The sequence below is a fragment of the Dermacentor albipictus genome, chromosome 2, assembly GCF_038994185.2.
Source record: "Dermacentor albipictus isolate Rhodes 1998 colony chromosome 2, USDA_Dalb.pri_finalv2, whole genome shotgun sequence".
NCBI lineage: Eukaryota > Metazoa > Arthropoda > Arachnida > Ixodida > Ixodidae > Dermacentor > Dermacentor albipictus.
This window is the reverse complement of record NC_091822.1, coordinates 92,921,413-93,043,308: the sequence shown is the minus strand read 5'-3', so window position 1 is coordinate 93,043,308 and position 121,896 is coordinate 92,921,413. Positions and strand designations below refer to the sequence as shown.

At 47.2% G+C, this 121,896-nt stretch overlaps 1 protein-coding gene across 1 annotated transcript; it reads left to right on the top strand.

The window, feature by feature from the left end:
* The first annotated feature begins 1,641 nt into the window (after positions 1-1,641).
* Positions 1,642-96,192, top strand: LOC135902755 (neprilysin-1-like). Its single transcript, XM_065432976.1, has 12 exons — positions 1,642-1,768; positions 11,864-12,073; positions 15,244-15,618; positions 16,466-16,603; positions 48,433-48,612; positions 54,966-55,125; positions 55,692-55,790; positions 72,440-72,718; positions 74,892-75,089; positions 86,286-86,518; positions 94,349-94,495; positions 94,953-96,192. The coding sequence occupies exons 1-12, from the start codon at positions 1,715-1,717 to the stop codon at positions 95,292-95,294; spliced, it is 2,415 nt and encodes an 804-aa protein (XP_065289048.1). The 5' UTR covers positions 1,642-1,714; the 3' UTR covers positions 95,295-96,192.
* The last annotated feature ends 25,704 nt before the right edge of the window (positions 96,193-121,896 follow it).

Here is a 121,896-nt window from a genome sequence, read left to right as displayed (position 1 = left end):
AACACTAAGGTCCTCTTCCTGAGTTAAAGCCGAATACCTGTTCTGTAGCTTGATCCGGAATTCCTCTAGTTTCCCTCTTACCGCTAACTCATTGAATGGCTTCTTGTGTACCACTTTCTTCCGTTCCCTCCTCAAGCCTAGGCTAATTCGAGTTCTTACCATCCTATGGTCACTGCAGCGTACCTTGCCGAGCACGTCTACATCTTGTATGATGCCAGGGTTCGCGCAGAGTATGAAGTCGATTTCTTTTCTAGTCTCACCATTCGAGCTCCTCCACGTCCACTTTCGACTAACCCGCTCGCGGAAAAAGGTATTCATTATCCGCATATTATTCTGTTCTGCAAACTCTACTAATAATTCTCCTCTGCTATTCCTAGAGCTATGCCATATTCCCCCACTGACTTGTCTCCAGCCTGCTTCTTGCCTACCCTGGCATTGAAGTCGCCCATCAGTATAGCGTATTTTGTTTTGACTTTACCCATCGCCGATTCCACGTCTTCATAAAAGCTTTCGACTTCCTGGTCATCATGACTGCATGTAGGGGCATAGACTTGTACCACTTTCACTTTGTACCTCTTATTAAGTTTCACAACAAGACCTGCCACCCTCTCGTTAATGCTATAGAATTCCTGTATGTTACCAGCTATTTCCTTATTAATCAGGAATCTGACTCCTAGTTCTCGTCTCTCAGCTAAGCCCCGGTAGCACAGTACGTGCCCGCTTTTTAGCACTGTATATGCTTCTTTTGTCCTCCTAACCTCACTGAGCCCTATTATATCCCATTTACTAACCTCTAATTCCTCTAATAACACTGCTAGACTCGCCTCACTAGATAACGTTCTAACGTTAAAAGTTGCCAGGTTCAGATTCCAATGGCGGCCTGTCCGGAGCCAGGTATTCTTAGCACCCTCTGCAGCGTCACAGATCTGACCGCCGCCGTGGTCAGTTGCTTCGCGGCTGCTCGGGACTGAGGGCCGGGGTTTGATTGTTGTATTCATATGGGAGGTTGTGGCCAAGTACTGCACCAGGGTGGCCAATCCTGCTCTGGTGTCAAGCTTTCTTATGGATGTTATATTCTCCTTAAGGCATATGAATGTTTCGAATATCCTGTCCTACGCATTCTGTAGTTTTCCTTCATTCAGAGTCAGATATCTTATTTTTATTCATGGGGAAACACTTTTATAAGCTATCTTGAACCTGTATTACGTCTGCAAAAACGGGCATTAAGAATTCTCACTTCTTCTAGATGTACACAATCCAGTACGTACTTGTATAGCTCATTGTAAAGGTCAATTGATACAATGCATGCCAGTGCATGCATTGTATCAATTGAAAATTGCTGAGGTCATTCATAGTATTATTGAATGCAATATTCTACTTCCAAATACTTTATTTAAGATCCTGTTACGAAATACGAGAGCTGCATCTAATCAATGTTTTAATATGCCTCCTTGTCATAATCTGTACGGGAAAAGGCTCGTGCAATTACGTTAAAAACAGGATACGTGGATACGTTCAAAACAGCTCAAGTTGGCAAAAAAATGTGATGTGCGCACCAAAAAGCAATGTTTCGTTGCCTTTATGTGGTAACAACATTTTGTCAAAATCTCCGCGTGGGGGTCGGTCGTAGGTTTAGGAAGACAAGAAGAGGAAGAAGAAGGCTGTGTCCAGATAGCAAGCACCACGTTACTGAAGCAGAAAGAAAACTGCCGATATGCTGCCACCAGAGACAGGGACGACGTTTCCAGCGTTTGAAAGCGCAGACGAGGTAGAGTGCCCTTTCATATCCTTCCTTGATTTCGCGTATGACGGGTGCGTGGGCCATGTTAGGGCCTCCTAAACAAACGCTTAGCCTGATGAGGGAATCGCATTGCACTTCTGAGCGATTGCGCAAGAATTCGTTGGTAATTTCTCCTTTATTTGTCGATTCACCTGGGTTGCAATTTCCGTGCAGAACAACGTGATATTCCCTTCAGGCTCCTTAAGAAGCTGGGTATCCCCCTGGCAATAAAAAATACATGGAAAATCAAATTGAGAAGGCCGAGACAAGCATTGATTGGATGGTACACCACTCCGCGATGCGGTCGCGTGTTTCACTTCTGTGTTGAAGTAGTTTGTGTCGGCGCGGCCGCCATTAAAGCAAACGCCGGAACAAATGCAGAAAGGCCCGTTGGGACGGCAGCCGTAACAGCAGACACGGGCCCCAGCTGGGTACCGAAACGAAAAGCTGCTTTACTGCAGAGACAGCCCGTTTTATAGATGTGCCGATTAGTGTAACACCCTTTGAAGGCGAGTGAATCTGGTTCCGAAAACGAAACCCGTTAACCCACAACACCACATTGAATAATTTGACTTTTTCGCATCATACATTCTTGCTTTACTTGCACAATAAGACGAAAATCAACGACGGACCATTGCGTAAAGTTTATTAGGTAGTCGTAGAAGTACCTGTAAGAAGATGCAATGCGGTTACAACCGGCAACCTTGCTGGTGTTTCATCTTATTCAGTATAATGTCTCGTTGCGCACCCGTTGGGCGCACTCTTGCTGACAGCAGAGGATATGACACAGCGTAACTGAAAAGAATGATCCTGTTATTATCAATGTCACGAACCTATTTATGACTTATTTATGACATAGAGAGACCCTCCTTTGCATCACACCACCTTGCCGCAACTATAATTGACCGCATTTCGATATGTAATATTTTTTTATTATTCAATAGATGCCCGATTTATAGTACTTTAAGTCTATCATTGCGTGCGGAGTAGTTCTGTGGAAAATAGCCCAAATATACCAGGAACGAGAAAGGAGACAAAACAGCCGGCCTCCTGTGGGGCTTCTAATTGTGCCGGTATTTCCGGGTTCATTTCTGCACTGAAGTAAGCGCCTATGTACCCAACAATTCACATTGCTAAGCAAATACGCTGCTCGTACCAAATGCATGAAAGACGAGTAAGACGGTCACATGTATGTAGATTACTAAGTCAGCGCGGCGGTCCCATTCTGCGATTTCTGTATTAGAGGATCTGTAATGTGCTATACTTATTACATGACTTGTCCAACTTCACTACATCGTCCTCACATCACGCGGCTTTCGGCTTCCTCGCTAATTCTTCCCCTCAACTGTTTTTCTCGTACTGTCACGCCTCTCATTAGATATTCCATCGCACGATGAGCGGCGCGGAGCGTTTACGTAACCTTGCTTGCAGTCCTCCACTTTTCGACCCCAAAACTCAGTATTGGCAAACTGTATTTCTTGATTTACTTATGTATAAGAAGTACATACATAACAGTATTGTATATACATATTGATTCATTTACGAGGACAAACTTAAGTGAACTCTCACCTTTTGAGAATGCTTCCATATGTGAATACTAACGCCATAATTGTATCGTAAGGATTACTGTGTGTGCTTTACTGAATGTTTAGAAATTGTGCACAAACCATCGTCGACGATTGTCAATGTAAGCGATTAGCCGGATTCATATAGAAAGATACTGGTTTAATAAATAAATGATGTGTTGGTGGGGTATGTTTGTTGCACTAAAGACACTCACGTGGCGCTTGTTGTGGCATTACGTAATGCTGTAATGGACAGAGCCATTGTTCGGCATATCTACAGCGCCATGTTGTCTCCAGGGACGCAAGCACTGCGTAGAGCGGGATTGCCATCTTGCTCTCTCAGTGGCGCCCTCTTAAGCATCTGCAAATGGAGAGAGGGGAATGGGAAAAGAGAAAAGCTATTTATGCCAAGCGCTACACTGCAGCATCTAACCCTTCAGGATAAATAGCAGTTTTGCAAGAAATACAGAGAATCTATTGCGATATGAAATTAGTAGACAGCTATACGAATTTCGCATAATAGGTTTATGGGCAGTATAAACTTGTAAACATTCGCTTACCAACTACATTAACAAGCGTGGTGTCACGCACGCACAGTCATAGGTGAACGCGTCTCACTCGATGACCGCGCACAATTGCTATCATACCGCTGGGGTGAGAAAGCACGGGCGCAGCAGCGAGCGAAATGACCTTCCTGCTGTTTCTCCCATTAACGCGAAGTATCTGGCGAGGAGACGGTTCACACGAAGCTATCAGCCCTCTGCGGACATATCCATACTGCAGATTGCTTTCCAGATAGGACCGGGCGTGGCCACGCCACACGGAGCCGCCGCCGAAGTAGGGCGTCCGTTGCATGACCCGCAACGTGAGACAGAGCGCTTTCTCCCCGCTTTCCTGCCTTGCGCGAGGGAGACCGATCCACCGTCGTCTGCTTACCCTCGCACGCATTAACTCGCGCATATAGCATGCCGAACGAGGCGATAATGTTATCGTGCTTCGACTTGTTCCGGAACAGCACGGTGTCTGCCACGCCTACGGTTCAAATGTCCTTGGAGTGTGCATATAATATCTGTGGCAATCAAAAAATTGGAGGACGCTTAAGCTTCGCCTTCAAGAGTGGGACGCGACAGCGTTCCCGTCGACCCGCCAAGGGGTATAAGACAATGCGCTACGGCACAGCAATCACTTACGATGCGCCCCGCATCGGACTTAGCGCCCACCTATCACGCGGTGAACGTCGAGCAACGCAGCGTTCGGCGCGACAACGAAACGTGCGCCTGAGCGAACGAAACGAACCAAAGAACTCGGTGTCTCGGAGGGGAAACGATCTACGCCAGCCAAACGTCGTGATCGGCACGGGCAGAGAGATAGATAGTAATCTAAACCGGGAGCCCGGCGAAGCGTCGTCAGGGGAGAGGGAGTCCCGCGACGCGCCTGGCAGCGGTCCCAATTAAAGCCCCTGAAACTTCGTAAAGTAGTGCCACTCTCCTCCTCCGCCTTCACTCCTCCTCGTTTCTCCTCTCTTTCACGCTCCCTCCTCGACCATGGCACCGCCTACTTGCTCGAGCGCAGCAGACGACCTTTCGCAGAGTGAATGCACGCATAGCAAGGTAGTGCTCTTTAGGCGTTCACGTTGGCTTTCCAGCTCCGCGTAACTTCGTGTACAGCATAGAATCTTTAGTCGGATGCTTATACAAATTCGGTAACGGCAGCTTTTGTTTCATTTTTGATAACTATTTCTTAAAAAAAGTATCTGAAGGAGTGTTAACGCTGTGCGTTGACGACTGCGAATGTATCGCGTGCCCTACAGTTAGGTACGCAACATTTGTCAAGGGCGTGTCGCAAGATATTGTTGCGAATGGTTGTAAATAACACGTTTACCATCGAATGACAACCTCTTGGCTTCCAGCAAGCCCTCAGCCTAAAGAATCCGCACCGCCCTTACCATGTGAATTCGCGGCGCGTATCAGCTATGACGTACAAAGGCTGCCGGAGATCACTGCTCTGGAGGCTCGAAAGTGTATTACAAGTACAGTGCCGCCAACGTGCGTGCTTGCCAATCTAAGCGCGCGCAAAGCCTCAGAGGTGGGCGCTGGTGCTATTATGTTTCTCGTGTCTCAACGCCGACAGAAATACCGCGGCCGATCATCGAGTCGGGACTGTGCGTACACAAGAAAATAAAATGAGTTTTTTAGCATTCGTGCGTGAAGCGGGAGCGCGATAACAATGCTTGACCCATTCTCAAACAAGACTACTGTGGCCTTCAGTAATTTTTTGAGGTTAATGACTTATCACGAATAACACTTCATCGTGCGTTGGTTCGTCCGTTTACTAAGTGACGTACTTGTCGCGAACCGAGTTGCACTGAGGTGCATGCATTGAGGACGGTTGAACTCCCTTCGAAGTAACATTTGCGAGATATGACTTTATTAGTGAAGTCATGATCGCGCAAAGAATCCCCCCGCCATGACGCCGCCGAAATTGCGGCAAGTGAAATGGTTTTATCCATAGGTTAAAATGATATGAAACGGCATTCGAGTTGCAAGTTAACAGTTTATTTTCACATAGATGCATTACAGATTTGCCTTTGCAGTCACAAGTCCGTGTGCACCATTTATTGTCTCATTGCGTAAATAAACGCACCAGCCTAAGAGTCCTACAGCAAGCGCGTCTCAATAAGGCATAGTGACTGTAGAAACTAATAGTAGAATAGACGAGCAAGCGAACGACTATATGAGCGCGCGAACTAACGAGCGAGCAAACGACTAAACGAGCGTGCGAACGAACGAGCAAACAACTGAGCACGAACGACGACTAAATCAGCCAGGGAACGGGCGGGCGACCGCACGTTTTCTTTGCGAGTGCTGCACCGCCGCATCTTCAGCTTCGCACACTTTAAAGCTCACGCGAATTAGCACATACGTCTCAATTACCTATGATGCGGTCGCTCGACGACGAACGCACCGCGTAACACTGTTTCGGGAAAGCACGCACGCTTTTCATCGGTGCCTCTGTATCGCAAATCCACCGGGCGACCGCCAACGAGGAACACGAACAAATGTGGCAAACAAAGCTAGTCTGTCTAAAGAAGGCTAGTAAGTAACCACAAAAGGCAGAGAGTTGCTCTCCTGAGGCGCTTTCATGATCGAGACTGAAATTTTATCAAAAGGACTGCGCTGAATCTTACAAATTTCGTAATCACGTTATCGCACGCAACCTCGCGTGCCCGCGAACTCAAGCCGGTTGGCGTTCAAAACGATCAAGCGCGCCAAATATGACTAACACGACCACGTAGTGCGCACATAAGCAAAGCAGACGTTGCGTAAAAATCATGTTAAAGCGTGCGTACAAATGACAACATGCACAGTGAACTGTGCAATATCTACTACGTTATTGCCCGCAGCACAATACGCAAGCCTGGCACATACAATACTCTGAGAGAGTCACAACTTACATCACATAGTCGCGCGGAGGAAGTTGGTCGGAAGTTCTCCCTCCCGATTCGGTGAAGCCATGTCTTTCTTCTTAACCCGTTGCGCTTACCGGACGGTATCGCGAAAATATTCTTGCCTTTGCTAAAACTATATTGGCATCCAAACGCGCAGCAGGTCATGGTAACAAAAAATGACGTGAAGCGACGTCGCAGTTGCCACAAAACATCCTTCAAGGCGCTCACAAGATCAAAACAACACAGAATAGGAACGGAAAGAATGCCGCCGACAAGCGCCGCTTCTCGAGCAAAGATGGTACTGAAGCGCGACTGTAAACAAACAAAGCCGGCGCAAGGGGCCACGTGATGCCATTAGGCCAATAGCGACGCGGTGTCGGCTTCGGCCAGAGCGCTGGAGGAGGAGGCGGCATTCTTCAAAGCGTGGCACTACTTTACGAAGTTTAAGGGGCTTTAGTCCCAATGCGCGCGCGGCGCGCCTCCTGTCGGGGCAGCGCCGTACATTGAGAGGAGGGGGTCTTCTGTGTTTGCCGCAAGATGGCTCTGCGTGTGCGGAAAGCGCAAAAGAAATGCAGCGGAAACGCACTTCGCAACTCGTGTAATTGTGACTTCTGTACGTTACATGTTCATAATTACCGATATACACCGCAGTATAACTTTCCACGGCTGGTTTCGAAGGCAACACCGCATTCACTAGAGGCGCGTTTGCACCGCTTGGAAGCATCGAACTCGTGGCTGAGTGGTAGCGTCTCCGTCTCACACTCCGGAGACCTGGGTTCGATTCCCGCCGGGCCAATCTTGGAAGTTGCTTTTTATTTATGAAGCGCCTGCCGTGATTTATCGCTCACGGTCAACGCCGCCGACGCCGACACCCGACGCCGACGACACCGGCTTTTCTGCGACACGAGCTCCTTAACGCTATCGCGTTAATACTACAGTTGGCGTTTTGCGAGGAACGCGCCACGCAGCGCAGTAGCGAGACAGCACCCGCCTATTGCAACGGTGCCATTGTATCGACGGTGCAAGTGAAACTACCGACCACCAGCCGTAAGTGCCAGAGACGTAGGTGGCAACAAAAGCTCTTCGCTTTACAAAAGCCACGTCAGTGCTACCTTTACAAAGAACACGGAAACCACACGCTCATTAGAGAGTTATAGATTTCTGGACCAAAGTGGCCCGGGGAACCAAGATAAACGCTGGCGACAAGTGCGTATGCTCAGAACAAAGCCAGTCTTGAGTTATTGCGTTCCCGTTGACCCTCTAGCCAAAAATCAAAACTACACTGTAAACGGAAATAACTCCGACGTGGGAGTATAACGCTTGTCCTCTAGCGACCCCCCGGTTCGGAGTTTATTATGCTCCGTGTGATCGGAGTAGAATTTTTACTCCGTGCGAGCGGAATTTTCGCGTGGAATTATGGGAGGTATTTTTTCGATCATTCCTTTCTTTTTTGCTTTGCAATGGACGGAGTTTTTTTGAGGTGCAACGGGAGTATAAAAAGAGGCATCGCGTGAGTTTGCGCGAACATCTTTACATACAGAGGCTGCTGGTCAAATTTCGAAATATGCACACGAGACCGCGTCAAATTCGACGAAACAAGTCAATGAAAGCACATATATCATGACATACATAAACATTTCAGAAACGCCCAATGCAGAAACTTGAAAGACATCCCACGTACACGCGATACCCAAGAAGCAACGGTGCCAGTATATATAGCCACGATACTGTGTGCCTCTAAACCGCCTAGGGAGCAGCTGTGCTTCTTTCAGAATTACGACTCCCATGCTCGTTCATACGAGATGTGCCTCTCTGATATTAACAGAATACCTTAATCAACAGAAAACTGTTAATTCAGAATAGTGAGAGAAAAAGGTTAATGGCGTAAATTTTCACAATTAGCATGCTATTCTGAGCGCTGGAGAGACTTCGCACACTGCCGGCGTTCGCGGCCAAAAAGTAGTGCGTTAGTTGCAGTAAGCAAGAAAAATGTAAGTGCGTCTGCTTCATAGCAAAATTAAATTTTTGCGATATAGTGGTAGCGTAGCAACAAATTATTACGTGTGAGCATGACCCGCAGCAGCCGACGTAACACCGAAAAATGCGCAGTCATACATATTATACACCGCACTACTTGCTCCGCGTCCAAGCAATATCTCTCGGTTGTGAAAAGGAGCTACATAGCTGATCTGTCGAGTGAATGCTTAAACTCGGAGCGAGCAGGCATGCGTCTAAATCAGTGTCTCGGATAGAGGGTAATGTTAATGCAATATCGGAAGCAATGACGTGACCAAAACCTATATGCGCGATAACAATTCGATGCACATCGCTCAGTAAGAAGCTTTATTTACAGTACGCATACTTATGTCCTGCCATTTTTCTTCGGGTGAAAATATCCGTTCGCAGATACATAAAAACAGTTGCTTGCACTCCGATCTTTCTCACTGGCAACACAGCACCGCAACGAACTTGGGGTACGCCATACATGTGCGACTAGCACGGACGTCGTCGCTCGAACAGTGGCTGCTGTTGCCATTGCTACGCGGTCCTTTCAAAAATTGCACCAGGCGTTGTCAGCATGTACCCAAAAGGACATAAAAGTCGCATTTCACGTACTGAACAACACAAGCCAGGGTCACGCAGCACGAAAACACAGTCAGAACCTGAGCCGACATCACGAGCCAGTGAGCAGCTTCGAGGCATACCTAAGCCTTTTTCCGCACTTGAAAACGTTGCTCTTGCATTCATCGTTGTCAGCAAAGTGATCAGAGCAAACGTACTTGAAGCTGAGAAACAGCGAGCTTCAGGCATGCCTATAACACTTTCTGGGAGGAAATACGGGAAACAAATTGACGAAACGCTGTCACGGAACGACACTTCACAAATGTAAACAAACCGTCAGCCATGAGCACTGCCGACTCCGCCGAATGCGCCCGGTCGCTGGCGAGGCGCACAGCCTCATGGGAAGCGCCACGTGACCAAGCTCTTTCGGCGGAGGGGAGTTTTGAAAACTCCCTGTCGGAGTTTCACGGGAGAACAAGATTTTTAAGCGGAGTAAAATCGCGTCATGTCGCCCTAATACTCCCGCAGCCAGCCAGCGGAGTGAAACGAGGGAATGGCGCTGTTTTGCTCCCATACATCGGAGTAAATACTTGAGGAGGGGAGGTTTTAGGGTACATCACCTGTTAAAAACTCCCAGGTGGGTTTATTTTCGTTTACAGTGTAGCGTGGATCCCTAAGCCGTCTTTTGTCACCCTCGCGGCGTCGCTTTGCTTAAAACAGCATACCTAATTAGTAGCTGTAATACAATGATTGCATTTATTAAACTTTCAGTTTGCCCTTCTTGCTCAAAAATGCATTCTGTTGGTTTTCACTTGTAAGGAAGACTTTCCTTCTTTTTTTTGCTTTCAAGCGCCATATTTTCTACTGCGGCGTCCCAAGACCTTGACCCAAGGTTGTCTGTGTTTGACCCAGATCTTAGACGCTGCTCTTCTTGTAAACCCCAAAACAGCAGACCCACGTGGCTTGGGAACCCAGATTCTTCCGTCTTAATTTTAACGTTCCTTATTGACAAAATATTTAAGTGGGCCGCGACATAAATATGTGTAGAATTGTGTAGATGCCACACTTTTTTTCATAGTTTTCACGATTTTCGGTCCTTCTACGGGGCTGTACATTTGGTCTATTTTTAACGCGATAGCGTTAAGGAGCTCGTGTCGCAGAAAAGCCGGTGTCGTCGGCGTCGGGTGTCGGCGTCGGCGGCGTTGACCGTGAGCGATAAATCACGGCAGGCGCTTCATAAATAAAAAGCAACTTCCAAGATTGGCCCGGTGGGAATCGAACCCAGGTCTCCGGATTGTGAGACGGAGACGCTACCACTCAGCCACGAGTTCGATGCTTCCAAGCGGTGCAAACGCGCCTCTAGTGAATGCGGTGTTGCCTTCGAAACGAGCCGTGGAAAGTTATACTGCGGTGTATATCGGTAATTATGAACATGTAACGTACAGAAGTCACAATTACACGAGTTGCGAAGTGCGTTTCCCCTGCATTTCTTCTGCGCTTTCCGCACACGCAGAGCCATCTTGCGGCAAACACAGAAGACCCCCTCCTCTCAATGTACGGCGCTGCCCCGACAGGAGGAGCGCCGCGCGCGCATTGGGACCGCTGCCAGGCGCGTCGCGGGACTCCCTCTCCCCTGACGACGCTTCGCCGTGCTTCCGGTTTAGATTACTATCTATCTCTCTGCCCGTGCCGATCACGACGTTTGGCTGGCGTAGATCGTTTCCCCTCCGAGACACCGAGTTCTTTGGTTCGTTTCGTTCGCTCAGGCGCACGTTTCGTCGCCGCGCCGAACGCTGCGTTGCTTGACGCTCACCGCGTGATAGGTGGGCGCTAAGTCCGATGCGGGGCGCATCGTAAGTGATTGCTGTGCCGTAGCGCATTGTCTTATACCCCTTGGCGGGTCGACGGGAACGCTGTCGCGTCCCACTCTTGAAGGCGAAGCTTAAGCGTCCTCCAATTTTTCCCTGACTATGAGCGTGAAATCTGTCGTATTCATCTATGTCCATCCACCAAAAGCGAATGTTATCCTTTTCATAATAGCTTTGCTATCATTGTTATAATAGCTAACAAAGAAAAAATCCTGCCGACGCAGCTGCCAGTTTGTGCACACTACGGATCACCGAGTGTGCCATTGCATCAGAGGGCTGCACACAGCTCCCGCCATCTTGTACCGGCACACGACAGTACGCTGCTCGCGAAAATTCGACGATTTACACGCACCACCCAATGCGATTGATTCTCAGTTGGAATAGTTTTCTCCAAATTTTGCGCTTCCAAGTTGGGGGTGTGGCCCTTACGCGGGTGCGGCTCGAACACGAGTCTATGTGATACGTTGCTTAGTAATCACGCATTTGACGACCCTTCGGCGGGGGCTGTCGAAGAAGGCGACCCATTTCAAAAGAGACTGCAGCGAGTGTTTGTCCTCGTGGGCTTGTTTTACGACAAAACTGCGTAAGTTGTTCTCGAGGCCATAAATATTTGATCCTTCTTGAACTGCTGTTCCTATAGGGGAGCATCCACCTGCGGGAGCCAGACATCTACTTGTTAAGGTCTATTGAAGACACTCAGGAAGACAACGAAGAGTGGCAAAGCGGGAGCAGTCCGGATTCGATCCCGCTAATGGTCTGCGTGTTCGGCCTGCTACCCGGAATTATGATCGCTGCACTGCTGACCATCTATTTCGTCTCGAGTGATTCGGTATCCGAAGCCACCATGAAGGTGAGAGCGGCGTCACCATCCGACTTTATACGGTGAAGAAAAGAGAGAAAAATAAATAAATAGGGAGACATATATGTTACAAATATTAAAATCTTTGTGAAACGAAGTTGTAAACGCAACTCAACTGTTTATATCCTGGGAGTATCTTGTAAGTGTTCACCTAATGGACTCATCCATTTTGTCTGCAGCTGACATTCTGAATGGCTGGGCTGGGACACGCGTTAGAAGGAGACAGGAGCTTGTACTTAGTCAGTCCTTCAGGAGCAGACGAAATGGTCATGTCCACTAGGTTAACACTTAGACAATACAGCAACGGACGGATGCCGTCACCACGTGACCGTGGATTAAACTGCCCCTAGAACTGTCCCACTTTGCGAGTGCGCTACCTCCAGTGTCTGCACAAATTAACCAGACGGAAACCAACCAGTACGACGAGCCAAACACAGGGAAAACGAGACGTAGAAAGCTAAGTTTCAATATAGATAATGTACGCTTCAACTGACGCTATGAAGTTATTTATGCTGCAGTAACACTATGTTCCTGCAGGTCGGTGTTCCATTGCGAAATTGTGCAGATAACAACGCTGACCACGCGCATGTTTGCAGGGCTAAAGCAGAGACGTCTACATATACGCAGGTTCATTATACGAGTCGTGTCATGCATGCGGCCTGTTCAGCAAGAATACGAGGCCGGTCCCACCTGCGGCATATTTCGCAAGACTGCATCAGCAGCTGCAAGGCTTAGCAATGTGCGCGATGGTTGGCAAAGAAAGCAACGCTTTCAAAATGCTCTTACAAAAACCACCAAAAGGTGTGGACAAAATGAGCTATTGTTGAGAACATGAATGAAATGGACAAAGTAGGCAATGCATCCGAAGTACATTACTGATGCTGAAAACGTTGTAGGATGATTGTAGCGTAAATGATCGTCGACATGCTTTGGTAGAGGGCGCGACCGTGTGGCGGCCACCATGGCGGTGGCATTGTGGCCGCTGATAGGCCACATCTGTTGGCGAGATCTGGCCAAATCTGTAGGCCAGATCTTTAGATAGGACAGATCGATAGATCTGGCCTACATATCTGGCGCTGCTTGCGTTCGAGGTTCGCGTAATGCTTAAATGTCACTCGGCAAAAGACACGTCGGCTGGCCAGTTGGTTAGAATCCCTGATAGAGTGTATAAGCGCCACTGAACTAGAACGTAGGATGAAACAGATACAGAAGCGCTGTCTCTGTGTATCTGTTTCTTTCTACGTCCATGTTAAGTCGCACTGATACACTCTATCATAGACTAGGCAAAAATGCAAAAATCGGTTATATAAATCGCGCCCACGTTTCGACAAGGAAAGTAATGTGTGTCGGGGCACTGAGGAAGCAAATTACTTTTGTCGAAACGTTAGGTCCGGCAAAATTCCTTCGTTGACCACTGTTCGTTCCTTCAACTGCGCATCTGCGAGCGCACGTCGGTCGGGTTCGAAATACAACCCAGTATATATTTCGGCGATCGCAGCAAAATCTCCAATACCTGCTGATTAGGAATTCATTGTAGCGAGCTGAATATTGCGCGTCTCTGTCTACATAATATTTCGAAGGGCTGCGTACCAACAAATGCCAAATAAAATGCGAAAAAAAAGAACTAGTTTGCGTTCTTACTATAGAAGCAAATGTGCCATTGTAGGAAACGCACGATTGTAGCCTAATTGTTATATATTTTGTTGGAACATAATGACCAGAAACTCTTCGATATTCAAGTTGACATTAAAGCGGCAACATCCCAGCTGGGCAGGGATATGTAATGTGTAGGGTACATAACTGGTAGATCATTAGACCAGCATAATGGGTACCAAGGGAATGGAAGCACAGTATAGGATGGCAGGAAATCAGAAGGTATGATTAAACTGGGAAATTGGTTGGTGCAATTTCGAACCACCGGTTGCAAAAGGGGAATAATTAGCGATCGCTTGGAGACGCCTTCTTCCTGCAGTACGTATATATATATGCTGGAGATTCTGAGAATAATTAGAGCTACGGGCTGCTGCGCAGGGAGATTGACGTTCGATTCCCTTATTGGGCTAGTATTCGATAATTTTAATGCGTGAGAATTATTTGCGAGTACCCCAGCTCACTCACGCGAAAAGTGATGCGAACAGTGCAATGCTGCGCATGTGCACAAAATGGCATAATTCTCCAACGCAAGACATTTAGTCCTTACAATATTGCAAATGTACATGACTGGTAGCTTTATAAGCAATTAGCGGTATTTTGAACCACGAAGGAAAATAAATTTGATCAGACAGAATACCGAATTCGATACATAGGGCTCCATAGAAATGCATGGGCACTCTTATAGCAGTGGTGCGCTAACCCAAATGTGGGAGCATGGAGCATGTTTTTGCATACTTAGGCAACTGTAGTGGAGATTCTCTATTCCTTTGTTTTAATACGATCTATCCAGCAAAACAACAGCAGCCTAAAGCAGCCACCGTCAGCAAAGTCCAGGAGGGGGCGCAATGAAAACTTCGTTTAAAAAAAGCAGGGGGGACGGTCGCAAGGCTTACGGCTCGTAATCACGTGAGAGGGAGGCATTGAATCCATGTAATTGTTTTCTGCGCATCGTGTAGTTCCAAGCGTACATTCCGTAGCCTGAATCAAGCTGTTACAAATCTTGGCGGTGTAGGATGCACAAAACAGCATAATATCTTTCGCCTCATTCTTCTTTAAACTTAGTCTGAGTATGCGTTTTCTGAAATATACAGCCTATTTCAGTGCGTCGTAAAATGATCAAAGCAGCACGAGCTCACAGGCATAAATAGAGCGGTTTTAAAGTATGCGGCATATTACTCTACTCACCCATACAGCTTTTACAAGAAATTAACAAGTTGAAGTGAGTAGAGAAACTTCTTTAGGAAGCCTATGTTGCTTGTGCAAAAAGCAGTACGTGCAAAAGTTGCTTGTTGCGGTTGTAAAATTTACCGATCTTGACAAACTGCGCATCCATTTTCATTTTCTACATTATCACAACGCCGCCACGTCATCATAACTCTAAATAGGATCTACGCACTTCCTTGTTCCAGTTTCTAAAAACATGACAACAGGTATAAAGATAGACTACGCAATTGCAATTTGGTGCTCCAGGTAGGTAATCTGATCACTGTGTTTATTTCCGCAAACAGGGTACACAAGCGCCAGAATCTCCGGGCGGTAGCGTTGTTGTGCCGAGCGTCGAGTCAATAAGTCCCCGGCAGTCACACACAGTGGAAACTCCTTCACCTCTTTCCACAACCAAGACTGTACCGATTCCTAAGGTATCACCTGTTGTGGGGACTGAAACTGCACTCCCGACAACTGTTTCACCTGAAACGGCACTCCCGACAACTATTTCACCATCTGTTGGTGCGGGCGACAAGGTATGCCTAACCGACGAGTGTCACTTCGTGGCTCAGTGGCTGCGGCAGAAGCTGGTCCCGGAAGCAAACCCGTGCGAAGACTTCTACCGTTTTGTATGCGGCACATTCAAGGACGGACCGGACCTTACCGCCTTCACTAGGGTATACCACGATAGGCTACATGTACCGTTGCAGCAGAACATTTTGTTGGGCTAGTTAGTGCATGTTTGCTGAAGGACTATAGCGCCAACCAGACGACACAAGAAGAGACACGGACGAGCGCTTACTAACAATTGATCCTTTATTAACGGAAACACACAATATATATACGCAAATTTGGCGGCGCAACTCGCTGATTGTCAAACATCACAAGGTAACCAGCCAGAAGGTGATGGAACTATTGTGAAAGTGACGTTCGTGAAGATGACACGTGGTGTACAGGGCCAAATGACTATAAATGATAATGGTTACGCGATACACAAACACCGCCGTAAGGGAGTACCCCATATAAACTAAATGATTAGGAATTTTCACCGAGCGCAGGCGGCGCAGCAACATGCTCAGTTCTAACTGAGGGCTCCTAAAAAGGACATCTCACTTTTATACAGAATTTTCGATTGTTCGCTCACGCATTCAAGGACCTTCCTTTTAATGTGGAAGGCTTCCTTCAGCTCACGGGCAACGCTGTCTCGACTTCTGTCCAGAACGATGGTCTCTCTTAGGCGAGGCTCGCACCCGCTCTCTTTGCAATGGATGGCCATATTGGAACCAGTTCCTTTTTCCTGTGACCTTTCGTGTTCTTTTAACCTTTCATTTAAACACCGCCCCGTTTGTCCAATGTAAATCTTTTTGCATGAGAGCGGAATTTGATAAACTACCCCTTCCTTGCAACTGGCAAGTGGATCGGTACGGCATCTATATTGTCACCTCTACAGTGACTTGGTAACTTTGGATGTAAATTTTATGATGTGCAAAATTGCTCCGTTTTTTTTTTTGTAAACTTTCTCAGGGTAATGATACTATGAGAAGCATCACAATAGGAGCAGCGTATGCTGCCCGGGTTCCAGCCACTGGTCAGACTTCATGGCAAAAAGCTGCCGGCATGTTCCAGGCCTGCGCTTCCCTCATCGCGACAAACCGCACCGAGGTACGTGTGAACGGTATTGCACGATGAAGGCCGGAAGCTTTTTGATAGAGATCAGTTTGTGGAACCCTGCCATGGCAACAACATTTTTTAACGCACTTTATTATTGTGCAGTCTACTATAAAATAGCTAATTGTCGCGCTCCGTCTTTCATTATGTCACTTTTACAGCCAGCAATTTTTTGAATAGAAGCACATAACATTAGCTACAATATTGAACTAGCTACCGGTATAGCAATCCAAATGCTCATTTATGCACGATTCACTTATTACACGGTGCCCTCAGTAAAGATATTTAGAATATTCTGTACCTGCAAGCTTGCGTATGCTTTGTACATACGCACATAGTAAGTAAATAGTTGCACAAAAGCTCCCAGTTTTAACGGTTCCCTTTCTGTGCGGCAGATCGCAGGGAAACCAAAGTGCTTATTCCTTTTGCTTACCTACGAACGTATTATCTCTCATAAACCCTCTAACTCGGTATTCGCCGTACGTTTTTGCCAGCAAAACTGTATTCTGTCTACAACCAATTAAAGTATACGTACCAATGCAATTAACGATCAAATTACTATGACAATGGCCTGCACACTCACATCATACAAATCATAAACCCTTGCAATTAGGCTTCATGTGGTGTTCGTGTCATATTTCGTGTTGTCGGTTACCTTGCTGAAACATATTCTCAGGACGCCCTTCCCGCTAAAAGCACAGTGATTTAACCTTTGTGAGGCCAAATAGCATCTATCCGCTGGATATAAATTTTCTTTGCGCCTACAATACAAGAAAATATTTCTTAATATGTACTCTACTGCAAAACTAAACCATGAGAAAAACGCAAGATTGCTGTACAAGCGAAAATTACATTGACAATATGTACGCAGGTATGCAAGGCTGATGTGAAATTGCATTTAGAAAAAAAATCCCACTGTTTCACTAAAAAAAAAATATTTGAGGCATCTTCAATCTCTTCTCATGGTATCAAAAACAACTTCAACTGGATTGTTCATGAAAGTTGAGATCCGCAATCTACTTGTGGAAGGAAGAGCACATTTTCAGAAAAAGATGGTGTGACATATTGACGCTGCATTTCTGAACACACCACGCAAGAGCAATGCGAAGGACTTAGCTGGTGCTAAGATTGTATTAGTCACATTAGCTTTGCTCTAACGAATCTAACGTTTGCACTACTCAACTGAAAGTTCCACTGTCAAGTATGTGCTTGCCAGGCTTTCTCTTCTACCTAACAATCAACCTAAACAGTGTATGTACCATTATTCAGGTGCGTCACTTTCCAAAGGTGGAACATAACAGGTAATATTTCGGCACAGTCAGCTGTGCGGAATACCAGATGTGTTTTTTTTTTGTTCTGCAACCGCATGTTGATGTCCACAATTCGGCACAATGTAGTTGAGAAGGTCAACGCAGGGAAGGAATATAAAATGAGTGAGGGTTATTTTAGGAAGACAGCGGCGGTTTCTCGTTGTGATGCTAGACAATGCTTTATAATTGAAAAATTATAGCCTGCGTCCACAAACAATATAGCACGATGCGTGAAGTTAGATTCTGGATCAGCAGCTACTATTCCCGAAAAGACAGACAGGAATTTTAGGACGCTACGTCAGCTATAACGCAAGGCCAATTTACCAGAACTGCTAGATACGGGGCATTGGATGTTCTTTTACGCTTTTTCGTCACAGCCTCACCTCTTGGAGGATCGCAAAGGTTCACCTTGAGGCTATAGTTGGTGCAGCACTGTCGATGTTCCCCTGAGCATTAGACACGAAGAACGGAACGGAGATAGACACGGCTGAAATAATAACTGAACCATTTTATTTTCTCTGAGAGCTGCTGAAAATGCACTTTGCACTTAAGCGCTGAAGAGATGAAAAGCGAAGGCCCCCGAAAAAATCAATATGTAGGAAGCATCCCTCCAGTCATGTGAGATATTCCGCAATAGGAAATCACACTTATTTCTAGTGAACGAATACCATAAGACATATAACCCATTCTTAAAGATATATTGTGCTCCTATGAATTCTTTTCAGCTTGTATCTCTTCCTTTCGCAAATACATGCGCTTGCACAAGGAGAACCCGACAACCACAATCTTTACAAAGCACCCCAAGGCGCTCAGAAACAAATCATTGTATATTATGCCTATGCTCTCGAAGTTATTTTAAGCTCCAATTATTTGCTCCAAGCACTAGCTCCGGCACTTTGTGAAGGTGAACCTTTGTGAAAAAAACAATGCCGAAGAAGTTACCTTTTGATCCCCTCTCCCTCTACGGTTATTGAAATTACAACTATATTTTCTGAAATTCATCCTTGTCAAAGATACTTGTGGAGTGGGGCACACAAAAGACAAACGACGTTATCATGTTACACAACCGCGTTTCTGGCATATATTTCGGACCCAGCGGATTCAGCTCTGACATTTTAGTACCATATGTGTCAGCCTCGTCCTATGTCTAGCAATACAAAGTTGTGCCGTGAAGCCCAGCAAGGAACAAAAATTTTCAGTGTTGGTACCAAGTTCAAAATGTTTTTCTTTCTTTCCTAAAACCAAAAGTGCATTTTAAGAAATTTTGCTATAATAGTCGTTTTCCTTCTGTATGACGGCCATTATTATTCCTATTTTTACTGGGATCGCTAAAGCACTCTGTAGACGCGCAGTCATCGGTCAGAAAGCTGTTTTTTCTCATTTAAGCTTGTATTTACGAGGCTGCCGCGTAAGATTGAGGCACAAAGAAAGATTTGGCAGATAATATTGCCACGACAAACTTGGTGACATCCAAGTTGTGCGCCCTTTGCATTGGGCACAGTGCACGCCGTACAGTGATGATGATGTTAATCAACAACAGGCAGCGATCTTCGTGGCACGGGCAGCCAGTTGGACCCGGCTCGCATGCGCCACGCGCACGAGGTGTCACGCGAGAAGAGGAAGACGTTTTTTCGAGCCCAGTTTTGGGAACGCGACTGCCGCGGATTCCTGCCGGACCGCAGTGACTTTTACTTGTGGGCACAAGTTCGCCTTTAATAAATACCCTTGTTTTACTAACATCGTTACATTTCTGGTGGAGGTGCGGGGTATGAGTCGAAGCCCCACGAACGAAAGTCAGCGTAGCTCCGACAACCCACGAGTCCATCCCGTTGAACTGACACCTGTACACCAGCGGACCAGCCGCCGTCTTCGAGGTGACTCGCCCGAATTCGGCCCTCTCCTCTTCTTGCCAAGAGAAACTCCCACAACGGACGCCGCCACAATGACTACCCAGGTAACACCGGCACAGCTAGTCGTAAGCCAACCTCGCAAGCCGCCAACATTCCATGGTGACTCGTTCGAAGACGTGGAAGATTGGTTGGAACTGTTCGAGAGAGTGGCGAGCTTTAATGAATGGAATGAGAGACAGAAGCTCCGTAACGTCTATTTCGCGTTGGAAGACTTCGCAAAAACGTGGTTTGAAAACCACGAACCCTCTTTGACCTCTTGGGAGGAATTTCGACGACAACTGCTAGCAACGTACGCCAGCACGGATCGTAAAGAAAAGGCTGAAATCGCACTTCAAGCCAGGAATCAGCTCACAAACGAGAACGTGGCGATGTACATCGAGGACATGTCCCGCCTGTTCAAGCGTGCTGATCCCACCATGAGTGAAGATAAGAAGCTGCGCCATCTCATGCGTGGGGTAAAGCAGGAACTCTTCGCAGTTCTCGTCCGCAACCCACCGCGCACGGTTGCCGAGTTCAGATGTGAAGCAACGACCATCGAAAAGACGCTGGAACAGCGGGCTCGGCAATACAACCGTGAGGCAAGCTGCGCACCTGTCCATGTCTTCCCTGGAGGCCTGCCAAATGACATGGAAGCCCTGCGGGAGCTTGTCAGGTCAGTGATCAGGGAAGAGCTCAACAAGTTTCAGACACCTCAGGCTCCAGCTGCACTATCTATCGTCGACGTTGTCCGGGACGAACTCAGGAACGTCATACGGGATCCAGAGCGTGAGCCACAGCCGACGCGGCGCATCCCAACGTACGCCGACGTACTCAGGCAACCTGCGGTACACAGTAGTGGAGCAGTTGCGACGACCGTTCCCTACCCGTCGACAGTACAAAGTGCACCTCGTCTACTGGAACCACCGGCTGCCTATCAGCCTTTAGCACGTAGTGCACCTCGTTTTGTGGAACAAAGGCCCCGGAAAAGTGACGTCTGGCGTGACCACGAGCGTAGGCCTCTGTGCTTCCACTGCGGAGAAGCGGGTCACCTGTATAGGTTCTGCCCGTACCGTCAAGTTGGGTTAAGGGGTTTTCCCTTAAGCGCACCATGCCCCCGAAACGGTGAAAGGCCAGCGGAGATCGAAGAATACCTGTCGACGCGCCAAAGCCCCGTTACTCTTCGCCAACGTCAACCACGATCACCGTCACCCATGCGCTACCGATCGCCTAGCCCACGCGCGTCTCCAAGATTGCCTAGGCGTCGTTCACCAAGTCCACACCAGGAAAACTGAAGCAAGCGACCTGTGGAGGTGAGGCCGCTGATAACCAAAGTTACGAAGATCCTCCAACGCGATTCCAGTGCGGTGACGAGATAATTCCAGTCTACAGGTGCAGGAACGAAACGATTACGTCAGATTTGCGGTTGATAATAGACGGATGCGAGCTGAATGCCTTAGTCGACACCGGCGCTGATTATTCGGTAGTAAGCTTCAAGATGGCGAAGCGCCTTAAAAAAGTTGTGACGAAGTGGACTGGTCCGCAGATACGGACGGCAGGCGGCCATCTTATTACGCCCCTTGGCCGATGCACCGCAAGACTTACGATAAAAGGCTTCACTTACGTTTCTGACTTTATTGTACTGCCAGAATGTTCGCGGGAACTTATATTGGGAATGGATTTTCTACAAGCTAACGGTGCCATAATTAACCTACGTAGGTCCAGTGTATCTTTCTCGACAAAACAAGCTATACCTGTGGAAGAATCGGAGGAGCGACGTCTCGCTGCACTGCGCGTCGTTGACGATGACGTAACTGTGCCGCCACGCTGCAGTATAATGGTTCTTGTGGAGAATGAAAGATTTTCCGACCGCGAAGGCATAGCCGATGGAAACATCGAGCTCCTTTTCAACAAAGGTATTTGCGTGGCTCGGGGCCTTGTTCAGTTAAGCGATGGCCGTGCAAATGTCGCACTTACAAATTTCGGTAATGAATTCCAACACATCGCACAAGGAACAGCTATTGCCTATTTCCACGAGTTCTGTGAAGCGACCGAATTATGCAGCATAACTACGTCAACTGCCCTGACAGGAACCTGCAGTGTCGACAGATCCATTACCGTCAACCCGAGACTCCCTGAAGCCCAAAAGAAACAGATATATGCCCTGATAAAGGATTTTTCTGACTGCTTCTCCACGTCTTCGAAGGTACGGCGCACGTCTGTTGCGAAGCACAGAATCATAACAGAGGACGCCACAAGACCGGTATGCCAGCACCCGTATCGAGTGTCACCAAAAGAAAGGGAGATCATCAAGAAGCAAGTAGAGGAGATGCTTTCAGATGACGTTATTCAGCCTTCCAGCAGTCCATGGGCGTCTCCGGTAGTGCTGGTTAAGAAAAAAGATAACACACTTCGATTCTGCGTCGACTACCGTAAGCTGAACAGCGTAACCAAGCGGGATGTGTACCCCCTTCCGCGTATCGACGATACGTTAGATCGGCTCCGATGTGCAAAGTTTTTCTCCTCCCTGGACCTCAAGAGTGGGTATTGGCAAATAGAGGTGGATGAACGGGACCGTGAAAAGACAGCATTCGTGACCCCTGATGGCCTCTACGAATTTAAAGCACTTCCATTCGGCCTTTGTTCCGCACCCGCAACGTTCCAGCGAATGATGGACTCTGTGCTTGCAGGATTGAAATGGCAGTCATGCTTAGTGTATTTGGATGATGTGGTCGTATTTTCCACCACATTTGACCAACATCTAGAGCGCCTGCGACTAGTATTAGAAGCTATTCGAGCAGCAGACTTGACAATTAAGCCGGAAAAATGTCAATTCGGCTTCGATGAACTTCGGTTTCTCGGACACGTCATCAGTGCTGAAGGCGTTCGACCAGATCCCGAAAAGACAGCAGCTGTTGCGAGGTTCCCGACACCCACGGACAAAAAGTCAGTGCGACGTTTCTTGGGTTTATGCGCATACTACAGAAGATTTGTGGAAAACTTTTCAAACATCGCTGAGCCTCTTACAATACTGACAAGAGAAGATCAACCTTTCATGTGGAAAAGCGAACAACAAGACGCCTTTGACGAGTTACGGAAACGCCTGCAAGCTTCTCCAATCCTTGCCCATTTTGATGAGACAGCCGACACTGAGGTCCATACCGATGCGAGTAACGTCGGCCTCGGTGCCATACTAGTGCAGTGGAATAACGGCCAGGAGAAAGTAATTGCTTATGCCAGCCGTAAGCTCTCGAAAGCAGAGACAAACTACTCCGCAACCGAGAAAGAGTGCCTTGCAGTCATTTGGGCAATATGTAAATTTCGGCCCTACCTATATGGTAGACCATTCAGAGCAGTCAGCGATCACCATTCGCTTTGCTGGCTGGCGAATCTCAAGGATCCATCCGGACGACTAGCAAGATGGAGCCTTAGGCTTCAAGAGTATGACATTACTGTCGTATACCGATCGGGGAGGAAACACAGCGATGCCGACTGCTTGTCACGCGCACCCGTTGAGACAACTGTGTCAGAAGACGAGGATTTCCCGTTCCTTAGCATTGTTGACACGTCACAAATTGCTCAACAACGAGATGACCCGGAATTGCTTCCGCTTATACAGCGCCTGGAGGGACTGGACGTTCAACTGCCGCGTATTTTCTCTAGGGGGCTATCCTCGTTCTGTCTGCGAGGAAGTGTCCTCTACAAGAGAAACTTCGAGAACAGCGAGACAAAGTTTTTACTTGTCGTACCCAGATCTATGCGAGAAGAAGTTTTGCATGCATGTCACGATGAGCCGACGTCTGGACACATGGGCGTGAGCCGTACAGTCGCCAGGATTCGTCTGAAATATTACTGGCCCAAGTTATTAGCATCAGTGCAGCACTACGTGAAGACTTGTCGCGAGTGTCAAAGGCGCAAGACTCCATCCGTAAAACCGGCCGGCCTCCTCCAGCCAATAGATCCACCAAACGCCCCATTCCAACAAGTCGGTATAGACCTCCTTGGACCCTTCCCAACATCATCTTTAGGCAAAAAGTGGATAGTTGTGGCCACGGACTATCTGACCCGTTACGCAGAAACTGATTCCCTGTACAATGCAACGGCTGTCGAAGTTGCAAAATTCTTTGTCCACAATATCGTGCTCAGGCATGGCGCTCCCACAGTTGTCATTACCGATCGTGGAACGGCCTTTACTGCGGACCTAATGAAGTGCTTGTTGCAAATGACACATACTGATCACAGGAAAACTACTGCGTACCACCCTCAGACAAACGGTTTAACTGAACGCCTTAACAGAACACTGACCGACATGCTTTCGATGTATGTCGACGTTGAACATAGGCTGTGGGACGAAATTTTGCCATACATCACCTTCGCATATAATACGGCCGTTCAGGAAACAACACGAGTCACCCCGTTTGAACTTGTATTCGGCCGAGCAGTAACCACAACTTTGGATGCTATGTTGCCGTTAGAGGCAGAAACCCATAACTCATCTGACCTAGATGATTTCTTGCAACGAGCCGAGGAGGCACGACAGATGGCAAGGTACCGAATACGCCGCCAACAACGCATCGACTCCAGCCGGTACAACCAGCGCCGTAGTGAAGCTCACTACCAGCCCGGTGACAAGGTGTGGGTATGGACCCCAGTGCGCCGCCGTGGACTGTCTGAAAAGCTTCTGTGCCGATACTTCGGCCCTTACGAAATACTTCGTCGTATAAGCGACATCACTTACGAAGTGAAATCCGCTGGACACGAGAGCCCAAGACGGCGCAACTCCACGGAAGTTGTGCATGTTGTCCGCATGAAACCCTACGAGGAGAGGTCATGAACAACAACAACAACAAAAAAGTGAGAGCCCACAGGAACCCCTACTTCGTCTCACGCATCGGGCCGATGCGGCAAGGAGGGGGATATTGCCACGACAAACTTGGTGACATCCAAGTTGTGCGCCCTTTGCATTGGGCACAGTGCACGCCGTACAGTGATGATGATGTTAATCAACAACAGGCAGCGATCTTCGTGGCACGGGCAGCCAGTTGGACCCGGCTCGCATGCGCCACGCGCACGAGGTGTCACGCGAGAAGAGGAAGACGTTTTTTCGAGCCCAGTTTTGGGAACGCGACTGCCGCGGATTCCTGCCGGACCGCAGTGACTTTTACTTGTGGGCACAAGTTCGCCTTTAATAAATACCCTTGTTTTACTAACATCGTTACAATATAAATTGAGGACACTTCAATGAAAGTATTTTCGGGCATTTGTATCCACAAAATTTTTTTCGTGCAGACTCTGCAAAACACGATATTTTTGTCATCTTCAGGAGTAAGTTACAGAAAAAAAATCAAAATTGTGCTTAAACAATTTTTTCGTAAATACTATGTCTACCAGTTATAATATAGCAAGTACTGTAATAATTACAGATTACTCGATTTTTAAGCAAATTTATTTCTGCCACCCGGTTTGACGCTGTTGAAGAAAATTTAGTTTACCTTCGAATGGCGGGTGGGGCGGCTCTTTTTTATGTCTATATATATAACGCGTTAGAATGTTCATCGCATAAATTATTGCATATATTTTTTTTGATGAAACGATAGTTGGTCTTGTTCCCGGCTGGGACAGTTCGCATGAATGGCCACGCAGTAACGTTGGCCATCACTTAGCTCTGCTACTGCATACTAGATGGCAGCACACGGTGGCGTTCTGTCGTATTAAGTGGCATGGGTAGCACACTTCCCTTCGCACTTATCACTACGGCAACCGTCGAAATTTTCCATGATTGAGGGAAACGTTGTCTTCGCTCACGGGTTCCAGTACGTCCGCAGAACGCGCATCGCCTCAGCGATGGCTTCATGCAATGTGGACTCGCCTTGAAGGGATTCCTAACGGCAACATGTTTCGACCACGATGCGACGCGCCACGAAGATCCGCAACTCGGCAAGGAGACGGCCTGTACGTCCTAATGGCGGGCGCCCGTCGCGGCACCTCTGTGCCATGTCACGTACAGACAAAAGTCAGAGCAGTGCGGTTCTCGACATTTTTCGATCGTGAGAGTGCTTCTGACGGCACCTTGTGGAGGTTGCTACGCAACTATGTGGAACTGTATTGCATTTGGGATGCGCGCAGCAGGGGGCGAGGGCTCGTGCTTCTGTGCGCCAGTCTGTCCGTGCTACGTACAAGGTGCGAGCCGGCTTTGTATTGTATGAATATTAGGCAAATCAAGATTGCGCATTTTGAAGCGCTCCTCACTCCTTAACGTGAAGCCATGGCCCGCCACGGTGTCTCGACAGGAGCAACCGAGCGCAACGTTGGCGGCAAGCGCGCATCCTTTGTCGATGCTAACCGCCATTGCTCGCGAAGCGCGTCATGCGTAGCGTACTTGTGGTTTAGGCTTTCCTATCACGTGGTTTGAGGCAAGTTAATTGTTCCAGACTAGTTGTTATTATCAAGGTCCAATGGTAACGACACTGACAAGCAGTGTGACCATAGTTTTTTCTCATGTGGGTGGGCGTAGCCGGGTGTGAAAAGACAATAATCAGCTTCTTCCAGTAATCCATATTTATCAAATTTGCAAACGCATATGTCCGCTTACTTCAGCCTGTGTAGTTAGCTGCGTCAGTGATTATACGCAGTAACGATACGTACGCGTGCACTAAATCCAAACATGCTTCGTGCTCAATATCAGTTACTGGCCAATAGCAGCCATTATGAGAACTTGCTCAATGGCTAAATATGCGGTAGTCGCTGGCAGCTTAGTAACGTGTGAGAAGCAGGCCTCTCTTTGGAAAGAGGGCATCTGCGAAAAGGTGACTTCGTGCACACTTGTGAGCGCCACCCGTCACGCACGGCTGCAAAATTTTGCTGAGATGTGGACAGCAGCTTAAAGTATCCACTGAATGTGTCTCTTCTGAAAATTTGAGAGCTGGTTCAAGACCTCTTTAACAATGGTGCTATAGAACACCTTACGCACACGCCGCTCTTCTTCATTTAGTTGAAAACCTATATGCACAAAGGTTGGCTTGAGTTATGCTATTAGCAGCTATAGAATCCAACCATCAGACATACGATTCGCATTTTGAAAGGCGATAATCACATCTCCGCAGATAAGAACGATTCGCAATCCATATAAGCGAATTGGATTCATATAAGCGAAATATCTTTCGTCAATTGAACAATTGAAATGCCTCCGTGTTATCAGGCAGTGGGCTCATAAAACGTAAAAAACATGTGTACTTCACTACACCTCAGCGTCTCTTCACCTCATACAAAAAAGATAACTTTGCCCAGCATACCAACTTTCCGCTTTAGAAAAGTTGCAGTTAGTTGCCAGCTCGTTTCACATTTCGGCGAAAAATGTCCACCTATAAACAGCGCGAACCAGGACGAGCAAACAAAGAGCACAGGACAGCGCTCTGTCCTGTGCTCTTTACTCGCTCGTCTGGTGTCGCATTGTTGTTGTAGCTATTGCACACAAAATATCTTGTTGTCTAGTTATAGTACGTATATATATATATATATATATATATATATATATATATATATATATATATATATATATATATATATATATTCTTCCTCACTTTCATTTCCCTTCCTTTACATTGTGCTACATTTCAGTGTCAACCACAGCTAATACACCCGATGCTTACCTTGGCTTCATTTTCTCGATACCTTGTCTGATCATGATTCACAAAAATTGAGCCCCTTAGTCCCCCTTCTCTCGTTCAGTCACAGCGAGGGTTCCGAATCTGGCAACTTTGATATAACCAGGCAGCATACGGTGGTTTTTCGCCACGTGCCTTCTCTCCTAAGTTCACGTGTTAAGGGACGCCATGGGGCAGACAAACTGATTTCACACATCCGCCTGCCATGGCTCTCATTGGCTCTGGCTAACAGTTCCTGGGCTCAATCGAATTTGCATAAATACCCAAGTTAGTGGACCGATTGGTAGCAGTTGCGGTAACACAAGTGGTAGTCAAACACACACATGATGCGGAGGTTGTGAGTGTGGTTCTGACCGGCGGCAACTTATGTTTTCGTCAAATTTCATTTCCCTGTCCTTTGTTACTTTTTCCTTTTCAATTTCAACAACGGCTAACTTCGCCGGTGCTTTGCTTGGTTTTATTGTCTATTGCCTATATGTGTTAATGGTTAACAAAAATCCAGCTCCCCTGTTTTTCTTATTTACTCTTCTATATATTCTGGGAACGGCGCGGTCCCTCAGTCTACGTAGGCCAGCAGGCCCCAGTCCTGGCCGGCCGCACGCTAGAGCATCCAGTCAAGCCCCCAACCACCGCTCGTGCACAAGAGTCCATTTGCTCACCACTTCTTCGACTGCTGGCTCCGATGCCGGAGTTCCGATACTGTCACTCCCTCTGCGAAGGCTATGACGGCACTGGCCCTCTGCGCGTTGCAGCAACGGCACCACACCCCAGGTGGCAGGCAAACCTTGCACAGTGCTGTACCGACCGAGGATCGGTGCAGAAGGCAGCGTCCGAGTCCTCAAGCTCTCCCAGAAAACCGCATGTCCTAAACATGGCTGGCTTCCCAGACTAATGCTTTGCGAAAGTGCGGCAGACCAGGTGGCGGAGCCCTGACCCGCCGAGCACTGAACCACCGCTCGCGCTCACGATCCCTTTTTCTACTAGTTCTTCGACTGCTGGCTCCAATGACGAAGATTCAGTTATGATATATATATATATATATATATATATATATATATATATATATATATATATATATATATATATATATATATATATATATATATATACTGTTGCAGGAGGAAAGCAGGCCCACGAGTGAAATATAGATTTAGAACTGGCATATATGGCGTTCAGGCAACTGAGACTTCGTCTTCCTGTAGTCCAATTCGACTTCTTCGTTCCCTTCACCGTAACATCACCCTCCCGGTGGAGTAGCTGCGTCCCGGTGGAAGTTCTAGCGTCTCACTTAATGGGGCGAAATAGGGCTTGAGCCTGGCGACGTGAACATCACTGGTGACGTTGGGAGGCACTGAAGGCTGACAAACTGCGGCGATCTCGTATGTCACGTTGGACAGTTGTCGTAAGACCTAGCACGCACCAGAATAATAGGAAAGTAGGTTTTCAGACAAGCAGATGCGCCGTGAAGGCGTCCACAGAAGGACAAGGGAACCAGGTGAAATATGGTAGTCTCGGTGCCGAAGGTCGTAGCGTCGCTGTTAAGAAGTTTGCGAGAGTGTGAGGCGATGACGGGCGACATCTCGGACCTGGGCGGCTAAGTTAATAGCACCGCCAGCGTAACCAGTGCTGGGTGATTGTACTGCGGAAGGTAACAACGTGTCAAAGAGCAGGCTGGATTCGTGGCCATACAAAAGGTAAAATTATGAAAATCCGGCAGCGTCGTGACGGGACGAGTTGTATGCGAAAATGATGTATGATGAAGCGACGTCCCAGTCGCGGTGATCGTCGGAAACGTACATGGCCAGCATTTCAGTTAGCATGCGCTTGAGTCTCTCGGTGAGGCCGCTCGTTTAGGGTGGTACGTGGTAGTAGTCTTGTGTTCTGTAGAACAGGAGCGCAGCAGATCATCGACGACCTTCGATAGACAGTAGCGGCCGCGATCCGTCAGCAACTGGCGAGGCACGCCGAGGTGCAGGATTACGCCGTATAGTAAGAAGTCGGCGACATCTGTAGCGCAGCTGGTTGGTAGCAGTCGTGCGATGGCATATCTCCTGGCATAATCAGTTGCTACAGAAGTCCATTTGTTTCGTTTGATAGAAATTGGAAAGGGGCCAAGGTGGTCTCGGCCCACACGGAAGAAGGGCTCTGTAGGGATATCAATTGGCTGAAGCAAACCAGTGGGAGGCATAGCAGGCGTCTTCCGCCGCTGACACAGGTCGCAAGAAATAACGCCGCACAGAGCGATAAATGCCGGGTCAGAAGAAGCGATGCCGCAGCCGGTCGAATGTACGAGCGATGCCCAGATGTCCAGCAGTAGGAGTGTCGTGAAGTTGCTTGAGCACGGCGAGTCGAAAGTGCTTGGGAACGACTAGGAGGACATCCGGGCCGTCACGATGAACGCTACGACGGTATAAAGTCCTTAAGTATAAAGTCCTTAGGCGTTCCATAAGTGTTTGAAGAACAGGATCTCTGCGCTCCTCGTCGTCAATATGGAGGAAGCCAGACAGGGATAGAACACTGAGGTCAGAGTCTGCATCGGTATCGTCCGGTTGATCCACGGGATTGCGGGACAGGCAGTCAGCGCCTTTATACAGGCGCCCTGAGTTATACATAACAGAAAATGTATATTTTTGTAGACGCAATGCCCAACGCTCAAGTCATCCAGTTGGGTCCTTCAAAGAGGAGAGCCAGCAGAGGGCGTGATGATCGGTTAAGACGCAGAAGCTTCGACCGAAAAGGTACGACCAAAATTTCGCGACCGCCCATACGAGTGCCAGACATTCTCTCTCAGTAATGGAGTAATTTCGCTCGGGCGTGGAAAGAAGGCGGCTGGCGTAAGTGATGACACAGTCTTGGCCCTGTTGACGCTGAGCGAGGACAGCGCCCTTGCCTGGGCGACTCGCATCAGTTCGTACTTCAGTGGACGCAGAAGGCTCAAAGTGCTACAGAATTGGGGAAGTTGTGAGCCGCCTTTGTAAGACGTCTTTCTCAGTCACGGTAGAGGAGGCTTTCTCCTGCAGTAGTCCCTTAGAGAAAGAGACGTCTTTCTCAAGAAGGTCACTGATAGATTGAGAGATGTCAGCAAAATTTTTCACAAATCGCCGGAAATAAGAGCATGAGCCCAAAAAACTTCGTACGTTATTTGTTGAACAAGGTACAGGGAAATTTTTCATGGCGTGAACTTTCAGTGAATCAGGTCGGATTCCAGTGGGGTTTACGAGATGGTCGAGCACGTTAATTTCACTGCGACCGAGGTGGCACTTGGAGGAGTTTAGCTGAAGGCCATCCCTCCGAAATACGGAGAGTATGGTTGTGAGGCGCCGCAGGTCGCTCTCAATGTTTGACGAAAACACAATCACATCGTCGAGGTAACGAGCCATGTAGACCACTTCAAGCCGCGGAAGAGAGAGTCCATCATGCGCTCGAATGTAGCTGGCGCATTCCATAAACCAAAGGACATGACTTTAAATTGGTACATACCATCCGGTGTGTCGAAGGCGGTTTGCCCGCGGTCCATCTTATCGACGCTAATCTGCCAATGGCCGGAGCGGAGGTCAATTGATGAAAAGTATTGGAATCCGTGAAGGCAGTCAAGAGCGTCATCATTGCGAGGTAGGGGGTAAACATCCTTCTTTGTTATTCTGTTGAGGTGACGGTAGTAAAGGAAGAAATGCCACGCGTTGTCTTTTTTATTTACTAAAACAACCAGTGATCCCCACCGGCTACTGGAAGGTTCAATGATGTCCTTGTTCATCATGTTGTCTACCTCTTTCTGTATGATGGCCCTTTCTGCTGCGGAGACACGATATGGCCGCCTATGCATGGGACTGACATCATCGGGGTTGATGCGATGCGTTACATCATATGTCTGGCCAACTGGACGGTCGTCCAAATCAAAGATGCCCCGATAACATGACAGGAGTTAACGAAAAGCTGTTGTTTGCTCGTAAGGAAGGTCAGGGGCGATCATCTTAGAAACATCGTCCGCAGGCGTCGAGTACGGAGGAGTTGGTGACAAAGGTCCATTGGCACTGAGGAAGGATTCAGAAGTCAAAGAACAAATCTCAAATTCTTCTAAAGGAGTATATGCGCTATGGCGATACCGTGTGGCCGCACATGCGACGAAAATCCAAAATTGAGGATGGGCACGCGATTGCAGTTTTCGCAATCCAGGATAAGGTGCTCCGTAGGGCAATTATGCGCGACAAAACCCCCTCAGTAAGCGGCGACACGATGTAAGCGCCATAAGGTACGGGAGGACAGTGCGTCAGGAGGACATTTGTAGCCGCTTGTGGAGACAGCCTTGCAAACTCAGCGGAACATAAGCGGTGTGAAGCAAACGTTCTTGCGTCGGCAGGAAGCAGCCGAGAATTAGGTCGTGCAGACAGTGTTGAAGGACAATAAATATATATATTGAAAGGATGTTTGTTGAAGTTCCTTCGAGGGATGGCGAAGTAGCTCTTAATCACCAGTCCCAGCTTTTGGCATCAACAGCTCGAACTCGGGTCTCTCGCCGCAGCGGTAGCAGTGCGCACAGCGCTAAATGCTTATTCTACACTATAATTGCCGCAGCGGCGAAGAGGAGCCATCGAAACAACCTAAGGTGCTTCAGGCGGCTTATGTGAACCATCTGCCGCCCACGGCAGCACTTGTTCGAAGATGGCGTCACCGGTGCGACCACATAGTTCACAGGCGATGTACACTCGATGGTCTGGTACGGAGCCTGATATTTCGGAGCAAGCTTTGGGCTAAGGCCTCGAGATTGGAAGGGCAGTTGAAGCCAGTGGTGAGAGTTGACGGCAAGGACTGTGTGGACTGACCGTTGTCGTGGCGATCTTTGTGGATATGTTGGGTATCCGACGTGAATGAGCAAGCCAGTGGACGGAAATCTTCAGCATGGTGAGCAACTCCTGAAAGAGGGGCAACTAAGAGGCATCCAGATGATACGGCAGTGTGGTGTCAAGGGTAGTGGATGGTTGAGCTTTATAAAGACGAAAAAAATGGTGAGAAGCTTGTGGTAGCCTGAGGTGCGGTACTATAGGCGTACGTCACAAAAAGGAGGGCGTGGTCACAATTTGAATGATCAGACACCACATGCACTGGGAGCATGTCACCAAGAGTGCAGTTGACTCGTTCTGTTAGACCATTAGCTTCTGAGTGATACCCCGTACTGGTGTGGTGAATAGTTCAACACGCGGCGAGAAGCTCATAAAAATTTCGGACAAGAAGATACGGTCTCGGTCGCTTAGCAGTTCTCGCGCGGCACGGCGCGTAAGATGTAATGCCGTAAGATGAACGTGGCGAAGTCGCAAGCAGTGGCCTAAGCAACATCAGCAGTTTCGATGCATCATGTAACATGGTTGACGGTGACAACTATCCAAAAATTTCTGTTAGCAGTGTATGGAAGAGGCCCACAATGGTCAATGTGATCCAGGTTAAAAGAGCCTGCAGGACACGGTGAAGGTTGCAGAGGGCCTGTCGTATGAGGAGATGTCTTGCATCGCTGACAGGCTGCACATGACCGAATGTATTTGAGCACATAAGTATACATGCCGCGGCAGTAGTACCGCAGGCGGATCCGCTCGTAGGTTTTCAGGATGCTATCATGAGCTTTACGTAGGTCGGCATGGAAATACGCGTATATTTCGCAACGAAAATGGCGAGAAATCACTAGCAGCCGTCTGCAACTGTCTGGCTGATAGTTTCGGCGGTACGATGTGGCGTCCCGTAGCAGGAAATGGGGGGCTTGGTTAGGACGGGCTAGATGGCATGTAGACGTTGAAGAATTGGTGACATTGTCAATAAAAGGCGCAATCCACGAATCTTTCCTGTGTACAGACAGTCAGTAACAGCAAGCGTAGCAACGGGTCACTCCATAAATAAGGGTGGCTTTCCGTCGGATTGCATGTGTGGTTGGGAGAGCGCATCTACGTCAGAATGTTGACGCCCCGAGTGGTAGGTGACGTGAATGTCAAATTCTTGGAGACGAGTAGCCCAAGGTCCAAGACGCCCTGACGGATCTTACAGTGATGGAAGCCAACCCAGCGCCTGGTGGTCTATCACAACGTCGAACGGATGACTATACATGTAAGGGCGAAATTAGTTTAATGCCGAAACTATAGCCGAAAATTCTTTTTCAGTTACAGCATAATTGCTTTCTGTCTTCCTGATGGCACGACTCGCACATACAGCCACTTATTCCGGGAAGCCAGGCTTGCGTTGCGCAAGTACAGCTCCAAGACCAACGTCACTGGCGTCTGTATGAATTTCGGTCAGACCTCTCGGGTTGTATTGCCGTACTACGGGCGGTGAGGTAAGTAGACGACGGAAAGTGGGGAAGGCTTGATCACATGCCAGGGTCAGATCGCGAAGGTCACTAGGACGAGCCAGGAACTGGCTCGTCCAGAGGTGCAATGATGCAGATAATAGCGCACAAAGCGACGAAAAGAAGAGCAAAGCCAGACAAAACTTCGGAGGTATTTCACTGTAGTCGTCCACAGCACGAAGCTTCTGAAGGTCTGGAAGGACGCTGTCTTTGGAAACGACGTGGCCAAGTGTGTTCAGCTGGCGGGCTCGGACGCGGCACTTCTAGAAGTTCAGTCGAAGGCAGGTGGTGGCGAGGCAAGTAAGGACTTCGCGTATACGAGAGACGTGAGCGTTGAAATCCGGGGAGAAAACTACCACGACGCCCAAATAACACAAACATGTCTTCCATTTCAGGCGTCGCAGAATATTGTCTATCTTTTCAAATGTCGCGGGAGCGTTGCGTAGGCCGAATGTCATTACCGCAAACTCATACAATCTGTCAGGTGTAATAAAAGCTGTCTTCGAGCAGTGGGATTCATCCATCGGGATTTTTCAATAGTCCAATCACAAGTGCAAAGAACAAAGAAATTCGTCAGCGTGTAGACAAACCGGGCGTCATATATACGCGGTAGAGGGTAGAGATGTTTTGGCGTAACTTTGTTGAAGCGACGATAGTCCAGAGAGAAATGAATTAAGCCATTTTTTTTGTTTAACTAATACTACGGGACACAACCATTGACTGCATGATGGATTGATAACTCCATTATTAATTATACCTTCAACTTGCTCGGTGATGACACGAGGCTCAGTAGGTCACACGCGGTACGGACGCTGGAGTAATGGTGCGTGATCTCCCGTATCAATGTGGTCAGAAATGGTACTTGTGTGGCCTAATGCCGCTTGGTTCAGGTCAAAAGAGTCGTGAAAATCAGTTGTAAGAGTATGTAGCCTCTCACGTTGTGTGGGCTCGAGGTGATCGGTAATAGAGCGACAAAGAACATCCGGTGATCTTCGGTTAGATGACACATGGGGGCGTCAGTGGTGTTACATTAGCAGTATCCATGTCATCGGCAACAGGCAAATGCACAATAACGTCAGCGTCCACAGTCTGCATGGTACCCATAGTCTCGACACAGTGCAAAGCCAAAGTGTAGTTATTTTGGTGAGAAACCAGTACTTCTGCAGCAGCGTGGTGAACCGTGAGGAGGGCGAAAATCAACAATATATGCTGGCGCCACTGGAGAATGCAGCACATGTGAACTTGGCCATCGCGTTGGCAAGCGATGCGCATGAAAGAGGGACAAATACCGCAATGTGAGTAGGAAGATGAGTATCTGAAGCTACACAGATCCTACAAACGTCATGAACTTCTGAACTTGAAATTCGTGAGAATGCAAACCGCACAGAGCGAACTGAACCTCAGCACTTGCACTGTCAATGACGGCATGATGGAGCTTCAGAAAAGCCCCACCGAGAATCACATCGTGGAAGCAACAAGTTAGCACAAAGAAAACAATCGAATACAAGCTGTCTCGAATGAGCACCTTGGAAGTGCACGTAGCGACTGGCATAACTTGTGCACTGTCTGTTCTAAGCGATACTACCGAAGGCGTCATGGTCAGTTTCGCTATAGCACGACAATGTTTTTCACTAATCACGGATGCAGCAGCCCCTGTATCGACGAGCACAAGAGATTTGGTGCCATCACCAGATTAGGGCACCAGAGATTTGGGCACTTTAATACCGTTAGCGCGCAAAAATGAGGGCTTTGATGTTCCGACAACGACGCAGTTCGTGCCTAAGGAACTACAGAAATAAGTTTTCTACCTCAGTGTTACTGGCACTGGGCCTACGACACATGAGTGAGAGTGAGCGCAGAGGAGGGGAAGGCGAGCGACAAGTACCATAGAGCTGTGACTGCGAAGCTGGAATGTCATCAGCAGCTTAGGCTTCCGGTGGCAGCTGTTGAGCCATACGGTGGTTGGAAGCCGTAGCTTCCGTAGCTGGGGGGTCGTGAGGTGCCCGTGAAGCTCGGCAAGTGCCGGTGGCGGAAACGCACTACATGTCCCGGGGTACCGCGAGCGTAGCACATCGCATGGTTGTCAGCAGTGCGCTAAGGATTTGTACCCTGCTGCTGTGCCATGAAAATGGAAGCCGCGAGCGGGCGAGGCGAAGGCGGAGGAGAGAACAGCAGCGGCCGAGGCGCTGAAGGTGGAGGAGAGAACCCAGGAAGACGATGCGCCCGTACAACGGCTTCAGCATACGTCGCAGGCGCGGCCACCGGAGCCGCCAGACACGGAGGTGGAAGGGCTTCGGTCACTTGTCCTTAAACCATCTGTCTGATCGCTGGAGCGAAGTATTCATTAGGATTCTCCGTGGTCGGCAAAATAGCTGTCGCCCGACCTCCTCGCGCACAAATTCTTTTATCTGCGTCAACAAAGTTGTCTGGCTGTCGCCAATAACCGATGCTGCTGGCGTATCTTCCATTGCTAAGATGCGTTGTTTCCGCAGCTCGTCAAAACTTTGGCACAAACGGATAACTTCGGCCACGGTACGCGAATCCTTCGCTAACAACATTTGAAAGGTGTCCTCATGAATGCATTTCATGATGTATTTTATTTTGTCCTGTTCTGCCATTGAGGGATTCACGCACTTACACAGGTCAATCACATTTTCGATGTAAAAATCCACGTAAGCGTTGATCAGCGCGAAGCTTGCGCACAGTGGGACACCCTAACACTTTTGCGAAACAAATTTTGAATGCGCTCCATGTTGTGAAATCGTGTTCGTGGTTTCAGAACCAGAGGTTTGTCACGCCGGTCAAGTAAAGCAGCACGTTTTGCAACCTAGTGGCGTCCTCTCAGTTGTGCTCTCTCTCCCGGTCGTACGATGACAACCATTCCTGCACGCAATCACCATCGGTGCGGCAAAAGATGGCAGGATCACTCTGGCGCAACACAGCAAAAACGATGACCGTTGGACACTGTGGTGTGTCTTGCTGGGTGCTTTCGTCAGGCATGGTCGCACCAGTGGGTAGCATCCAGCTTCGGATTTCCAGTTTTCGATGTTACCCAGCACTTCCGCCAAATGAAAGATGGTTTATTGAAGCTTGTTCGAGGGATCGCAAGTAGCTTTTAATGAACAGTTCTAACTCTTGGCACCAGCAGCTCGAGTTCGGGCCTTGCTCCGCAGCGGTGGTAGTGCACACAGGGCTATATGCCTATTCCCCACTACAACTTATATATATATATATATATATATATATATATATATATATATATATATATATAGAGAGAGAGAGAGAGAGAGAGAGAGAGAGAGAGAGAGATCTTCATGAATTATTATTGTCGCATTTTTTCAAATCATGTGCACCCGTCTTTTCCGCTGAGCTCCTCTGTAAACGCTACATGTGTCGCTTCAGTTTCTCTACGAGCCTACTTTTGCAACCATCCGGTTTCGGAGTGGACTCTTTCCTCGTTTGACATAATGTGCTGATGATTGATGAAGGGTGCAGTCACCTTTCTGCAAAAGTCTGTCTACGGTCATGGTGCTTGCTTGTTTATTTAATTATTTTTTTCTAGCCATGGTCGCATCTTTTCCGTAAATCCTGTTTTGCTGTATATGGCGTTGTTCTTCAAACCTGTTACAACCATCCCATCGCATATTTTTTTTCTAGGTATGTACTGTGGATTTGTCACGAGCGCAGGCTCCGTACAGTAACAGCGTGTCTTCGCAGTGGATAAGCGCATCGAGCGGCTCTCTAGCCCATGTAGGTATTTAAGCACAATGCGATGCCGTTCCATGTGTTCCCTGACAAAGGCCGAAACCCGGCTGAAACGTAATAAATAAAGCTTATTTTTTTTCCAAGTAGTTCAAATTATGGGTGTCATGGTGTTTTTTAAGCCTTAGGTGGAACACTGAATGCTTAACGCTTCACGCCTGCATTTTATTATCTTGGATGCGCTTTAATATACTAATACATTAATGGTGTCAGGCTGACTACAAATAGTGAAATAAAATTGTGAAATAGCACCAAACGAAGAATAAATTATTTGCTGATGCGGCCAGCGTTTCTGTTAGTAGCTTTGCTTTTTACCCTGAGGATACAGTAGAAATATCCAAGAATTTGGAGAAAGATGCTGAAACAGGACGCAACGCATGTGGATTGAAGTTCAGTTGCACATATAATATTTTATTCAGCGTTACGACAACGCATGTGCCTGCAGACTTTCAGGTGGCATAATATTGTTACGTCCAAGCGCGTAAAAGGCACGCGGGGATTATGAAGAGAGAAGAAGAGAAGAACGAAGACTGTGCAGCGGCCATTCCTGTTGTTCGTAGCCTGCCGTTCCTGCTCTCGCACGCCTAAATAAACCCATTTTCCCCGTGCTTGTAACAAATTGGTGGAGGTGCGAGGTACACCTCGTAACCACGGAGCCTACGCTGCTGCAACTTCGCCGAAGCCGTCGACTTGCCGGACTTCCGCCACCCTCACCTGACATGCCTGAATACGCCTGCCAGATTCCCGAAGGATCTGACGCAGCTTCAAGGCCAGCACCTGGTGTTCCGTGGCAATACTATCGGCTGCCACTCATTTTCTGCGGGAAAGCCGGAGATGATGTCGACGAGTGGCTCACGAACTACCGAAGGGTGAGCCGGTCTAACGGTTGGAACTGGACCGCACAGTTGTCCAATGTTGTGTTTTCCCTTACCGACTCAGCGCTCGTCTGGTATGAGAATCACGAAAACACGCTCACTTCGTGGGAGCTTTTAGTCGGGGAGCTCAGAGCGTGTTTTGGAGACTCTAGCGCAAAAAAGAAACGCGCTGAACAGACGCTTTCGCAAAGAGCTCAGATTCCCGGCAAGACCTGTACGACATATATTGAACAAGTGCTGAAACTGTGTAAGATAGTCAACTCTCAAATGTCAGAAAATGACAAAGTTAGACATTTGTTGAAATTGATAGCCGAAGACGTCTACAATTTTTTTATGTGCAAGGAAAGCTTGGATTCTGGATTCCGTGTCTGACGTCATTCGCCACTGCAGGACTTTTGAGTCGCTGAATATGCGACGGATAATACCGAAGTTTGGTCGCCTCGCTAATGTCACAACGGTGGCAGGTGTAGACCCGAGCTCATGTGTTGACCTTCCATCAACAATACGGCAGATTGTTCGAGAAGAGTGGCTCCATCGGGAAGAGATGTACCGCTGCACACCCGGCATCACTGGCGCATACTTACCACACGAGATGAGAAACACGGCCATTTCGACCGCATGGCAGCCCACGGTTCACTTAGCGACCGTTGAGTATAGGTCTACCCCACAAACGAGAGGGACCATGAGCTATCAAGATCATGACTACGATCAACGCCCTCGCCGCATGCACGCCTCCCGGCGGCCGGTGCCTAGCCATGCTGAATGTGACCCACCTGCTGGCTATGCAGTCGACAGCAACATGCGTGGCTACGTGGAAGAACATCAAAATTTCCTGCATTTGCCGGTGTGTTTCCAATGCGGTGTCGCGGACCACATAGCGAGGTTCTGCAATCGTCACCCAGCAACGTGCAATGGTCGATCGGGGTCTTCAACAAGGACCACACCTCCTATGAGGACAACTCAACAACCGTACACCACCTTTTGGTCAGCTGGCGTCTCTCCCGGCCACGATTATTGGCAGAGAAGCTTTCGGAGCCGCTCGCCGGCATCTGACAGGAGTTTGACGCCACCGCGATCTTCTCGTGCACCGCGTTTACGTCAATCGCCATCGCTAGTGTGCCCCTCCTCCTCGCCTTCACAACCGGAAAACTAGCTAGCGCGGCCGATGGGGGTGAGGTCGCTCGACAAGTGCTATCGACAGAAATGCCCCCTGCAGTTGCTATGATTAAGAACAAAGTACATGCACTTGTTGATGGTGTTCCTACAATGGCTTTAGTGGCTACCGGGGCAACTGTATCCGTAATGAGTCTCGGTTTTAATAATAATAATAATATTTGGGGTTTTACGTGCCAAAACCACTTTCTGATTATGAGGCACGCCGTAGTGGAGGACTCCGGAAATTTTGACCACCTGGGGTTCTTTAACGTGCACCTAAATCTAAGCACACGGGTGTTTTCGCATTTCGCCCCCATCGAAATGCGGCCGCCGTGGCCGGGATTCGATCCCGCGACCTCGTGCTCATCAGCCCAACACCATAGCCACTGAGCAACCACGGCGGGTGAGTCTCGGTTTTAAATGACGGTTAGGGCGCAAAGTTGTATTTCCGTGGTTCCAGGCTGCAACGTTTTGTGGAGTGAGCGGCGAGTCGTTGCGCCCTGTTTGTGCGTGCACTGCTGAAGAATCCCTGGCTGGCGGAGTTTTCGCGACGGAGTCTGTAGTTATTCCCCGATCAATGCACGAAGTGATTTTGGGCATCGACTTTTTGTGGCAGTGGGGTGCGACCGTTTATTGTCGCACGGGGGAAGTTTGCGTCGATGGCCATGTTTCGTCAGGGCTCTTAGAGGATACTTGCAGTCAAGGTGAACTTTGTGTGTCTGCACATACTGTTGTGCCTGCGTCCACCTCTGTGTGCGTGCCGGTTGTATGTCGCGGTGAAGTTTCAGACAGTTTCGATGCCTCCGTAGAGCCAATGCATCTGAATTGTGTGAAGAAGAACGTTTTTGTCCCTCATTGTGTGGCATCCATCGGCAAGGCAACGGGCGTGCTGCCTTTTGGACAGCCAACTGCTCGGCAGAACCCGTCCTGCTTCCAGACAGCTTGAAATTCGCCTACTTTACAGAATACAAGTCTTCGTCCGTAACCGTACTAACAGACCCGCCGTGTGAACCTGCGGACCTTCGCCACGTCTCAGACAAAAAGCTTCTGTACATGATAAACAAGTCGCCCAGCACAAGGGAGCGCCATACCTTGGTGGATGCGCTTTCTAAGCATATGTCAGTATTTGACTTTGCGCAGCCGGACAAAGCATTCTCGATTACCGAGTCATGAACGCGCCATACTGTCGCTACGGTATCTGCGCGCCCGATCAGGCAAAAGCCTTATCGCGTGTCGCCTAAGGAGCGGAAGATAATCGGAGAACAAGTGAGCGACATGATGAAAAATAGGATAATACAAGAGTCTTCGAGTCCTTGGGCAGCTCCTGTCATACTCGTCAGAAATAAAGACGGTAACTGGAGATGTTGCGTCGATTATCGACATTGAACGCCGTGACTAAGAAGGGTGTCGACCCGCTGCCCAGGATTGATGATGCAATTGACTGCCTTCATTCGGCCTCTCATTTTTCTTCAGTGGACCTGCGCTCAGGATATTGGCAAAACCCGATACACCCGGCAGACAAGGAGAAAACAGCCTTCATAACCACGGATGGATTATTCGAATTAAATGTGATGTCATTTGGGTTGTGCAACGCTCCAGCAACCTTTGAAAGGTTCTGTGTGGGTTAATATGTGTAAGTTAATATGTGTATATAATTCTGTGTGGGACACCATTCTGTGTGGGTTAACATGGAACATCTGTATGTGCTATCTTGACTACGTAGTTATATTCGGGCGCACATTCAGTGAGCACAATACGCACCTGGATATTGTCCTGGACTGCATCAAAAGCGCTGGCCTGGTTCTGAACTCCAAGAAGTGTAAATTTGGTGACCGTGAAACCCTTGTGCTGGGTTATCTTGTTGACAAAAACTGTATCCGGCCTGATCCCCTCAAGACGGCAGCTGTTGAGGCATTCCGTGCACCGCAGTCAGCGAAGCAACATCGTAGTTTTCTGGGTCTTTGCTCTTACTTTCGCTGATTTATTCCTGGTTTTGCTGACGTCGCTTATCCTCTGACAAGTCTGCTACATATAGACGCACGGTTTGAGTGGACACCCGAGTGCGAGTCTGCATTTCGTCAGTTGAAGTTCCTGCTGACCTCCCGACCTATTCTTCGCCACTTCAATCCTACTGCGCCGACAGAGGTCCACGCAGATGCTCGTAGCGTCGGTCTGGGTGCCTTCTTGGTCCAACGTTATGACGACCGTCAGCACGTGATAGCTTATGCAAGTCGCGCATTGAGCAAACCTGAACGAAATTACACGGTGACAGAGCAAGAATGCCTCGCTGTAATCTTTGCAGTTCAGCGATTTCGCTCGTACTAGTACGGACGCCCATTCCTAGTCGTCACTGACCACCATTCCCTGTGCTGGCTCGTGAACCTTCGTGACCCTTGTGGTCGCCTTGCGCGCTGGGCTTTGAGGTTGCAGGAACACAACTTCACTGTTTCCTACAAGAGTGGCCGAAAGCATGCTGACGCAGACTGCCTTTCTCGTATGCCGCTTACCACGACGGACAGCGACGCAGACAATTTTGATCATCTCGTCGCTTGTGTGACATCCGCGTTGCCTGATATCGATGCGTTCAAAGCAGAACAAAGGACAGACACCAAACTGGAGCCATTCTTCACTTCCTCCCATTCAAGTGCAACAAGCAGCTACTGTCTACGGGACGGGCTCCTGTACAAAAGGAACTACTCAAGCACGGGTGCGCGCTTCCTTTTAGTGGTGCCGCAGCGTCTCCGGCAAGCAGTCCTTGAGGCTATGCACGATGACCCTGCCTCCGGTCACTTAGGCACTGTGCGCACCCTTTATTACATCCAAGAACGCTTTTACTGGCCCCGGATGCGACATTCGGTTGAGGTGTATGTCGTCAGCTGCATACAGTGCCAAAGTCGGAAACGCCCAACCGCTGCCCCATCTGGTCTCTTTCAACCTGTGCCGCCTCCAGGCTCACCCTTTCGGCATGTTGGAATTGATCTGTTCGGCTTTTTTCCAAAGTCATATAAAGGAAACCGCTGGATAAGTGTCTGCGCTGACTATTTCACACGCTATTGCGAGACGGCGGCTATACCATCAGGCACTGCCACCGAAGTGTCGCTCTTCTTAATTCACGCTATTGTTCTGCGACATGGACCGCCTGGTGTTATCATAAGCGACCGGGGACGTCAATTTACGGCGGATATCGTGGAAGAGCTTGTGCGTTTATGTAACTCGCACCTTAGGCACTCGACGCCGTATCATCCGCAAACGAACGGCCTCACTGAGCGCACTAATCGAACAATCACCAAGATGCTTTCCGTGTATGTTGCGTCCGATCACAAAAATTGGGATGAACTTCTACCGTTTATACTTACGCCTATAACACCGCCAAGCACGAGACAGCCGGCTACAGCCCCTTCTTTCTTCTATATGCTCGGCCACCCCGGTATACGCTCGACACTGTCCTCCCTTTTTACCACGACGACAATCCTACGGTCGCCGATACGCTATGCCTCGCTGAAGAGGCTCGGAGACTTGCGCGTCTGCGGACTTTAGCATCACAAGAAAACTCCAAAGCCCGCTTCAACGCACGACATCGGCCTGTTACATATCACCCTGGTGATCTCGTTGGGGATTCTCCCACAAGGAAGCGCGGTTTGTGCCGAAAACTTCTGGCAAACTACGATGGACCGAATACTGTCATCGACAAAGTCAGTGAAGTAAACTATACTCTCGCGCGCCTCACGAACACTGGTAGACGTTCTGCTAGGACACAAGTCGCGCATGTCACACGGTTGAAATCATGCACGCCACGACAAGCTAGTTGACTCGCCCAGTGGGCTTTGTCTGCGAGAAGAGGTATATGTTACGTCCAAGCGCGTAAAAGGGACGCGGGGATCATGAAGAGAAAAGAACAGAAGAACGAAGACTGTGCAGCGGCCAGGCTTGTTGTTCGTAGCCTGCCGTTCCTGCTCTCGGACGCCTAAATAAACCCCTTTTCCCCGTGCTTGTAACAGTATTATTTAAGAAGACGACATGATGTTTCTACTGCGCCAACCAGTCTCCTACGTGCGTGCTTTGGCAGCATGACCGTGGTAGCGACACTGTTTTTCTTTACAATTTCTTGTTCTTTAAGAGATGCTTATTTGTTCACAAATGACTTTGAGAAGACAGCTTTCATCACGCCGGATGGCTTGTACGAATTCACCGTAATGCCATTCGGGCTCTGCAACGCGCCCGCTACTTTCCAGCGTATGATGGACACCATCCTTCGTAACTGCAAGTGGAAAACATTTCTTTGCTACCTTGATGATATCGTGGTGTTTTCTCCAGATTTCCCGACTCACCTCGTTTGCTTGCGTGAGATACTGACCTGCCTCACTTCTGCTGGCCTCCAACTTAACATCAAAAAGTACCGTTTTGCTGCGTGCAAGTTAACAGTATTGGGACAAGTCGTATCGAAAGACGGTGTGCTTCCTGTCCCAGCCAAGCTTCGCGCTTTCGCAGAGTTTCCGATTCCCACTACTCTTAAGGCACTCCGCAGCTTTATAGGGCTCTGATCTTACTTTGCGCGTTTTGTGCGCAATTTCGCAACTATCATCGCACCACTGACCAATTTGCTGACCACTACCAACGGCATCTCCGCGTGGTCAACTTAACGTGACGAAGACTTCAAACAACTACGTTGCCTACTTACTTCACCACTGATTCTTCAACACTACGATCGCACAGCGCCCACAGAGGTACACACCATGTTACGGTTGGCGTCTGGCGCCACGTGCAGAAAGAAATCTTACCCGACCTTCCCTCAACATGCCTCGTCGAAATGAGGCGCGACTTCTCCTGCTACGGGTGGCGTCCCGCACCACGTGCAGAAAACAATTTCACGCGACCACCTCTCAACATGCCTTGTCGAAATGAGACGTGACTACCCCGCTACGGTTGGCGTCCCGCACCTCGTGAAAAATGACTTTCTCTCACCCGACCTTCACACACCATGCCTCCTCGAAATGAAGCATGACTACCTAATTCGCCATGACCATTTCGAGTGTGTGCCGGTCTGGCGCAAGCCCCACAGTATTTACAGGCCTCTTTTGTGTGTATGTGCGACTTTAGAGGGACCCTTTCCCTCGAACGGTCAAACTCAACAGGAGAACTTCCACGAACCAGCAATGCTCACAAGAGACGGACAAGAGTCTGCGATTCCAGGGGGCTCGGTGTAACCCTAGGGGCGTGGTACAACCGGAGGCGTGGCCCTCTTTCCGCGAATCAGACTGGACGGAAGCAAGATCCGTCCCACGATTGTAGAGAGCGTAACTAAGGGGCTCCGAAATGTACTTTTGATCACTTCATTCTCTTCTCATCATCTTCCATCAACCTTTGAATAAACCGTGCACGTTCACAGAGAAATTATCTCGTCCTTGCCCGGTCACCATGGTCAACCGGATACCTGCAGCCTGCAATCGGATACCTGCAGTGGGGTAGCCGACAACGCCACGCTACCCCATTGGTAACGTCGGTCGAGCTTCGCTAGGCAAGCGTAGCTGAAACTAGGCAGGAGTACGATACGCTACCCTGGAGTACGCAACAAACTGACTGGCAGTGGTTGGGATACAGAACCCTGGAGATATCTTCAATAATATATTACTTGGTTTAATTATATTGTAAAAAAAGTACAGTGCAGTGATTTTTCTTTAACCGTTGACGGAAATTTTGAGTACGTCAAGGTTGTTATAGAGTGAAGAGTTGAAGAGTGAAGAGCCAGAGAGTTGGGCCTCCAAATTGCCGAATCAATGAGAAAGCCGGATATCATAGAGGCGATCGAAGCGATCGGGGCAGACGACGATGAACTGAAGGAACTGAGCACTGCAGTGAACGAGGTCGAGCTTCGATAGGCAGGCGTCGCTACAACTCGGCAGCAGTGTGATACGCTACCCTGGTGTAGGCAACAACGGACGCCAGCAGTATCGGACTTGGTGCAGTCCTCGCACAGCGGAAACACGGCTTTGACGAGTACGTCGTCGCGTATGCGAGCCGCACTTTAAACAAGGCCGAAGCGAACTACTCAGTAACAGAAAAGGAGTGCTTGTTTATTATTTGGGCTCTCATGAAATTTCTTCCACATCTATATGGTCACCCTTTTTACATTATCACCAACCCCCATTCCCTTTGCTCGCTGTGCTCGGTGAAGAATCGTCAGGCCGTCTAGGCTAATGGGCACTTCGCTTAGAAGAATATGACATCCGGGCTGTCTACCGATCGGGCAAAAAGCACTCTGACGCCGATGCACTTTCCTGATCACCGCTACCTTCTGATGTGGCTTCAGTGTCTCCGCTCTTCGCATCCATGTCAGCCTTCAACGTCGGTGATATGCCGGACGAGCAGCGTGAAGATGCCCTGCTTTCAACTATGCTGAATTTCCTCCAAGACCAATCTGCCACACCCTCTTCTCGAACACTTCGTCGTCAAGCCGCTCACTTCGCTGTACGCTACAACGTCCTTTACCGCAGAAATTGTTTACCTGATTGTTGCAAATGTCTCCTTCTGATACCACGAGACATGCCTTCTGACATATGCGCTTATTTTCGCGCTACTCCTCATAATGGTCACGCCGGTGTTCTGAAAACGTATACTCGGCTAAGGCAGCGTTTCTACTGGCACGGCATGTATCACTTCGTGCGCCAGTACGTACGCGCTTGCATGGCGTGCCAACGGCGTAAAATTCCCATCGCCCACCTGGTGAGCTACAGCCGCTGCCTTGCCCAGCTCGGCCCTTCGATCGCGTCGACATTGACCTATATTGTCCACTTCAGTGCAGCTCCTCGTGTAACCGATGAATAAATGTAGACGTCGACCACATTACGCGCTACGCCGAGACTGCCGCACTCCCGGCTGCCTCTGCGCACGAAGTTGCGTTTTTCTTCTTGCGGAACTTCGTTCTTCAACATGGCGCACCACACGAACTGCTGAGCGACAGGGGACGTCTCTTCTTGTCCGAAGTAATCCAACCCCTTCTCGCTGCATGCAGCATCGTTCACCGCAAGTCTACAGCCTACGACCCGCAAACGAACGGCTTGACAGAGAGTTTCAACCGCACTCTCGGTGACATGTTAAACTACCTACGCCACATCAGACTGCAGTAACTGGGACACTGTTTTGCAGTTCGTCATCATCATCATCATCAGCCTGGTTACGCCCACTGCAGGGCAAAGGCATCTCCCATATTTCTCCAACAACCCCAGTCACGCACTAATTGTGGCCATGCCGTCCCTGGAAACTTCTTAATCTCATCCGCCCACCTAACTTTCTGCCGCCCTCTGCTACGCTTCCCTTCTCTTGGAATCCATTCTGTAACTCTTCATGACCATCGGTTATCTTCCCTCCTCATTACGTGTCCTGCCCATACCCATTTCTTTTTCTTGATTTCAACTAAGATATCATTAACTCGCGTTTGTTCCCTCACCCAATCTGCTCTTTTCTTATCCCTTAACGTTACACCTATAATTCTTCTTTCCATAGCTCGTTGCGTCATCCTTAATTTAAGTAGAACCCTTTTCGTAAGCCTCCAGGTTTCTGCCCCGTAGGTGCAGTTCGTCACGTATGCCTATAATATGGCTACACAAGCTACCACTGGCTTTTCACCCTTTTCTTCTGCTGTATGGACGAGAGCTCACGTGTACTATGAACACCATGCTCCCATACCGATCCGACGCTTCCGAATCCACTCTTGTGTCTGAAACCGCTAAATGCGCCGAGGACTGTAGGCAGCTCGCCCGAATCCTTAGAGACCATTGCCTAGGTTGTCAAAAACTGCGGCGTGACAGTGGCGCGCTTACACTAATTTTTCCGACTGGTTTCCTCGTTTGTTTGTGGGTCCCGCCTCACAGCCCTGGCCTTTCAACTAAACTTTTAGCCGCGTCATAGACCGTACCTCCGCTATCACCTACACTGTAGAACCTGTGACGCCTTCACCCGACCTTAGGCATCGTGGGCGTGACACGGTTCATGTAAACCGACTTAAACCGTTCTATGACCCCCTCATCCTACCTACGCCGTAAGTCGCGAGGATGGCGGTTCGTGTACGGCCGGTGCAACTAGACTGTGCCTAGTGCCTTACAATAAATCATCACCTTACACGGGTTTGAATGTTAGCTTCAGAGTATCTGCTTCACAGTGTGTGCCTGCATATGACAATATGCTTGAGAAATTGTTTCTTTTTACGCGAACGGATGCGTATCCATTGAGGAAGAGATATAGGCCCACCGCTGCTGGTACTTGTGTGCCTATTTCGCATGCGAAACTGGGCGAAGAGTTTCATTGCCTGTATTGAGAGGGAGGGGGGGGGGGGGCATGAGCTTCTCCGGGTCCTCCTTTGAATACGTGCCTAGCTTCCTCGACTAGAGTTCAGATAAAAGGATCATGACTACAAAAAACCATGCTGACAACCTCCAGAATTTGTCGTGGTTTCTCCCCCTATAACTCTACACTACATGTACTGATGATGAAAACGGCTATCCCTGTGAAAGGACTCGGAGTTGACCCGCTACGCTCATCCCCGCTGCAGAAAAGCTTTTAAGAAGCATTTGTATTTCGAAAATTGACCACGCAGGACTAAAACGCATCTTTTATAGACTTAGGCATGTGAAGTGTCCGTGCTTCTTGCTCGATGATGGTTTCGGTTAAACACCATAGGTATACCTATACCTCAACGGACTCCCTTTTGACAACGTAATGCAAATGGCATTATGTGATGACTGCATTTTTCAACTTATGCCAGCAGGGCACTAATAAATGCAGGACAAGGCTTAGTTAAGATTCCACCCACAATGTTTCCTTTGGCGATCAGCTGAGTTTTGTTCCCGCAGACGGCTGACCTTGTGGCGTGGATGACGTCGATTGATTTGGACCTGAAGAACGAGACTGCGCTACAGAGCGTCGACCCAAAGGACATGATGGTGCGCTGCTCACTCGATTTCGGAGTCCACGCAATCATTTCCATCAGACTTCTCGAACTCTTCTTCTTCAAGAAGAAGAGGGGACTTATGGTGAGTCTACTTTACTCCTATTCTTCAGACTCTCTGGAAATCTGAGCAATTTTACGGTGTATGTTTGCGTTATACTTCGTGATCATTGTGATAATTTCTCATCAATGATATACACAGTACACATCTGTCCTACGTGATAGTGACGGTAGCAATCAAATCGCGATGTCGGCAAGCATGCGGCTCGGATATAGCAGTTAAGAATGCTAAGCATGCTCTCATCCTGCGTTTTTTTTTTTTTCACTGTTCTGCGGGAAACTTTCAACAATTACTTGAATTGGCTGAGCAAAACTTCACAAGCTGTGTGTGGGCGCCCAATCGTTTTTGAACTGGTGGATGTGTATGAATAGAATGTGTGGTATTTTTAACCGTCATTATAATGAGACACAAGTTGAATGGAGTGACACTCTTATTTAGCACACAGCAATAAATTTACAGAAGTAGACATCTTAAGCACATCACTTTATAGTGTGTAAACTTCTAGTTATATAAAGCCAGCAGTATATTTTGCACTCTGCCCATTAAGAATCATGCTCAATTCTTCCTGATGCCCCATCAAAACCACACGCTGTTATTACTTGTAGACTGTGTATTTCCTATCTTAGATTTCTATATTTCCTGTGTGTATCGTGTAGATGGACGCGCTTCTATGTTTTCATTCCGGAAGAAGCTGCGCAGGAAAAATTATTCCGAACTTATCGATTGCTTGTCAACTTTCATGTTCTCTTCAGGCGTCCACTGCATCTAAGTTCTTTCGAAATAAATAATGACAGGAGTAGCTCTACCAGCTCTACGGTACGCTTCTGCGTTTGCTACTGACGGGTTATGCCGTGTTGAGCAGTATGCAGTGGTATGATGCCATATAAGTACAACAGCTGTTTCACATACTGCTACATGAACGACCAAATCTGGTGCACCCGCACGCATCGTAGTAAAGTTCAACGAAGTACGGTCGTAATTCATGACAGCTCTTCTATTTCAGTCTTCAGATAGTGAAACTCCCTTGCTGCTCCACAAGGGATCGGTGCTGTTTATCATCCAAAAAAAAGAAATGCCGTGTTTGTATGCTTTACAAATATATTTCGAACTCTTTAGAAACGCTTGCTTCGTCAGCCCAGTAGCTTTAGCGTTGCGCTATTGTCCTACAGGTGGCGGGTTCAAATTAGGCTGTGGCAGCAGCATTTTGAAAAAATGAAGTGTAAAAAGCCTCATGTACATACTTAGATTCAGGCGCAAGTTAAACAACCCCAGGTGCCCAAAATTCTTCCGGATCCCTATACAGCGTGCATTATTGTCATAGTGTAGTCTTGGCGCGCAAAACACCAGGATTTATTCAATGTTGGATTTCCGCAAGCGATATATAAGGATTTCCTCCAGAAACCAAACGTTCTCAGGCACCTTGAGCACGCAGATGCCGTTAATTACCTGTCATGACGTGGGCCTTGTGCAAGCATATAAAAGCAGAAGTTATTTAGGTATACCAATAAAGAGGTCAAAATAATATAGAGGCAAGGCTCTTCGCAGCTCGATCAATGTCACTTCAGCGGTTATGTCATTTGATTCGTGACACAAAAAAGTAGCTGTTGCATACTGACACGAGTACTTGTTTACCTGTTTCGGGTGGCCGCTTTTCAGCGCCTAACAAATCAGCGCGGAACGCGCCCGCATGTATCGAAATTTCCCTAATGTTATGGATGGTTCTTTTTGCAGTCTCTTGAAGTTTCCGTAACCTGACTGAATGTGTGACGCGAATTGTGTAGAACTTTCTCGGGTATATGGGGGCACGGGCGATTATTCTGGGAGCTTCGATGACATATGTACAAAAACCAACGCGCGAGACCAGCAGATAAGATTTCGACAATCGCCGTCCGCGTTCACCGCTATCGCTGTACTTTGAGCGTAACTTGCTTTCATGGGCGCGAGTTCGCCCAATAAAAAGTTAGTTTCGTCATTTACAGTTTTGCCGCCTTATTATTTACCGTCCCTACTACATGACAATACAATGCTTCTGCAACAGCTTGCAAAATAAACGGCAGCAAAACCGCGTGCCCCGTTGGTCGTCGGGGGTCTCGTTTCATGCAATGACCTCGCGCACGCACGGCCGCGTCCTTCTAGTTTGTTTGCGAGAACGCAATACCAGCAATCACAATTGCTTGTTCACCGTGCGTCCGACTTGGCAGAACCGATCTGCAGAGCTTTTGCAAAGACAGCGGCAATCGGAAGGCGGCAGACACTACACAGTCACAGAATAAAGATGGCATCATGCGAACTACTTTATTAGGTAATTCTGCTGTGATATGGGAGTGCAGCGTGGAACTTGAGCAGTTCTGCCGTGGAACTTGAGCACTGCTGCCGAACTGCTTCTTAAACATTCTAGACTTTACAAGCGTGAAATAGTGTCATAGTCCAGAAGCCTCATGTCAAAAAAAGCTGTGGACGAATTGCGCGCTGAGATAATTGATGAACTCAGAGAGATAAAAAAAAGTCTAGATGATCTAAAAGAACTGAAACAGGAAATTAAGGACTTAGGAGCATTGAAAGAAATAATCGATGCCATTGTAACAGAAAACAAGGTACTTAAAGGGCAAAATGCTAATCTGACGCGGAAACTAGAGGAGCTTGAAACGTACCAGCGTTCCAACAACCTGGAAATCAAGGGTGTTCCTGTTGATGCTGAGCCAATAGCTATTATAAAGAAGATTGGCGAACTTGTTGCAGAGGAAGTGCAAGATTCCGACATTGATGCATGCCATAAGGTACCGACAGCGAAGCACAATGAACAAAACATAATTGTTCGATTCGTGCGCCGTTTCAAAAGGAACAGTTTTCTTGCTAAATCGCGAAAGGGAAAAATTAATGCCAGAATGCTTGGCTTTGATGAGGATCGTCCTGTATTCATTAATGAGCATTTGACGAGACAAGGTAAACAATTACTAAGTGCTGCGAAACAAAGGAAGAATGAGGTTGGTTGGAAATATGTCTGGACCACTGGAGGGAAAGTAATGGCAAGGCGCAATGAAACATCTCCTGTTCTGCATATTTTCAGCACTGAAGATATCAGCAAGATGATAACCTAATATTCAGCTTTATTTCGTCAAATTAATTCTTATTGATTTAAGTCCAGATATGGCTTCAGTCGATAAATCTTTATATCATGATTACCTTTCATTTGCAAATATATCTGCGGGTTCGCAAAAACATATTTCAATCTTTCATTTAAACGTCCAAAGCATAAAAAATAAACAAGATAAAATTGAAGAATTGTTTCAACACACCAACACAAATCCCGATGTTCTTCTTTTTACTGAAACGTGGATATCTGATAAGGACTACCCGATACAGTTCGAAAACTACAGGCATCACATACTAAACCGTACCTACGCCAGAGGTGGTGGTCTAGCAGCATATGTACGAAATGATCTAAACTCGGAGAAAATTGCAGATTTTTCCCTAATTAATCGCAACGTTGAATGCCTCACTATTCGTCTTCAAGCAGGAACATTTTCAGTAGTCTACAGACCACCCTGTGGGAACAAAAAAGAATTCTTTTCCTTTGTGGATAACCTGCTAGCTTATCTCAGCGGCACCGGCCAAATGTTTGCCATACTAGGTGATACGAACATAGATATGATGGCTGAAAATACAATAACACGAGAATATAATCAGTTGCTTTACTCTTACGCATGCTCGAATATTATAACCTCGCCAACACGAGTTACAGCACACAGTCAAACCTTATTAGATGTCTGTATCACTAATGTACATGATTCCACTGTGACTGCTGGTGTCATGTCCTCTGATATAAGCGATCATCTTCCCATTTTTTGTTTTCTGCCTTGTTCGCAGAAATACAAGCATAATGCGCCTGTATATTCCTACCGTGTCATAGATACAACGACGCTAGCCTATTTTCGCTCTCTTATTCGGGAAAAAAACTGGGAATCTGAACTAACTGAAAGTGACCCAAATAAGGCATACAATTCATTTTTCGATAAACTAATCACTTGCTACGACATAGCCTTCCCGCAACATAGTGCTACAAAACGACCCAAAAAAATTAGAAAGCCGTGGATAGATGTAGTGCTTTTTACAAAAATCAAAAACAAAAATAAAATGTACCATACATTCCTTAGAACTAGAGACATGAATGAATTAGCCAAATTTAAGGAGTACCGTAACCAAGTAAATTCAGAATTAAAAAAGGCAAAAGAAAAATATTATGAGAAGGTGTTCTCGCGCATATATACGAATCCAAGAAAAGTTTGGATGGAAATTAAGAAAATATCTGGAGGAAAGGCTAGCCCTCAAGACCTACAAATAGCTTCGGTTAACGGCACTCTTTCGGGTGAAGAAGCCGTCTCTATCCTAAACACTCACTTTGTTCAATGCTGCAGCACCTTTTCTGCAGCAGATCCAGAAGAGATAGGGCATACTGTGAAACCGTCTCTGCAAAATTCTTTAATGCTATTTCCGGTGACACCAACCGAAGTAGAGAGCGTGATCAAAAACTTTAAGTCAAACAGTGCTGCAGGTTTCGACGGTATCATGGCATCTCCTATAAAGTATGTGTCTGACATCATCTCTAATGTATTAGCTCATAATATTAATAAAATGTTTGAGTCCGGAATTTTTCCTAGCAAACTTAAAATAGCCAGAGTCTGCCCGGTTCATAAAGGCGGTGCTGATCATAGTGTAAACAACTTCCGACCGATATCTATATTACCTCTTTTTTCAAAACTTTTTGAAACTGTTCTAAACACTCGACTAGAAGGTTTCTTAAGGAAATATTCTATTATTAGTACGGCGCAATACGGATTTCAAAAAAATAAATCATGTGAGGATGCGCTCTTAAATATAAAACATCAAATACTGCAAAATATAGAAAACCGTTTATACACGGTAGGCTTATTCCTGGACCTACGTAAGGCCTTTGACAGCGTAAATCATGGTATACTTCTGTGCAAACTTTATGACTACGGTATACGTGGTACAGCATTAGAGTTAATGAGAAGCTACTTAACGGATCGTTATCAGTTTGTTTCATATAATCAGGCCACTTCCTCACTTCTCAATATACAGAATGGCGTGCCACAGGGATCCATACTTGGTCCTATATTATTTAATCTATATATCAATGACCTTCCTAACATTTCTTCCTCACCTAATATCATCATGTACGCAGACGATACTAATCTTTTCTTTGCAAATTCTTCCTTGCAATGCATACAAAAAGAAATAAATGATTATTTAAATTTATTATCTGAATGGCTGTACATAAACAAACTACAATTGAATGTCAATAAAACCAAATATATAATATTTAGACCGATAAACAAGCCATTGCCTGTTAATATAACTGTTCTATTTCAAGCAAAGAGGCTAGAACAAGTAACAACGCAAAAGTTTTTGGGGGTATGGTTCCAAGAAAACCTCTCCTGGGACAATCATGTCAATAAGCTCTGCAATGATCTTAGCAAAGTAGTAGGCTGTATGTATAAAATAGGTGATTTAATTCCTTTATGGCTAAAGAGATCAATATACTTCGCCCTTTTTTTCTCGAAGCTATCTTATTGTGTCTTGATCTGGGGAACAACTACAACAAAAAACTATGATAAGTTATTAGGCTTGCAAAAACGAGTAGTCCGAATTTTTGAAAACTACCATGGTAGGCCGCGTGACTTACACACACACAATCTCTTCGACAAACATTTAATGATCCGAGCAAATCAAGTATTTTACTATAGATTACTCTTACATATAAAAAAACACAAGCTCCATGTTGTCAGCATACCCACTTCTTTTCGATACCCATTACGTTGTCAAATCAAGAGAATGCCATTCACGCGTACTAACTACGGACGTCAGGATATAAGATATCAAATACCTAGGCTACTAAACATTGTTGAGCAAAAAATTGATTTCTGTGCGCCTAATTTTAAGCAATATATAAAAAACCTACTCATACACTATCAAATTAATTACACATAAATTGCTATCATACTAATTTTTTTTTATATAATGCACTATATATGTATTGCTTAACCTGCGCGGTAAATGTGATTGCACAAACAAAAACTGTAGCATAAATGTCTTTTACACATAGTCATTGTATAATGTACACATTATCTTGTTTACTTGTCTTTTGTACATCGTACTTGCTTGTTTTCCTGTTATATTTGCTATTTTGTTTGTACATCGTATCATCATGTAACCCGAACGCACTTAGGAGCAAGAGCCCCTGTCAGGCCGTATGGCCTTTAGCTCTTGTTTCCTCTTTCTTTATGTAATGAAGAAAGGAAATAAACTTCAAACTTCAAAAACTGTTAACATCATCAAGAACCCCTGTTTACTCGCAGCTGACTTACAGCGAAAGAGACTCTGAGCGCCAGGCTTCAGTCAGGATTGTTTCGGAAAAGGCGAAGTTGCATGATTACGTCCAAGTTCTCAGCTTCTACGGCTTGGACCAAAATGAAACAGAGAGACTCGCTTTCCTCATCAGCAAACACGAGTCAAAACGTGAGACATCTTTCATTTGTAAAGAACTTCTGACATAAGAACAAAGCAATTTAGTCAAATCTGGTTGAGCTCCAAATGTTTTTCCAAATCGTGAACAACCATGGAGAGCATGTTTTCGCAATGAAATATTTACGCTAGAGTGCTTTGTAAGATATGCGCCGAAAAAACGTGTTTTCCATTTTAATATTCTGAGAAAGAAAATCCTGTATGTGAGTTCTGAGCCAGAAGCTATTTCCTTCTTCAGAAGAGTTACATATGCCTAATGCTTTCCTGTAAAATGCCGTCGGTATTTTGAGCAACATCTTTGAACACCTCGTTCAAAGACGTTAAAATAATATAGCGAGTGGCGACATTTTCCTTTCGGAAGCGATTCATTCATGCATTCGATTCGCCATGCATTCCTACAGTTATGATTTCAGTATTATTTCTTCGACAAAGGCAGAGATTTCGCACCTATTACCTGTTTATTCCGCACGATTCAAGAAAAAATAATTAACAGTTCGCCAATGCAAAGTTACAAAACTATGAATGCCTTTCTTCAAATGTTTCCTTCTTGCTCATTTCAGTTGACAACATCGTCTTGAATGAAAGGGCGTCGCAAGCCGAACCCTTGCTGGGAAAGATTCGTTCCATGGGAAAACTTACACGACCGTACGTCAAAGGAGGTGCGCATATATATGTATATATATATAGTTTGTTAACGAAGTTTTCGCTCAAGTCTAAATATTTTATGGCAGTTTGTCGTGTGCGTATCATGGCCACGCACGCTTACATCGCCTTCCGTTTCGCTACCGCGGGTGTGTTTTAAAACCGCGGCGCTACAATTTTGCTTATATATATATATATATATATATATATATATATATATATATATATATATATATATATATATATATATATATGTATATGTATATATATATATATATATATATATATATATATGTGTATATATATATATATATATATATATATATATATATATATATGTATATATATATATATATATATATATATATATATATATATATATATATATATGTATATATATATATATATTATAATACCGAGACCGATCAAGTTGTCCAGCGCTGTTTATTCCACAAAAGGGAACGCCCGCAGCTCACGCGCGAAGAAGTCGAAGAAGAGCGAAGATGATGATGGCTATATACAAATGAAAACGACGAAGTACGTTAATAGTGCTTACACTAACTTCCCCCCGTCATGGAAGCGGCCAGCCTGGCCGCAGATTAGAGATTATCTAAACGGGGAGTGAACGGCTTCATCCGCGACACATGAACGATTTCGGCATTCCGGCGGCGCCGGTCAGTGACGGAGTGTACTGGGCGGACGAGATAGTTCACTGCAGATGTTTGCTGCACAACGGTGTATGGACCAATGTAGCGTGGAAGGAACTTCTCACAGAGGCCTGGGGTGCGGACTGGAGTCCAAAGCAGGACTTGGTCTCCTGGGTGAAAACGTAGGTCACGGCGTTTGTTGTCGCAGTAACGCTTGCGCTCCGCTTGGGTCGCTTCTGTGCTTTGCCGGGCGATTTGACGGCAATGTGCAACGCGGGCAGCAAAATCTTCTGGAAGCGACGCGTTAGGCGAAGAAGGTGCGAAAAATAGTTCTCTGTGGAATATGGTGGAAGGAGATCGTCCATACACAAGGAAGAAAGGGCTGTAGCCGGTAGTCCGTTGAATAGCAGTATTATATGCGAATGTCACAAAAGGAAGAATTTTATCCCAGTCAGTGTGGTCAGGACGGATGTACATGGAAATCATGTCAGACAGCGTACGGTGGAAGCGCTCAGTAAGGCCATTGGTTTGCGGATGATAAGTAGAAGTAGATTTGTGGACGGTATTAGTGGCTCGAAGAACTTCCTCGAGAACTTGTGAAATGAACGCCTTGCCACGGTCACTGAGAAGAACGCGAGGAGCCCCATGGCGCAAGACGATGGCGCGCAAGAAAAAGTCGGCGACCTCAGAAGCGGTGCCGGAACGCAGAGGGGCAGTCTCGGCATATCTTGTTAAATGGTCGACCGAAGTGACAATCCAACGGTGACCGGAGGGTGTCAACGGCAAGGGACCATATAAATCAATGCCAACAAATTCAAAAGGTGCGTCCGGGCAAGGGAGAGGTTGTAGTAAACCGGCAGGAGGGGATGTCGAGCGTTTGCGGTGCTGACATGACGCACAAGAGGCAATGTATTTGGCCACTGTTGTGGATAAGCCAGGCCAGAAGCAGCGGGTCTTTATGCGGTCGTAAGTCTTGTGGAAGCCTAAGTGGCCAGCCGATACATCGTCGTGAAGTGCCTCTAATACCCGCAAGCGAAGGCAGCGAGGTAAAACTGGGACCCACCGGTGACCTGTTGGGTGGTAAACGTAGCGGTGTAGCACGCCATCTTGAAGGCGGAATTGTCGAAGTTGGCGTCGCAAGCGGCTGTTGGGTGGTTCGGTGAACCCACTAAGGCGATCCATGAGAGCTCGACAGTAGGAGTCGGCCCGCTGAAGCGAGACGAAATCAGAGCGTGATGAAAGCATAACTTGGTCCAGGGGCGTTATCGAGAGTTGGTGGGAGGCAAGCGTATCATCGGAACGACGCGGTTGGGAAGACGACGGCGCGTTACCGGGAGAGAGTGAGAGTGGGCAGCGAGACAATGCGTCTGCATCATGATGGCGTTTTCCAGACTTGTATGTTATAGTGAAGTCATATTCCTGCAAGCGCAGTATCCAGCGTCCTAAGCGTCCTGACATGTTTTTCATTGATGACAGCCAACACAGAGCATGATGGTCGGTGACGATGGTGAAGTGGCGGCCGTAAAGGTATGGGCGAAATTTCTGAATCGACCAAACGATAGCCAGGCACTCTTGCTCTGTAATGGTGTAGTTACGCTCAGCTGGAGAAAGTGTTCGGCTGGCATATGCTATGACTTGCTCTTTAGATTCTGTATTAAGTTGCAGAAGTACTGCGCCAATACCTTGTGCGCTTGCGTCAGTATGGAGTATGGTGGGGGCACGATTATCGAAGTGGCGAAGCACTGGTCCGGAAGTAAGATGCCGCTTAAGAGCTTGAAAAGCCGACTCGCAGTCGCTAGTCCACGTGAAAGAGGCACCGGTAACCAGGAGCTTGTGTAGAGGAGCTGCTATTGCTGCGAAGTTGCGTATAAATCTACGAAAATATGACGCCAAGCCGAGGAAACTACGTAGATCTTTCTGTTGCTGGGGGCGAGGAAACTGAAGAACGGCACTAATCTTTTCGGGGTCAGGCTGGATGCCAGCTTTTGAGACGACGTGACCCAATACTTTTATTGTTTTGCTTGCAAATTTGCATTTTTTTGTATTGATTTGGAGACCAGCATTCGCAAGGCACCTGAGAACATCGTCTAATCGATGAAGATGTTGGCTGAAGTCAGACGAAAAGATGACAATATCGTCCAGATAACAGAGGCATGTCTTCCATTTTAGACCACGAAGGACGTTGTCTATCATGCGCTCAAATGTGGCAGGAGCATTACAAAGGCCAAAAGGCATCACGTTGAATTCATAAAGGCCATCCGGTGTAGCGAATGCGGTCTTTTCTTTGTCAGTCTCGTTCATCGGAATTTGCCAATATCCTGATCGAAGATCAAGGCTGGAGAAATACTCCGCCCCTTGTAGTGTGTCCAAAGCGTCGTCAATTCGAGGTATTGGATATACGTCCTTGCGTGTGATCTTATTGAGCGCTCGATAATCCACGCAAAAGCGAACTGAGCCATCTTTTTTCTTTACCAGGACCACGGGAGACGCCCATGGGCTAGATGAAGGTCGTATTATCTTCCGCGCAAGCATGTCAGCAACCTGTTGTTCAATGACCTTTCGTTCGGACGGCGATACACGATAGGGGCGTCGTCGTATAACAGCGGAACCATCGGTTTCGATGCGGTGTGTAGCCGCAGGAGTTTGGCTCAACACAGGGGAACAGCTGTCGAAACAGGCTTTGTGTTTTGCCAAGACCACCATTAGGGCTTCGGACTGCGCGGCTGCTAGGTCAGAACCAAGAACGGCTGGAGGAGGGAAAGGATTATCCAAACCTGAGGCTGGGGCTGGCGATGAAGAAGGGCAAAGCGCGACTAGAGAGATAGGTTGAGTGTCGGCGAGGGTTGCCACAGTCATCCCTTTGGGCAGCATCACAGGATCTGGGGTCGTGTTGCAAGCAGACAGAAGGGCGCGGCAGCGTGAAAACCGGACGAGACAGGTGGCAATGAGAATTCCGCGAGAAGTACAGCGGGAAGAAGGGGCGACTAGGGCGTCTCCGTCGGCGATCTGACTGGATGTTACGGCTACAACGTCTTCGTGACCAGGACGCAGGACGTAGTCGGCAGCGATGGTCAAGTTCACGCATGAAAGTGAAGAGTCCGCAGCAGGTTCAAGCTCTGTATCCGTGATGTGGACAACTTCCTCTCTACAGGAAATGACGGCTGAAGCAGAATGCAGGAAGTCCCAACCCAGTATAAGTTCATGGATACACGTTGGAAGGATGATAAACTCGATGTGGTGGCGTATGCCGTCGATGAGAACACGAGCAGTACACTGTCCGTCAGGGTGAATGAACGCATTATTAGCACCACGCAAAATAGGTCCAAGATAAGGCGTTTTTACTTTACGGAGCCGGGAACACAGATCACTCCGAAGAACAGAAACGGCGGCACCGGTATCGATGAGAGCTGACGCGGGAACACCTTCGACAGTCACAGAAAGCATGTTGGCCGGGTGAACAGGAGGAATTTTCGAAGAACGATAAGAAGCAGTTTCCCCTCCAAAAACTGCAACAGTTAGTTTTCCGAGTGCTGGTCGCCAAAATGGGAAGTGGGGCGAAGCGGTGATGTAGAGCGCCGGTAAGGGGATGGAGAACGACGTCTGGCCGAACGGGAACTAGGAGGCAGACTGGGAGCAGCTGGTGGAGACGGAGAACGCTGTTGCGGGGACGAGTACGGTCCGGGATAGTAGTCGTCTGATCGGCGAGTGCGGTCTCTTTCGTGCTCAGCATAGCCTCGCCTTTCATCCTGCTGGCGCCGGCGGCAGAAGCGTGATATATGGCCGCGTATACCGCAGTAAAAACAAACTGGACGAGGTGGACGCCACTGAGGGTACGATGGCGTAGCAAGTGCTCTGGTTCCCATCGAAGCCACATGGTCATAGGAAACGCCAGTAGGCACGGGAGGCACGGTAGGGGTGGGTAGCGAAACAACATCCGCGTAGGTAGGTGTGGAGCGCGCTACCGGTGCAAGATGCGTCGTGGGTGTAGTCATCGCTGTCAACTCCTGCTTGACGACCTCGCGCAAGTCGAAGGCGGGGGTTGGGGCGCAGGCAGCAGGTGGACGCCTGAGGTCTTGTAGTTGAAGCTCTTCGCGGATGATGGTGCGGATAAGAGCAGGTAGATCTGGAGAATGGGGAACCGGAGGATCGCTGCTGTCATGTGGAAGACGAATAGACTGCAGCTCGTCGAGGCGTTGACACGTTGAAGTGATGTCTTGGACAGAAGCCGGATTTTGCACGATTAAGGCGTTGAACGCGACAGGCCCAATGCCTTTTAAGATGTGGCGAACGCGTTCGGCTTCCGTCATGCTAGGATTCGCACGGCGGCACAGAGCCAAGACATCCTCTATGTATGAGGTGTAAGACTCTTGGGGAAGTTGGCGCCGCGTTCCCAGCTTCTGTTTGGCGACTTCTGCACGGCCAGACGAGGAAGCGAAGATTTGCCGCAGCTTCGAGGTAAACGTGGACCAATCCGCGATGTCGGATTCGTGGTTGAAATACCACGTCTTTGCAACACCGGTCAAGTAGAAGGCGACGTGCCTCAATTTCTGGGTGTCGTTCCACTTGTTGCAAGAACTCACGCGGTCGTAGTGGTCGATCCAATCGTCTACGTCATCACCGCGGAGTCCCGCGAAGACAGGGGGATCGCGCTGAGGGCTCGTCACAGTCCAAGCGGGCGCCGCAGGTGGGGTCGTCTGTGTAGTAGGGTTAGAGGCGTCGGAAGGGCCGGGGTTGGAAGTGTCCATTGTTGTAGAGGTAGCTGGGTGCAGGCGGCGACCGGAACGGAGCTCCAGGGAGGACGGAAACGCGAGCGGACGTCGGGATCTGGACGTACCTCCACCACTTTATAATACCGAGACCGATCAAGTTGTCCAGCGCTGTTTATTCCACAAAAGGGAACGCCCGCAGCTCACGCGCGAAGAAGTCGAAGAAGAGCGAAGATGATGATGGCTATATACAAATGAAAACGACGAAGTACGTTAATAGTGCTTACAATATATATATATATATATATATATATATATATATATATATATATATATATATATATATATATATATATAATTATCAGTCATAGCACTCGCAGTACAGCTCTCTCGGCCGTTCTTTATTTCGGAAGTAGTCCTATTAGGGTTATTATAATTACACGAACGTATTTCGCCCTCGTGAGCAGCAGTCCATCAGATAGTTACTGTGGCTAGCTTCCCACACTATGCGTGCTGCACTCGCACCTGTTTAAGCTTTTCCTAGACGCTAGAGCTATACTACTATGTCCGCACAGCCTTGAGCGATCGGAACGCACGTTTTCTGCGCTGGGACGGCAGAGAAGGGAGGCTTTGTTCTGGCCACAAAGCCCTCCATGTCTCAGTAAGGTGCCTGGTGGCGGTCTCGTGCGGACGCTGTCCTGTCGGTAAGCGCATATTCCCCTCATCTTTAAAAAGTTCTGTACTTACAAGCATTTGTCTCGCAAACCATACTTAGTTCAAGGGAATTTTCGAGGTCTCAATAATTTCTCTCGTCGTATTCGAGTGCTGATTGCCGTGTTATCGTTTGTTAACGAGGTTTTCTCTCAAGTATAAATATTTTATGGCAGTTTGTCGTGTGCGTATCATGGCCACGCATGCTTATATCGCCTCCCGTTTCACTACCGCGGGTGCGCTTTAAAACCACGGCGCTGCAAATTTGCTTCAGAAACATTCATTTCCTTTCTTCTTCTCCCTTAAGCTGGCTCTCTTAACTACTACACGCAGAGACAGAGCAACAGCGCTCGCATTCGAACCCATATATGGGATGAATATATATATAGAAAATTATCAGTCGTAGCACTCGTAGTACAGCCCTCTGGGCCGTTCTTTTTTTTTTTTCGAACGTGAGCAGCAGTCCTTGAGATAGTTACTCTAGCTAATTTCCCACGCTATGCGTGCTGCGCTAGCTTAGCTCGTGATCAAGCTTTTCCTAGTCTCTAATGCCGCTCGAGTTCGCTTTTCTCCACGGGCGGCCATTTTTCAAGAGGGTATGCCTTCCAACCATCGCGGACAACAGCAGTCCCTTTCCACGTAAGTATGCAGCTCGGGGCAGGAGCTATGGCGCTTCAAAGTAACCTAGCGCCTGACGAACCAACCGACTGAGCTATCTTTCCAGGCAATATTGGCCTCGAGCTCCACCACTGGAAAAGCTGGCGCCACCGTCGGCGTGACGTGCTAGGAGGGATTACGTGGACATAGCGGCCGCGTCGGCTGCTTCGAGCGCGACGAAGCGAGCTGAAAACGAGAGTTTAACTTCACTCGTACGCTGCGGTCCTCATTTAGTGGCGATATTTTCCCGCTTCGAGTGCCTCCTTTACAACTCTTGAAAGCACTACAATAGGTAGTGGCTGCCTTTGAAGGCGCACAACATGGTAGGCTACTGCTCGGTGCCGCAATGCCGGACGCACGCAACGCAGCACGGTGTCAGCCTTATTCACACGTAGCCGCAGGACAAGAAGCTGTGTGAAGCTTGGCTCGCGAAACATAAAACCGGCAAACAGTCTTCAGCTACAACTCGGGTATGCAGCAAGCACAGACGCAAGGAAGATTTCTGCTACGGCGCCCGGTCTGCGATGTTCTGAAAACGCGCACTGAGACGCCCGCCCGAGTCCGCTGCCCGACTAATGTCATGACGGTTCGGTCTATTAACTTGTCGATGCTATAGATACTGGCAAGTTCAGTGGAGTGGAAAGGCAGCGGTAAGAAGCACATTTAAAAAAAGCATGGCATATGGTCATGTTTGTGTTATGAATTAATCCACTGGATTACAAAAAAGGAGCAGCGGGGAATTGCACGCTGAGAACACCGATAAACATACAGTGCGACGCAACTCGAGAAATAGTACAGAAAGGTCAAAGAATTTAGAAGAAAAAAAAGATTGAGTCGTCGCGATGGCACGTCGAAGTCTCTACAATGAAATTATTCTTGAACAGCTCTGATAGCGCCCACGCAACAATGGTTGCTTGTACACTGTCAAATGCTCATATTATGTGGCCTAAAGCTCATGGCACAGTGCGAAAACGCGCGCGCGGAGAAAGCGAAACAGTGCGCGGAAAAGCATGCAGACGTGCAGTCGGTCGCTGCGAATCTGCGCGATCGCTGCATTGAGGCTTCATTCTACTACGCTCCATTTAGTGATACAAACACTATAAGAACATATTTCAGATAGTTTGCTCTCAGCGTTTACCTACCTTTCACGCAAGAAGCCGGGTCTTGAGACTCCATCGCGGCGACCGCGCGCAGTAGCGTTCACTGTACGTATTCGGTGAAGAGATAGCGTCTGTAAACGATTCTGTGCTTTAAGTTTGCCCAAGATTATTATTAGGCAGTAGGAAACTTCTCTCGTTTCGAAAGTACTTACAGAAATGTCCGGGCGAGCTCGCGCGTGGTGTTTTCAGGGAGCGCTCACAGCAAAACCTATGAGGAGCGCGCCACGTGATCCCTCATACTACGCCAGCGAGGTGCTTCGGATAGATGGCGACTCCGTAACTCCTCGCCGCCAATACAAGGGGCACGAGTTGAAATCACCTGTTCTGTTTCTGTTTTTTTCCTTCCTATTTTGTTTTCTTCCCCCTTTTTAATGTATTTTCTTTTAGTTTATCACTGTACGGGAACCCTCCTATATATATATATATATATATATATATATATATATATATATATATATATATATATATATATATATATATATGTATGTATGTATGTATTTATGCATGTATTTATGTATGTATGTATGTATGTATGTATGTATGTGTGGCCACACATGTGCAGGTAATAAATACCAGGTTCTCTAGCTGAGTGCAATCCGTGCGGTATAACCGAGCTCCGATTGGTCAACCTTGACTGATTCAATAAGACACCACTGTAGGCTAAATGAGGGCTACAACTCCTGTATAAATACAACATTGAAACCCCGGCCCTCAGTCTCCAGCAGCCGCGAAGCGACTGACCACGGCGGCGGTGAGATGTGTGACGCAGGAAAGGGTGCAAAGAATACCTGGCTCCGGACAGGCCGCCATTGGAATCTGAACCTGGCAACGTTTAACGTTAGAACGTTATCTAGTGAGAGGAGTCTAGCAGTGTTATTGGAAAATTTAGAGGGTAGTTAATGGGACATAATAGGGCTCAGTGAGGTTAGGAGGACAAAAGAACAAATACAGTGCTAAAAAGCGGGCACAAACTTAGCGGAGGGGCGAGAACTAGCAGTCGGATTCCTGATCAATAAGGATATAGCTGTTAGCATACAGGAATTATCTAGCATTAACGAGAGGGTGGCAGGTCCTGTTATGAAATGTAATAAGAGGTACAAATGGAAGGTTGTACAAGTCTACGCCCCTACATCCTGTCATGATGACCACGAAGTCGAAAACGTTTATGAAGACGTGGAATCGGCGATGGGTAAAGTCAAAACAAAATACACTGTACTGATGGGCGACTTCAATGCCAGTGTAGGCAAGAAGCAGGCTGGAGGCAAGTCAGTGGGGGAATATGGCAGAGGCTCTAGGAATAAAAGGGGAAAGTTATTAGTAGAGTTTGCAGAACAGAATAATATGCGGATAATGAATACCTTTTTCTGCAAGCGGGTTAGCTGAAAGTGGACGTGGAGGAGCCCGAATGGTGAGACTAGAAATGAAATCGACTTCATACTCTGCGCGAACCCTGGCACCATACAAGATGCAGACGTGCTCGGCAAGGTGCGCTGCAGTGACCATAAGATGGTAAGAACTCGAATTAGCCTTCACTTGAGGAGGGAATGGAAGAAACTGGTACATAAGAAGCCAATCAATGAGTTAGCGGCAAGAGGGAAACTAGAGGAATTACCGGATCAAGCTACAGAACAGGTATTCGGCTTAAACTCAGGAAGAGAACCTTAGTATTGAAGCAATGTAGACAATCTGATGGGCATCATTAAGGAGTACGCATTAGAAGTCGGTGGTAACACCGTTAGACAGGAGACCAGTAAGCTATCGCAGGAGACGAAATATCTGATCAAAAAACGCTAATGTATGAAAGCCTCTAACCCTACATCTAGAATAGAACCGGCAGAACTTTCTAAGTTAATCAACAAGCGTAAGACAGCTGACATAATGAACTATAATATGGATAGAATTGAACAGGCTCTCAGGAACGGAGGAAGCCTAAATGCAGTGAAGAAGAAACTAGGAACAGTCAAGAATCAGATGTATGCGTTAAAAGAGAAATCCAGCAATGTCGTTACTAATATGGATGAGATAGTTCAAGTGGCTGATGAGTTTTATAGAGATTTATACAGTACCAGTTACACCAACGACGATAAGGTGAGAGAGAAAAGTCTAGAGGAACTTGAAATCCCACAAGTAACGCTGGAAGAAGTAAAGAAAGCCTTGGGAGATATGCAAAGGGGGAAGGCAGCTGCGGAGGATCAGGTAACATCAGATTTACTGAAGGATGGTGGCCAGATTGTTCTAGAGAAACTGGCCACCCTGTATACGCAATGCCTCATGACCTCGAACGTACCGGAATCTTGGAAGAACGCTAACATAATCCTAATCCATAGGAAAGGGGACGCCAAAGGCTTGAAAAATTATGGACCGATCAGCTTACTGTCCGTTGCCTACAAAGTATTTACTAAGGTAATCGCAAATAGAATCAGGAATGCCTTAAACTTCTGTCAAGCAAAGGGCCAGGCAGGATTCCGTAAAGCCTACTCAACAATTGACCATATTCACACTATCAATCAGGTGATAAAGAAATGTGCGGAATGTAACGAACCCTTCATTGATTACGAAAGAGCGTTTTATTCAGTTGACACCTCAGCAGTCATGAAGGCGTTACGGAATCAGGTTGTAGATGAGCCATATGTAAAAATACTGGAAGATATCTGTTGCGGCTCCACAGCCACCGTAGTCCTCCACAAAGAAAGCAAAAAAATCCCAATAAAGAAAGGCGTTAGAAAGGGAGATACGCTCTCCAATTCTATTCACCGCATGTTTGCAGGAGGTACTCAGAGACCTGGAATGGGAAGAATTGGGGATAAAAGTTGATGGAGAATACCTTAGCAACTTGCGATTCGCTGATGACATTGCCTTGCTTAGTAACTTAGGAGACCAATTGCAATGCAAGATCACTGACCTGGAGAGGCAAAGCAGAAGGGTGGCTCTGAAAATAATCTGCAATAATAAAGTAACGTACACCAGTCTCGGAAAAAAACAGCAGTTTACGATAGGTAGCGAGGCACTGGAAGTGGTAAGGGAATACATCTACTTAGAACAGGTAGTTAGCACAGATCCGGATCGTGAGACTGAAATAACCAGAAGAATAAGAATGCGCTGGGGTGCGTTTGGCAGGCATTCTCAAATCATCAACAGCAGGTTGCCACTATCCCTCAAGAGAAAAGTGTATAATACCTGTGTGTTACCAGTACTCACGTATGGGGCAGAAACCTGGAGGCTTACGAAAAGGGTTCTGCTGAAATCGAGGACGACGTAACGAGCTATGGAAAGAATGATGGGTGCAAGAGTAGATTGCGTGAGGGATCAAACGCGGGTAAATGACATCTTAGTTGAAATGAAGAAAAAGAAATGGGCATGGGCTGGACATGTAATGAGGAGGGAAGATAACCGATGGTCAGTAAGGGTTACAGACTGGATTCCAAGGGAAGGGAAGCGTAGCAGGGGGCGGCAGAAAGTTAGTTGGGCGGATGACATTGAGTCGTTTGCAGGGACAACATGGCCACAATTAGTACATGACCGGGGTAGTTGGACAAGTATAGGTGAGGCCTTTGACTGCAGTGGGCGTAGCCAGGCTGATGATGATGACATATATATATATATATATATATATATATATATATATATATATATATATATATATATATATATGTGTGTGTGTGTGTGTGTGTGTGTGTGTGTGTGTGTGTGTTTGTGTGTATTATTGGGTATCCCACGTAACATGAGGCAAACAATCAAAATATGCAAATGCGACGTAGCAGAAAAGAACCACGCTACTTCTGTTTGCTGTCGCTTCGAGACACTCAGATGAGTCTTTTCCAATACGCGTAATTGAAAATTTGTCCGAATTATACCGTTAACCCTTCCAATATTATATTAGATGAGAGGTATCAATGAGAAAATTGTAGAGTAACAATAAAGAGTCGTTAAACATTTTTTTTATCAATACGTACAACATAAAAGTGTTTTTCAGCATTGAAGTAGCCCGCGAATACACGCAATATTATCGCGCGACCGGCAGCCAGAGACACTTTGCGCGCATTCGTGGGCTTGTTGTATTTCGTGTATACGATACGCGGACATGAGTGCACTGTCTAACGAAAGACGACGACGTCGAATAGCGGCAAACACGAATACCCGCGGGTCGAGTAAAGAGAAAAAAATCTGCGGATGCCGCACAGTGTGCGAATGGACGTAAGCGAAGCTTTCTCTGCTGCTTGCATTGATTGAGATTAATTAGCCGTAACGTTGGCAGCGAATATCTAATTTCTTTAGTGTTTAGTGCAGTACGAGAGTGGTGAGTTGAAGTTAAAAATAACCTTCTGTGCACCCCTACTGTTTGTCAGCGTTGGGCACATAACACACAAGGAGGCGGGTGTGCTTGAGCCGTTGTTGTGTGTCATTGTTCATAATCACTGAGAGGGTTGAGCATTATGCTAGCCTCACATAGAGCATCGCGTCGAGGCAGAAGTGTTGAGCTTTGTCGAAATATGGGACTGTACGTAATTCAATCAGGTATTAAAATTGCATGTATACATCGTATACATACATTCGCGGTTCGCACTACATTTTGCTGCGCAGCAAAGATGCTCCTGTTCAGCGTTACTCATCTTCAGGGCTTGGGTCTTCTCGTTGTTGAGTGCACGCTTCGGAGCCAATTTTCTGGCGCGTCTTTACGTGCTCCTTATGTATACGGGGCCATACATACATGTAGATTTAGCACAGGGATTCGCGACCCCATGAAATAAAAACCACATTGGCGGAACACCACCACTGATAAGGATAATGGCTGTTTTGAACACACCAAGCATTCTTTCTCACGCGCTCGATCACCAGCCCTCGTTGCGTACCCGGAGGTTGGCCATGTGTTCCTCCCGCGTGGTAATGGGTGGGATTATGTGCATAATAATGTCCCCCCATCGACGCGCCGCCGCTGCTTTTGCTAAGTGGCGCCAACCTTTGAAGTGCGCCGCTCTTGCCTGATTCATTGCTGAAACACTTCCGCTTCCTAGGTTTGCCTTTTCGGTGATACCACTTCCGAGATTTCCCGCTCCTGAATTTAACTTGTCGCACGCTCGCATCTCTGATCAGGACTGATGTCGCTTCCGCTTAAAGCCAGAAGCTTCGACTGCGTAAGATCTGCTTGAGGCTTAAAGCTGATGGGAGGGAGGAGTGAGGGAGGCGCTTGGAAAAGGAGGATAGGTTGGCGGTACTTGGTCGGTGAAAAGGGGTATGGAGCAGCTTTAGTGTATATCTCAAATGAATTCTCTAGGTGCCCCAGAAACACGTTAAATGGATGTGCTCTTGCCAAATGCGGAGGTGGGCGATTTTGCTCCCCTGTTTGGGCACGTGGTAGAGTGACGTCCAAATGAAAATTATGTTGTAGCCACGACGTATGTGTGGTAGAGAATAGGTGCAGTTGCATTGCCATTCAACGACGTCGAACGCGGCCATAGACAGCTCCGGTTCGAGCAAGTTTCCACAACAAAACCATTGAACGGCCTCCTCACAATTTTAATGCTATACCTCAGTAAGAGCGGAAGGGGCAGTCGTCTTCTTTGACGTTGCCTACTCTTCTTATGGCTATTCAGAGACGAACTATCTCTCGGTGTATAGGTGGCAGTGTCACGTTCCGCCGCTTTTTTTTGCTTTTTTTTCTGCTGCGCCTGTTTGTTCTTTCGTCGTAACAGGACCGCCTGCTAGCCTTCTTTCAGCCATGCGTCGTCATTCAGGGAGGCGGCCAGAATGCCCTACCACTTATTCACTCACTTTCTCACTTCGTTATTCACTCACTCACTCACTCACTACCTCACTCACTCACTCACTCACTCACTCACTCACTCACTCACTCACTCACTCACTCACTCACTCACTCACTCACTCACTCACTCACTCACTCACTCAAAAGAATGTCACGGGCGGCGATCCTCTCCTTGGTGCCTGGATGATGACGGTGTGGCCATGTAGTGTGCACACGCTACCCCTACCTTTGCTGCAGCGTTGGACGCCTTTCTTTGTAAACGTATTCACTGTATGTAGATTCCCACAGTACCTTCGTCGGTAGAGGTGCGGGATCAGCTCGGTACAACACAGGGAACTAATCTTCACACAGGAGGGCATGTTGCTGCCACCGCAATGACAGACCAAGTGACCCAGTCAGAACAAAGCCCGTCGCTGGTCAGTCTCTTGGGTCCTTGTTGTCCCGGTGCTTTCAACGGCATAAGCGGCGTGAACGTCGATGAGTGGCTGGCTATGTTTGAGCGCTTCAGCAACAATAAACAGTGTCAAGCGACGATATTGCTTGCGAATCGAAGCTTCTTTTTGGTGGACACTGTGGTATTCTGGGTCTACATGCATCAGGAATATTTGACAGGTTGGAATGTTTGTGAGCAAGATTACGCAATCTATTTTGGAAACCAATCTGACGACAGCTAGCGGCTAAGAAGGAACTCGCGATTCATGCCTAGACTACTTCCACCGGACTGCACATCTATATTCAGGACGTGTTGTCTCTGTGCCACACGGTCGACAAGGACATGCCTGAAGCGGGCAAAGTCTGACACGGAGACAAAGGCACAGCTGATGGTGCTTTCAACCTGGTACTGCGCAACAATTGTTCTGCGGTGGAGTCGGTCTGCGAAGAATGTCGTCGTTTTAACCACGCAAATATCGGAGTATTACTCGCCACCTCGACCGACTTTCCAATACGGCTGCCACGACCTTCCACTTTTGGTCCTCATGCGAAGGTGTCTCCACGCGACGGCAAACGTCAGCTCCAGAAAATGTCACGAATATCGTCCGTCGAGAACGCAAACCCATGAGATCCGTTACTCAAGTAACGGTATGGTTCGCTGGCAGGTCGAGAATATGGTCATTTTAACTGTCTTTAATTACGGTAGCGCTGTTCGTAATCCCGTCTGCCGACTCGTAGCTGCTGCCTACACCGAGCGCAAACTTCGCGCCACGTTCTAGAAATCTACCCGAATAGCGCACCCGAGATAATTGGTTCTACTTCACATGCCCCGGGATTGGTCACATCGCCCACCATTGCCGCCGCCGCTGACCCACGTCATGCTGACACATCCTTTACAATCAGTGGCGCCTGGAACTTGCACTATATGCTCCCTCGTTCCGTCCAGAGGCCCCATGAGCTGAACGGCGTCCTTGTGAAAACCAGACCAGCCGCCTCACCATCACCCCAGCGCCGTCAGTTACACTCCCCCGAAACTCGCCGCTCTCTGTCTCCCTTCGGCTGCATCACGGAAAGCTAGCCAGTACAGACCGAAGAGGCCACGCTGTATTCATGTTATGCCAAAGATGGCTACCTGCCTTTTTACCCACCATTGCCATGTACCCCATGCTCAATCGTAAAGCATGCGCATCCAGTGCCGACGCTTATGAGGCGCTTGCTCATGTTCACATCTCCGCCAGTTTGCCCGTGATCTAATCAAAACGTATTTATGACTGCCGGCAAGGGGAGGTGAGTTGTCTCCAGGCTGTGGTTGCCTTCACGTCGCGTTAACCTGCGCGATGCAACAATGACGAGTCACATAGCCTGTCTTACTTCTTAAACCGTAGTACTCATTATGCGAACACTTATTGCACCGTGGTGGAGCTTCTGCAAGCGAAGGGATATTTCATGGGCTTGTGCTTGGACGATGTCGATGGCGATGGTGCTTATTTGTTGTGTACGCGCTAGCCTTACCGCTCCTGCAGCGTTGTGCGCTTTTCCTTGTAATTATATCCTTTGTATACAGAGTGTTTTCACAGTGTATACCAATTGTATAGAGAACTGTATCAATTTCGCTGCCCTTCACTTTTGGTGCATAACACCGGACTGCCAATTTTTCAATTAGACTTCCCCTCATTAAAGGCATGTGCTGTAGCGGGACACCTCCTTCGCCCTTTTCCCAGTTGATCCGATGATTGGGTTCGAATCCTGCAGCTTCGGCTCAGCGCGATGCGCCCACGCTGACTACCCATGGACGCAGGAAGGCGGAAATGAGGTTTATTTACAAACCTAGAAAGATGCCTAGGTAGATAGCCGCCGGAAAATCGCTAGAATGCCCAAAGAATGCTAATGCACGATTTCTACCAATAACCGAAAGTAAACTGATGCCTTGATTTTGGCTTTCGTGCAGCTCGAGGCCAGACCTTCGGCCAACCTGGGGTGCACATGCCACTGGTAGCGAGTGCTATTCCTTTGTTAGCCACCGCTACATACCGAGCCAACGGCGGCTGCTTTATGCACGCTGTGACTGCTCGGCTGATTGAGTTTAGGTTTAGCGGGGTTATATCTTTACGGGTTTCGTCATCCAGTGCTGCGATGCAGTGAACGTCTTGGATGCCAACCTTAGTGACTGGGTTTTACAATGACAATACTGTACTGATGTAAAAACGAGTAATAATGTGCACGCTTGGTACGCACCGACGTGCTAAAATAAGACGCTTCATCACTATAAAAAACTACAAATGGAGGCCGCATGTTGGAAGAAAGTACAAAAATTATTATTCAGGTTGAAATATATTCCAGCTACCAGGGCGTGCTTTTTTGATATAACTTAGTTGCATTTGTGTCCCACTCATTGTTTCCACAAGCTGTTGCCGGTTTGCTTTTTTCTCGGGCTGTGAACGTTTTGACATTGTGTGTGTCTGGATGTAGCAGAATCAAACATACCTTCAACTGCTTCTCGATGTTCACGCAACGCAGCCTAATTAAAGCTGCATCAGCTTAAGCACTGAAGCGTCACTACCTCGTCTTTTTTTATATTTGCATGGCCATCAGGTGAATGGTCCACGGCTTTTTCCAAATACACCAATAATACCTACAAAGGCGACGACCTCATAGTGTATAAGACGGACATACTCAACATTGTCGCTGCACTCTTCAAGTCTGTGAAACGGCAGTGGATTAGCTACCTCATCGCTTGGAGCGTCTACAGGCAGCTGCTGCCGTTGACAGATCGGAGGTTTTTAGCGAACCCGAAAGAACCAAGCAAAGCCTGCTATTCTTTCGTCAAACAGGTGATGAACCTGGCCATTGCGGCTCCGTACCTTCTCTCCGGTACGTCGCACCACTCTAATATTTCTACTATACCATTTGTCACTTTGTTGTTATCGCCTAAAGGTTAGATTAAAAAGCCAGCAGGAGACGCTACAGAACAAAAGCCCTCATTTCAGAAAGCATTCAAGAGGTATGTACTACCAAACTGAATTGGTAGACATGTTTCGCGCATATCCCAACGCGGTACCGTAAGGACAAGGACGAATAGAACTTACATTCGTTTGAAAACATCACCTTAGTATCAGCATTTTGATTACCACCCACGTTGCATTACATAGCCACAGTGAAGGTGTCAAAGTTAAAAATATAGTTAGCGAGGGATATCAATCATGCCGCGCAAATTTTCAGAAAAGAAATGTCTTTAAAAGATATTCACGTATCACCGTTTCGATAATTAAAAAGTACGCTTTGGCAGCTTATCTGAGGCGGCTACATTGACGATCCGATTGTCTTGGTACGCGGGCAACCCCTGTTTTATTAGCCTATTGCCTTTACATTCGTGTTATTTTCTGCGCGGATTTTTTTTTTAATTCCGGAAGCGGTAGGGTCGTTTTGTCTCAGATGTCAGAGGCATGTATCACTGACAAAAGGTTCGTACAATTTTGGCTGCAGAACCTCGTGATTTGCCAGTGTCTGAAGAATATCAGCCCTACAGAGCAGGTGAACGACTGTTACCTTAAACGTTGCAGTTACTGGTTTTGCACTTATGTAACGATGATTTTTCTCTGTAAAGACAACTGTAATATAGTTACTGAAACGAGGTAAGTAACTCACTGAAAGAAGTATGACTAAGTATTTTGTGACGTAACGCCAATCACTACAAAGGTATCTAAAATAATAATTTCCAACAGCTTTAATGCTTAACCATCTGATTCTCTAGTAATACTCAGCGCTTGTATATGACGCAAAGTTTCACCTGCTAGACAACGAATCAGACACACGTACACGAGACTGGGCATATATCATCCCAATATGTCATTACCATACGCCAGTACAGCAGCACGCGACACAGCGACGTTACAGCACTGCAGTGCAAGAGCCGCGTATCGCTTTCTTCTGCCGTAGTTTCAGGGACACAAACCTTAAACCGATTTGCACTTGTCAGTTTCAAGATACATGATGGGACGGCTTCATTGCTCAAACCAATTATTCAAGCGTTCCTTCTGCATAGCTGCAAATGAGTGCCAACTCAGTATCACACAAGAACTTCGACGTCATAGCAAATGATAACAATGAATAATATTGGGTCCGCTGCAGCATGAAAGTCTTTCCTTACAATCTTCAATTGAATCACTCCTATCTCGCATCAGCTGCCTGCACCATAGGCCTGTAAACTTTGCGATTTCAACCTACCAGTTTTTTTTTTTATTTCAGACTGTTTGGTTTTCCTTAGAGCCCGTTCATTTCTCTTAACCATGAGCATATTATTTTACGCCCCACTGCCCCCTTCAGTTGTCCTTAAGTAATTCTCAAGCTCGTTTTTACATTCCGTGTTCTAGTCTAATATTGTACTGCGGATGGAATGATTGTGCAGTGATCGTTTCAAGGATAGCGGTAAGCTCTAGATCATGCCCATGTAATGGGTGCTGCATGTTCTCCAATCTTTTGTCTTCTTCGGCTGAGTTCCATTTCATGACCCCCGTCCAGTTCAATCGGTTGACCCTGATAAGCACATGTTCTAGAAACCAAATTATCGTTCTGTTACAAGAATACGTCGGCAAACTCACTAATGAGTCAACTTAGTCAAATAGCCTGCCAACAAATATTTCCGGTAATAAGTTAACGAGATGACTTACATCAGCTCGCTATGTCATTATATGTTACTGTGAGTGATGTTTCTTGTTAAAATAGAACATATCTGTCCAACAGAAGACCAGTGTCAGTTGTTTGTGGTATTTTATATTTATGATAGTTACGATGAAAACCCCAAACTTCGTCTGGTTAAATTCCAACTTATACCCTGTTATACTCTTTAAAAATAACATTCCTATTATTCCCCGCCCCCTACCGAACTGAATACGAAAGTCTCTATGAATAATTCATCGTTATCTGCCCAAGCCTCTGCTCTTTCGGTTTTTGAAGTTTAACTCCTGATTGATCAGTGTTTTTAGATAATCTCCCTTGCACTGAGTTAAGTCAAAGTGGTTTTTTTTTGTCCGTCCATGGCAACTAGTGACCAACCAAAAGACGCTGAATGAGACAGCATCAATGGTTGAAAATATTCGACGAGCCTTCCGGACAGCCTTCGAGACATCAGGCTGGGTCACAGGTGATGTATTACAATTGGCGATACAGAAACTCACAAAGATGAAGTACTACGTGGGAAGTCCTGGACAGCGGCTAGACCCCGCCGCCATTGAGAAGTATTACGGTCAGTAGGTCCCTTAATATAATTATCCAACACAGCGCGTGACGGAACATTGCAAATATATAATGCCTTATTCTGTTAAGTTATTGATTGTTAAGCAGTGCCGAAGTAAGGTGACGCAGTGGCTTCTGGTTTGATAAGTTATGGTAACGTGGTAGCTTAAAGAGGTCCTGAGCCACCCTCGGGCTTGGTCTAAAACAGAGTTTGCGGATAGCATAAGCTGCTGTGAACATCTAAATAAAATTTTGCAGACGTGCATGACGCGTGGAGCTGGCATGCGAAGTGCGAAATGACGTTTCTCTCAAGCTGTCTCCTCTCTTAAAAGAAGATTTCTGACTCTTTCCCGGTGATATATTTCGCCAATTACCTATGCGGCTAGTACTGGCCAATAGCTGACATAAATCAAGAAGGGTGTTCGGAACAGTGCGCTTCTTCCTACTGTTACAGCGTGCATTTATTGGCGTAGTTTAATGAGCAGGCTGAAGTAAACGAAAATCCGCCTTCGAATTTCGATCAGAATTAAGTACTTTGACATTACGTACTTGTGATATCATTTCTACGCTAGAAGCCATATCTTCTTCCCAGGAAACCATGCTTAACGAAATGAAATCCGTTGCTGTCCGTAAATTCGTTGAAATACGTAAGCTGTACCAATACGAAAAGACCTTCGACTACACCATTTCAAGGTTTACAAAAATAGAGAGTGGCTGTTCCGCTCTGGTCTCGTTCAAAAACCAGGCTGAAGACCTTGAGACGCATGCTGAGCGAAACTCCAATACTATTAAAACTTTGGCCGACAGAATTGACAATTACGAGGACCGCGCCCGCCGGTCAAACCTTCTATTTTTTGGCTTCGGTGATGACGTAAAGGAAAGATGCGCACAATCCGAAGAACTAGTATTAAATGCTGTGACGAAGCACTCCAGGTATCCCTCGTGTCAAGAAGCGTAGAGCGGGCTCACAGAATAGGCCGGTTCCAACCAAACTAGAAGAGTCCAATTGTCATGGGTTTCGCACACTACAAAGACAAAGAAATCGTTCATTAAATGACAAGAAGCTGAAAGATTTCGATTATAGCATTGGGTAGGTCTGTTTACCAAACACGCGCCTTGTGTATAAAACGCCTAATCGATTTCGGCAAGTCCCAGCACAAAACTTGTAAGCTCCGTCATGACAAAATTTTCATTGAAAACCACCTACATCTTTGATCGCCGTGCGCAAAAAGGAGCCCCTCGACCTCCAGTAGCCACCATTTCACAAATCTTCTGAAGGAAGGTCAATCAGTAAACCTTCATCACTAATATACACTAACATTCGAAGCCTTCTACCTAAACGCGAAGATGTTCGTTTCCTCATTGCTACAACTGAACAGACCTAATAGTACTAACAGAAACATGGCTGTAGTCTTCAATTTCCGATCCAGAACTCTTTTCTTGCTTCCCACATCACGATATCTTCCGACTTGACCGCGTGACCAAACGAGGCGGCGGTGTTCTGAAAGCAGCTCACCAACGACTTCAGTGCAGTCCTCTCAACAGTCCTTGCACCCCCTAGAGCTACTATTTATAAAATTCAATCATTCTTATCCTTGCCTCGTTACTGGTGAATGTTACCGCCCCCAGAAGCTTATCCTTCATTCATAACAGAATTCCACAGCGCCCTAAATCTACTTCCCATATCTAATCCCAGCGCTCACATGCTAATAATCGGTGACTTCCATTTCCCAGCGATAACTTGGTCTGACCTCACCCTGACAACAAAATGTATCGTAGAAAGTTATTTCGTCGACATGTGTTTACTTTTTGGCATGTCACAACTTGTTGCTGCGCCAACTCGGGAATTCAATAATTCCTCGAACATACTGGACGTTATCCTAACTTCGCATGTCGATAGCACATCACCACTTACACATTTACCTGCCTAAGGCATCATGCAATAATCCGCGCCACAGTTCATCGCAAGTTATCACATCAGAAAAAAATAAGCAAGCTATCACGCTCTACGGTAGAGGAATCTGCGACGCCATCAATGAAGAACTAACAACATTCTGCGATTGGTTCCTCAAATACTTTTGGCGGTGCTCTGTTGAGTCCTTCTTATTCCTTCTTTAAAAACAAAATGGAAGAGTTAGTTGCGAAGCGCATTGCCACCATTGCCGTTATACAATATCATCTTCCCCCTGAATCAACGCTTCACTCAAACGCCTCAGTAACAGGAAGAAACTATTATTCCGGTCAGCAAAACAGTCAAACAACTCATTCGCACGGCCCAAATAGTGTGCTGCAGGTAAAACGTTCGCAGCGCTATCTCAAAAGCCTAAACGGGTTTTTATTTGAACAACATTGCTAGATACATTACGAAGTAATAAAAAGCAATTCTGGAAGACTCTTAACCTTAGTAACCCTAATTTATTGTCGTTAACTGGTGAACATAACCCCCGGTTGCAGAAAGCGATGTCGCTCAAATATTGAACAGTTCTTTCTGCTCCGTATTCACCAGTGAACCTAAAAATGAATTACCTGACACCCTATTCAACCACGATATCATACTATCATTAAGGTTTGAGACTAATGGAATTTTCAAAGTTATTGTGTCATTGTCACTAACTCCTTCATCTGGTAGTAAAAATGATACAAGCTTGATGTTCACATCATCCTAATTTGGCATATGAATAAAATGTAACTAATCAGGATATTTCTCATAACTGCACAAAATTTCAACGCGTAAGCACTCTATAGTTGGTTTTAATGCCTAGAGCAATCTTAGGCTTACTTTGTTGAGTCAGAACATGGACACTCTTAGAAATTCATTCGAACCGTGAAGCACATCACTGGCCGTTTTAAACAAGTTGGCGTTTGAATTCGTTCCGATAGTACATGCGAAGGCGTCCCTTGTGGGCTTAATCGGAAAGCTTTAGTACAACTGCAGTTAGGCCGGTTCACTCAGTACACGGCAAATACCGTACTTTAGGAAGGAAGCATCCTGCCATCAGGGCTGGCTGGTAACGGAAGTCTTACTAAGAGGATCACTTGGACATTCGCAGGAACAGCACAGCTAAACAAAGTGAAATTTTCGAAAAGTGAGGCGGAACATCCGCGTTCCTATGGCACCTGCGCGGCGGCAAGCAACAACCTTCAGATGAGAATAAGAGAAGAAGACAAAAAGGCGATATATATATTTAGACCTAAACGCCGCCGGGGGTAGTTCGCAGGACTTGGACGTGTTGTGTAGCCCTTAGAGCGTGATACAAGGCACGCGAAATTTTCAGTTGTGCATAATCACGTAGTTGTACATAAACGGGAAGAAGAAGAAGAAACGAGAGCGTGCGTCAATATCTGCTTCTCCTGCTTCTCTACATGATTAAGGTCGAGAACTTGCTTCAATCGTGAAGATGTCGGCACCAATCAACGGCTAAAGTTGCAAGGATTCCGCCGATACCAAGTTTTCAACGGTGGGTGGATATTTTCCCAATCGCTCGAGGACCTTTCTGTGCGACCTCTGCCCGGCAGAGGCTCGGTGGGCGAGCTCAGCGCGGTTCCGTGCACGCTCAAGCCACGATGTCTACAGCTATGCAAATCACCTTTGATGGTGAGGATATCTCTCCCGACGAATTCATTGAAAGCGCTGGGTGGACCACGGCATTACACAAGCGAAAACCCATCATCCAGGACCCGCTCGGGCTGGGCGGCCGAGTCACCGACATGCGACGTGGCGGGAATAAAAGCCAGGCTACGGCGAGTGTCAAGACACGGCTAACGACTGCTTCGAGATTGCCTAGCCTACCGAAAGAGCATGTTCGAATCATAATCCGTCCCCGTGGAGGACTGGACATCAAGAAGATGGGCCACTTCAGAGTTGCCCAAGCCCTCACTACCGCTGCTAGACTTACGGAGGCGGATACGGCGGAGGATATTATCTGTCCGAACGTGGTGCAAAACATATTGGTGGCAAGCACGCCATCAAAACGCAACGCCATGGCCTACGCCGATGTGAAAGCTATACTCATTGGACAAGCAAGCTACGAAGTTAGTACATATATCGCAGCCCCCGAAAACTCATGCAAGGGAGTTATTCGTGACATTGATCCCACCATCGATCGAGAGGAGCTCAAACGCCTTATCATTCAACCCAAGAACCCAAGCGCCCTCGAGGTGAGACGAATCAAGAACACAAGCACTGTAGTCATCCTGTTTGATGGACTCAAAGTCCCGGACTACGTAAAATGCGGTCCAAGTTTAATCAAATGCTCACTCTATCGCAGACAAACTGACGTTTGCTATGCATGTGGAAAGCTTGGCCATAGAGCTGACGTTTGCCCAGCCCCTGAAAATGCCATCTGCCGCGGCTGTGGTGCGAGCAACCCGGACGATAAGCACGAATGTACATCGAAGTGCACCCTTTGCGGAGGCCCTCATCTCACGGCTGACAGAACCTGCAAGCAAAGGTTCCAAATTCCGTTTGTAGTTAGACAACGGAGAAGAGAACGGCGCAACCGCGACCAATCCAAACAACCAACTGGGTCGCCAATGCCTCTCAAGCCGGCCCTCAGCAGCTCGCACAGATCCAGGAGCCGATCCCGAGACCCTGGCGGCGAGGATAGCGGCTACCAGGACCGTGTCCCTTCTAGGGGTCGCTCGACGGAACGCTCGTCTTCCAGAGGCCGCAAGGCCCCCGGGACCCGCTCCCGCTCCAGAGGCCACTCTCGTTCCAGGGGGCCTGCAGTTCAGATTCAGGAGCCTGCTCACCGTGGTACCACATGCGCTGACCGGGTCAAGGAATCACCGAAAAAGGTAACGGGGGGTCAATCGCCAGAGCACGACAGGATTGCACAATTAGAAAGAGAAAACGCTTCGTTAAAATACGCAATGGAGCAGCTCAAAGCAGAAATTGCAGAACTAAAGAAAGCCAGCAAGCGAGAGTCAGTTCAACCCAGTCAGGCCCCTGCAGTAGAAACGCCCATGGAGATCCCCGTAGCGGAACCGACTGCCAGCAAGCAAGCCAGCAAGCGAGAGTCAGTTCAACCCAGTCAGGCCTCTGCAGTAGAAACGCCCATGGAGATCCCCGTAGCGGAACCGACTGCCAATGGTTTACACAAAAAGAGGGCGCTGGCAGTTCATGCCTCAGACAAGAGCGCCAGCGTTCGAAAATTGGAAAAAACGATAGATAAAATTGATGAATCCCTCGAAAAAGTCCAAATTCTTATTGACAAACTTGCGGAGGCGGTCATAGCACTAGGAATCAGATGCGATAATCTGGCACGCCACGTTTCTACAATGGCTTCAGTTACACCGTTGGAAAAAGTGAATGACACCGACACTGAAAGGTCGGCAGCGGCTGCGCTCCGCAGCATTTTATAATACAAGCTATCTACTACGTCCCACCACGGCGGCACATCACAAAGTAATTAACATCTGGCAGTGGAACTGTAGGGGATTCCATCGTAAAAGGAACGTCCTCCAACAGTTCATTCGGACCCACTCGGAAAAGCCACATGTAATCTTATTACAAGAAACGCTCACGGATAAGGTCACCCTTCCAGGCTATAAATCGCATACCCAATATGCTGATGGGAAGAGGGGAATAAGCACATTAGTCTCGAACAAATGTGCGTTCATAGCCCACGATCTGAATCTGCAATCCAATAAGGTTGAACACTCGCTTGTTGAAATAATCCCCAGCGGACCATTCAAGACAAGTATCTATATACTTAACATATACAGTACACCCAAAGACCTCAGGCAAATTTTAGCGGCAATTATTAACAGGGCTACAAGCAAGGCCAAGACATATCCACTCCTGATGGCCGGAGACTTCAACGCTCCGCATCAAGCATTGGGGTACCAACAAGCTAACCGCAAGGGCGTTGACCTATGGCAAACTACAGTCAATAATCACCTCACGCTTATAACAGATCCGGCTTTTCCGACCAGGATCGGCAACTCCTGCTCTAGGGATACCACACCCGATCTCTTTTTCATACGGAATGTGGAATCGGCATCTTGGTCCAACCTCCAAGTTGACCTTGGCAGTGATCACAACATCCTGGCCACCCTCGTCAACGTGAAAAGTGGGGACCTCAAAGAGTTCATTATTACAGATTGGGATTACTTACGCAAGATTCGGCAAGAGCGAGCACAAACGCGTGACTCAGCACTTAGCATCGAGCAATGGGCTGAACAGTTAAAGGAGGACATCAGCGCGGCGACAAAGAAAATCCAGACTGAACTGGAGGTGGACAGGATGGACAGCCGCCTCGCTCATCTTCTAGAAGCTAAGACGTCACTTTTGAAACGATGGAAAGGGCAGAAACTCAACCGAAGGCTCCGAAAAAAGATCGCGGAGCTTAACAGAACTATAGAAGATCACTGCCAAACCTTGAGCAGACAACAATGGGATGAGGTCTGCAATTCTGTGGATGGCCAGATGAGAGTTGGAGCTAAATGGAACCTACTCAAGCATCTGCTGGATGATACCAATACCAAGTCAAACCAAAGACAAGTGATAGCGAAGGTTCTACACCAGGCATCACAATCCGAGACATTGCAGACCGTACTCGACAGATTAGCTCGCAAGTATCTGCAACTGGGCAACTCGAGTGACGAAGACTATCCCCCCTACAAAGGCTCATCTTGCCCCGAGCTAGATAACCCCTTCAAGGCATGCGAGGTAAGGGAAGCTCTCCAGCATCTAAATGGCAGGTCTGCCCCTGGTCCTGATGGCATCCCCAACCGCGCCCTCCGAAACCTGGACGACTGCTCTATAGAATGGTTGACAGAGGAGATTAATGGAATATGGGAACGAGGGGTTGTCCCGGAGTCCTGGAAAATGGCCTCGGTCATCCTCATTCCAAAGCCTGGAAAACCCCCGAGTCTCTGAAACCTCAGACCCATTTCCCTCACGTCCTGCGTGGGGAAAGTAGCGGAACATGTCATACACAATCGAATTTCTAAGCACATCGAGAAACAAGGATTGTTTCCGTACAACATGATCGGCTTTCGTCCGGCCCTGTCAACGCAAGACGTCATGAAACTCATCAAATGTCAAATCATTGACAACACCACAAGAGATATAAGAGGCATCCTAGGCTTAGACCTAGAGAAAGCCTTTGATAATGTATCCCATGCTCACATTCTGAACTCCATCTCAGAGCTCAATTTGGGAGACGCCTTCCACAGATAGATAAGCTCGTTCCTACGGGATCGCAAGGCCACGCTCAAAATCGGTGACCTCAAATCCGACAATTTCAGTTTGGGCCCCAGAGGCACGCCACAAGGAGCGGTAGTCTCACCACTGCTTTTTAACATCGCCATGACGAAATTATCGCAAAGACTCTCCAACATAGAAGGGATCAATCATACGCTCTACGCTGATGACATCACAATCTGGTGCACCGGAGGAACCGAGGGCGCTGTTGAATTAGGCTTACAGGAGGCTTTCATTCATTCATTCAGAATTTATTTAAGACAACGAAAAGGTTGTCCAGGGTGACGTGGCAAAAGGCATACTTTGCCTGACGAGGCCACGCCACCCGGATGACAGGCGGCACCACAGGCTACAAAAATCAAGAAAGAGCATTACATAATAGAACACACATTCAATATTTTTTACACAATGCATAAGACATCCTTACAAAAACACAGGCTTTCGGCGGAAAAACAAAACAGCATACTTCAAAGCACAATTCGACCATAGCAGTATTTACAAAACACACTAGTGATAGGTATACGTTCAGTTTTCACCTTTAAGGTTCATTTATGAGCATTGCTTTAATTAACATTTTGTATTTACATATAGAGGGAGTGCTGCGTACAGTATCCAGAATAATAGGGTATTGATTAATTAAGTCAGGAATTTGCCATCCTAACCTCTGAAAACCGTAATTAGTGCGTACACGAGGTGTTTCCATACATTGTTTCCTAAGTTCGTATGTGCTAAGTTTAGTGTGATAGGTGGTTTCGAAGGTTATTTTGTCTAGTTTGTACTGGCGTAATATTTCCAGACATAATTTGTATGTGTGCAGTTTACTTATTTCTAGTATTCCATAAGACCTAAACAAGGGCCAGCAGCTGCGCAATAACTGTATTTTCCCAATAGCTCGTAACGCCCGCTTTTGAATTGCAAAGAGGGAATCTCGATTTGTTTGTGTCGTCGTTAACCATACAAGGGAACAGTAGCTTAAACGGGAATGTATTAATGAATAGTATATTTGCCGCTTTATGGACGCCGGGAGATATCTCAATTTGTTTAAAATGCCAACCGCCCGACAAAGATCACTTCGAAGCTGATCAACATGCGAATTCCAAGAGAGATTTTCTTGAAATAGAACACCTAGAAAACGAATTTGCGAGCACTGTTTCAGCTGAGTGTTTTCAAAGTTTAAGTTTAGGTTGTCAGGAGCTTTTACACCTTTTGCTCTGAAGAGAATGTATTTGGTCTTACTAGCATTTAATTGCATCTTGTTTAGTTTTAACCATGTACTCAAGCCGGTCAACCAATAGTTAGCCTTTCTTTCGAGCGCGTAGGGGTCAATACCTGAGAAAAAGACATTAGTGTCATCAGCGTACAACACTAGGTTTTCGCTGCCTGGGATATTCACAATATCATTCAGGTATAAAATAAAGAGTACAGGTCCGAGAATAGATCCCTGAGGCACACCATATTTTATTGTTTTTACGTGTGAGGCTGCAGCATTTATGACAGTAAATTGCTCTCTTGACGTTAAATAGCTCTCAATTAAGGTCAACGACACGCCACGGAATCCGTAAAGTGGAAGCTTTCTTATTAGAACATCGTGCTGAACACAGTCGAATGCCTTTCTGAAGTCGAGGAAAATTCCCAGGGTGTGTGCCTTTTCTTCAATGTTGTTTAGAATTTTTTCCTTTATCCCGAGGAGTGCGGTTTCGGCTGATCTATCTTTCCTAAAGCCAAATTGCTCATCGGCTATAATATTTTGCGCGGTGAGAAAACGGACGAATCTTTTGTTTATAACCTGTTCGGCTACCTTTGCAAATACTGGTAGTACTGATATAGGCCTATAATTTGTTAGTTCGTTCGCTGGGCCGCCCTTGTGCACAACAGTCACTTTGGCCAGTTTCATTTTCTGCGGAAAAACGCCTGTAGATAAAATAATGTTGCAAATGTGAGAGAGCGGACAACTGATTATTTCACCTACAGCCTTTAGAGGTTTCGGTTTAATTTCATCTGCTCCTGGAGCACAGCCATTTTTTAGTGTCAGAATAATATCTAGCACTTCACGTTCGTCAGTGGGCTGTAGGCTGTAGATCAAACAGAGATGTACCTAGAAAATACGGGGCTTAGATGCTCCCCGAGCAAGTCTGAGCTCCTTCTCTACAGGCCAGTCAGGAGAGGTCCTAAACCTAGAGTATGGAAACCGTTGTCTGAAATAAACATAAAAGTCCACACTAAAAGCGGCTGTACCATCCCCAGAGTGGACACCATTCGGGTCCTTGGCATGTTCATCGAATCCAATGGCAGTAATAATACTACGCTCAACAAGCTCACAGCCAAGACTGAGAACATGATGAGACTCATCAACAGAGTCTCGAATAGGCGTGGAGGCTTAAAGGAAGACAACCTCCTTCGGTTGTTCCACGCCTTCCTCATGAGTCATATAGTTTATGTGGCAGCCATGCACAACTGGTATAACACCGAGAAGAAACGATTAAACACTCTCATCAGAAAAAGTATAAAAAAAGTACTAGGCATTCCGTTACGGGCGAGCACGGACCTCCTTATGCAACTAGGAGTGCACAACACATTGGACGAGATAATCGAGGCCCAGCAGTCAGCCCAACTGGCCCGTCTATCCTGTACCCCGGCTGGAAAGAAGATCCTGGCAGTTCTTGGGATCAACCCTATCCTCATGGAAGAGCGGAAATATGAAATATCAGAAAATCAAAGGAACAACATACGAGTTGCACCGTTTCCCCGTAATGTTCATCCTCCACACAACGTAGGCAGACGCAGGGCAAGAGCACTCGCCCTCCTCAAGCGTACCGAAGACGATCCTTACTCGGCATGTTTTGTCGACGCAGCCCAATATGGACAGTCGTTTAACTTCGCCATTGCCCTCGTTGATCAGAACGGACAGATAGTGAATGCGGCTTCCCTGAAGTGCTCAACACCAACCAGAGCGGAGCAGGTCGCAGTTGCTATAGCACTCCTAGGCAACAGCAGATCACAAATCTTCACTTATTCGAGAACGGCGGTCAGGGCTTTCGCTTCAGGATCCATCGCTGAGGAGGCTCACAAGATAATCTCTCCGCACACCATCACGTGGTTTCCGGCTCACCTCGACCCCCAGCTTGACTCGTTTCCCAATCTTAATCACATTGCCCACTCCCAAGCGCGCGCACTAACCTACCGCGCGGGAGCAAGATTGAGCTCAGACTCTGGGGTTCTCGAGTTTCGGGACACTCTCACTACTTTCAGCGAAATTACTACGCACTATCACCTGGGTAGGAGGACTTATCCTCCCCCTCACTGCAAACTGGCTAGACCTCTGGCGTCCACTTTACGCATGCTTCAGACGCAGTGCTATCCGAACCTGGCCCTTTTCCACATGATCACTCCAGAGGCTTTCAGCTCTACTTGCCCCGACTGTGGGGCTGTTAGCAATCTCGCACACATGCTCTGGCGATGCCCCTCGTCACAGGGACCCAATCGCATCACAGAACAAGAATGGAGCTCTGCCATCCAGAGCTCAGAATATGCACATCAAACTTGGGCTGCCCAGAGAGCCCACGATGCGGCGGTTAGGCTCGGCAGACCAGTCCCCACGTGGGAGCGGCCCGCAGCTCTGCCCTAGGGCAAAGCGTCTCAGGACCTTGCTATTAAACTTCTTTGTCTGTCTGTCTGTCTGTACATAAACGCGTGCTTGTTGTATTTCGATTCGCTGTTGGGAAGTTTGCGATTTACTCTGAGGTGATACCACGGGGCCAAATAATGACCTCGGGTGGTTTGTTCCGTTACTTCTTAAGCGCTTTGCCACTGAGCCAATTCTAGGTGTAGTGGAGCTTCTACTCGCCCGTCATGATAACATGTCACGTCACTGCTACGTTCAATACAGCGACAACCAAAGCTGACAAAGTTTTTAATGGGCGCCCACGATTTGCGTATAAGTTCGTTAACAGGGAGCATGTGACCAATTCAGCCTTCACCGTCTTCATCACATGTTAGATTCAGTGCCGGACGTGACTACGGACAAATTTTTCGAAGCATGGAGGAAGGCACTATCGGTTTCATGTCATCAGATTTGGGCTGACCAGAAGACCTGGATCTTCGACGAAACTGCAGTGAACGCCTACTATTTTGATTATTTCAATACTGTGGCTATTCCAACCGCAATTCTTCAGCTGCCCTTCTTTTATACCGGAGCTCCTGCTGCTATCAACTATGGCGGCATTGGCGCGGTAAGTACATGTAATTTTAGATACTATTTCATATATTAAAATGGTTTCTGAAACTTAAAATTGCATTAGTGCGCGTAATTCTTTATGTATGCTGTCCTGCTAGCACAGACGTTGTAAACAAAGTTCCGGGTGTCCAAAAAGTATTCACAGGCATTTGCTTCTGTCGCCGTTGATGAGTTCTTTTAAGAGGCTCCACAGGTGATACTGCAGCGTTACTAAGAAGGTCCGTGCATTTTGTTTCCAAATGTGTCATGGAATTTCGCTTACGTTGTAGGCACTGTACATGCTCTGTTTTTTGCTACTACGTTTGGTGAATATTGCTGTGCTCTTGCCACTATTCCTGTGCTTTTGCAATGCTACTGAAAACTTGCGGCATGGGAAAAACGTCTTTATGCGTTTTCTTTATTTAGATGGTTAATTTCACAAGCCCAGGAGCGACTGGTTGACACCAAAAAGAGCGAGCACTATGAAAGCAGTGGAGAGTGCATTCCCTTGTGCCACCTACATGGGAGCACACGGCCTACAGCTGCCGCGGCAATTGTAGATGCGGTTACATAAACAAATAGTGAACGTTGTCATTCTTCAGTGTCGTAGAAAATGTCCCGAGGGGAATTTAAGAAGTATTCCTCTGCATTGCAATAAAGACGCAAGCCTCCGCTGTAGGCTCTATGAATACTTTGTTTTGCCCTAAAGAAAGTATTCATGGATTCGCACCAACTAGCCCACCAACGCATTGTGCCGCTTCAGGCTATATTGCGAAAGTAGCAACCGAAATATTGCAGTAGTTGGAGCACCACGGTTTTGGTGGTTATGATTCGCTATATTTTCGTCCGAATAATGATTGGAATCGCGCTACGTTTACTATATCCTAAAATGATATTACTTTAGTATTCACTCTGATCAAACATTATTTTTCTTGGAAATAAGCGGCCAGTATATTTCTTTATGGGGGACTACTATTTGTCTATGAAAAAATAAGCAAGCACATTTGTTTACGGCGTGATACTTTTGTACACTTTTGGAAAAGAACAAATCTTTGAAGTGAAACTACTGCTGGCATTGGATGGTTTGCTCTGCCATAAATGCGGGCATATTTTAAATGGTTGATCATTAGGATGTTGGAATCCCTGATGACGTGTATTGGTACCAGCGGCCAGTTTGCACATTTATTTAATAATGTTTACGCTCCAGCTTGCAGGGGTGGCATGCACCGGGACAAAGACGTTGGCAACAGGGTCCAAAACGAGGCTTAGTAAGGATCCGTGATTAATAGCGTAAAGACGTGTGTTGTAAATAATACTTAGCAACCTCAAATACCAAACGCGCCGTTTAGAGGCTTAGAGAGTATGAGGAATTCATAATAGGTTGCTGGGCGTAAGTAAATATCACTTTTCGTGTTGTCTGCTTTCTGGTGCATTGACTTCTTCGACAGTATGTCCCCGATGCCACTTTATATCGAAGACAGTGGCTTGTCACTGCATTAATTTATTACAAATGTTGGTGCCCAGCCATAAGGTGCCCATTCCAGCGTTAAGCATCAGAGTGTCCCGGCGTCCCTCGTAACCGAACGAACGAGCGCCGCGAACAATCGCAGCACAGAGCTGCCCGGTGCTCTTGTGTGTTTTTGGCGCTGCTTAACATGAATAAAACAGCGAAGATGCAGGCCAGCGGGAGACGAAAGACGGCGATAGCGAAGACAGCGCGAGTACTTGAGCGGAGGAGAAAGGCGCAGCGAAACCACGAGGCCGAATAGGAGGAGCAGAGTATGGCGAAAGCGTGAGAAAAAGGGCGCAAGTGCCGTGCAAGGTGGCCATTGTGGCGACGATGGACACGAGATGGCGCCACAGTAGAGCGCGTCAGACATATGGAACCGCTGCATGAGCGAAGGTCTGTCTGCGGCGACGACTGTGAACCGCGCCCTTGCGTCACCCACGCGCTGCCTCTCGCGATTTCCCGATTAGCGAGGCAGACGCGCAGCACTTCGCTCCGTTTGCAACGTGCTACACGAGACATATTCTCCGCGCCAACCAATATACTGCGAAATGAAAACATGCATAAAGCTAGGCTCAAGTTCTGCATTAGGGGGTATTTTAGTGCTCGGTGATCTTTTTCACAACTTAGCGGACGTGAATGGAGCTTAGTAATCATCCTTACCTACTCAAAGAAATATATGTTTACCACTGCGTATTAGTAAAGTGTACAGCAACCTGTATTATGCAACAAGAAGCATATTGAAGAAAGAAAGTTTAAAGTTTTTGCCCAAGACGTAAAGTGCCCATGAATTGCAAGGTGCAAGGAAATTACCTGGTATTTCAGGTCATTGACCATAATTAGGACTACAACGTAAATTAGGATTTGGATAACCAACCATGTGGAATTTTAATGCGAACCATAATTTGCGAACTTCAGGCTGTTCATCTATCTATCTATCTATCTATCTATCTATCTATCTATCTATCTATCTATCTATCTATCTATCTATCTATCTATCTATCTATCTATCTATCTATCTATCTATCTATCTATCTATCTATCTATCCATCCATCCATCCATCCATCCATCCATCCATCCATCCATCCATCCATCCATCCATCCATCCATCCATCCATCTATCTATCTATCTATCTATCTATCTATCTATCTATCTATCTATCTATCTATCTATCTATCTATCTATCTATCTATCTATCTATCTATCTATCTATCTATCTATCTATCTATCTATATATCTAACCAACTACGCCTTGGTGCTCTGAGGATCGTTTCGTTTCCTTGGTATCTACCAAATTGGCATAGTATGACAAGAGTGTAAGACGGACATAAATGGTCGGTCATAACTGGAATATCATGACACGCGCGCCATGTAGGTCATAAAACAGCCGCCTACGTCTTGGCGCTCTCACGAAGGTGTCGTTAAGCTGGTGTGTACCACAACTGGCATAGTGTAATGAGAGTGCATAAGGAAAATAAATTATAGTTCATGACACGAGTGTCATGGGATGTGGGTTGTGTGAGTCAAAAAAGAGCCACCTATCTCTTGGTGCTGTTAAGGTCGTTTCGTTTACTTGTTAGGCGCCTTGCACAGTGCTTCAGCTAACATGGATTCCCACAGTGCATAGGATCTCTCTCCTTTTCTTCCATGACTGTTTACCTAATACCCTATAGGACTGTTGGGATATGTAATTATATAAACGTACTATAGAGTCGGAGCAAGGCGATAGTCAATGCTGCCAAATAAAGCGACCTTTAGATCGCAGCTCTTCGGCGCGGATTCCTGCGTTGAAAGCCGACGTACCTCGGCGTCACTCGGCGTCCCTCGTAACCGAGCGAATGAGCACAGGAAGGATGGATATTAACGCTGATCACAGTGGGTGATGAAAGACCCCGATAGGGAAGAGAGGGCGAGCAAAAAAGTTGAAGAGGAGGGAGGGTACGGTGAAAGCATGAGAAGAAAAGCGTAGTGGCGGGCAACACGGGCTCTGCGATGAGGATGACTACGAGATGGAGAAAGAGTAGCGCGCGTCCGACGTACTGGAGAGTCATATCTGAGCGGCTTCACGGGCGAGCAGGCCCAGCGGACGAGCGAAGACGCGACTGCGCATGTGAGGTAGGCTGGGCTGGTCAGCGTGTTTACGGAGCGGGTAGCTCATTCGCTGGTATCCTCACCCTAGCGCAAACAAATAAGCGACCACCCGCATGAACAGTGGCATGTCGTCAGCGTCGTATTACACGCGGCGTTGTCTTGCCTGCAGGCGATAAAGCCTCGGATGTGTTTTACCACTGCAGAGGACTTGTGTATCATGCTAGAGGTTTCAGCAACTAGGCCTTTGGCCACAATTTCATGGGCATGACCGCGATCGAGAACCTTGAGCTAACGTACTGGTATTTTCACAATAACTCCAACCTTGTTCGACAAGTTGTGCAGCTAAGCACTTTGCTCGGCCGATCGAAGGATCGCTGAGGTAAATCTCCAGCTTTCATGCGGCGCTCGACTGCTGTTTCCGCTCGCCCGCTGAGCCCGCTGGCCCATAAAACCTCTGCGCAATGACTCTTTATTGAAACAATGCGCTGCATGAGCGGAAGAGTGTCTGAGGCGTCGGCTGTGAATCATGCCCACGCGTAACCCGCGCGCTTTCTCTCGCGACCTCCCGATTCGTGAGGCAGTCACGCCTCACTTCGGTCTATTTGCAACGTGCCGCACGAGACGGATTGTCCGCGCCAGCCACTAAATCGGGACCAGAACACGTATACAGCTGCGCTCAAATTTCGCATCACGGAGTATCGTAATCATCCGTGCATTTTTCTACGGTTAACTTCTTTATGAATAGGGTTCCTTGCATGTGCCTTCTGCGTGTGAAAAACCCATGGGCCGATCCCGGAGACAATGCTATACCGGGTCGACACGCATCTGATTGGAAGTATGCTTGAAAGACTGCACCAACTTGCAAAAATATGTTTCTATTTTTGGTCCAAATGAAACGCATATCGCATATGAAGCTGATAATAACAAATACTGCACTTCGAGCAGTGTCGGCCATGTCTACGTTCGCAACGCCCTCTCTTTTTCGACATTCGAAGCGCTTGGCTAACGGCTTTCTCTTCCTCCGGCTATGCCGTGGTTGCGCGCTCTGCGAAACATGACGTGTGCCTAGTTTCCCCGGCTCCTCTCGCCGGCGGTCCCGGCATACACGCGAATGTAAATAAAAATCACGGTAAATGAACTCGTATCTCGGTTGGAAATCCTGCGTTCACGTCAGTGTCGTGTTCTAAACAGTTTCGCTGGTATTCCGCCTTAGCGGAGTGCAATGTCTCATGATTTTTACACTACCTTTCCCCAGATCGCTCTGTACGAGCACACTAACTTATCAAACCTGGAGTCTTACACGTGTGCAGATTGTGAAAATTCATCTTTAAGAACAAATTGCATGTCATCACAGCACGGCGAAGAGCAGCTCAGTGGCCATGATGTTACACCGCTGGGCTGTGCGAGTTGCGTTATCATGGGGGACAAATTCATTAACGCTCCTTGTGGCTAAAATTAATCCACAGCACCCCGAGCCAGACAGATAACAAGCGTGCCTCATAAGCTGATAGTGCTTTTGTCAAGTAAATCCAAATGGTTTTCTGAGCTGTAGGAGACGACTCTTTACGACAGCTGAAGAGGGACAAAACATTGTTCAAAATATTTTTTATTGGCTCAGCATTATTTGACGAGTACCCCAGTCACGTCATGCGAAAACTGTATTGCCCTGTATCTGCACAGAAATGCTTAATTTCCGAATATAAAGTATTTATTCGTTACAATAGTGCAAACCTAGATGATGCGTAGCCTTATAAAAGATAAGCAATGTTTTAAACAAACAAATAATGAATTAAAAGAGATTGCGCATACGAATACCGAGCGCTCCATAGAAAATGCATGGCAGAGCTTCTAGTAGGGCTGGGCGAATTGAAATTTGGGGGTTTGTCGATTTGAAATTCGAAGGTACGTCAACTTTAAATTTATAGCGGAGCCAACTGATATTTATAGGCGGCACGACTTAAGTTGGGGGTGGGCCAACTTGAAATTTGAAAGAGCACCAAATTAAATTTACAAGAGGCCCAACTTAATGCTTGAGGTGGGCTTGCTTGAAATTTGGGGGTGGACAAACTGAAATTTAGCTTTGGACCAACTTCAAATTGGAGGGTTGGATAACCTGAAATATGCACGTGGATCAACTTAAATTGTGGGCGCAACTTCAAATTTTGGGATGGGCGAAATTAAATTTGGGGCTGAGCCAACTTAAAATTGGGGTTGGGCCAGCTTGGGTTGGTGTCCTCGCCTGTCAAATACCTGCACTAATAATGCCTGTGACTTCTCAAATAAACGTCAGCATCGAACGTTGTAAATTTAAGTCGCAAATAAGATTTTTTTATGAATCAGTGAAGAACCTCATAACACAAGTGCATCCTTACTTTTGACAATGCTAGGTTTTGAATGCACATGGGAAGATGTTCGTGGCTGCTATAACTGTACTTACTTTTATCTTGCATTTTATATTAGTTTTGACTATTTCAAAATACCCAGGGACATCAATCTAATTTTCAGTTTGTGAAGGTATCAGATTGACTTCTGTCTGTACGGTCCCCAGATCCCCTCGACTTGTCTGTGACTTTTCTTGCCCTTACGAATCTCACCTTTCTGTTGGAAAAATACAGTGAAAGTGAAAGTAAAAAGATAAATTTGTTGGTGACCCAGAAGTTGTGGGTAGGCCAACTGGAACCTTTGGGGAGGTCCAACTAAAATTTGTGCGGAAGGTAAAGTGAAGGCTGCAACAGAAAAACCTAAAAGGGGAATAGACCAGCTTGAACTTTCAAGTGGGTAACCTAAAATTTCTAGGCACGCCATCATGAAATTTCGGGGTGGGCCAACATGAAATTTGGATGTGGGCCACCTTAAATTTAGGATTGGTCTAACATGAAATTCGGGGTGGTGCAAAATTTTGGGGTGGGCCAACTTGAAATGTGCGAGTGCGACAGCCTAAACATTGGGCTATGCCAACGAAAACTTGGGTGGTGGGTCAATTTAAATTTCGCGGTGGGCCAATTTTAAACTTGGTGGTGGGCCAACTTGAAATTTGAGGGTCGACCAAGTGATGCTGTTGGCATGCTTATACATTCTTAGATAACTCCAGTGGAGATTTTCATTTCTTTTTTTCTTGAGATGTACAACGGCACTTTGAAGATTTATATGATCAGACCAATTTTTAGTTTTCGTGGAAATGTAAATGGAAGATATTCTAAATGTCTACGGCGTGTTTAGATTTAGTTAAATTGCGATGAACTGTTGGACTGCTTTCCTATCGCTGCTGCCTTTGGCAAAGAGTATAGCTTTCAGAATTACTGGCTCCTTGACGATGGGTTGTTCAAGTGGGAGGAAACAGTTTATATGATTGCTCATTTGCAAAGCACTTCACAGTGAGGCCAGTCTAGTGCAGCAGTTATAAGAATTCTCTATCTATATTCAAACACCCCTGGTTGTTGCTGAATTCATTCCAGGAAGCAAAAAGTTACTTCTGGATTTCAAGAACTATGTAAATCACAATTACCGCAAACACGTGCAATGACTGTCGCGCATCTTTTATACAATAGTGAAAACCGTATTCACGAGAAATATTTTACACCATCACCGCTGTAATTAGCTTGATGTTCTGCCGAAGTGTTTGAGGAAGGACGCCATCACTAACCTGCATCTAAAGTTGTGCAACGGAATTGATAAATAAATAAGTACACTCGGATTTGTGAGTCCCCTTACTACGTTGGTACAGCACACAGAAATTGAAAAAAAAAAGACAAGCCAATAAAGCACCTGTTAGCTGCCGGATGAGGAGACATTAAGCAAAAATCTAAGCCGGTGATAAAGTTATCAGGGTGGATAACTTTCTTGAAAGATGAAATGTGTCAGTTCAGAATCCCTTCAGTCCAGTGTGGTTACTAAACTGTCAGAATCGAAATTTTTTTTTTACATGTGCCCGGTAATGAAATTCCGTGAAGTGCTACACAATCACTTAAATGCGATTGTTTCGCTTTTCCTAGGTTTATTGAGTGGTCTCTCGGATATCGCAATTAGGTTACTGGATCTTCTGTTGTGTTACAACGCACGTGCACTTAGCAATTTTCAAATCAGTTTCTACTTTTCAAATCGAACTGCGCGTTATTATTTACTGGATCTTCTGTTGTGTTTCAACGCACGTGCACTTAGCAATTTTCAAATCAATTTCTACTTTTCAAATCGAACTGCGCGTTATTATTATGCGCTGATTTGGTTTTGCCATTTTGCTCTATTTCAGATAATTGGTCACGAGATTATGCATGGTTACGACGTAGCACGGACTATGTTCAACGCTTCCGGGACGCAGCGTCACTGGGCAACACCTGAGTTCCTAGCGAATTACACAGACAAGGCTCTCTGCTTGCGGGAATCTCACAAAGCTGCCGTGAGTGCATGCTTCACGCACTTTGCTGACAAACTTTGCGGGCTATTGACAGGCGCTCCCGGTAAGCGAGGCATTGCGCATAGGCAAGTAGTATGCTGGGGTTGTGCACGTTTGGAAGCATAGAGAAACGCTATAGGCGACAGTCAACAGTAGCCAGCAGTTACTCCTGCAGTTCTCCGCGCCGGGAACGGGACCACTTCGCACGCGAAGGCATGCCGCGCGTTCTGCTGTAGAAATGTGCAAGCAATAAACCTTGGAGCTGACGGCTTTTCCAAACAAGAGAACGAGCGTGAAGTTTAGTACCGGCGCAACGTCCGGCGTGTCACCTAGGAAAGTGAGGAGTTCGTCTTGAAGGAATCAGATACGAATAAAACACTTCGAGCTCCATGTGGAAAACTCTCCACCTACAAGTATTCGAGCCAGCTTTCTGATCAGTGCCTTTCAACACCTTTTGCAGGAGAAAATGAAAGCCCGGCAGGCTGTGCTTGACGACACCCTCGACTCGGAAAACCTCGCTGACTTCGTGGGTGCCGTGACCGCGCACGCAGCCTACACTTCGTTGCCCGCCCTCCAGCGGAATCTGAAGCTTCCGGGCCTCAACCTGACAGCCGAGCATCTCTTCTTCGTCGCCCACTGCGCCAAGTGGTGCGAGAAATGGTACATCCGTTCAGAACGCTATGCCTATGGCCGCTCGCGCTGCATTGTGCCACTGTCGAACATGGTCGAGTTCTCGGACGCGTTCGGGTGTGCGCCAGGGACTCCCATGAATCCGCCCAAGAAGTGCGTCTTCTGGTTGTGACCGCGGTTCGTGGGCCTTGTGTAGTTTCACGCTCGACCTCCTTTGTGCCTTCATTGTCAATAACATTGGTGCTTGAGTTTTTGGTGAGAACAACCGAAGTAGCGCCACACAAAAGACTTTCCTTGCTCCTCTGTTTTGTCGTATTGAAGCCTAATATATATGTGTGCGATCGTAATGTCCGCGGTAATTTATTGTCTTGAGGTGCATTAGTGAAATCATTGTTTGAAACAGAACACGCTCAATGCGCTACGTATAATTCTTGAACAGAACCTCTATTGCCTAACCACTATACATCCTAATTGGTTGAATGCATGTATTTCAATAGCAGCTAGTTCTTTCTTTGCTTACGCTTTAGTTCCATTGCAGTGTTGATGCATTCAGACTTACCATGGATACTGTATGTTTGTACCCCATATTTCTTTGTCATTATTACAATCTGTATTATTGAATGTACTCCGTGATGGTCTCACCATTCGGAATACTTTACAGAACATTTCTTCTGGGAACTTCACTCTATTGCACTCCAGGAGAATTACTGTAGGATGATGTTCCTACCATAGACAAGGGATACTTATCTCCATTGGCCTGGCCTGCTAACATCGTGTGGAAGAGAGGTTGACGGTTAAGCATATCATACCTTGACGTTCATTTCGGTATTAGGAGCAACGCAATGAAAGTTATGCGCCGAAACCACAATGAGGCGGTAATTTATACCCTGAACTTAAATTTATGTTGGAAAAAGCTATACTTAATTGCGCAAGAACCATTCACCTGTTTTTGTTTACGTATGTGCTTTATTGTATAATGTATAATAATGTATAATATTCCAACTCCTGATGTAGCCCTGTATTGAACTGCAGTATATGCAAGCAAATAAAAACAGCGCCGAGAAAATGCACTTGCCCTTGATTCTGTTTTGTACTAAAATGCATATGAAAGAATTGTGCAGGAATAGGCTGTCGTTGTACGGATTATTGCGGTTAAGCGACCCCGCAACTACAAGAAAGCATGTGGGACAGAACGCGCACTTATTTACTTGCACATTTCTTACTTCAGAATTTATTCTTTTAGTGTAATTTAGAATAGAAAAGTAAGAAATTCAGCTAACGCCCTGTTCATAGAACTCTTTCTTGTTTATCGTGGCGTGCGAAGAACATCCTGCCCACGTGAAATACATGCGCAGACTTGTGGGCGTGTCCGTGACGTAACGAAGTAACGGTTTGCCGCCGTTGCCGAATGATAGACTACTCACTGCAGCGACAGCCTACTCACGTGAAGCAACATCAGCCGGTGAAGTACAAGCGCGCACTGTTGGACCCTTCTCATTCGGTCAGTCCGTATTTTGAGTAGTGCTCAAAACCAAAACTACAGCTTCTCTACAGTGAAGGAGAGCAGCGCCAGGGCGTCGTCTTCATTCCGTCGCTATGCTCGAGAAAATCAGACCGGAGAGTACGGGTTTTCGCAAAGGCGCTTCGGAACTTGTCCTAAATAATATAAAGCCCTTTGTTGCATGCTGTGCACTAGTGGGCGAATTTCGGTCATTCTTAGAGCAAGTATAGTGCTTTCGAGAAGCTATGGTGTGTTCTGCCATCTTCAGTGGACAGCAGAAGTTTTGTACAGCTGCCCTAGAAGGCGCCACACACCACAGATTTTAGCCAACTCTGCTTCAAAGATAGCGTCCTATTCTTGCCGTGGGTAAGTCACGCGCGTCCGCACAGCTTCACATATAGCTCTAGAGGCAGTGCGGTTTCGTGCATATAAATGCCCAAATAGGATAGCAGAACCCTTCGGAGGCAAGATCTCCCAAGAGTGGAGGCAATTTTTTTAGGCCAACACATATTCTAAAACGCCCACTCTAGTCCACATCATCCATCACAGGAACCACAAAACGTGTATGGAAGAACATTCTATGCAGTGTTGTCCTGGCTGCTTTCCCTTTCAATTTCATTGTAGTTATTTCTCTTATGTTTTCAAGTAGTAACACTTTGTGACTTATATTAACCAGCGAGCTATAGGAAGAAACAATTGGGCGAGTTACTTGCAGCTCCTGCCGCAGCAAAATGAAATCCACCTGCCTAAGCAAGTTGCCGTCGCGTGCGTTTATTGCTGCGTCAATCATTTTAAATGCGTAAGCATTTATACGCCTACCCAATGAGGAAACTCACTCGTTCTTCCGTCCGTCCGTCACGTAAGGCAATCGCTTTCTAGTTAGGCCGCACAGCAGCGAGCGAATTGACCTTCGTGCTGCCTCTCGCTTCGACGCGAAATAAGCGGCCGCGTCATGCGCAGCAGCCACCGCCTGAGTGTGGCTGATTACGGTTGATAATGGTTCACATTGAGAGGAGGCAGCCTCTTCAACCGCGTCTACGTTGGAGGTCTGCCAAACGTGGCACTGTTTAATTACGAAACGTACGCATCGGCCAGTGCTCATCTACTGCGAAACAGCTGTAACCAACAAGCCTACATTCATGTAACGTAAGTGTACATTGCATCTTCTTCGTTGTCTCATGCTTGTCTAGTTAACACTTCGGTATTGAAGCACGCTTCTCCGCATCCCAATTATTTCGCGGTGTTTCTCGGGACTGTAGCGAAGACAGCAACGGATAACGGAACAGCAGGTGATTGGTATCAAATGCTTGCGCATCATTGAGATAACTCCCACAGGAGCTTCTACGCCTAAATTATCCTGTGAAAAATAATTTACAGCACAAATATGCAAAATGTTGGCCCCCAAGCGCTAAGCGGCACATAATTGCAGGAAATGTAAGGTATGGGCTCATGAACCTCTGTCCTCCTCACACCAGAGTTTCTGCGAATCAGGCAGGATATGTGGCCTAAAGCAACTTGTGACAACGCTCGCTACTCAGTCACCCCCTCCCACCGTATCAAGTTGGTCCCCCCTCCCCCGAAAATCAATTCCTGGCAACGCCAACGCGAGGTATACTTCCACATTACTGGCCAAAGCGACTGCTATTTTTCGAATTTCATTACGCAGAGTAACGTGCGCTGCATCTAAACTTTGCTTTGCCTGCTTGACACATAGAATACTGTCGACAAGTAAACTCAATGGACGTGGTGAGCCAGGTATCCACTGTGGACATTCTCTATCTTCTGAAATGAACATTTGAAAGAACAGAAAAAAGATATCTTATCTTGATTTGCATGTGCAATTTTGCCTAATGCAAAAATCGGCTAGTGTTTCTTTAACATATATATGTATATAATTCCACGGGATCTTCTTGTAAATCCGCAGGCCGCCTGACAGAGGACCAGTAAAACAGGGCAGTCTCAGCTGGAAAGCAATCCAGCGCACATTAGTAGTTCGTTGTCTTACTCTTCCACTCTTCACCGTGCCAGAGCCTGTGATCTTCAGTGCAATCGCTCCCCGTGCAGAAAGGAGCCATCCTAGCGACTTATAGAAAAACAGCATCGGCGGGTCGTAGCATCCTTAAAAGCGTGCTAAATGAACTATTCCGCACCTTCTGCGATGGTGACGAGAAGACGACTCGAGCGGCTCGATATCAGTTTACAGGTGACGTTTGCTGCAGTACGTGGTAGGGGCTCTGATAGTTTGATAAAAAGTTTAATCGGTAGGCCCAGAGGAGTGACCAGAAGCCGGTGCAAACCAAGGGTTCAGTGGGTATAGTGGGCAGTAGGAGCGCATACGTCATGGCGAGATTTTGGCGCCACTGATCTTGGGTGGTCAACGAGCGAGTGGCTTGGTGACACTTTCCACCATAAGCAGCAGCTTCTCAAAGAGGCGTCACTACACAAGCATCGGGGTGGCAGGGCAGAAAGGTTCTCGTCCTTAGAGAAGAAAGAAAGGAGAAGCCGGTTGTTATGACTGCTACCGGGCAGGTACGGCATCACGCTGAGTGGCGAGGAGCATAATTACTTTCACACAAGAACGGGAACACTGCGTCCGTTTATTCAGTCCCAGCCCTTTTCCCAGACATTCCGAAGCAGCTGTGCAGGTACGCACGGCGAACGCGGTCTTTTTGTCTTCGTTGTTGTTTTCACTTTACAGCACTCGTCCCTCCTTAAGGTGAGTACGCTGTACGGATTTTCTTATGTGGGTCGATCTACGAAGCACAGCTGCTTCGGCCTCTTCCGGTAGCGTCGTCACACCAGCTGATTGATCTTGCGAAGGTTGTGCTGGCACAGGACAGTATCGAGGACAGACTCGATCCGTGTGACGCTGAAGCTCAACTTCTGTCTGTCGTTTCAAGTGCGATGATTCGGCATCCTCTTGTTTCTTTCACTGTGGCTGGCACCTTTTTCCTTCTCCGAAATTGTGAGCCCAAACAAGAGAGCTTGCTTCCTTGGTCTGCCTGTGGACAGATATGAAAATTTACGGGTGGTGGAAGGCACGTGTCTAACCGAGAACCGATTTGATAACCCAAAAGACGTTGAGACGGTGATTGTACATTATTCAGGGGCGTTCTGCGGTAACTAAAGAGAAGATTAGCCAATCGCTCAGCCTCGTCACCTGACCGAACCTTCCTGAAGCCATCTTTGAGCGTCCGCACGAAGCGTTAAGCAAGCCCGTCCGATTCGGGGTATAATTTGCTGCCGTATGGAAGTAATTTTTTATTTTCTGTCAGAAACGTCGTGAAAGTCTCTGACGTGAACAGACTTCCATTGTCTGTCACATTTGTTCTTGATATGTCCAGCCTGCAGAAGATTTCACGCAAGGATGTAACTGTCGATTGCCCTGTGGTATGACGCATTGGAATTGCTTCGATCCATTTCGAATCTATGGCCACTACGATCACGGTGTTATTCACTGGACCAGCACATTCCAAATGTACACGGGATGAATTATCGTGCGTTAGTGGCAAGCTTACTGGTATTTTCGCCGGTGGCAATGCGCTTGCTTGTATGCGTGTAGTACAGTTCCTACTGATTACTTCGATAGCTCCGTCGATGCTGGCCCACCACATCACCGTGCGGGCCAATGCCTTCATTGCAGACGTTCCCTAATGCGTCTCGTGCAGGAGTTCCAGCTTGTCACCGCGAGCAGCCTCGGGGATCACGACTGTGCGACCGCAGTAAATGAGACCTTCGTAAACGGTTAGCACACTCTCTCGTGCGAAATAAGGTTCCAACCGCAGATCAGGTGCTTTGCGCTCCTTTCGCCAACCATGAAGCACGTAGGACTTGACATTTCCAAGTACTTGCTCTTTCACGGTCAACAGTCTCGTTGCTGGCGTAGAAAGGAGTGTCATCCAGCTGCTTCAGTGAGTGCATGTACTACTCATGTAGCTCCTGTGAAGTGTCCTCGGTGGTTTCTAGAGGAAGCGGACTGAGTGCGTCTGCATTCAGGCTTTCCGAGCCAGGTTTGTACTCTATCTTGCACTGGTATGCTCCCAGCAGCAAGGACCGATGCCGAATTCTTGCGGCAGCCATGATGATCGTGGGACAATCTTCGCCAACTAGACCCACCAGCGGGTTGTGATGTGTGTTCAAGGTGAATGTTCTTCGAAGTAGGTAGTCCCGAAAGATTGATACCCCGAACACTAGAGCCAACGCACCACGCTCACGTTGTGAATAATTACTTTCCGCGTTGGCAAGTCCTCGAGAGCTAAAACCTATAGGCTTGTCAACATTGCCAATGCGATGGTACAATACGGCTCCGAATCCGTTCAGTCACGCATCGCACTCCAAGCGTACGGCAGTGAGGGAGTGAAGTAAGCATTTTGGCATTGCATAACGCGTTTTTTGACTTCTGAAAGGCTTGCCGTTGTTGAGAACCCCAATTCCATCGACGTTTTTTCCTTAGGAACTCGTAGAGCGGGGATAGCAGACTGGCCATATTTGGATGGAACTTGCTGTAATACGGGAGGAGACCCAAGTAGGAAAGCAGTTCACTCACGTTCTTGAGGGTTGGCGCCTTCATGATAGCGTCCATGTTCTTCTCCAGAGAGTGCAGCTCTCCCGTACTGATCTTGTGGCCAAGGAACGAAACTTCGGGGATCCTGAAGGTGTACTTGTCCTTCCTTAGCTTGACGCCATACTCTCGAAAGCACTGCAGAACTGTTTTCAGGTTCTTTCCGGCGTCATTCCCCTTCTCGGTGACCAGGCCATTGTCCAAGTACGCCTGGACTGGCGGCAACCCGTTCAGCACGCTGTTATTCGCTGAACGATTGCTGGGGCAGAAGACACACCCAATGGCATGCGATTAAAGCAGAATAATCCCCAATGTATGTTAATGACAGTCAGCTGCTTTGACTGCTCATCCAGGGGAACCTTGTTGTAGGCGTCTCGAAGGTCCAGTGTGCTGTAACCGTCGCCCTCATGCAGTGCCGCAAAAAGGTCATTGATTACCGGGAGTGGATACAGCTCTGTCACACAGCCGGCATTTACCGTTAGCTTGTAATCGCCACACAATCGAACTGTTCGGTCTTTCTTCTTTACGGGAACCATCGGCGTCGCCCACTACGAGTGAGCCACCGTGGGCAGTACTCTGAATTTAACAAGTCTACCCAGCTCGTTAGAAACCTTTTCTCGTATTGCATATGGAAGTGGCCTGGCTTTGAAGAACTTTGGAACCGCATCCTCCTTCATTTACAGAAGAGCGGGCGCAAGCTTTAACAGACCCAGTTCAGTTCCAAACACGTGCTCGTACTAACACAGGATCGCTGACAAGTGTAGCTCTTTCTCCTTAGTGCTGGATACTTTCAAAACCACAGTCCCTTGGTTGTTCAGTGCCTGAATGAGATCACGGCCGCACTGGCTTGGTCCGGAAACGCGAACAATGGTCAGTGACGCCGTAACAGTCGTGCCGCAATTTGAAACTGGACGCGTTAGTTTCCCGGCTATAGGCATCGCACCTAAGTAGCGTGATAACTTCAAGCTAGATTTTTCAAGGCAGGGCCAGCTTGTCCCAAGACACCACGCCCAGGACACCACGCACATGGGTAAGCACATGGGTTTTCTGCTCCGCCCCATCGAAAATTGCGTTGTACCGGGCTGACGTGTCCGTTGCCTACGGTTGGTTGCGGCTTTAGTGTATAGAACGGGGCGGAGAGCTCGGCTTCGGCATTTTTGATTGAGCCGCTGCTGAGCGCCAATCTCTGCTGCGGTCGTTTTCCTTTAGATCCACACACGTTAGCTAGGTGCCCCTTTTTCCTGCAGCAGAAGCAATTGGCGTGATTAACGGCACAATCTTGCAGGGTTGTACAGTAGCGCGATTAAAAGACGGGACAAAACAAGACACACAGGGCCACACACAGCGCTAACTTCCAGCAACGTTTATTACCGAAAACCAGGTCGTATTTATACACTCAGCCAACATGTGTCACAGCCACGTGAACAGATAAGCAATCATTCAGAGCGAAACGTTTTTGTAAGTGAAACGTTAAGCCATGCGGGAAAATTTTCAGTTCTTTTTCAGAGAGAGCCAATGACGGTTTGATGATACATGAATCGCCTAGGGTAGCAATCTGCTCGGCTTTTATTATGAGTCTAGTGAATTCGCACTTATTTCTGCCAATAATGGTTGTTGATTCCAAGAGAGTGGAGCACTTATGTTGCTTGCAATGAAGTGAGAGAAACCCATTTGATACAATTTTGTCGACTTTCTTTTTGTGTTCCCGCAGTCTGTCGTTAATGCATCTGCCCGACTGTCCGATGTAATACTTCCCACATGGTTTATCATACTTTATCATACTTATCTACTTATATTTATCATATTTTATCATATTTTATACATACTTTATCTAGGTTCTCGTCTCGGCACATCGCGAAAGCAATAGGAAACAGAGCGAATGACAGTCTCGATGTATTTTTTAGAGTGGAAACGCCCAACGAAGGTGTCTCGTTCAAGAAAATAGTATCAGAGAAAGGCATATGGCAGAAACCCATTGCAGTCTATTTATTGGACAAACTTAACCTACTCGAGATTAAAGATCCATTGATCACGAGAAATTCCGAGGAACCTTTAGGCTTTGTAGAGGCCATCTATAAAGCGGGGCTAAAGGCCTTCTCAGCATATATGAAAGACTTGTATTATTCTTTGCCCCGAGCTTAATTATTAAGTTGTGTTCAATCATGTCCTAAGATATTTATTAGCAACGGGCGCGAACGGGTAGCCGTCACAAGCGTTCGGCGAAAGACAGCAACCATGAGCTTATGCCGGTAGCGACGGTGCTGTGGCGCAGTCAGGCTACTCTTCGTTACAAACGCCCTCCACAGAAAAAGGCGGCATCCTGGCGGCTTAAGGCGAAGAGACTACTATTGGGTCGTAGTACGGCTTAATGGGAGAGACGTTGACAAGTTCGCAGCCGCGATAGTGTAGGTCCGTCGATGGCGTGAGGGACTCTATGATGTAATTGACGGAGGACGTTTGCTCCACAACGCAGTAGGGACCTAGGTATATTGCGACAAGTTTTGAGGAGTGTCCGGGTGTAGTAAAGGGTACCTGAAGCCATACGATAGAGCCAGGCGACAATGTTGGTGCAGAACGGCCGGCAGGTTGACGGGATTGCTGCTGCCACTGGTCCTCGGTGGAAAAAGAGCGGGCAAGTTAGCGACATTCCTCGGCATGACGAGCAGCTTCAGATAGCGGAGTACTTTCGGACGCGTCAGGTGTATATGAAAGAATGGTATCGAGCGTAGTAGAAGGTTCTCATCCGTATATGAGAAAGTGAGGGGAAAAACCAGTAGCTGCTTGGGCCGCAGTATTGTACGCATACGTCACGAAAGGGAGAACTCTGTCCCAGTTTGAATGATCAGAGGCGACGTACACGGCGAGCATATCGCCAAAAATACGATTGAAGCGCTCCGTCATGTCGTTAGTTTGCGGATGGTACGCTGTACTAGTGCGGTGAACGATTCGGCATTCGTCGAGTAGTGCCTTCCAAGCATCGGACAGAAAGGCGCGGCCGCTATCGCTCAGAAGTTTGCGAGGAGCCCGTGGTGAAGAACGAAATGCCGTAACAGAAACGATGCAACGTCGCAGGCGGTGGCAGTCGGCCGAGCAGCTGTTTCAGCATAGCGGGTCAAGTGATCCACTGCAGCAATAATCCAGCGGTTGCCTGCTGGAGTGGAGGGTAGCGGCCCGTACATGTCTATACCAACACGATCAAAGGGCCGACTAGGGCAGGGAAGGGGTTGTGACGGGTAGACTTGTCTGCGAAGTAATTTTTGGTGTTGGCACTGAGCACAGGAGCGAATGAATTTTCTGACGTAAATATGCATGCCGCGCCAATAAAATCGGACGCGTAGTCGAGCATAGGTCTTGAAGAGGCCGGCATGTGCGCACTGAGGGTCTGCGTGGAAAGCGTCGCAGATAAGGTCACGGAGATGGCGGGGTATCACGAGAAGGCACTTGCGACCGTCAGAGAGGTAATTACGACGATAAAGAAGTCCGTCACAAATGCAGAAGTGTGCATCCTGGCGGCGAAGAGCGCGCGGTGGATGGATCAGAAAGTATGCTGATGAGAGCACTGATCCACGGAACCTTGCGCTGCTCCGACGGCATGTTGCGCAGTGTATGAGATGGAAGTGTGGGCTCAAGGGCGGATAGGCAAGCGCAGTCAGCGGAGACTGGTGAGCGAGAAAGGGCGTCAGCGTCCATGTGTTTGCGGCCGGAACGGTAGAGAGCGCGGATGTCGTACTCCTGTAGCTTAAGGGCCAGCGAGCAAGTCGGCCATATGGGTCCTTAAGGGTAGACAGCCAACAAAGGGCGTGATGGTCAGTGACGACATCGAAAGGGTGACCATACCAATGAGGACGGAATTTTCCAAGGGCCCAAATAATGGCTAAACACTCTTTCTCTGTAACAGAGTAATTAGCCTCGGCCTTTGTCAGAGTTTGGCTCGCGTAGGTAACGACATATTCACCAAACCCCACGTTTCGTTGCGTGGGTACGGCGCCAAGTCCGACGCCGCTGGCATCGGTGTTGGACTCTGTGGGCGCTGCAGGATCAAAGTGGCGGAGGATAGGTGGTCAGGTTAACAGGAGGCGTAATTTCGTGAAGGCGCTGTCACAGGCGGGCGAGCAAGCGGAAAGTTCTTTTTCGCCACTTAGAGGGGCTGTCAGGGGTGCACTTAAGGAAGTGAAATTTCGAATGAAACCTCGGAAGTATGAGCATAAACCAAGGAAACTTTGAAGCTCCTTTAACTTCTTTGGTTGCGGAAAGTCGGTGACAACGCGGAGCTTGGCTGGATCAGGAAGAACGCCGTCTCGCGATACAACATGGCCAAGAATAGTGAGCTTTCGGGCGCCGAAACATTTTTTAAAGTTAAGTTGAAGTCCCGCGTCAGTCAGGCATTTTAGAACTTGCTCGAGACGGCTAAGATGGGTTCAGAAATCAGCAGAGAAGACAACTACGTCATCCAGGTAGCATAAACTTGTGTTCCATTTGAGGCCACCTAAAATATTGTCCATCATTTTCCCAAAAGTGGCTGGAGCGTTACACAGGCGGAAGGGCATTACGATGAATTCGTACTATCCGTCAGGTTTGACAAATGCGGTTTTAGGTCCATCAGATGGTGCTAAAGGGACTTGCCAGTATCCGGAACGTAAATCCAGCGAAGAAAATAACTCAGCTCCCTGCAAACAGTCGAGGGCGTCGTCGAAGCGCGGTAACGGGTAAACGTCCTTGCGTGTTATCTTGTTCAGACGACGGTAGTCGACGCAAAATCGAATAGAGCCATGCTTTTTCTTAACGAGGACGACCGGTGATGCCCAGGGACTGTTGAAAGGCTGCACAACGCCACGCTTGAGCATGTCAGCAACCTGGTGGTCAATGACACGGCACTCAGAGGCGGATACTCTGTAAGGGCACTGCCGTAAAGGTGCATGACTGCCGGTATCTATCTGGTGAAAAACGGTCGATGTGTGGCCCAAACCGGAAGCATGGCTGTCGAAAGAAGCGCTGAACCTCTGCAGGAGAGCAATGAGCTGGCTTCGTTCTGAGGATGACGTGCCATCGTCGATGGAGCAGTGGAAAGCGTCGAGAAGTGACTGATCAACCGCAGGGTCACAAGTAAGTGCGCCAAGTTCCGCAGAAGTAGAAACTGCAGGAGCGTAAAAGATGCAAAAGGTGTTGACCGGTTGAACAAGGCCTAGGCGATCACCATGAAATAAAGCTAAAGGACAGGCCGTGGGATGGTCGACGACCATTTTCGTGACACCATTGCGAAGAGTAAGGAGAGCAAAGGGCAGCGGAGAACATTGGCGGCGAATGAACACCTCAGAGGGCGTAAAAAGAACAGTGGCATCAGCAAGAGCGGCGCACGACACAGGAACAAGCAGGGAAGAGCGTGGAGGGACGGAATTTTTTTCGGAAACAAAGAGTTTAACACTAGAAGGGTCGTTTTTGATAGTCTCGACGTCGGGAAGTGCAAAAAGTTCGAGTTCGACGTGACAACAGTTCGACGTGACAACAAGGAAGCCCCAGCCTAATATAATGTCATGGGAACACGAGGGCAGCACGACGAATTCGACGGTATACAGCAGACCTTGAATGAAAACGTGAGCAGTACAGGCAGCGAGAGGCGTTATATGTTGAGCGTTCGCGGTTAGAAGGGAGAAATTCGGGAGAGGCGTCAAAACCTTTCGTAGTGTGCGGCAGAGTTCGGCGGAAATTACAGATACGGCGGCTCCTGTATCTACAAGTGCCAGGACGGCGATTCCCTCGACAGAGAGTTCTATTACGTTGGCTAGAGAGGGACGAGGACTTGGGCATTGCGACGTGGACGCAGTTCGTGCCTCGGCAACTGCGGCCAACAGTTTTCCTGCTCGGTGGACACGGGACGGCGCCGCATCGGAGAAAGCGAGCGACGACGGGGAGATGGTGAGCGGCGAGTAGAGGTGGTTGGGCGGTCAGGGGAAAAGGAAGAGGTAGGAAGTCTGGAAGGCGAAGAGGAAAACGGAGCGGGGAAAGGTGGCGCTCGCCGGATGTTCTGAAGAGGAAGCATGCAAGGACGACGATGGCGCGCCACATGACCAGCACCACCGCAAGCAAAACATATTGGGCGGTCATCGAATGTGCGCTACTGGTGGGGGTAAGGTCCGGGTCACGGTTGAGGATTCGGAAAATGCCGTCGGTCGGTAAGCGGCATAGATGGCGGCAAAAATATCAGTGGTCGATTCATAGTGGGCCACAGGGGCGTTTGTGCACGAGATCGGGAAACAGCTTCAGCGTAGGTGAGAGGAGCCGTGAGCGGTGTCTCCTCAGCGGCTGGAGGAACTGCTTGAGACACTTGCTCTTGAATGAAGTCGCGCATCATAGGATGCAAAGCAGGTAGTGGTTCCTTGGCAGAAGATATCAAAGATAGCTGGCGGGCGACCACAGCGCGAACGAATTCCTGAATTTTTACGAAGAGAGCAGCATGGTTGTGGTCGACTGCAAGGCTTGACAGAGAGTCCGCGGGTGGTGTGGGACGTCGGGTGTGAAGCCATTGCCTGCGCAACTCGTCGTAAGTCTGGCCCAATTCTATCACTTCAGCGACAGTGTGAGGACTCTTCGATAATAACATTTGAAACGCGTCGTCCTGAATACCCTTCAAAATATTTTTGATCTTCCCCTCCTCTGACATCGACGCATTCACCCGTTTGCATATGTCGACAATGTCCTCAATGTAGCTCGTGAAGTTCTCTACGGCATCTTGGGATTGTGTGCGTAAACGCTGTTCTGCACGAAGCTTTCTTACTGCAGGCCGACCGAAAGCTTGGGTAAAGTTGGTCATGAAGACCAACCACGATGTTTGGTCGGCTTCATGGTTTGGAAACCATAGTTTCGCAACGTCCGTAGGATAGAATGCGACGTTTCTTAACTTCGTAACGTCGTCCCACTGGTTATGGGCACTCACTCACTCCTAAGACAAGATACCATCTTCAACGTCTTTGTAATCTGTGCCGGAGAAGATAGGGGTATCTCGCTGACGGAAGGCACCGGCACAAACCAAGGAGGCCGGCGCCGTTGGAGGAGCTGACGGAGTGCGTGCGTGGCCGGGCATGATGGTGGATAGAGTGCGACACCGATGTTCCAAGTTCGTCGAAACCCAGCACGTTCAGCACTTGCTAAGAGATATATTATCAATGGGCGCGAACAGGTAGCCGTCACAAGCGTTCGGCGAAAGACAGCAACCACGAGCTCATGCCGGTAGCGATGGTGCTGTGGCGCAAGCAGGCTACTCTTCTTCGTTATACATGTACAGATGATTTTGGGGTTTTAGGACTTTGCACGAATGCGGGCAGAACCATTGAATATTTTCTACGATTTTAAACTTGTACATGAATCAACATTTGTGCAAAAAATGACATTGCGTATCTTCAAAAACAAGGGGTCTGTATAGGATCCTGCTTAGCTCCTGTTTTAAGCAACCTGTACTTAGCTAAGCTAGACAGAGCTGTGTACAAGCATCAATGATACAAAACTTGTTAAAATATTTATATTTGTTGATGATGTTTTAGTGTTTGTCAATGTTAAGCTAGACAACTTTGACACAGAGTGTTCAGCTGTTAGTAATATTATACGTGAGCGCCTCTGTCCACTATAAGTTACGTTAGAAGTGCCCATAGAACAAACGATCAGGTTTCATGATGTTACATTTACCTTCTGGGATGATCTAACTTCCTGGTGCTAGTCTCGAGACAAATAAACCACTGTTTCATATAATTCAGCTCATTCTAAACTGGTAAAAAGAGGAATTGCGAAAATGTGTTTTACTAACGCACTTACTAAATTATGCCATCATTGCACAGATGAAGCGTTCAGACAGTAGGACACGCGGCTACATGAAGCAGGTTATCCCAGTCATGTTCTGGCATCAGTTCCAGAGGGAATACTTACGTAAGTGTATCAATCTGGGACTTGTAAACGTGCAGAAGGACATCGCACCCGCGAACAGAAAAGACCAGCAGTGATACCTTCTATCCGCGGGTTGTCGCACAACGTAAAGGAAATTGCCCGCCGAGGTAACACTGATGTGGTTTTTTCTGCACCAAACAAACTAATCACCTTGTGCAGGAAAACAAAACCAGAAAAGAAAGGAAGCCCTGCTAGGTTCCACGTTAAGCGCAGGCTGAAGTTTAGAGATTGTAAGACATCAATTATACATTGTATACCATTATCATGTGGGAAGTATTACGTCGGACAGTTGGGCAGATGCATTAACCATAGACTGCGAGAACACAAAAATAAGGTCGACAAGGTTCTATCGGATGCGTTTCTCTCCCTTCATGGTAAGCAACATAAGTGCCCCCCTCTTTTCGAATCGACAACCATTGCGGGTAGAAATAAGTGCGAACTCACTAGACTTATAATAGAAGCCGAGCCGATTAATGCCCAAGGGAATGCATATATTAGCGAACCACCATTTGCTCTCTCTGAAAAAGAACTGAAATTTTTGCGCATGGCTTTACGTATTACTTACAAAAATGTTTCCTTCTGGTTGATTGATTATCTGTTCACGTGGCTGTGACTCACGTTGGCTGAGTGTATACGCACGAACTGGTTTTGCATAATAAACATTGCTGGAAGTTAGCGTTGTGTGTGTCCCTCTGTACCTTATTTCGTCCCGTCTTTTAATCGCGCGTCCGTACGCCTCTTCAAGATGCATTACCAAAAAGCCCACATTGCAGCCCTCGTGAACTTTCGAGGTACAAGCCCCCTCACCGTACTCGCGGCTTCCACACCGGTCACAACCTTTAGAAGATCCACTGCATGTTTTTCCTGCCTGTCGCTGCCGTCTGTCGCCCGCCAGTCTGTGAAGCTGCGGTTCTTGCTTCAGTTCCGTCTTCTTCATAAGCTCAACACCATGTCGTATAGCCTCTGCTGCAAACACCATGTTTTCTGCCTCCTGCAACGTCAGTTTCGGGTGAGAAAGCAGTGCCTCTGCACGTCACTGCTGTGAATTGCGCACACGATCCTGTCTCGCAGCAGGCGGTTCAACATGGACCCGAAGTTGCATTTATCAGCCAGGCGTCTAAGCTCCACGGTAAATTGCTGAGCTGATCCCTCTTCCCTGTGAATGCGGGTAAAGAACTTGAAGCTTGCGGCTACCTCATTTGGCGTGGGTGCGTAAATGTCTTTGAGAATCGTAACCGCTTCCGCGTAGGCTAACTCGCTCACCTTCCGCGGGGCACAAAACCCACTCAAAACCTCCATAGGTTTCTAACCCAGTGCCGAGATCAGAAGCGCCCTTTTTTTAGCGTCGTCGACGATGTCGTGTTACCATCGAAGTACGACTCGACTCCGATGTAGTACGACGACCACTTGTCCATGGCGTCGTCGAACTGAGGAACTTGGTACGCCATGGTAGGAGTGTTCGCCGTCATCAAGGTGCTGGTTCCTTGCTTGTCGCCGCTGTTATGACTGCTACCGGGCAGGCACGGCATCCGGTCGGGCGGCCAGGAGCATTATAACGCTCACACAAGAACGGGAACACTGCGCCGGTTTATTAATGAACAACCCTTTTCACAGACGTTCCGAAGCAGCTGTGCACGTGCGCACAGCGAACGCGTTTCTTTTTGTCTTTGTTGTTGTTTTCACTTTGCAGCAGCAGTGGTAGTTTGCGGGGCAGAATTATAAGCATAAGAGACAAAAGAAGGCACGCGGGCGCAATTGGAGTGATCGCAGGTGACATCGATCGCGAACATGTAACCGAGCGCACAATTGAAACCTTCCGTCATGCCTTTAGTTTAGGATGGTAGCTGGGAGCGGTGCGTTGAACGATGTTACATTCCTTCAGGAGGGCCTCAATGGCATTGGAGATAAAAACGCGGCCATAGTTACTAAGTAATTCACGTGGTGCTCCATGTAGCATAATAACGTAGCGAAGAAGGAAGCAAGCGACGTCTTTCCCGTTGCTGATGTTTCGGTGTGCAATGTGCGGTGGTCTACGGCAACAGTGATCTAATCGTTACTATCAGGAGTGCTTGGAAGGGGGCCGCAAAGACCAATGCGAACAAGGTCGGGTGGTCTGGCATGGGAGGGTAATAGTTGTAGAGGACCTGCGGAACTCTGATGAGGCGTCTTGTGGCGTTGACATGTAGCGCACGAACGCACGTACTGGAGAACGAATCTGTACTTGCCTCACTAGAAGTATCGGAGACGAAGACGGCAGTACGTTTTAAAGACGCCAGCGTGGTCGCATTTGAGGTCATCATGAAAGGCTGCGGAGATGTGAGTGCAGATGACGGGAAATAACAAGGAGCCATCGACGGCCGTCGGCGAGGTAATTCCGTCGATACAACTGACCTTCACCCTTGGCGAAGTGCTGTGCTTCACGAGGCACGGTGCGTGAGAGAGACTCAGGTGAGCGGTGAGAGAGGAAGCTCAGCAGTGAAGAGGTGCAGGGATCATTACGCTGCTCGGCTTTCATGTCATTGAAGAGCTGACAAATCCTGGGTGATAGTGAGCAACAGGGTCAGAAGGCAGCGGAGTAAAGTCCGCAGACCACCTGACAGAATGAGTGAGTGAGTGAATAAACTTTTAATAGGTCCATCAAAGCGCCATGGAAGACCCACCGAGTTAATCTCACGACGGGACCGATACGTCTAGCCTGCCGGCCTGGTTGGGGGCATGCTGCAGTGCCAGGATTTGGTCTTCAATGGCGGGACATCGCAGGAGCGCGTCCCAGAAAACAAGCAAAACGGGGCAGTCTCGCCTGGACAGCGATCGATCTAGCTGCAGATGTAGATCGTTTTGATCTACTGGCATGTACGCACTCTGAGGGATTGGCAGATAATCGGGTAGGTTATAGCAAAGTGTAAAATAAGCCAATATTTATAATAGGTAAGTTATAATCGAACGATAATGACTGTAGAGCCTGCATGATTTTATGAGCCTGAAAATTCTATCAATACCATAAATTACAAACAACTTAACTTGGATGTGCGTGATAGAAAATGATGCTAAAATTTTGTATTCAGAGTAGCTTAAGGTTCGCCTTTAAGAGTGGAATGCGGCAGGATTCAAAGATCACTGACTGCTTCTCATGCTTCCCGGCAACTGCAGCGTATGTAACCGCAATGTTTGCCAGGAAACGCTTGCCACGAACGCTATGCACGAAGGCGAGCTTTCTGGTGGAACCACGGCCTCTGGCGTGGGCCGCGATGCGGCGGAGGCGAGCGCCAGTTGGAGTTATTGCAAAGAACCGGGCGCGCCGCTCCGTAGCCCCCAAGACACCCATTGCACCGGCGCGCGCAGAATGGCGGATGCCGCGGCTGGTCTGTGAACGCTGCGGCCGGTTTGTGTGTGTAAAGCAGTTTTCTTGAGTTTTCGCGTAGTAGAATTATATTTTCTCTTATAGTCAAATTACAGTCCGAGAGCTATCATGTGTGTAGGTTGCGTGCTTGTCGTGGTTTACGATTGTTCTACGTATTTTAGCATGAGAAATTGAAATAATTGACTCCGTTCCGTGCATCATATGGAACACCTTTGTATTCGTTGTTCGAAAATGTTTTTGATGGTGCGATCTCCGACTGTTTGTTTGTTTGTTTGCCACAGCGTTACAATTGAATAATTGATACATGTCTTCACAAACAACTCGTAGCGAAGGCGCTTCGGCTGGACTCAGACTTTTCTGAAGACAGATTTCCATCTCCGCCTGAATTGCCAACAATTCTTGGGTTTTAGGCGCCAAAACCATGATCTGACCTTCAGGCACGCCGTAGTGGGGGACTCCTTCCTGAAATTCCTGAAACCTAAATCTAACCACACAGGCGTTTTTGGCGTGGCTAGGATTAGCCCTTACAAAAAATTTTAGTAACATTTTATAAACCGTCTTTAGACAAATGTTACTAGAACCTATCGACATTCTATAAAACATCTTTAGACACCGTAACAACTTCCTAGTAACCTCCTGCCGACTATTGGCCACCGATATTGAAAGTATAGATATAAAATGTCTATAGAATTCTTACCGACTGCTTATTATCTTATGTCGTTAGAAAGTGTCAACTGTGAAGCGACTATTTATTGACCACCTTTATACATCCTAACTACTTGCTAGTAGCATCCTGTCGACTATTCGCCACAGATAGTTGACAGGATATTACTAGATAGTCGTTAGGATGTATACAGGTGGTTAATAAATAGTCGCTTCACAGTTTTTAGAAAGTACATAAAAATTTTATCCAGAGGTAATTACTTTTGCAATTATATATTGCAAAAGTAAGCTTTGATTATCTCTGAATAAAATTTTTATTTGCTTCCTAAAAACTGTGCAATGACTATTTATTAACCACCTTTATATATCCTAACGACTTGCTAGTAACATCCTGTCAACTATCTGTCTTTGGCGAATAGTGATTGCCAAGTGGCTAGGTGTGGCATGCAACAGAAGAAGACGGGTTTCCATTTGTGCTTGAACACATCCATTTAATATCCCCGGGCTAGCAAGGAGGACGAGTTCTCCAGCTGCCCTGGAAGTAGGCTGAAATGTTGCGTTGTGTAGTCTAGAAACGAGAAGAAAAAAGACAATATATTAGTTTTGCTACAGTGACATGAGACAAGAAGTGCCATGAGAAGTGCACAAGAGACAAGCTTTGAATCCTGTGAGCTATAAACATCTCCACCTGTTTTGTGCAAAGTCCTAAAAATGCATGAAATGACTGAATTCGTGCATTAAAGCTGGGAGCGTGATGGATGTGCATAACACCAACAGATGCACGACACATAAACTCTATCGTACCAATTGTCATCTACGAACAAAAGCTGTAAATCAACTTCAGTTTAATGAACTTCGATATTCGTATTGTGACTAGTACATGGAAGTTTCATGTGTGAATTATTTTAGGAAAGGCAAGGTGTCAGTCATAACTATGCTGCAGCTTTGCTTGGGCACAGGTACATAGAAGAGTTGATTTTTATGTTGCACTTAAGAAACACGAAATGATACAAGCAACATGTAAGCAGTTGAACAGGCATTACGGACGTTCTACAGCAAGATTACAAAATGCCTTTGTTGTGCAGGCAGACATTGTCAAAGTGAGCTTGTTACTAAACATGTTAGCTTTCCACAAGACAGGATATTATATTATCAGTGCATTCACATGACCAGGGACTCTATCACAAAAATACACATGCCAACAGTAATGACAATTTTCTAGTTATGGTGGCAAAGCTTGCTTATAATATGCTATTATAATCAGGTTAATAGCTATTTTAGCAGGAAAGAAAGGAGTATACCCTAAGATAGCATTGAAATTGCCATGAAAGGAGTTTTGTTGAAAACTGCACAAAGAATATTAAGATGCTTCTTTGTGACATACATACCTACTATGGTGTTGACCTTCTTGGAATCCAACGGGTCCTTCTGTGGAAGGCATTTGACAGCCGCCCAAAGAAGGACCTCCCTTCAACGTCTTCTATTGAAGAAGTGAAAGCCTGAGTTGTTAGCATCCAGGCACAGCCTCTTCAGCAGGCCCTTTTCAACGTATACACCGTCACCGATGTCTACCTGTGAAAGAACACAACCAAAGATTCATTTTATACGCATTTGATCAAGGAATGGTTAGGAAGTAGGGTAAGGTTTGCAAAAACGGAAGTCGCTGCTTCTTGTTGATTCGGTTTAAAGAACAAAGCAGCCTTACGTATACCATACATGCAATGTACTGAGCTGTGTACTTTTACGTAAGACTAGAAAGTATTGGGAACTTCAATGCGAAAGAAAGACATGCATCTGCCTAGAACTAAGCAAATGTGTGCCACCCCTTGACACAGAGTGAGATCTGGTGCTGTTTTAGTGATTAGCAGACATTGAAAGCTTCAAGCCTCATCAAGTATAGGGCCAAGCTGTGCTCGATTAGTGGCGCACAAGTGCTCGAGAACTATCAAACAAGATGCAATTGTCTTCAAATACAATTCTGACTTCCCCTTGCAGGCATGCACTTTTAAATTTACTGACTGCACTTGGGTGTAAAGATTTTGTCTGACAGAGTGAATAAACAATATATGCAAGCAGCATTTTCATAGTTAGCGTAGTCTTTAATAGGTACTGATACCTTCAATTTAGAAAGCGCTGTATATTGGGCCTCATCAAACTAATTTCACAAAAGGTTTGTCAAGGTAGAATCATAGAACTTTAGTCATTAGAAGACAGGTGAAAGTAGTTAATTATTGCAATTATTACTGAAAATAAATTTCAGACAGCTCATCCCAATGAGAAATGGATGCAAGCAGTTTGTACATGCCACATAAGCATTTAGATATCAAAAATAGGGATTAGAGAAAACCTACCCTTAGAGGTTCATTATTACAAGCAGCCATGCCCTCGAGAAGACATAACTTCTGTTTCTGTAGGCAGAAAGAGGCTCGAGTATTTTATTGACACAAATATGTGCCCATGCATATATATCATCTCTGTTGTAAACCTTTTTTTCATGTACATGCAAGGTGTGTTTATAACATCTCATTTTGCACAAAATTTGCGTAATAATTTAAAGACCGCGATTTTGTAGCGATGGTATTCCTTTGCGCTATTCGTTAGTAGGCTGACCGACGCCCCGGCCCGTGCTACGTACTGCAGCTGCCGGCCGTTAGCGGTGGGCGAGAAGAGTGATATAGAATCGAGGGATAAGTATTGCTACAAAATCGCAGTCTTCAAATTATTACGCACTGCCGAACGAACACAAACTTTCAATGTGTTTTCATAATTGTGTGCCCATTCAGGCATAGCAATCAAGGCGGGTAGCAGAATGCAAGTACGCTGTAACATCAGAGGAAGCTTTCGCGAAATTGCTTGCTAAATGTGCACAGCAACATGGCTAACATACGATAGGAAAGCGCTTTGCTCTAGCTAGTTACACAACGCTCATTACGTAAATCATAAGCTTCAAGAATGCGCGCAAGCGCCAAACTTGCTTACCTTTCAAGACTTGGCAAACGCTCCTTCGTCTAACAGGTACAGAAGCACCGAAGTTTCTCTGGCGCAAGCACACTACAATTCGAAGCCCCAGTACCAGACTTTTGACGAGAGCACCGGCAGGCAGCTCGGCAGAACAAAGGCGGTTCGGACGGGAGCTGTACTAGGGCACTCACTGACGACACTGGTGGATCGCTCGAAACACACGGCGAACTAATGGCGTTACACGAGTCCGGAGGGTTTGGGATGGTCACTGCACACAACAAGCAGCACGTTTTGTCTAGGCACTTCTAAAATTTACCTCAAATACCACCTTACTGCAGGGAGCAGCACTCACGACAACCAACGTGGTGTGTCTACCAAACAAATACTACAGTAGCGCCACTCTGAGGTTTTTTAGAAAAATGTATCTTAAATGAAAAAATTGCGTGTTTTTTCCTAATAACATTTGATAGAGTCTTTTAATAAATTTATTTGGTCCAGAAGTGTGTACTTTGTACTTTGTGATACGAAGTTTAAGGAAATGTATATATAATAAAAACTAAGCGGATGTTGCCTTCAAGATTCGCAATTGCTTCAGGTGCATGCAGGTTGCAAAAGCATGGCCTTCGAGATCAGACTGTCACTCAAAGGAAGCCGTAGTAAGAGGCGGAGAGGCATTTAGGCCCCAATAATTGGGTTTACATTGCCTAGGTAGGCTTCCTTATTTATAAAGTGTATACGGGGACTTCAGCCGAACCATGAGCGAGCTATACAGACGCACGCGGTACGATTCGGTGTCCGATCCGACGTGCGGCGCTGCATGCTACGGCATGAGCGGCGCGTAAGCTCCGCCCACATCCAACTCCCCAGCTTGAGTTGATATCCACGTCGAGAAACGCAATATAAACAACTCTGCACCACACTGCTTCGCTTTACGCGAAGGCTGTCGATAAAATTATGCCCCTGTGAGTGACAGAACACTTCACGACGGCGCGTTGTCCACTGCCGGCTCCGCTAAAGCCAGCGATAGGGCCGGTAGGCATAGCTAGGCGGACGCTGCAGCCGACGGCGCTTGCGATCCAGTCCGAGCTCGTCGAAGAGTGCTTATTTTTGCCAAAACAATGAACACTGTACACTTAGGGCGGCCGTAATTAAATACAATTGGTTTACTCGATGCAGTCGTTACGAAGGGCAAACGTGCAAGCGAAGCGAGCGGCCTCGCTCAGACGGTCGGTGTGTGATGTCTGCTCGCGAAATGCCCTCGCGTCGCGGCTCCCGATCTCACCAGTAGCTTAGCGCTAGTGTACAAGGCGCTGGTTTGCGTAACAGGCACACGTTCGAGATAATTTTACTGAACTGGTAACTATTTCATGTGAGAAACAAACTGCAGCAGGCAAGGAAAAAGAATAACTGCGAGAAACCGGAAAGCCAGCACCGCCTCCGTGGAGGGAACGTCAGAGAACGTCACATGCCAGCCGCGCTGCCAATGGCTGCGGCCAGACGACGGTGCAGTTGTCGGACACGTCGAACGATGAAAATCTGCCCGGTTTGTCGCACGCCGGACGTCCGATCCGGCGCTTCGGCACGGCAAAACACCTCGATTCGGGCTGCAGTTTCGGCGCGTCAGACGCCGGATCGGACACCAAATCGGACCGTGTGTCTCCCGCTTTAGTTGGCGAACACGAGCCGATCAGCGCGCCGTCTAGTGCGATGGTGCATGGCCTACGGGCTTCTTTGACACCTACTGAGCACAAATTCATGATCACCGCTCATATACACGCTTCCCATGGCACTAGCTGTCGTGTTTTCGAGAATACGTGCCCACATCTTGAATTGGTGAGACCATATTTTCTCTTAGCGTCCGGGTATTAGAAGCATTTTTTTCTATGAACATTCTACTATCATCTGTTACTAGGAAGTTGATTAAAAATTAGGAAAACAGTTACTGTGCAAAAAAAAAACATTTTTTTAATGCAGCCAGTCTTTGCATATTCATTTATAGTTCAGATGCTGTTATATGTTCATTTTTCACTAAATCATTTTTAACAACTTTGTAGTAACCAGTGTTACTAGAAAGTTGATTGCAAATTGTGGAAAGTTACACCTGTCCATGAAACAACACTGTCTTGCACCAGCTATGTTCACTGAATAATTATAACCTTATTGAATAATATTCATGCATGTTTTGTAACTTGGGTTATGTACTTTAAGAACATAATTATTTTTATTACCTTCCTATTGAATCGTGTTTTTAAAAAGTTAAAATAGTGTGTCTTAACTTTCTAGTAACTTTCTTTTCACATACTGAAGTTAGAAAAGAAGTAACCAACTTTCTTTTGACAAACGTTACTAAAAAGTAAAAGTCAATAGGATGTTACTAAAGTTGATAGGATGTTGATAAAAGTTCTAAAGAAAGTAAGGAAGCATTTTTGTATGGGAGATCCCGCTACCTCATGCTCAACAACCCAGCACCATAGAAAGCGGCCACGGCGGGTTCCCTCTAAGAAGTGGACGCAGCCATCGCTTACTATTTAAGTGCAGGATGTATTTTATATATATATATATATATATATATATATATATATATATATATATATATACTGTCACGTGGTGGTGACGTTGAGAAACACAGTAGCAATACTGTGAACGACAAATCTAACCTTTAGTGGGCGAACCTGTGCCCACAAAACAGGCTACACTTATAGCACAACGGTAGCGGCGAACACGCTCGGCGATCGTCGAAAAACTGATCAGGGGGTCAAGTCAAACTAACAACCATATGTGACCACCATGTGCGTTTTGGGCGCCATTTGTCGCATTTCGGTGAAGATGTTCATATCAAAGGAAGAAGTGGCGGACGCTGGAGCAGCAAAGAGCGGTGAGTCAAGTTCTTATTTTTTTAGAGCCGCTTTTTTTTACTGTGGCAAGCGAAAAAAATTAGACGCGCTTGTGCATCATATGAAGTACCGAGGAGTGATAATTGCATCCATTCTGAGGAGATGACCGAACGCTAACGCTCGCACGCGCATGTGTACATGATTGTGTACAAAGCGCCGTGGTCGCTGCAGAAATGAAGAACGCTGAGAGTTGCTTTGATTTTCTTTCAGGTTTTTTGGCCATTCGTCGTTCTTCTTTCTACAGTGCAAACAAGCATAAGAAAACCCAAAAGACAGCTGAAAGGCTTTTGGAGCTCATTGCTGATAAATGTTTCAGACATCGGGGAAAGTGACGAAGAAGAAGCCACGTGTGAAGCGACCGCCGCCTGCGTTGCAGCTGCGTTCACCAACCTCACAGAAGAGGAAGATGCTGCTGTAGGGGAAACGCAAGCTGAAGAAGTGGACATTGAGAGTGCCTTTTCCTTTTGTGAAACTGGGTACCTGCAATTATTTGCTGGACTACCACCGCGACAATCAAACGCTGCCTAGAGCTAAACTCCTATATTTGATGAATTTTCGCTTGCAAGCTGCCAAAGCATTAATCAAGTCGGTACTACCCGAGAAAAGGCGTGGAAGGCCTTCTCTTGCAGAGATCCAAGCACCACAACCAAATATAGGGCAAAAAAGCAAGAATATCGCTTCCTTGCACCGACGCGCACTACGACTCCTTTGACCATTGGCCCGAATCCCGCGACCAGAAGGTTCGAATTAGGTGCAAGCTCGAGAAGTGCACACGAGGCGCCCGGATATTCTGCATGAAATGCGCCGTGCCACTGTGCCTGACGAAAGAGAGAAATTGCTTCCTCGCATTCCACAAGTGAATTTTGTGACCACCGAGGCGCTGTGTACACAATTGTGTACGATGTTGCAAATAATAAAATTTCATGATAACTTTCAAGAATTCGATGGTTTTGTGTTTCTTAGGTCCCAAAAAGACTGTTTATATATAAAAAGATTTTTTTCTATGCATAATTGCAAGTGGCGCCTGAAAGGGTTAAAAAGCATCGACCCGATGCTGCAAACAAACGAAAGTAACAAAGAAAAGCACTCGTAGCAAAGAAAACAACAAACTAAGGAAGTTCATTAACGTCCGTAAAATGGTTTAAGGCGCACCACGTGGACCACTTCAGATCGTGCGCGGCGCCGCTGAGAGTGCGAAATGCCGTCTGGCACGACCTCATAGTCTAGTGCGCCAATACGTCGGATGGCCTTGTAGGGTCCGAAATAGCGTCGCAGCAGCTTTTCACTGAGTCCTCGCCGGCGTATCGGGGTGCATACCCAAACACGGTCGCCGGGCTGGTACTCGACGAAACGTCGTCGGAGGTTGTAGTGTCGGCTGTCGGTACGCTGCTGGGTCTTTATCCGTAGGCGGGCGAGCTGTCGGGCTTCTTCAGCGCGCTGGAGAAAGGTGGCGACGTCAAGATTCTCCTCGTCAGTGACGTGCGGCAGCATGGCGTCGAGCGTCGTCGTCGGGTTCCTGCCGTAAACCAACTTGAATGGCGTGATCTGTGTTGTTTCTTGCACCGCCGTGTTGTAGGCGAAGGTGACATACGGCAGGACCGCGTCCCACGTCTTGTGCTCGACGTCGACGTACATTGCTAGCATGTCGGCGAGGGTCTTGTTCAGGCGCTCCGTGAGACCATTCGTCTGCGGATGGTAGGCAGTTGTCCTCCTGTGGCTCGTCTGGCTATACTGCAGAATGGCTTGGGTGAGCTCTGCTGTAAAAGCCGTTCCTCTGTCGGTGATGAGGACTTCTGGGGCACCATGTCGCAGCAGGATGTTCTCGACGAAAAATTTTGCCACTTCGGCTGCGCTGCCTTTCGGTAGAGCTTTGGTTTCAGCAAAGCGGGTGAGATAGTCCGTCGCCACAATGATCCACTTATTCCTGGATGTTGACATCGGAAACGGCCCCAACAAATCCATCCCAATCTGCTGGAATGGTCGACGAGGAGGTTCGATCGGCTGTAGTAATCCTGCTGGCCTTGTCGGTGGTGTCTTGCGTCGTTGACAGTCTCTACATGTCTTGACGTAACGGGCGACGTCGGTGGTCAGACGCGGCCAGTAATACTTTTCCTGTATCCTCGACAGATCCGGGAGAATCCGAGGTGCCCAGCGGTGGGATCGTCGTGTAGGGCGTGCAGTATTTCTGGACGGAGCGCTGACGACACCACAAGAAGGTAGCTGGCGTGGACTGGTGAGAAGTTCTTCTTCACGAGCAGGTTGTTTCGTAGCGTGAACGAAGACAACACGCGCTTAAATGCCCTAGGAACAACGTCGGTGTTCCCTTTCAAATACTCGACGAGGCCTTTTAGCTCCGGGTCTGCTCGTTGCTGTTTAGTGAAGTCTTCCGCGCTTATTATCCCAAGGAAGGCGTCGTCGTCCACGTCGTCTTGCAGCGGAGGATCGATTGGGGCGCGTGATAAGCAGTCCGCGTCGGAGTGTTTTCTTCCGGACTTGTATATTACCGTTACGTCATATTCTTGTAGTCTGAGGCTCCACCGCGCCAGCCGTGCTGAAGGGTCCTTTAAGTTAGCTAGCCAACACAACGCGTGGTGGTCGCTGACGACTTTGAATGGCCTGCCATAGAGGTAAGGGCGGAATTTAGCTGTAGCCCAAATGATGGCGAGGCATTCCTTTTCAGTCGTAGAATAATTGCTTTCCGCTTTTGACAGCGACCGGCTAGCATACGATATCACCCGTTCAAGTCCTTCTTTCCTCTGGACTAGGACGGCACCGAGGCCTAGGCTACTGGCGTCAGTGTGGATTTCAGTATCGGCGTCCTCGTCGAAGTGTGCAAGTACCGGCGGCGACTGCATGCGTCGTTTGAGTTCTTGAAATGCGTCGGCCTGCGGCGTTTCCCAA

What these genes read in the sequence shown, in the direction of transcription:
- LOC135902755 (XM_065432976.1), top strand. Translation starts at nt 1,715, where the DNA reads ATGCTGCCACCAGAGACAGGGACGACGTTTCCAGCGTTTGAAAGCGCA. An exon ending in CGTTTGAAAGCGCAGACGAG is followed by an intron (nt 1,769 to 11,863) that starts GTAGAGTGCCCT and finishes CTGTTCCTATAG; the next exon opens with GGGAGCATCCACCTGCGGGA. An exon ending in AGAAGAAGAGGGGACTTATG is followed by an intron (nt 48,613 to 54,965) that starts GTGAGTCTACTT and finishes GTTTACTCGCAG; the next exon opens with CTGACTTACAGCGAAAGAGA.